The 144179-nt window shown below is 40.7% G+C and overlaps 3 protein-coding genes and 3 long non-coding RNA genes across 8 annotated transcripts in view; 3 read left to right on the forward strand and 3 right to left on the reverse strand.

The window, feature by feature from the left end:
• The first annotated feature begins 1450 nt into the window (after positions 1 to 1450).
• LOC127391583 (uncharacterized) lies at positions 1451 to 3957 on the forward strand. Its single transcript, XR_007891078.1, has 2 exons — positions 1451 to 1724; positions 2547 to 3957. It is a non-coding gene; the product is annotated as an uncharacterized LOC127391583 (long non-coding RNA).
• A 6978-nt stretch (positions 3958 to 10935) lies between these two features.
• On the forward strand, positions 10936 to 44137 carry MAPK1 (mitogen-activated protein kinase 1). The gene is made up of 9 exons (XM_051634483.1): positions 10936 to 11279; positions 26183 to 26365; positions 27307 to 27496; positions 33199 to 33315; positions 33965 to 34079; positions 34619 to 34750; positions 36805 to 36914; positions 37632 to 37759; positions 39996 to 44137. The coding sequence occupies exons 1-8, from the start codon at positions 11137 to 11139 to the stop codon at positions 37746 to 37748; spliced, it is 1107 nt and encodes a 368-aa protein (XP_051490443.1). The 5' UTR covers positions 10936 to 11136; the 3' UTR covers positions 37749 to 37759; positions 39996 to 44137.
• On the reverse strand, positions 24122 to 64292 carry LOC127391582 (uncharacterized). The gene is made up of 3 exons (XR_007891077.1): positions 64135 to 64292; positions 59139 to 59232; positions 24122 to 24231 (listed from the first exon to the last, which is right to left on the reverse strand). It is a non-coding gene; the product is annotated as an uncharacterized LOC127391582 (long non-coding RNA).
• A 257-nt stretch (positions 64293 to 64549) lies between these two features.
• On the forward strand, positions 64550 to 85148 carry YPEL1 (yippee like 1). Of its 2 annotated transcripts, none has more exons than XM_051634488.1 (5): positions 64550 to 64910; positions 68583 to 68865; positions 78989 to 79032; positions 80469 to 80577; positions 80671 to 85148. In XM_051634488.1, the coding sequence occupies exons 2-5, from the start codon at positions 68749 to 68751 to the stop codon at positions 80758 to 80760; spliced, it is 360 nt and encodes a 119-aa protein (XP_051490448.1). In that variant the 5' UTR covers positions 64550 to 64910; positions 68583 to 68748; the 3' UTR covers positions 80761 to 85148. The 2 variants fall into 2 exon arrangements, with proteins under 2 accessions (XP_051490448.1, XP_051490447.1); XM_051634487.1 differs by having other exon boundaries at positions 64550 to 64765.
• A 6969-nt stretch (positions 85149 to 92117) lies between these two features.
• LOC127391584 (uncharacterized) lies at positions 92118 to 101162 on the reverse strand. 2 transcript variants are annotated; one of them, XR_007891080.1, is made up of 3 exons: positions 101143 to 101162; positions 94774 to 94959; positions 92118 to 92504 (listed from the first exon to the last, which is right to left on the reverse strand). It is a non-coding gene; the product is annotated as an uncharacterized LOC127391584 (long non-coding RNA). The 2 variants fall into 2 exon arrangements; XR_007891079.1 differs by lacking the exon at positions 101143 to 101162 and adding an exon at positions 96231 to 97117.
• A 1456-nt stretch (positions 101163 to 102618) lies between these two features.
• PPIL2 (peptidylprolyl isomerase like 2) overlaps positions 102619 to 144179 on the reverse strand; it is a 69281-nt gene continuing 27720 nt past the window's right edge. Inside the window, exons 10-20 of the mRNA XM_051634473.1 lie at positions 143351 to 143511; positions 141714 to 141789; positions 140404 to 140510; positions 128161 to 128250; positions 127200 to 127233; positions 118806 to 118923; positions 116416 to 116472; positions 106536 to 106608; positions 106314 to 106376; positions 105697 to 105836; positions 102619 to 104002 (exon numbers count right to left, since the gene is read on the reverse strand). Coding sequence (XP_051490433.1) covers positions 103909 to 104002; positions 105697 to 105836; positions 106314 to 106376; positions 106536 to 106608; positions 116416 to 116472; positions 118806 to 118923; positions 127200 to 127233; positions 128161 to 128250; positions 140404 to 140510; positions 141714 to 141789; positions 143351 to 143511 — 1013 coding nt within the window. The 3' untranslated portion in view covers positions 102619 to 103908. The remainder of the gene's footprint in view (positions 104003 to 105696; positions 105837 to 106313; positions 106377 to 106535; positions 106609 to 116415; positions 116473 to 118805; positions 118924 to 127199; positions 127234 to 128160; positions 128251 to 140403; positions 140511 to 141713; positions 141790 to 143350; positions 143512 to 144179) is intronic.

Genomic DNA, 144179 nt, shown 5'->3' on the forward strand with positions numbered 1-144179 from the left:
CATGGAGATATTTATCTGACTGACTAGACTAGATGAAAGCATCTTCTGACACTTTTTGAAAGCATCTTAGCATTTAGTTCTGTTTAACAAATGGCTGGAAGCTTTTCTGCTCTGCTTTAGAGCTTTTAATGAAGCATTGTGATTCCCATTGTGGTCAATTGTTTGACACGTTTATTATTACTGGTACGCATAGCGTTTTTTAATGTTTGACAGCTGGAGAAAGAAGTATTTTGTGCATTCAAACTTTTAGCACAAAGCTGCTCTTTTCCATTCTGCCTTTGTCTTTTATTCTTGCCTGATGCAAATCACTGAAAGACAGAACGGAATAAATTGTGTTTGTTTACTTTTTCCTTGATGATAATAAGACACAGCCTGCCTTTTATAAAAGACAGAAATAGAGGATGTGAATGTTCCTATGTTTTTTCTAGAAAGGGTTTTGGGTTTGTTTTTTTTCCTACAGTATAAAGGCATTTATTTGTTTCTTATGTCTTGATTTATCTGATAATGTGCACTTCCTAATGTATGTGGGATAAGAATAGAACAATGAACGACAGCAATTGATTCCATTTGGAAAGCTTCTATCTTGTTATTTTTATTAATTCAACAGTATAAATTATCAGACCACATCACAAACCAAACTCAGCAAGATACTTCTGTCCTTCATAGTGGGACTGCCTCTGATCATCACTACAGCTGTACCAAAATTTCCCCTCTGTTGCAGGCTTTAGGTTTATACATACGCAGTGGTTATTTGGTCCTGGCTTCAGTACCTTGGTACAATACTGGAAAGAGGCACTGAGAGCCAGGGCTGCAGAAATAGGATTCCCATTATTTTTTGGTGAGTAATGCGCATGGCTGGTGGATTGTGCAAGACCTTTTTTTTTTTTTTTTGTAATGCTTGTCCTGGGAAAGGGGGCCTGAATTTGTCTGTCTTACTTATGCAGTGTGTTTGCAAGGAGTGGATCAGGAGTGTGTTTCTAGAGGTCAGCAGCTGCTTGTGAGATGGTAGGACAAGGTCACCACGAGCATGGAGAATTACAGCAGAAAGATTTTGGGAGGGATAAATGGCAGAAACAGGAGAGGAGGAGGATGAGCAGAAGTGGTAAGAAAGTCACTATAAAACTGCCCTGATTTTTTTTTCCCCCCTGCATTTTCCCAGAACAAGGTGTAGCAAAGCATGGCAAAGGCAAAAGAAGTGTCTGACAGCTTCTCAGCAGCGTAGCCAAACCTCCCTGTTTCACAGTTGAAACTAGACTTTGGGGAGTGATACCACATGGCAGCTGAGCCAAATCTAATGGACTGCTGGTATCAAAAAGTATCCCTCTGCTCCCAGCCCTGCTGCTTTGTTTGTACAGATCTGGTGCTTGTCAGGTTCTTTGAGCTCATGCAGCTCAATAAACTGTAAGAAAAATAATTCAGCAAAAAATACCACCAGCCCAGGAAAGGAGGAAAGTTGGACATGGTGAGAATGGACACTGGAACTGCAATGAGTGGGAGAAGTAGAGACATCAAACTGTTGCTGCAGATGTGGGGTGTGCTGGGGGATTGCTTGCTGCTATTCTGTGCTAACCTCCCACTTCACCTCCTAGGTGGTGCTTCCCTCAAAGGGCATGAGATGAACACAGCGTGATCAAGGGGCTGGCTGGAGAGGTGAAGGGAGGTGATCCACATGGCAGGGAAGGGAACGGATGGGACTGCAGGAGCCCAGGAGGTTGTTGTCATGGGTAAGAATAGCGGAAGAGGAACCAAGGAGAAAAGAGGACATGTTCATAGTGACCACAGAAGGTTGCTGCAACAAGCACCAGAAAAATGCTTGAATACAGGGCAATAGTCCCACCTTCCTTATCTGGCTCTTAAAGGGTTTGTTCTCACGTACCTGTGTAGCTGTCTCTGAGGGAGGAGTCCTGTTTATGCCCCTTTTTTAGATACACATTTCTTCAAATTGGGATCAGATAAGAGGACAGCTGCCACATTTTTATTATCTGTAACAAACAGCAGTAAAAGCTGTTCAGAGTTCATGCTGGAAATGTATCTGTATATTGGCATTTATCCAGCTGCACTTCACAAAGGTAAATGGGACACAAGTGGTATGCTGCCCCCTTTTAATCCATTTCCTATAGACCAGGGTACTTTGCCTCTCAGTGGGAAAGGCTGGCTCAGCTACTGTGCTAATAAACACTCATTTCTCACTGCAGCTTATGTGCTTCCCAGACTCATCAATCCAGGCAACTTGTAGTTGAATAACAATGAAATATCCACACACATTTCCATACCACGGTCTGGTGCACAAGGCATAGGCCTAAGTGGCTGGACATCTGCTGTCTGCTCTCCCACACTTACTGTTTGGCAGAGCATAATCACTTAATCTTAGCCTGCTGCCATTAATGGGACCTGTAAAACTGGATTCAGAGCATCATTCTACAGATTTTTTGCCATAACCTTCAAAAAGAGTGGTGTTGTCTCTTTTGCCTTTTTTTTTTTTTTTTAAAGCAGCCTTTATGGTAATATTAATAAATACTTTTCATTGCTGTTGGTCTTTCTCTCAGGATTTCAAGGCCAGGGATCCCGTTTGGCTCTGTTAACATCAGTGGGAAATGAGGCATCATATTGAAAAGTTAGTTGAGATGCAGGATGCTGATAGATCCTCGAACGAGACCCAGAGACTCACTAATGCAGGAAGATAAATGTTGTGCTTGATTACAATGGATATACTGCAGTTATAAAGGCATCTCTTATTATACTTGCATATCTGGAGCAATAACCACCATATGTCAGGTAAGACAATGATAAGGTGAGCCAGATAACCTTCACGTTGTTAAAACTTTCAAAATCCAAAAAGCTACAAATGTCTTAATTATTAATTCAGTTTAACTAGATCTAGTGCTAGTGTCTGGAGGGAACATCTTTCTGAAGTTAACTCTTTCCTCTGGTCTAGCTGAAAACAGTCTAAGTGGCAGAGTTTAACATGCTATAGCCATTAAAGAAGTAATAATGGCATACAGTTGTTACCCATCTTGAATTTCCGTGCAGGGTTACCACATGAAACTGAGTTCAGATCTTCCCATTTGTTCCAAAAAGCTTGAACAAACAGATCAGGTTTATAGTTTGCTCTGAACTTAACAAGCCTCCTCGGTGGTGAAGCTCTGTGAGACACAAGGCCCCTCATTGCATTGTTGTTGTGTATTTACCTATCAAAAGCTTGTTCCCTACAGAATTGGCAAAAACCTTGAATCTCCTTCCCGACCCCCACCTTGTGTGTCTGTCAGCTGCAGACCAAGTCCCAGCCATGACTGCAAGAACATCCTGAATCAGTCTCAATAATTTGCATTTCCTTGCCAAAGATCTTATCTTCGTGGGGTGCAAATTGCACCATCAAGGTTTCTGGTGTTGAAAAATCTGCACCCTTCTGCTCCCCAGCTCTGCAGTTTCAGGCTACATTAATTTATCCAGAAGAATTAATTGGGACAACGAAGCTGTCAAGTGAGAGAGGCCACACAGCAAGACAGCACTGCTCTGAACATCTGCACAATCTGTATCTTCGATTAGGTACCTCAGCACTTGCAGACTGTTGTTGTTAGAAGCAAATCTTACTTTTGCTATTTTCATATAAGGCCTCGTGCTGCAATTCTGCAGATGTTCGTGCTCTGTATATACCCAGAGTGTTTACTAAAATGACAAATGCTGATAGTAAAAAATACATTTGCTCCTTCAAACATCTTCATATTTACATATAAGAAAAATCATATGCCGGGGTCCAATGACCTAATGAGAGACGCAACATGGACTTGAGCAGGAGGTGGATGGAGCCCTTCAAAATCTGCCTCTCTCACACAAATAGTCCCCTGATTTATATAATGAAAAGCTTATTTTGTTTATAATGACAGATGCCACAGGGGGTTGTATATTTGGGTATTATTTTTTCTCTAGGAGTGTTTATTAATAAATGCTTGAAAGTTTTATGATGTGGTGAAAACTGTATCTCTCATGATAAACAGGAAGTGCTCAGAGGTATTGCATTGCCCCCTAATGCAACACAGATTCCAACAGCTTGGCTCTTTTTTTCAAAATGCTGTGACACCACTTCCTCCAGGAAATCTCTCTGGTCTGCACAGCTCTTATCTACTATAGATACGTAGAATTGCAAAAGAAATGTTTTGTTGTTTTTTTGGTGTTTTGTTTTATTGTTTGTTTGTTTTTGTGTTTTTTGTGGTTTGTTGTGTGTGGGTTTTTTTGGTTTTGTTTTGGGTTTTTTGTGTTGTTGTTTTTTTTTTTAATGAATGATGATTCATCAATTTTGGACTGTAGAAATGAATGTCTGTACTTTATATCGTATCTATTAAAAATATGCAGTACAGACTCTTCGGGCTCACAGGTCAGTGGGCTGAGCAACGTGTAAGGAGAGGAGGCTGGTAACTTTCTTTCCCTCCCACAGTGCAAGTGCAGCTTAGAGGGCAAAGGTGCAGATTTCCCTGCAGGTGCCTGAAGTGTCCTAGCCATAAATCTGGCGGTGCCTCCTTTGTGATTCTCTGTGTCAGCGAGGCCAGTAAAGGAGAAAAGGCAGTCCTGCTTCCAGTCAGGTCGTCTTCTCTGCCAAGACTAGCAAGAGGAAAGCTAAGTATGATAGTTCATATGTAGAACCTTATATTCAGAATGGCTATGCTATGCTATGGCCCCCAACTTGCCCATGAAGGCAGCCATGCAGTTGGCACGTGATGGTGTATCAATGATGGCTGAATTTTGAACCTTGGTGACTTTTACGTTGAAATCTCAGTTTAGGATGCACACCTGTGCCATCACAAAACCATTAGATGCATGTTTATTTGTGATGAGCATCGCCCCAGCTGACAACATCATGTGAAAGCAAATCCTGGTAAGCTCTGGCATTATTCCCCACACCGGTTCCCTGTGGAGAGGCTTGTATGTCTGCCAAGTGCACAAAGCCCCATGCAGTGGGGTCTGGGTATCACCCCTCTAACTATAACCCTTCTATTCCCATAGGTCATCACCACTACCTGTTCATCTTATATTTTACATTCTTGCCTGCCTCTATGTTATTTTATTCTTTCTTTCATCATCCTTTCTCCTCTGCCCTCACATCATCCAACCTCTTCATTAACAATTAATAATGATAGTAGTAGTAGTTGTTGTTGTTCTTTAGGTACCCAGCCCTCTGAGCTGGAAGACAGGGATGGTGAGCAGAATGAAGCCCCCATAACCCAAGGGGAATTGGTTAGTAACTTGCTACACTACTTAAACACACACAAGTCTGTGGGGCTCAATGGGATCCACCCAAGGGTACAGAGGGAGCTGGGGGAGTGCTCACCAAGCTACTTTCCATGATTTTACCAGCAGTCCTGGCTAACCAGGGAGGTCTCAGCTGACTGGAGGTTAGCAACTGTGATGCCCGTCTACAAGAAGGGCCAGAAGGAGGTCTTTTCCAACCTAAATGGTTCTATAAAATTTTAGCTAGAAGTGTTAAAGCTAGAGTTACTGCAATATCTGTACAACATAAACCCTAATAATTCTGTTTCTACATTCTGTGACTTCTGCCTCTGTTGGAGGCATCGCCTCTTCTGTCTGCAGCTGAACTGAGAACAAGTGGGGGAAACAGATTGCATATTTTAGCATTTGTAAATCATTCAACTTGTGAGGTTTTGTAATAATCTTATCTTTTTTATATTTATTGTGTTTTCCTAGCAATCAATGGTATCAGAAATACAGTGATCAAGACACTGATTTTTTACACTAGCTAAATCTTTTTGTAAAAACGTAATAGCCTTCCAGTGCATAAAGCTTTGTCACCAGAAAGCAGTGGTCATGTACTGGAACTTCAGTGGTATCCTCACTTTAACATTCTGTATAAATATTCACTATACATATGGGGATTTTTATCAGTCCTTTAAAATAACGTTTTATCTGGTGGTTCAGTTCTCTTATCATCCACAGCTTATTTACTGAAATGTAAGTCTTGGGCAAGATGAAGCAAGCTCATGAGGAGTAGCTGGTTTTCAAAAGATACAAGTTCCAGATTACTGAGGACAAGTAAAGCACACAACAATATTGAAATCAGTCAGAGTTTTATTGCAGCTGACTGAGACAGAGTGTGCTTTGAGGCTGGGAAATTTCCATTACTGAAGCACAGGACAGTGCCTGGATACTGCTGCTACTGCAGTTGCAAAATAAGAGCAACTTAATTTTACATAGACAGCAACAAAATGTCAGTATGTTAATTAAAATTGTTAGAATTATATAATAAGTTTTTAAGATTGCTGTAAATTGATCCCTTTTAAAATATTCAGAGTATAATTGCACGCTAGCTCCACAAAACTAGGAAACATAAAAACAACTTGAAATTGCAACTGTGTTTTCAAACTATATTTGTAAACAACAAATCTAACAAAAACATGGTAGATAACACAAGACATCTACAACAGTGACAGACTCTGACAGGGACAGAATGATGCCTAGTGCAAGATCAAGGTTGCTACTGACAGTGCAGTTCTGCAATTAATAATCTTTTGTGCTCTCCCTGGCATGCACAAAACAAACATAGCAATCTGTTTACTAGTTTTAACTCCATGGTGGATAAGCCACCATAAGCTTCCTGCAAAGTCAGTCAGAATGCTGCTGAATGGGGAAAAAAGGAAATACTGGGGGGAAAAAGTAAATTTGTTTTGGCATTAGTTGCTGGGCAATTTGGTTGAGAGATTGTTTTTAACTTTCCAAAAGTGTAAGATTACACAGAGATCCTCAGTTCGTTGAGGTCACTTTACACTGTCAAAGCAGTGGCCAACATTTAAATGCAAATCAGTCTCAAGGGATTTCAGCTGCATGCCCCCAGTTAAATGAAGCCCAGGTAGGTACTGACTATAAGTTGTTAGCATCTGATACTCTTTATGAATCTTAGGATAGTTCCCTGTGGATCAGAGCTCATATCTAAGCAATTTAAGTTTGTGTCACTTTCATCACCATGGTTCCTGAGTACCTTAGAAGTTAAAACATATCTTTATAAAACATCTTACTTGTCTTATTTCACTCTCTCATCACCCCCGCACAGAGGCTTGAGGTCTTCTTAGATAATGTTGGGAAAATTGGTTTGTATACTTAATGCCTGTGTTTTGTTGGGATGATGGGGACATTCAGGGTCATGCTCAGGTACTCTGAAAGCAAAAGCCATACCCCTCTGGCAGTTACCAAGAAACCTCCCCCTTCAATGTCCCTGTGCAAACCATACAATTAATACAATAATGATGATTTTGGGAGATGCAGCTTTAGTTCTAAGTTAGCACCGAAATCTGAAATCCCTCCCAGCCCCAATAAAGAGCGGCTGTAGGGCAGCTACAGTTTGTCCTGTGCCTACAACTGATAATGCTGTTTCCAGCACTCACAGGGCCTTTTCCTTTCAAGATACCTGTTTACAGAACATGAAGTTAACATAGGTATGTACAACAGTACAGAGAACTTCTAGATCCTGATTGTAGGATGAACTCATCCCTGTGACTCCCAGACTTGATATGAAGATGGAGATAGTCCAAGACATGGCATATTTAAACTGACCAATGATATGGCTTAGCTGTTTCCTAATACAGCTTTTAAATTGAAGACACTGCATTTCTGTTTGAGCTAACACTTCTGAAGTGTTCTTATTTCTTTTTGAAATAAAAGGGTTGTAATTTGTATTTTTTTCCCCTCCTCCTTTTCATTATCTGCTCTCATTTTTTAGTATCACCTCTTCTCCCTCAACATAACCCTGTATTTTGATAATGGAACAAATAATTTTCTTCAAACATGTTTTTTGTTCTTTCCAGAATTGAGGTTTGAATGTCATCTGTTTAAGGTAAAAGACCTAACATTAAGTGCAGGTAATGGCAGTGTATTTAAATAGGTCTGGTCTGCCTATCACAGGAACTTTAGTGCTTCATTGAAATACGTGCATTAGGTTCTGTCTCAGGAGAGCCTGTTGGAAAAGCATGCCATAGCCTTTTGACCACTTCTTTGGGTTTAATTGGATTAGGCATATATTTGAACACAGCACTCAAAGAAGCTGACAGTCTGTCCACAATTTCCTGGTCTGCCTGGTTGGTTTCCCTTTTGATCAGACACGTCCTGCTGAAGGTAGAAAATTATCTAGATACACGCCAGTTTTTAATTAAATTTGCTATGACAGGTTGTGTTTAAGCTAGATTCTCCATAATAATTTGTTTTGCATTTGCTGATGACAGATTTATTTATGTATTTGATCAGCACTGTAAGCATAATTCCATTTTTAGAGTTAAGAGAACCTTTTAAATAATATTTTACTTAGTTTCAGAAAATTTAAACATTTATTCATATTTACTGCTGTCTAACATTTCTGAGAAAAATAATGCTGTGTTTCTAAAGTGCAGAAAAACATCACAGAAAGGAAAGCATTGTATACAAGTGAAAATAAATACTTCAGAAGCATTATCCCACTCAAATGCATGAAAACCTAAGCTGCATAGTAGAATGTCTGTTAAATACAGAGATGAGTTTATTACATTATGTTGGTCATCTGTGACAGCTTTCACTCCATCAAAGCAGGCTGGGGCTACATCTGAAGCCCAGACCCTGCCGAGTGGGCTGTGTGGAAGCAGAGTCCTCAGGCTGCAGTTTGGCGAACCAGCTGTGCAGCTGGAACCAGAAACTCTGCTTCCCTCTTGACTTATGGTCAAACAGCAAGCCCAAATGCTTGGGGGGATGTTAGTAAGTTGTAATCAGAAGATTGTACAGCAGCTGGAAGTAGCTATGGAAAATTGCAGTTCCCTCCATGGCAAAGGAAGCTGCTTTGCAGCAAGGAGTGAAGGTGGGATGCGAGAAATGACCCTCTGGCAGTTGGGAGAAGGAAGAGTTTGTTGGCAGGGGCACCTTCAAGGCAAAGGCAGACACGAAGCAGCAGGATTGTCAGCAGAAATGGCAGTATTGTCAATAGAAAGAGAGAGCTGAGAGAGAAATGATGAAAGAAGGCAAAGTAGAACTGATGAGAACCTGGGAGCAACTAGATTGTCATGTTAACAGCTTCTGGCTGAGCACTGTTCAACAAGAATGCAAGTAAAAACTACCTACAAGAAAGAAAAAGTATAGTTAAGGGGTAACTGTATGATTCCACACTGGGGTCTTCTGGCAGACTGGAATGAGTATAAATGCCGAGACACAGGCACTAAGGTGTCTAAAGGTGTGTATTTGAATGAATTTGCAAAGGAACAGAACATGCAGCACATCTCAAGCAGCTGTTGCAGTAGTAGTTAAAGCAAGTAGCAGCAGGATTCCAGATTAGGGGTTAACACTTTTTGTCAAGATCGTTACAGAACTGCAAAAAAATTCCAGGAGTGGTGCTAAGATGCTTGTGCATAAGTTTAGCAAACTCCCAGATCCAGCAAAAGCTATTTTAGGAAAACTCAGCCTTGCAGAAAACCAGGAAAGAGAGTCACCGTTGGAAGCAGCGACTGTGGCATGATAAAAACCATCATCAACTACATTTTCACCTCACATTTAAAGCCTTGAGTTTATTTACATTCATTTGGGAAACAACTCGCAGGAAACTGTAATTCTGTATGAAAACAATATGATAACTAGAGGTTGCAAAACTACGCGCTGAAGTTAGGAAATGTCAGAAATAAACTCGCCCTTATTACAGTAATTCAGCTTTCGCCTGTAATAACCCTGCTCTGCATGACATCAGAGGGTTGTAGCGCAGCCAAGAACAGCGCACGGCCCTGCTGGGTCTCAGAGCCTCCAACACAAGAGAAGCCCTTTCTTTCTTTCTTTTTCTTTCTTTCTTTTCTTTCTTTCTTTTCTTTCTTTCTTTTCTTTCTTTCTTTTCTTTCTTTTCTTTCTTTCTTTCTTTTCTTTTTCTTTTCTTTCCTTTCTTTCTTTCTTTTCTTTCTTTCCTTTCTTTCTTTTCTTTCTTTTCTTTCTTTCTTTTCTTTCTTTCTTTTCTTTCTTTTCTTTCTTTCTTTTCTTTCTTTCTTTTCTTTCTTTCTTTTCTTTCTTTCTTTTCGTTCGTTCTTTTCTTTCTTTCTTTTCTTTCTTTCTTTTCTTTCTTTCTTTTCTTTCTTTCTTTCTTTCTTTTCTTTCTTTCCTTTCTTTCTTTCTTTCTTTCCTTTCTTTCTTTCTTTTCTTTCTTTCTTTCTTTTCTTTCTTTCTTTTCTTTCTTTCTTTTCTTTCTTTTTCTTTCTTTTCTTTCCTTTCTTTTCTTTCTTTCTTTTCTTTCTCTCTCTTTCTCTCTCTCTCTCTTTTTCTTTCTCTTTCTTTTTTTTTCTTTCTTTCTTTCTTTCTTTCTTTTTCTTTTTTCTTTCTCTTTCTTTTTCTCTCTTTTTCTTTCTCTCTCTCTCTTTTTCTCTTTCTTTTTCTTTCTCTCTCTCTTTTTCTCTTTCTTTTTCTTTCTCTCTCTCTTTTTCTTTCTGTCTTTCTGTCTTTCCTTCTCGCTGTCTGTCTCTCTCCCCGCAGCTGACTCACTGCCGGTCACCCTGCGCGGAGCTCGGCTCCCCGCACGGCGCGGCCCGGGGCGGCAGGGGCAGGGTCAGCAGCAGCGGGGCAGCAGGGGCAGCAGGGGCAGGGTCAGCAGCAGCGGGGCAGCAGGGGCAGCAGGGGCAGGGTCGGCAGCAGGGGCAGGGTCAGCAGCAGCGGGGCAGCCCCCGCCGCCCCGGGCCCTCCCGCGGGCAGGCCGGGCCGAGGCCGCCGCGGCGCGGGCTCCATTTCCTGCCTCCCGCCGTCACCTGACGCCTCTAATGGCGCCGGGCGGCCGCGCGCCCGCAGCGCCGCCACGCCCACCACGTGACCCGCGGCTGCAGTTACCGCAGTCCCCGGCCCCGCCCCCCGGCCCCGCCCCCTCCCCGCAGGCCCCGCCCCGCGCCGCTCCCTCCGCGCGAACCCCCCCCCCCCCCCCCCCCCCCCGCCCTTCCCTCGGCTCGCGGTGCTGCGCGCGCGCGGCCGTTGGTGTCTCCTCAGGCGCTGACGGGGCCTCGGAGCGGGCGGCAGCGGCGGCGCTCGGGAGGGCGGCGGAGCGGGCGACGCCTCTTGTCCTCCCTCCCGCATCCATCTCCTCGCCCCCCTCCTCCCCCGCCTCCGCCCCCCCCCCCCCCGCACGCAGTCACCGCTGTTCCCGGCACGGACAACATGGCGGCGGTGTCGGGGGCCGGGGCTGCGAGCGGCTCTGCCAGCGCTGGCGGCCCGGAGATGGTTCGGGGCCAAGTGTTCGACGTGGGGCCGCGCTACACCAACCTCTCCTACATCGGCGAGGGGGCCTACGGCATGGTGTGGTGAGTGCCGGCTGCCCAGCCCGGCTGAGGCAGCGCCCTTGCCCTGAACAACTCTCTCCTTCCCTCCCCGCCGCCCTGCCCGGCCGCAGCCTCCCCGGGGCCCGGCTCCGGGCTCCGGCCCGGCCCTGCCCCCGGGGGAGGGGAAGCCTGGGCTCAAGCATCTCTGCCTCGCTCTCCTCGGCTCTGCTTTTCCCTTCGTGTTTCCGAGGTTGTCCCTCCGGCTCACCCTTCCCCTCCCTCGCTGCCGCCTCCCCCCAAAAAAAATAATTCTCCCATCGATGGGTGCAGCTGAACGTCTCGTTTCCTTTTAATCGTGCGCTTGTTTTCTTTAACATTTCGTGTCCTACATCTAGAGTTGGTTGCTCTCTTTATTTCCTCCGTCTCTAGTGTGATTGCAGACGTTCAGAAAGGTCGTAAAGCCTTGCTGGCAGCTCGGCGTTTCGCTTTGTGCCCGTGCGAAGGCTCACCTGGCTGCTTGTCCCCGGGGTCACGGCTGAAAAGAAAAGGAAAGTGAATCTGTGCATAAGATTTGCTGCTCGTACCTGGCTTTTCTTAGGACGTGCTGGCTGTGCTGCAGAGCCTGCCAGATTAGTGTCTAAATTAACATGTATGCAGGTGAAAGTTCTCAGCTGTTCTAGCTCTTGGTTATTTTGTATCGTGAAGACTTGTACTGTGTCTCACTAAAAAGCGTTCGCGTGTGTTTCCGAGGAGAATGATCTGCAAAATACTGAAAATACAAGCTAAGAGGCTTCAGGGTCTGTGATGGGTTGTTTTAGCAGACTACATGAGGCGAGATGATGCTCTGTGATGGTGTATACCTAGTCTTTTAAATCTAGGGTTATAAATCTAGCATGCTCAGTGACCTTAGCATTTTTTATTCTGGCTTTTATTAGTATTACTTCTGAAACAATTTAAGGGATTCTGATGAAAAACTTTTTTTTAAATAGTTTTCTCAGCTTTCTGCCCACATTGCTTCTGTTTCTTCAGCATGTTTTTTTGACCAGAGGTACTAAATGAGGTTTACAGCCTATGACTCTGTGAAAGCTTCATCAGCATTAAATTCTGTCTCTGATGCTTAATCTTTTGTGCACTCTGATGCTTAATCTAAACTAGTGCACTTCTCAGCGAAGGCTCTTCACAGCTCTCATGTATGTTACAGATTTTTGTAGCTGTATGTTTTTGCACATAGTCATTGAATTGTGCTGGCCTGTTAAGATGAAGTCATCCTGTATGCCAGGGTGGAAGCTTTCATTTAGGCCTGGGAGATGAGCCTCTCTTACAAAGTTTTGAGTTGTGGCCTTCGCTTTTTTAGCTCTGGGAAGAACTTTCAAAATGGAAATCAGAAATCCTGTTTACAGTTTAAAAATATCCTTGTTATTGTTTTAGTGTTAGAAACCAGAGCAAATATCCAGTCCCAAACTTGTTAATGTAGCTTATGGTAGAAACTGTATTTTATTATGGTGTACTTTATCATCTGAGCTAGGGTAGGTAAATGAGTGTGGATAATCTCGGGACAAACTGCACTGGTTTACACTTGCAGTCTGATTTAGGAAGGTATTTGGGAATAGTACTTCCAAGCTGTATGCTATGTGTAGTCCAGTGCTCATCAACAGAGTGTTAGAAGTGTATTTAACAGACAATGTGTTAGAGCTAAAATATTGCACCACAGATCAGAGATTACAAGAAGCCTTACGATGGCAGTTGTTGCCCTTTTTTGGCATCACTATGCTAGTGAGCAGATACAGGGGAAACAGGGCCACTTTCTGCCCCTCCAAATGGTATTTTAGGTTCTATACTGGAACTTTTTCCCCTCCAAAACTACATAAGGTTATCTTTTATTTTAAAACTTATTCTAATGCATCGTGTCTGTTATGCATGATATACAAAATTGCTAACAAAAAAATCCAAATCACTAGTTCAGTTGAAATATGCACTTTGCTCCTGTGTTTTCTACTCTGAAATTCTTAATGTGAAATACTGAATTTGATAGGTTGTGCTCTTAATTATTGCTCTTCTGCCTTGGATGTGAAATGACAGGGAGCAAAGTCTCAGTTTATATTATATACTTGCTAAGGACAGTGTTGGATACACTTGTAGTTAAATGCCATAGCAACTGTAATGTATTCTAGTGCCTAACATACGAGCTACTATGACTAAATAAGATTGCTTATCAATCAGCAGAGGTATGGGTTATGCAGTTTAATGCTTCATGTTTCTGATCTTGCTTTGATAGCTAATGCAGTGAGGATCTGCAGAAGCTGCTCCCTCGGGGGGCGGGGCAGAGGGCAAGCTGTGAGTGTGCAGATGGAGAGGTTTCCCGCAACTGCAAAATCCATTTACATTTGTGCACCTTAATGAAGGAAAGCAGAGCAGGCTCTGATGGTTTTATTTTAGATGCAAAGGTAATGTGTAAGACTTGAGAGATACACAAGTGCATTGTGCCACAGGGCTTGTAATATGGAAAACAAGTGACTTAACTCTTAAAATCCTCCACTCTTCCTTTTTTTTCCTGGTTCTTATTTTTCTGGATTATTGGATTAGGGAGTTGAAAACAATAACATTCTTTTAATTATATTAATTAAAAGGGTAAATGAAGTATTCTTAGGGTAGTGCTGCTATGGTCAGTCTTCCATTTTGATTTTGCAGCAGAGAGTAATGTTTGAGAAATATTGATCGTTACATAAAATAACAGCACAGGAACCAGGGGAAAATGTTGGCTGAGGCTGTACGTGAGTGTTCTGTCATCTGGGTTTGAAAACCCTTGAAGGCATTTAACTATTTTCCCTCGTGCACTCATTTTTAACATAATCAGGTTTTGAGTAAAAATAAACTTAGCAGAGTGGTATATTTATTGCTATGTAGTGGTTGCATGTTCTCAGCTTCGTAAGCAGAAAAGGCATGTCATCAGGCAAACCCCCGTCTATGTGTTCTCCAGTTAAATGTGGCCAAAAATGTGTCCTTTGATACAGGCCTGCATCTTACTTGGAAATTTTGTTGCTGGGGGTTGAAGTGGTTAATAACTGGATATCCATGTCAGTGTCCCTTTCTAACCTGTTCTTTGTTTCCAGTATTTCTGCATGTGAAATTGGGGGATGACCACAGTGCAAACAAAGTTTTAGCCAAAATCCTCAGCACTTTCTAAGACTGCAGGACATTCATTGGGCAATTTAGTCATACAGTCAAGTGTGTTACTCTAAATTAATTTATCCAAATATATGCAAGTGTTGTGTTTTTGGGTTTGTTTTGTTATTCCTTTTCTTTTGCTTAGAAGTTGTTTTGAGAGGTTTTGGTGTGAAGTTCTATGTGACTTTCCCTTCCTTTCAGTGATATGGGATTATCAACCTCAGAGTCAGCTGGGACTGATTTCAGACTGAGTCTGAAGTTTCAAAACTACCTTTCAGACATAATAAAGTATGAAAGGTTTCTGAGATTGTCTCCTCCTTCTAAATATGTGTGTGTGGAGGATTTTTTTTTCTTCTTCTTTCTGGAAAAAACCCCAACTCAACCTGTTAAGAAGCTGTACTTTAAACACACTGAAACAGTGATAAAAATATGAGTGTGTTGAGCTTTAAATTTCCAGTGTGAATTCTCTTCATCCGGTTGGCCAGCAGTAATTTGTCAAGGTTGATCATTTGACAGTTAAAAACAAGTAATCTTTTTGGAAAGAAATGGTGAATGGCAGTGTGATAGGAATGTTCAGCTTTTGGAAGTCCTTTTTGTGATAAGGCTTATGTGAAGTATCACTGCTGCAAGTAACTGTGTGTAACTTATAAACATGAACACAGTTGGAAGAAAACAATTTTGAAGCTCAACTCTTGCATTTCTTGGCTTGAATTTGACTGTGTTGCTACAAAGACATCTTTGTGCTACTGATGTGCTGTGGAAGTGTGATATGATCGGAGATGTTAAGGTAATCGATAGATGAATGTTAAAGTAACACTGAAAGAATATTTAAACACTTGGCAGCAGTTTTTTCAAAGTTTTGCTCCTTCCTACTGTCTTAAAGAAGGCCCTACTTTTTGAGGATGGATCATTTAAAATGAAGTCTGAAAAGTATGTGCATGAAGAGGTTTGAAACAGAAAAAAGATAATCACAAATAGAATGATCTGCAAGGCATAGATATTCATATTAAAAGATGAAAACAGAAAACTTAATGGGATCTATGGCTGTGTAATATTTTCTTTTGAGACAGTCCAATGTTACATGAAAAGGCAGCATTTTCATCCCTCTGTGAGGCTCAGGTTGGTGATCTGGGGTGGACTCCATAGTTGCAAAGATCAGATACAGCCTGTAATATTTCTTTCCTTCTAACTATTGTATTGATATGGAGACAGTACCCTGTAATGATAGAGCAAGTACAGAGATTCCTGCCATGTTTATATGTGCTTTGAGGTAGCACAGGTTGGGTATGGGTATCAGTACCTGGTAATTAACATGTTTGGGTCTGTGTGATAAGGGGAACAGAGAGCTGATACAAGTTACCCAACCCTAATGGGTTAGTGCAAGGATCAGAACAGAGAATTAGGGGATGTAATTGGTGGCTGGTTACCAGCTTCTTCCCCCTGGGGAGAGGGCTGGGGTAAGCATTTCCCTTCAATCACTCAGACTTCAAGCATTTGCTTAACCTGAGGTGGAAACACGAAAAGAGCCATGAGAGCTGCTTTTCCTGGTGGTCAGTGAGCTGAGCTGCTGGCCTCAGGGACGGGACAGCAGCTACTCGCTCCCCTGCTCCTATCAGAGCTGTCTTTAAAATTTATGGAAGATGAGAGGTGTAGCAACTTTTCCTGTTTGTTGTAAGTAATGGGGTACTAGCTTAGGAGTCAGAGTGTGGCTCAGGGACACTTGCATTTTATAAATAATTACACATTTTCTTAGCATCATCCAGCCCACGGAAACAGAGGTAACTTGAGTTGGTTTTTTAAACATATTTTCTTAAGGAAATAAGGCTTATGTGTTCACAGTGTGTGAATGTTATTGCATCAGTCCATCTCCTGTATCCCTGTGTATGGCTCTTAAACCTGTTGCCTGCCTTCCATCAAATTTGACAGGTGGTAGAGTCTTTATAGATGGAAAGCTTCTGCAAGTTTCTTAAAAATAGGTATTTTTCTCAAGTGAAGAGATGCTATGTGCTACTTCACTGAGGAAGAGGTCAAGTCAGACTCCCCCAGAAAGATATGACAGATGCCCCAGTTTCACAAGTGGATTTATTGGTACTCTTGAGAGCAGAAATTTGTATTTGTAGGACACCAGGCTCTGTTAGTTCAGTGATAAACTTGTTTAGGAGTGGGAATCTCCAGCCCGTAGCAGAATGAATACTTACCAACTGAGTAGGTGTACAGCTCAAGTTGAAAACTAATACTTCGCCAACATAGTAATTTTTAAAATCCTTTTCATGTTGATGCTTTGTCATAGCTTTCAGCTGTGATCTAGAAATTAAATTAACAGATTGATTTGATATTTAATAAAAATATTTTGTTATATCTTTGCTGTGGAATATCTCACAGAATGTCAGTTGAAAGGGAATTCCTGAGGTCATGTAGTCCAACCTCCTACTCAAAGCAGGGCTGATGTCAAAATTAGATCAATTTGCTCAGCTTGTCCACTCAGTATTTCCAAAATCACCAGGGATGGAGATTCCACAACATCTCTGGGCAGCTTCTAGTGTTTAACCAATTGCCCAATGAAACTTCTGCCCTTAAAAATGAGTTTCCTTTGCTGCAACTTGCAGCTGTCACCTCTTGTCCTTTGCACCTCTTACTTCTGAGTTTGGATCCATTTTCTCTATAATCTCCCTTTATGTAATTTAGAACAGCAATTAGATGGTTTCCACCCCCACCTTTTTTCTTTTTCCCTCTCCTAGCCTATACAGACTGTTTCCTTAATTTTTTTCTTCTATGTCATGTCCTTCAGCCCTGTGTGCATCCTAATGTTTTTCTGCTGGACTTGTTCCAATACTGGGAGAAAGAAAAACTGGAGGCAGTATTCCAGATGTGGCCTTGCAACAGTAATCACTTTCCTTCACCCGCTGGCGCTTAATAATGCAGCCCAGTCTGTGGTTAGCTTCCATAGCTGATGGCAGGTGCTACTAATGGATGAAACTGGATGTTCTGATGATCTGGAAAATCCTTCTACTTGCACTTAGTGAGGTATTTTAGGAGCTTTTCAAATAATGCCTGAAGAAAATGCCCAAACCCCACAACATTTTATTAGGTTATGTCAATTGTATTTGGTTTTGATTTCCAAACTGCTCAAATGAAGCATATGGAGCCATAAATGTATTTTACTGTGTAACTTCTATTGTGTTGTAAGGTAAAATGATAGTATATGTGAAATGCAGCAAAGTGTTGCTAGTTTCAGGTGATTTATCTCTTGTCAAATCTAGATTCTGCTGATTGTTAGGTCAGTTATTAGGGAGTTGTTTGCTTGTGGATAGATCTGTTCATGGATCAGAAGGGAGATTATTTTCCTTTGCTTTATTACAACTTCTGGGCATATACAGAAGCTATTCTTAAACTCATCTCTTTGCAAGGTACCTTAAAAGCCAACACACAGCATGTTATTATCAGCTTTGTCCAGGCAGATTGGTGAGATCCAAGTAGGACTAAATGTCACGATCACAGAAAGGGTTACTTGATAAGATACTGGCAAGCCGAGCTTTCTTGTGATCCATCAGCACGCAGTCGCTTGGCTTCTGTTTTAGAGTATTCCTGTCTCCATCCTTTCCACTAGGCTGGAGCTATTGGAGGGGCAGCCTCGTGTCCCCTGCAGAAGGGACACACCCTGGCTGTCACCTCGGAGGTGACAAGGCTTCGGGTGCCTTAGTTGCTTCCATGCGGGCTGAAGGGAAGGCTGCCAGAAACGTTGCTCTGTCTCCTCAGGCCCGCTACCTTCTCAGTGGATTAAATTACAGCAACCTGAATTCTGTAAAGTGAAAAATCTCTTCTCTTGGAATTTCTTATTTTGTATTTTAAGAGAATTTTCATTAAGTACTGAAATGCTCTGTGGTGATTAGAATGCAAATGAGAGTTTTTGTTACATTGTAGAAAGTAATTCGGCTATGTTGTGGGTATGTTTTAAGTACTAGCAACTTGCAATTAGGCTTAGAGTTTATAATATGCAATTACTTCATTTTGCAGTTTTTCTTAAAATTAGCAACTCTCACTGCAGCACCTTGCTTGTTTGGAGGAAATGCAGTTTGCTCCACCAAATATTGCTGATGTGTCCTGAGTAAAACTTGAAGTCATTTGAGCCCCAAAAATCGATACTCCCAAAACTGCTTCAGTCTGGATTTTGCGTACTTTTATTGGGATTTGGATGGTGCAGAGAACCCCAAATGACATTCAGTCTGACTTTTATATTGGATTGTTTTGTAATTGTGAAATGTCTTCCTTTTAGTTACAGTAGCCAATATGCCTCAGTGCTGATACTCTGTCTAAACAAAACACAAAACTGCAAGTATATTGAGGGGCTAGGGTTTACTGTGGGTATGTCTTTTTAAAAAGATGGAAGACATGCCAAAAATGCCTTGTAAGCTGATACTGAAGGGAAGTAACTTCAGATAGTGGCAATATGCACACTCGGGCCTAGTGGTTTTGTTGTTTTATTTTGCAAGTGGAATACTGAACTAACCATGGTAGAGTGGACAGTAGCAATGAGCTTGCTTTCTCTAATGCTTTGTGATAGTATTTTGCACTGATGTTTCTACAGGTTTACAAAAACCTCTGCTTCTGAGTATGCCTGAAGAATTTTTTTCAGTGATTTATTGATTTTCTGTTAGAGTGAAATATCGCGAGCTACCTCTTCTGGAGATTTGTATTGTGTGGAATCAACTAAATAAGATAATTATTGGAAAATATAGTAAATACCTTGCGCTTGTGTTTTTTCCTTTTTCTAAAGCTGATTTTAGGAGGAATAGTTGGAATGTAAGTCAAATTAGAACCCTATTATAGAGTATACCACATTGGGTGATTTGTTAATAGTGGTACCACTTGCAGCTCTCAGGTAGTGCTCTGCCTTCTCTAGAGGAAAGGGGAAATATTTCCTATGTGCATTTGTAGTGTCTGCTTTGATGCTAGGGTGGCAGTGGTGGTTGTTTTTCCTGAAGTAACATCGGTTATTTGACTGACAGTGGTGTTGCTGTCTTGGTGGCTTTTTGTTGTCTCTTGAGAAGCCCTAAGCACAGGAGGAGGAAGTCGGCGCTCCATGTCTTGTGTAGAGGTTTAGCTTTCATGACAATCGGGCCAAGACTCTTAAGCTGTGGTTTGCATGACTGACTTGTGGTGATCTCTGTGCTGCTTCTCAAGGGGCAGCCTTTCCTTCAGCACCTCGGGTTGTATCATGCCTTCCTGTACTCTTTTCCTGGTGCTGAAAACTGTTGGAAAGCTGATATAGCTGAAACGTTACTTCATAAAAATAAGGTAAAAATTTAAGTTAGACAGTTGATGTGACTGATGTAGGACCTTGTTAGTGCTAGTGCTAAATAAGAATATGCAAGTAAACACTTCAGTGTTCCTGCTCTTTAGTCACTTTGACTTGGAGCTGCCTCAGATCTCTGAACTGTCACAAAGAAAGCCACCACTCCAACCAAAAAAGTGAGAAAGGGGCAGAGTTGTCAGGCACAAAAAGGAGAGTGAACCACAACTACTCCTTTTAATTCACTGAGCCCTTAGGTTGCCTCAGATGTTGTTGAGCTCTTACAGTTTTACCCTGATTCCCACAGGAATTGTCTTTACGTTTATACAGAGAAAAGTAAGATAGTGATATTTAATATCATCATACCTTATCAAAATCAATGGGTACTTTTGGAATGAGGGATTTATTTGCAGGTATCCAAAGGGCTTTTAAGCCTAAGAGTGAAGTTTAGCCTAACTGTTAAATTGGGCATAAATGCTATCAAAGGAAATATTGGCAGAAGAGAACCTGTAAACCTCTAAACTGGGGAGGGTAAGTGAGCAGCAGGCAAAATACTAAGATGTAAGAGTTGTCTAATTTCTGAAGACCAACTTGAACTGAAGCAGCATTGTGTAGGCATATATGATGATTTGAAGTCAGTGCTTCACAGCTAAAGGTATAGAAAGAAAAATACATATTAGAAGAGATTGAGAGAAGTGATAGTTTTTGTTGAACAACTAAAATTGATGGAAACACCAGGAAGGTAGTTGACATCCTTAGCCAAACAATACAGAACTTCGGCTGAAACAACTAGTATTTTTATAATACTGGTGTTAAGGTGTAGTTCTAGAATTGCTGCTCTTCATAGTTTTGCTTAGTAGGTGCGAACAAAACACATATCATCTGGTCTGCCACACCCGGGATTATGAATTGACTGAGCTGGCAAAAGTCATTTATTTAACAGACTCCATTTTGCATGACTAGCTATTTGTTTTCAAAATACTAGGAGTGATCTCAGGAATTAAACTATTAAGTCATTATTATGTGCCTAGTGAGTACTTTAGAATTGTAATGCTTTGGGAGGTTCCATCAGATTTAAATTTCAAATTCTGAGAAATAAAATTGTGCCTTTGTAACCTATTAGAATTATTTGAGTCGATAGATGAGAACAAATCTCAGCTTACAAAAGAGCCTTGAGAATTTATGGTGTGAAGGGCTAGAACCTGTAGTAGATCAGAAACTGCCAAGGAGTAAAATCACTTATGAGTAATTATTTCTGTCACAGGAGGAAACAGTTGGCATAATTGTGCCAGAAACCTTTAATATTAGGATTGATTTTGAATGTTATGAGAAAGATGAAAAAGTAGGTGGCAAAGGTGAAGGTTACATTTTGAAGCAGTGAGCTTCAGAGGTTAACTAAAAGCATGACAGAGTAATCTGCACAAATCTGCACCCATGACGCCACCTTTCCCCCACCCCAAAAAATTGTAGCAAATAGTCTGTTATTACTGCTGGCTATTACTACATCACAATACAGTGTTATTTTTCTTACAGTCTTAAAAACAAGTTTAAGTTGTTTGCATTGTAACTTGATAAATGTCAGCATGTTGCAGAAATGTCTGTGATCGAGTTAAATGCAGACTAAATGAAAATATTAAAAATCTTCATAGATCAGCTTGTTTGCTGGGAATTATTTTTGCCTTTCCTCTTCTGGTTGCAAGCAGAATTATTCAATATTTCAGAAAGATTCTTATCCCTGGATATGCCCTCAGAATCTTGTTTCCACAGCAACATAAAGCTACTGATAAAACATCCCTTTTTAACTTAAAATCAGTCTTTTATTCAGAGCTGTAATTAGGATGCTTACTGGTAGCATTAAGTATCTCTATGTGTATGTGTGCAAATGCTGAGAACTGTCTGTGTAACAGCCATAAGGTGAATAATCCTAGAAGTGTTGGAAGAATATTCCGTGATGGGATAAGCCTTCAGGCAGCATGGCAGAGGAGTATGCTGAAGATGGGGGTGCCGACAGAGTAGGCAGTTGTTTTTCAATGGTTATATGAAGAAACAGCCCTCTGTGGGGTGTAACTATTGCCAGAAGCTGGCTCCTTTCCTCCCAGCAGCTGCAGCGTGCTCTCACTTGTTCCAGTTCTGCTCCAAAATGAAACATGTGAAGAATAGAAATGGATGGAAGAACATGCAGCAGCCATTGTGGGTAGAAGGAGCTAAGCTTTGGCACTTGTCCCAATCTGTCTGGTGGAAAACTTTCCTTCCTTGAGAAGGAATTAATGGCAAAGGGACTCCATGTCCGAGGTTCATCTTAGCAATTCATGTGCTGTTTTCTGTAGGCTGCTCAGATACTGTGGGGCACTTTCTGGTCATTGCATTTGGAAGCAGCTCCATCCTGGACTTCATTTTATAAAGGAAGCTGTTCCTGGAGCAGTAGAAAGGATAAAACACTGGCTTTAAAAGTTGTATGGCACAGCTTCTTGGCTTTTAAATGCTCCTTTGTTTATTTTTCAGCTGTGCAAGATGTTTTACTTTGACAAAACCTGATTATGTACTTACAAGATACTTAATATTAGGAGTATTAAACTCTACTGCTAAGGCCCATATTGATATTCACGTGGTATATAAGCTATCTAAATAAAGGTGCCATTGCAGGTTGTCTCAGCATAGTAACCACAGCTTGAAATAGGAATTGTGTTGCATATCTTGGAGTTGGGCAGTTGCAAAATCTGTCCTTAAATATATCACATTACAGATAAATAGCACTTGCAGCTGAATGGTTGCGTCAACTCATGAAAGCTGCACATCATTGGGGTGGAAATAAATCCTTCCTTCTGGAGATTTAAACTGTCAGTAACTAGTTTTGTCTTAATGGGAATAATACTCAGGCTGTTAAAGGAAAAGTTCTGTGTGCAGTCATTGGTACATGTGGTTAATGACTAGAAAATTAAGGCTATAAATTAGCATTTTAAAAGTTGTTAGGATGTGGGCTGTTATTCCCACTTTACAGATTTGTGTATTTTCTGGAAAAAAGTCTAGATGATAGAAGGTTCTTGCTTTTAGAAGGAGTTTTGGTTAATTGCTTCAGTGAAAACATAAGCAGTTGTTGTGAGATTGAGTAGAAGATGAAATTCTGGACATCTAGGTTAGACTGCACACACTGCAGACTAACACTTCCAGAATTCAAATAATCTAAATTTAGGTGATGAGGGTGGTAGAGGGATGGATGTATATGTGGAGCTATTCCTTTCTGGACTGTAGGGGGAGCACAGGCGATTATTAGTTGTAAAATTAGATTTCTAATTCTAGTTAAGGCTAAGCAAGATGAATCCCGTGTTAAGTGACAAGTAAGCTGTTACTAACTGCAGTGAGTTAATGCATCAAGGGTTTGGATTTGCACTTTTTATAGTTGTTTCATTTATGACCACTGCAAGTGGGCACTGTGTGAGCAGCATATTTCTAGAGCAGTGTTCTAGAGAACAGTGGGTACATCTGGTGTTGATGGTGGCTGGATGGAGATTGTTACGGACCTGGAAAGCTTCGGAAAATGGTTCAGTCTGACCTATAAAGGACTCAATTTTGTTAGCTAACAGTGTTTTCCAAGTAGTGAAGGAGATATTGCTGTATGGTTTCATAGGCCAAATGTGTGTCTGATTATAACATAGTGCAGAAGAGATGACAGGACTCTTCAGTTCTACTGAATTTCAGTCTAATATGTAGCTTTATAGTTTTCTACTGCACATGTCAAATTGAGAAAGTACTGGTTTTTAAAGGTCAGAGTTTACTCAAAGCCATATTTGCTTTGAGGGCTGTGACTGAGAGTGTGGCATGGTGTTAACTTCATAATGCAGATTCTCTGTGTACCCATATTATGCACGGCGTTGAAAATATTATGTATAAGCAAGTGTACCTGTATGATTAGCTTCTTGCACATAGGAATTGAGTTAATCTTTCATACATTTAAGCAAGTTACAGAAAAGCTTATGTTTCAGAAGTGTGACAACAGAAATAAATCCAGTGCCCCTTTTAATGTTTCAACAAGGTAGTATTTCAGTTTTGCTCTCCTTAGCTGAGGCTTTGCAGTGGTAACAGCCAGGCATGCCCAGCTACATTAGTGTGGTGGATCTTCTGATACCAACAGAAAAATGACTGATGGCATCTTTACTGCAAATCGTCATCTTTTTTTCCCCACACGGAATCATGTGTTTTATAGTTGAACCATCTGAAAGCAAAATGACCCACCCTTTTTTAAATAACAGCATAAAGCTTTTGCTAAGGACACGATTGAAGAACTTTAAATGAAACAGCTGCCAGAGAGCAACTCTTGGTATGTTTAATTGATAGATTCAAGTTCATTGAATCTGTATGTGGAAAGATGTGTATTTTTTCATCAATAACCAACCTTTGCATGAGAAGCAATAACTTAGAGATTGATCATATATTGTAAGAGATTAGGAGCTTTTATTTAAGCAGCATCAGTTGGTAAGCATTGGCACGTTGCTTGCTCTGTGTGGCTGCTGCTGTCCAGTGCTTTGAAAGGAAGATCCTGCACTGTGGGAGAAAAAAAAAAAAAAAGCTTAAGTCAGTGCAAAGAAGGAGGTAGGAGATTTGTTTGTAACAGTAAAGTGGTCCCTAGGATTCTTTCATTTCTTTCCCAAATACAGATTGCTTATTCTTCAGAATTATTTCTGCTTTTCTGCTTGTGACTTGCCTTACTGGTGTATCATAAACACAGCAGGTGATTTAACTGATTATCTAAGAAAATTGCTGAAGACAAAGTGCTCTTGAGGGCTAAGCCAAGTTCCATTTATGGCACTTCATTATTATCTATTTTGGGACTTATGAACTGCTAATGTGTTATCTATACATATGTAATAGCAACAGCTGTAATGAATACATGCTTAGCATGTGGAATTTCAAAGCACTCTGGAGCATTTGAGTTCAGTGTTTCTGGAGGCAAATAAGTGGTGCAGTCTGTGGTTACAGGCAGGAGCTGCGGACACAGGTCGGGGATTCTGCAGAAAAATCATGCACAAAGGATGTCACTGTGTGCACGAGCTGTGTGGAGATCTTACTGGTGGCACAAATTTGGTGTCGTTTTTATTAGTGAAAGTGAGAAACACTTTTGCATACAGTGGTAACAGCACTGTTTCAATAACACCTTGTTGCACCATAAATCTGCTTAGTGATAGAAGCACCTTGACGTGGCCAGGCATTTTAATTCCTTTTAGGTCTCCTTTCCTAATTGGATTTTCATATTTCGTTTTGCTTTACCTGATCACCAGCTACTGGATATCTCAGCAGAGTAAGGCCAGTTCAGAATGTTTCAAAGAATGTTCTGGGAATCAATTGTAGAAAACTGGTGGAATGTAAAGCCTGTTGGGATGGTATGTTTATTTCTTTATATTAAATAATTGAGACTAACAAAAATGTTTACATATGTTCCTGATTGTTTTTTAATTTCTAAACAATCCAGTAGTGAACAAAATTAATTTGAAAGGGACAAGTATCATATACACACATTTGAATTAGAATTTCTTAAATCACTATATACTTTTAATACAAAGAGAAGTTGTTATAATGAGATACTTTGTCATTCATAAAAGGAAGGCCACAGAAAACAACCTAAAATGTGTAAGGTTTCGTAACATTTTTACTAAATAATAACTTGAATCCAAATTTTAGAAAAATATGTATGTTTTACTGAGATTTTTTACTAGGCTTAGGCTGTGATATTCTCCATAAATGCACAGGCATTGTGAACAGAAATGCTGCTTCATTGATATAGCTAGGAAGGCTGATCTGAGCTTCTGAAATCCTAGTACTGTGAAGGTGTTAGCCTGTGTGTGTGCTGGTCACCCTGTTAGCTCCTGCTGCTGCTTGCTTTTGCTTTTGCTTTGTGTGTAGTCTGATACATTCTTTCTCTTCTCTGCCACCTTTGGAATTGTACTTTGAAAGATGTTTTCACAAATTCTCTATCCCTTTTTTTTTTCTGTCTGTTCCTCATGGAGATGTGTACAGTGTAGCTTAATAGAGGAGTAAAAGGTTGTGGCAGTTGCAGGAGTTAGACATAGAATGTGGAATTATACTGCTTGAAGGGTGATTTCTGAAGGTTTTTCTGTGCCACAAAGTGGATGGTTCAACTGAAGATGAGCTCTTCTCTCAAACTTCTTCATTTGAGCATACAGGAAAGTCTCCAACTTGTTTGTTCTACAGTCAGATAAAGATGGTGAATACTTCTTTTTTTCTTCAGGTGCCGGAGAATCAGCAGACTCTTAAGTCAGCTGGGAAAGCTAATGACTTGTAGATACCCAGATAGGCTGGTGATAGTACACCAGTATTTTGTCTGTTCATCAAACCAAAAGATACATGTCACTGTCAGCTCTCCATTTGTTTGTATAACAAATACACTATCCCTCTTGTCAAATGAATTCACGTTCTTGCTTTCTCGATTGAATGAATTTAATATTCCTTGTAACGAATGTTATTGATTCTCTTGTAGTTCTGCCTATGACAACGTCAACAAAGTTCGAGTTGCTATAAAGAAAATCAGTCCTTTTGAGCATCAGACATATTGCCAGAGAACTCTGAGAGAGATTAAGATCCTACTGCGCTTCAGGCATGAGAATATTATTGGAATAAATGATATTATCAGAGCTCCGACTATTGAGCAAATGAAAGATGTGTATCCTTTCAAAGTTTTAAGTTACTCTGCATAGTTAGTGATGGTTGCTGCCTCCTCTGCTTTGATTAATTCTCTGTTTTAATTGTCTTCCTTACTAAATGTAATAAAAGTTGGCTTCTGTTATTGTACATTGAAAGGGAAGATCATAGTGTTTGATAGGTTTATAGACACGTAGATTTGATATGTTGGTGAATGCTGATTTCGTTTGTTCTTTTGCAGGAAAAGAAAAAACTGTTAATTTATATCTTCCTAGGCAAAGAACTCAACTTTGTAGAGGTTTAGTTTAGTCACTTAATGCTAAAATACTGTTTGCTCTCTATGGAGCTGTTGTGTTAGAGCTATCTGATAGCTTTGAGGAGAAAATGAAAGGGCTGGGCTCTGCTGTAATTGTCAACATTTTTCTTAAAGAATAGACTGGGTACATATTTGGGGAAAAAATAAAAACAAAGCAAAACACACCCTCCAGTTTTGCAGTGCTTCCTGTATATGTGAGAAGTCTCAAAACTGCACATGGACAGGTAAACACGCTTGATTAATAGATACAAATCTGGCCTTTGTATTATACTAATTGTTCTTTCCTGGGAAACTTGGCTTTGTGTAGGTATGACTTCATGTGGATATCTGACATATGAAGTAGTCCCAGCTAAAGAACCCTACCTAAAAGACAAGGCCTGGTTTAGAGTCGGCCAGCTTAATTTAGGATGATTAATTTGGGAGGACCACATCCCGGTGCCTCTTAATTCTGTAAAGGGCTGCATCATGTAGCATGATTGATTCAATTCAAAACTTGTAAAGCAAGAAGCAACTACATAGCTTAATGATTGTCATGAAACAGACAAATAAGAGAGAAAAATTGCTATACAAGTTTCACCTGGGACTGTATGTTGATATCTAACATGATAACACATCAGGTTTGCTGCCTTACATCTGATGCCTTACAGATACATTGTGCAAGACCTTATGGAGACAGATCTTTACAAGCTCTTAAAGACTCAACACCTCAGCAACGACCACATTTGTTATTTCCTTTACCAGATTCTGAGAGGGTTAAAATATATCCATTCAGCCAATGTGCTTCATCGTGACCTCAAACCTTCAAATTTGCTGCTTAACACCACTTGTGATCTCAAGGTTAGTTGAAATTTCTTAGAAATTTTACTCCCATGGTCTTCATAATATAGCCATGAATGTGGTTTTGTTACTGAGGATTAATGTGATTTTTATCCTGGAAAGATTGCCGAAACATTACTGGTTTTGATAAAATAATTATTAAGGTTTGAGTGACTAAGAACTCTCTGTTATGCTGTTTTAATGAGTGCATCACTGTTTCCATCTGGAGGCTGACTGTGAAACAGCCACTTGAAAGCTGGGTGAAAATACTGATCTGAAACAGAGTTGTGTTTACCTAGAAAGTCAACTCAACACTGTGTGTATTGCAAATCTTGGTTTCTCTGTTTAAACTGTTAATTGTTCATTGTTGGAAAAGGACTTCGTATTAGTGGGCAACTCAAATGGGCTGTGAAATTCATTGCTGCTGAACTGCACAGCAATTACTTGGAGAGGGAATGTTCCTAATTTGCATTTCCAGTGATGGGCTCTCTACTAGTTAATGCTACAGAAAGATGATCTTAGAGCTGTTATGATTCTTGGAAACTGTCAGCTCAATTCTTAGTGGCATTCAGTAAAGCAAACCAAGTGTGAAGAATCAAAACAGAAATAGACAATAAAACAGAAAACATGCCATTCATATAACTTCCTGTTGGTTTTGAATCTTTGGTTCTGTATGATCATAGTTATCACACTTCTCCCTATGATACCCATTTAAAATGAGGAAACCACGACTACAAAGTACTCTCCATATCAGGAAGACCTATTTAGCCTGGGTGTCCTCTGCTGGAAGATACTTCTTGAGGAAAAGAGAGAATACAAAGGAATTTGGTAAAATTGTTAGTGCTGTGGGGAGGGTGAGAACAGAGAGAGTTGGTGAACAGTTGTTCACTATCTTTACCTACTAAAAGAGCTGGGGAGGGGGCAGGAAATGAAAGGAGCAGGTGGCAGGTTCAGTGTGAAAGGACATGATAGTTACCTTGCAGCATTGTTAAGCTGTGGAATTTGGTACCACAAAGCCCTATAGGTATTGAAGATAATGTGACTTAAAAAAAACACCAAGCAAGTTTATAAAAGAAAAAACTACCAAATGCTTCCTGTGGTTTGGAGTCCCATAGTGGCAAATCCATGGAAGATGGGAGAGACTAGTACAGAAGCACTGAAGTATGTTCCTTTTTACACTTCATGTACTTGTTGTTGGCCACTGAGGGAGTGAGATTACAGAGCTTACATTACTTTGATCTGATGTAGTACAACTACGTTTGTTGTGTACTGTGTTGCACCTAATTACACTCTTTATAGTAGCTCCAGCTGTCTTATTAAAAAAAAAATTAAAATTACAAAATACCCTCTTCAAAATGTAAACCTCTTGCTGGCTGTACAGGTTTACCACAATTGCAAGAAAAGTCCGTGCTGTTCATATGATGGTCCATCCGGGTCCTGGCTACACGATCAGTTTGCTTTACATTCCCACTGCTACTTGTCAGCTTTTCCTAATGCCCTGTGCTGCTGGACTGGTCACCCCTGACTCTTGCTATGGGATTTCAGCAGCTGTTATTTCATCAGATCCCTTCAAGGCATTAACCCCTTCATGAAAGAAATGCAGTAAAATCTACAATGACTGTGCAATAGAAGCAGGAAAGAACACTTGGAGTGTAGTTCTGCTATCTGCAATTAAAGGCAATAAAATAATTAAAGGTAATGTTTTAACATAAGATGGTCATGAAGAAGGAAGGTAAGCCCAGTGTGTGGCAAAATCATAAAATACCACCTCAGTGAGTTCTGTTCCAATTTCTTAAGATGATTTTAAAAATGGCATGCCAAGGCAGTATGTGCTTCCTAGTACAGAATACAGTAGTATATATGACAGAGCATATAGTTTTTCATAACCTAAAGGGAACTCTGGTATTCTATTAATACCACATCTAAAGTTTAAACAACAGAATTGGAGAGAAAACTAGTACTTAACTAGGCTGTGCCTGATGAATGCTGAACTTGTACTAACTTGTTTCTTTGAGGGCCATTCTGCAAGTCTGTGTATCAGCTGTGTGTGTGTGCATGCTTACAGAGCTGGTTACTGCACACAAACTCAAAACAGCACCCTGTGAAAACAAACAATTTAAAATTACACTTTTTGAAGAAAGTTCATTCATCTTCAGTGGTAATGCTGTCATCTTCTTTCCTTAGTGGTGGTATGAGAGAGCTGTTGATCTCTTCTGGAGTTGAGAGTCCTACAGGTCATAACAAGAGCTCCTTCTTTCTTCTCCCTTAAACATGACTTCGACTTCCGGATCACAGATTCTGTTTCCAGAAAATAACTATGAGTCTCTCTTGACACAATTTGTCTGAGAGCCCAATAGCTTGTCCTAAGCAGCTGAAAGGCTTGGGGCAGAAGTGCAGAACCTAAAGCTGTTTGTTTTCTCAGACTAAAACCTTAAATACGACTTACCACATAGTGAACGAAAGTTTTTGAAAGGATATTTGACTTAACTGCTGTCTCTTGTTATGTATTTCCAGCTAAAGATTAGATTTGAGAGTCCCTGAAAACTACTACCTTGGAATCTCCCTCCGGTGAGAGTCCTGGGTAATAAAGATACTGATCTTCTCTTTTGCAGCCTGGCATGTTTCCCATGAATGAGATTAATGTATCCTGACATGCTAGAGGCTGGAATATACTATAAAATAGTATAATGTGTTTAGAAATATTTTCACGTGCCTTTGTGATTATCTGCATCCAGCAATTTGACCTCTTTTGCATTTTGGTAAATGAAAGAAGTTACATTAAAACTATGATGAGCATGTAAGTTCCCTAGCACAGTGGCATTAATATGTCAGAAAACAAGCTCCAAGTTACTTCAAACAGATTCTCTACCAGTATATATATCAGTGTCTTCAGTGCACCAGTTTACTCTAGCTGAGAAGCTGTTTTTACTTGGTTGGGATATTAACATGCTGTATAAATATTATTTTTAAGTTGTTCTTTTTTATCTATATAGTGAATACTTCCAAGTATTAAACATCCAAGAATTGTTACTTTGATAGGCTTGAAAGGAAGGTGATGAGAGAGGGTTTTTTTTGAGGAAAACTGTAAAGTATTGCTTTTTTCAGGATTTTACTGATTACTCTAGAGACTACTGTTTCACCTACTGTCTCATCATTAACATAAACTTCATGTGAGCCTCTCCTTTTCCTACTAAATGGTCATGTGTACGTGGTCCTCACAAGTCTTCCCATCTGCTTGCTAGCTTGATCCAATGTTAAGCCATCTCTGTTTAAAAACAAAACCAAAACAAACAAGCAGCATATCCGGTAGTGATTACAATTAACATTGTTTTCAAGAAGTGGAAGCTAAATATATAAATAGGGTGCTGATGTTTCATTTATTTACTTAGTAGAAAAGTTATTCCTTCTCTCTTAGTAGCATCTGTGCTATCTCTCCGAGGGATGAAGCACTGACTGACATACCTGTCTTTCATTATGCGGTTTTTTCTCCTCTGCTATGACTTAGACAAAATGCCAAGAAAATCTTGCCTGTCATTATGTTGCTCTCAGAGTTTTTCTTCTTTTGTTTTAACTCTGATTGAGAGGCCTACCACCTTCTGGTGCTTTGACGTTTACGAATTATTTTTTAAACGACATAGTGGATTTTTCTTCCCCCTGAGTGGGATGGTTGCTTTGTTAAATGTGTCCTGTTGCCGCAGGGCAAGAACTGCCTGCCCTCAGCAGGTACAGTCTCTGCTGCCTCCCTTGCACCCGGGACTTGGGACAGAACGCTGTGGCCTCCAGCTTCTCTTTCATTCCGCCCTGCTGAGGCTCCTGGTCAGCTCTGCAGCTGCTGAAAACGCTGCTAAACAGCCAAAAGCCTCTTTTGCAGCTTCAACCTTGATGCCTTTCTCGCTAATGGTGTTTCTTATTTTCTGCTGAACCTGCTTCTGCTCTAGTCAGCAAGGGCTTTTTGTCATTTTAATGCACTCTCTTTGTCATTAATGTTCCCACCTGCGTTTTTCTACTTCAGAGATTCACAGGTGCCTTTAATTCAGTTCTTCTCGCTGTAGACCGGAGAGTGTTTTTTTTTTTTTGTCTTAATAATAAGTCCTAGTGCTTCGCTTTTGTGCAATACTGCAGTTCTACACCTCTCCTTGCCTACTGTCTTATCCAGCTTTTTTTCTGAGGTTAGGAGGAAGAAGTTGCAACCATTTTTTCTGACTGCATAGTTTTCTGAAGTCCATAAATCAGCTGTCCTCTGCAGTTTCTTCACCTCTGTCTTTATGGGCACTCTGCTGATTACTTGTATTTATTCTTTTTATGTAAGCTGCTCACAAGGCAGCTGCTCTGTTTCCATAGCATGGGACGTTTTGTTTGACATGCTTAAAAGGGTTCTTTTTCGTTTTCTTTGCTAAGGATTGAGGGTTTGGGGTGGTTTTTTTTTGTTGTTGTTTTTGTTGTGTGGGGTTTTTTTTTGTTTTGTTTGTTTGTTTGTTTTAGTAAATAGCTAAAGTTGGAGGAATTGTTCCATGCAGCCTGGCTTATGATTACATCATTGCCTCTTCTGTCCCTCTGTTGAACAGTCAGCTGTTGAGCCTTGTCTTTCAGATGGAGCTTTTAGTCAGCTGAATCCCTTCTTTCTTAACTGATCTATCAGTTCATAGACTGTCTCTCCAGGAAAAGGAAGGATTGTGCATTTTTGGTAGCATTATCCATTACAGTCTTTATTGATTGCAACATATTATCAGCCTGCATTTTTAATATAATTGGTGTACACAATTAGCTATCAAAGAGTAAACTATTCTAAAGCATATGCATCAGAGGAGCCTCCTGTTTGCTACTCCTACATCTGATGCCTTGTTTTGCTGAGAATACATATTCTTTCATTCAAATAGGCTTTGTGTGGAAATTGATCATAAACTGGTATTTGGCGGTAGCAAAAGCATATGAATGTCTAATGTGTCACTCAACACTTGCCATTTGCCTTTTGGAAGGCAAGAAAGGAAATGCTGCTGTATTCTAAAACAATGTATTGACTTTTTTAGTTTTCTTGGTTTCTCTCTGGAGAGAGGATACGAAGTGGCTCTGAAAGCCATGGAGCCTCCTACCCGGAGTATAGATAGAGCTGCTCTTGCCTTTTTACTGAACTTACTAGTCTAGATCAGAGTTAATTTTTCTTTTCATGGTTAGATAAAATGCTTTTCTTGATACAGGGCTGAGAAATGTTATCTTGGTTTTTTTTAAGCTCATGCTTCCTCCAGAAGCGGACAGTCTCTCCAGTCTCCCATTGTCTCATGATTGGATAGGATGTTTCTCATGCAAAGATGCAGTTATGCTGGTAGCTTTTGTAAAAAGGGGTATTGAACTTTGCTACAAATATGTTGAGAGGTAATTTTGTTTTCTGGAAATCCAAATATCTGGTAAATTTCTAGTGCCAGGTTGGAGCAGTATATCTTGCCACCTATCTGACAGAGAAGGTGTTAAGTGAAACACAAATTGTGTACCAGAAACATTTTTTTTTCCCCAAACCACTTACTCTTCCTGGCCCTTGCATGGCCTTACTGGATACTCTTTGTACTTAATCTAAAATGTTTTTCTTCATCTTCGTGCAATAATTTGTTTCTAAAAATGTAGATTACCATCCCTGTATTTGTAGGTGTTACCTCATGTGCTGGAGTATTGGGAACTGTATGTCTAATGTCTAATATGCTTTGGTTTTTTTTAAATTTCTTTAAAACCAGATTTGTGACTTTGGACTGGCACGTGTTGCAGATCCAGATCATGATCACACAGGATTCTTGACAGAATATGTGGCCACACGTTGGTACCGGGCTCCTGAAATCATGCTGAATTCTAAGGTAAGACCCACAGTGCTCTGAACCTGCTGCTGAGGGTTGTTCCCTTGTGTGTGCCAGTTTTGCTTCCCCCCGGCCCCTTCTGCATTTCTAGGATGAGGGCACGTGTGCAGTCTTGAGGAAATGTGGTTATGGATTTGCAGTATAGTTGTTGGCTTCCAATGCATTTGTGATGCCAGGTACAGTTCTTGGATACTACAACTGAGTGAGCATGTGCATGAGTTCCCGTGTGTCTGGTTCCTTGCCAATCATGAGACTTTTTCCATGAAATGCTCTTCCACAGAGCAGGGACACGAGTACTAGCAATTTTACCACTGTCTTCACCAAGTCTTGCAAATACCTTAGTATTACCTTGACATCTTGATTTATGTTTAGAATGTATAATGAGGGTGAATCTGCTTCTGAAGGCGTGAGATCTTAGTTGTGTGCCAATCTTAATTGCATTCCCATAGTCTTAATGAAATAATACCTTCATTATTTTTTTTTAATACATGGAGTTATTCTTAAGTTCTTCTGTTGCTGTTTTAAGGTGTATCCAGTAGCTGTGTGGTGTGACTAATTTGTGTGAACTTTCACAATTCACTGAAGTAACATCTTGCTGCAATTACGCAGAAATTTCCTTGACAGAAACGTGTTTTCCCTTTACTTGCAGGGTTACACCAAGTCTATTGACATCTGGTCAGTAGGCTGTATTCTGGCAGAGATGCTCTCCAACAGACCTATCTTTCCAGGAAAACACTACCTTGACCAACTTAACCATATCCTTGGTAAGCTTTATATAAAAGCTTCCACATCCCCCTGTCTCTGCATCTTTTCTACCAGCTAAGCTGGTTTTTGTCACTCACTTCTTTCTCTTGTTGGCCAGTGTGTAACGTATGGATCTGCAAGTGTATCATCAGTTCCCTGTAGTTATTTCTGCAGTGATTTCTACAACAAATCATTGAGGATACTTTAAAATGTATTTCCTACATTAACAGAAATATTTTTTAAATTGAAAAAAATTGTTTAAAAACTCAAATATACTATTAGGTCCTTATAATTTTTTTCCATAGATAAGCCACTTAATCGGATGTTTTAAACAGATTACTGCTCACTAGAAAACTCAAATGCATTCATTTATTTACAAGAAAAAATGACTTAAACTTTTTTACTAAAGGTTTCAAAAAAGAATCAAAGATACTTTGTACTCTTAAAACATTTAGTCTGCAATCTTTCCAGCAGTTTTATTATTGAGTTTTAATAAATGTGAGAACTGGTTTTTAATGTACTTTTCACAGGATGCAGTAGTTTGTATTTATTTTTTTAGGTATACTTGGATCCCCTTCCCAAGAAGATTTGAATTGTATAATAAATTTAAAGGCCAGAAACTACTTGCTTTCCCTACCGCACAAAAACAAGGTACCATGGAACAGGCTGTTTCCGAATGCTGACCCCAAAGGTATTTTATGCTCTATTATGTTTTATCAGAAAGTAAGGGCAAGGTGGGATTTTTAAAACCACCCCAAGAATTTATCAATATTGGAAATAGAACATGCAGATCCCTTAAAACAGCAATATAAGTCTAATATAAAGTCATAAACCAGCATGAAGCCCTCATACTAGCTGATCTTTTTAAAGCAATTTGTAGTAACTTTAAGATTACATGTTGTGGTGTTTGGTCTTTAACTTACATATAAAACCTGACTCCTGTTTCTGGCTCTCAGAGCACGATGGACTCAAGCACTGGACACAGGCTCTGGGTTTGACATAGGCATGGAACCAATCTTGAAGGTCATTTGTAAAATCAGATATGAGGTAGCTGCCTGTTGCTGAACTCAGTACAGTTTGTGCAGACTGTGTGTCAGTTGGAGATGAAACAGGATAATATCAAAGCAGGGCCCTTTGGCAGTATGAAAGGTTAAAATGTAAGGGGTTAAATTCAGTTATGAGAAGTGGATCAAGGAATGTAGTAATTGTTGCCTTTCTTAACAAGGTTTGGTAAAGGGTAAATATGATTTTGCTTTGCTAGGCGGCTGTTACTTGCCTCTTAAATTCTACTTTGTACAGTTCAAGGGTGGTTGTGTTGCTGTACAGTGCTCTTTTACCTGCTCCGACACAATTCATAAGTAATGTTTTTTAAACTATGATAATTTACTCTTAGTGAATATAATCAGGTACTGAACTACAAGGTGATTTCTGCAGATGGAGCTGTGTGGAGCTGATTATCCTTATCATTGAGAGTAACAGTAGTGATCTATTCTGCTTTTATAATAGTGCTCGTCAACATGAGAATTTTTACCGTGGGCTCCTGACAGCTCAAAGGGAAGTGATGCTGACTTGCTCAGCTGCAGGGGAACGTGCTGTTTGCATGACTCCTGCAACACCGTTTCATCTGGGTTTTCAGAGCAGCTTTGACAGAGCAGTTTTTCAAAAAGCTGTCAGTCACTTCAGTGTGAAGCACTGTGCACGCCAGGCTCTGGCACGGAGCGAGCACGCGAGTTTCCTGTGCTGAGAACACGGCGTGACAATAGTTATTGTTCATTGCTGTGCAAGTTTGCAGCTTTTTTCAAGCTGCCAGTGAAGGCAGTGGTCAAGTTCTGTCTCCTCTGCAATGCTTGGTATGTGTCTCATCCTGATGCAAAGCTATGACTGCTTTGCTGCAGTGAGAAGCCTCTATTTAATTTCTGTGTCATAAAATGTGGTGAGAAGAAATTGAGTGGAATTTAGGATTCTGCTGATATCTTTGGGCTTCTTGCTACTATAATCATTCTCTTTTCTTTTCTTGGAAAAGGAAGACGTTACAGTCATGGTAGATGAAAAATTGCAGTAAATCTCACTTGTAATATTTGTCCAGAATTTAATCAGACCTCCCTCTCTGTCTTACTGGATCCTCAAGTTTTTCATGGATTCTTTGAGTTGTCTTCAACAGATTTTGCTTGAATCTCATGAATATGAATATATTTGCATCTCAGCTGGGGAGTACCTTCTGGGCTGCTAGTTATGCTAGAACAGTTCACTGTGACTGTCTAGAACTCCCAGTGACTTCTGGATGACATTTTTGTCAGTAAACAGCCTTTTTTTTTTTTTTTTCAGAATAAGAACATATTCTTGATTACTTACTCATTTCAGAAAAGCACTCTCTTGATTTGGATTTTTGCCACCAAAATTCAAAGCATCTATCTGAGTGAAGGAAAAGCCTGGTGTATTCAATTTGTGCTGTAGTTAAAACCAGATGGTACTGTTGGGTTCTACTGTTGGGTTCCACATCCACTCTGGTGCTGAAGGGCCTTTGGAAGGGTGTCCCACCCTCCCTGAGACCAGGGAATGCCGATAAGAGGGTCAAGCACAAACACTCTGCCCAAACTACAGGAAGTAAATGGCAGCTCCTGCTACTGCTGTAAATTGAAATCAGCACAAATAATAGGGGAGCATGTGTTTTCTAGGTAATATTAGTGTTTATAACAATTTTGGATTCTGTATTAAACTCCTGCTCACTTTTTTTCCCCCTCTTAGCACTTGATTTGTTGGATAAAATGTTGACCTTTAATCCTCATAAGCGGATTGAAGTGGAACAAGCTTTAGCCCATCCATATCTGGAGCAGTATTACGATCCAAGTGATGAGGTAAAGACATTGTTAAAATGTAAACTTCAATTAAATAATGCAACAGGTTATTTTCTTAATTGGTTTAAGGACAGTGTTTCTACTGCTGTAATGGAGTTGAAGAATCCAATTGCATCAGTTTACCAGCATTTTGTATTTGTGCTTCTAGTGCCACATGTTGGAGGCGCAGCACAATAAACAGATACTAAGGTGTACTCTCCTGAAAAGGGAACTTCTCAGCTGTTTTCTTTCATGACTGATACAAACTTGGTTTCTCTCCTCCTTTATAATCAGATCATGCATTTAACACTTCCAGCAAGTCAGAGCTTGGTGTAGTTTAGTATACAGTTCTGATGAGATTTCAGGTTACTTTTGGTGAAGAAGTCAGGGAGGAGGAAACAAGCTAGTTTTTCTCAAGGGACAGATACATTTATTCTGAGAAATACAGATGTTTCAGATAATTTTTCATCAGGTAGATGCTAAGTTGTGAACCTTTAATTTTAACTTGTGATTTTGATTTGAGTAGCTATTAACTGTGATTTGAATTAAAATTATGTAGACTAATACATACATAATAAGCACACAAAAGACTATTAGAATGAGATCTCGAGGACTGCACAATATTAGATTTTTTCATGAAGTGCATTTTCAGATTTTATTCTCCATACAAGGACTTACATGAAAGTCAACTGAAGAGTAATATTTTTTAAAGTAATAATGTTTCTTTATATTATTAAGCCTGTAGCTGAAGCACCCTTCAAGTTTGATATGGAGTTGGATGACTTGCCGAAGGAAAAGCTGAAAGAACTGATTTTTGAGGAAACTGCTAGATTCCAGCCAGGATATCGATCTTAAATTGTGCATAGGTAAAGTGACAGCAACATGAAAAACACTTGGGCAGGGGGAAGAGGTTTGGAACTTTGTTACCACTAGTGAATTTATCTTTGTAGTGATGCCACAAATGGCTGTGGAAGGGTACCTGTCTGCTTATTCATCTGACCTTATGGGAGAAACCTGAGTTTTGACTGCAACACTGAGGTGTCTGCAGGGAATCCAGACAATTGTCTGAGATGTTTACCTAGATTTTAGGTTGCATTTAAGGAGTAAGAATTACATTTACAAACTGCTGCTCAGAATAAAAGCTGTGGTAACACTTTGAAATGCAGATTTCATTCAAAAAACATTTTAAGGGGGCAATGTTCTTCATATATTACAGACTATTTTGCCATATGGCTTCAAATGTTTGTTTTTTTGTAAATCTTCCTTAAATGTCATGTACAGAGGAAAAATCTCTTAAGTTATTTTAAAGAGAAAAAAACATCCATGAAGATTCAGTATGATTTAACTTCAGTTTTAAGTATCCTTGAAATAGCGTGAGTAAATAAAAATAGGTATCTAAATTTTAATAAATTAGTTATAATTAATCCTCCTAATCCTGTAAAGATGTTACATTTTAATTTAACTTGATATTCACTGTCTTTGACTTTTATTTTTTTAAATCAGTGAAATTTTTGTGGTCTTCATATGACACAAGGCTTGTTAGTCTCAGTACTTTCATATAAAATTGGTCAAATGCTGACTTGAATTTTTTTTTTATACTTGTGAAACTTCTGTGATACTAATAGTTTTTATAGTATCAAAGTTTTGTGACTGGAAAAGAAAAACAAACCAAAGAGGGCCCAGCCTAGATGGCCTGTTTTATGGTCTTTAACATAGTTTCTGTCCCACTTTTGTGGCAGTTCCATCAGAAAGGTGAAGTTTTGAGCCAGTGAGCTTCTTCACTGCAAGAAATCTTGGCTCTGATTGCAGTGTGTAGAAGCTCTGTTGCTTTGCTATAAGCAGTAATTTTTCTGCACTAAAAATGACATTTCAGTTCCTGCATTTCCTACACCCCTAGTTTTTTACTTAAATTCATAGGAAAGAAAAAAAAGTGGAAGAAACTTTTGAAAAATTAAATTCTTAATTAAATAGAGTAACTTCTGTTGCTGTTGGCTTGACTATTCAAATGTATAGAAGCTCACAAATGAAGTAATTTAACTTTTTAGAAGTACTATATTTTGTTTATTTAAGCTTACTAAATAGCATTTGAGACTATTTACTAATTAAAATTAAATAAATCTGAGGTTCACACATTTAGCTCTTTCGAGTAGCTGACATTGCCAATAGTCCTGGGACATGTGACTTGTGTGGTGCTTATTTTCTGTCCATGTTTTCTAAAGCTAATGCTGTGCAGAGGCAGCAGCAGAGCATGTGCACCTTTTGGAAGAAAATTACATCCATTTTTAGGAGTTACTAACAGGCCATGGTAGGAAGGAAGGGAGAGCAAGTCAGGAGCACTGCAATAGATTGTGGTTTATGATCTCTCCTGCTTGCCTCTTTGCCCGCACCGTACCTACCTGGGCTGTAGCAGGGATTAAGGGACAAAGGGATCAGGGACAAATATTTCAGTGATTTGGTGATAATGTAAATTTTTGGTTTTCAAAAAGTGTTACCTTTAAATGCTACTGTGAAGAGTTGATTTGGCTGACATGATACTGAAATTTAAATATTGTGTTTAGCTTGATACTGATATGCCAGTAATTTGACCTATGCAGTTGTGTTTAGGATTATTAGCTATTCCCCATCACAACAGTTTAAACATAAGCAGCTGACATCCTGGTGAAGGCCAATCCCTAGAAGTTGGCTTAGAATGGACAGTAACAGTCTCTTCCTGTGCATTTCTACTCCCCTACACACCCGCCCTGTACTTTTTCAGCTAGCTTTTCTTAGGGTGTTTATTTCTTGATATTCAAAACTTCCCCCCTGCCTGTCGCTTTCAGAATTGAGAAGCAGTGTGAAAATAACAGATTATTCAGATCACCAAATAATGTACTTCATTCCTTAGTTATTACTAATCTTAATCTTTTAAAGTTTTTAGATTTTAATGTAAAATGTAATGTACTGATATTCACAGTCTCTGACTCTTTTAACATATATTGGTACTGCTGTCTCTGACTCATGGTAAACACAGTGCACATAAAGCAGAGGAATAGGAGAGTGCTTGTTTTAGAAGGTGATGTTGAAGCTTCCTTCACTGAAATGTGTCTCTGCTCTTTTTTGTAGGACAAGGACTTAAAGGACTGGGCATGCTCAAAAGTTGCTGTTCCTCTTCCCAGTTCTTTATTGTTGGTCATGTCTTGTGGCCTCTCTCAGCTTATCCACTAACTCCTTTGAGCCATTCAGGAGGGCAGTTCCTGGTAGTTTTGGCTTTTCATGCTTTCAATGAATCTTTTACGCCTGAAGAATTGTAATTGACACTCCTATGCGTAATGCCCATTGTTGCAGTACTGTACTGTCAGTGCACCTACTGCTGGCCGTATTTTAACTGCTTGCTTTCTGGTTTGAAAGATGCAGTGGTTCCTTTCACTCCTGGATCAATATCCAAGAAGAAAATTCATTAACCTGTAAGACGTTTACACCATGAACTATGTTTTTCTGACTTTACTGAAGTCGCTGGCATTTTTTTTTAGAAAAGCTACTATTCAGGGCACTTTAAGTCAGTGACATCCCAGATTTTTTTTGCACTTCCTTTTTAAATAGAAATGGTTTGCATCCAACGGAGTTTCTACCATTATGCTATGGATTACAGCACAAGTTGTGTTCATGTTAATCTTGCTTATGCACTTGCTTGGGTGTCCTGTGCTGTACATACAGGTATTCTATACAGCATAAGAGCCACATAGGAACCCAACTTAATTGAATTCAACTAAGAAACATTTTTTTTTCCATGTAATAACAAAATTTGATCCTTTTTCTCCCTGCCTTTTAAAAATGAGATCATTTAAAGTTTAACCATGTTGGAGGCATAGTACTTCCAAAGTTCATACCATGTAGTGGTGTTTATAAGACTTGTGCAAAGAGAAGGAGTGGCAGCTCGCCAGCTTGTATTTACTGACTGTGTGTTGGAAGATTAGCAAAGAACATAATGGCATGATGACCTCATGGTGAATGCTTTTCTCTGTGGAAGGCATCCATCCATATGTGGTGGCAAGCGAGAAACCAAAATATGATGTTAATAAACTCAGTCTCCATACTGCATACCAATGAAATGCTTCGAATGAGGATTAATAGTTTTTACATTTGAATCTAATCACTGACATTCAGAATTCCTGCAGAGAGGAACACTGCATCTTTAAATGAGAAAGTTTGATTTTACTTTTGCTCCTACAGCATGTCAGCATCTCAAGTTCATTTCTTGCAACCTACACTATGGTGATTTGTAATCAAGCCTCCATGAGCTCGTGACATGAAGTACTGTTCTGTTGTCAAGTACTATCAAACCTTTCTGATAATGCTGAGTTAGGACAACCAAACAAAGCTAGCACTAAATAATGTTTAAAATTGTATACCTTTTAATGATCTTTTCAAGTATTTGTTACTGAAATTGTATAACGTGGAGTTTACTAGGTGTTATGTTCCAGTGCAGTGCCTCCTTTTCTTTCCCCACTGCTCTCTGTGGTGAGAAATTTGCCTTGTTTAAAATAATTACTGTGCCCTCGCATGACTGTTAAAGCTTTCTGTGCAAAGATGATTGTCTAAGTGCCACATGCCTATGATTGAGAAAAAAAATAATCTATTGTTACCTCTGAGTTGTGTTCAACTGAAATGCTATTCAACAAATAACTTAGGAAAAATAGTTCTATTTTTAGCTTTTCATATCTCTGCTGTCTTTTTCTCATTTTATTTTGGCAGCAGTGAAGAATGGATTGTATAAAGACTGCTTGCTAATATGAACAAAATGCACTTGTAATTCCTGGAAATAAATTTAAATCTTATATCTTCACATTAACATTAAGAATTAGTTTTTGGTTTCCTCTTGGGTAATGTGTTTGAATGGAAATCAGGTTCAATTGCTACTGTAGTATATAAGGATGCTTGCTGGTTAATAACTCCAGGCTTCCTCATACCGTTTAGTCTGCTCTTCAAAGAAATCTAGAAAGCCATTAACTTAGACTTCAATAGATAAGGGTGCTTACAAGATTCCATTAAATTTTTTTAATTTTTCCTATAGTTTGAGTGTTAGTCTGCCAAAACTAATTTTTAATAAGCAAGGGTTCATCATTAAAGGGCATTTTCTATTAGGAAGTTCCTGTGGTACATGAATCTCTGTTGTGGGGAACATATTAGGAGCATTGTCAGGACACTGCACAAGTGATCATTGAATTGTGGTATGGAAGCTATGCTAAAAACATTTCTAAAGAAATATGCACTTGACTGTTGATACAAGTGTAGAAATTTCTCTTAGACATTTCTACACATCTTTACCAAAATGCTTTTCTCACTCAGTTTTGAAAAGTCAAAATAGTTCTAGAGTCTCTCCTACTTGTTCGATCACCATTACTACAGTAATCATTTTTGGCATGGTTGGAAAGATGACTGTTACTGAAATCAGTTTGTACCACCTCACTTTTAATTTATTAAGGAAGAACTTTGGCAGCTTTCTTCATCCTTCTCTTTCCCAGTTATTTTTTTTTTCTTTAGTTTTGTTTTTTTTGGGAGGTGTAGGCTTACCCTTGCAGTCTGTCTCCAAGTGAGAAGCCAAGGGTGTGCTTTACCTAACATCTGGTGCTTTCAGGCTTTCTTCCTTAGCTGTTCTTGCTGAATCCAATTGGCATCCATCAGTACCAGTGACCACATCCAGCAGTCTTGTACTGAATTCACTAAACATTGTTGGGTTGGATTTGTTGATGCGACAAATGCAGAAGCACGATTATTTTTGTCAGGTTTTGAAAGCAGTTTAAAAGAAGGTGCCTATAACAACACTGTGTTAGGTCGGTTATTTCATCATTTCACACTGATTTGTTTTTTCTTGATGTAGTTTTTATATTTTAGAGCGGAGAACAGCAACTCTTAATTGAAATAACATGCATATTTCATGGTAAAGATGTTTTGGGAATAAGGAATGTAAACACGTTCACTGTCAAAAACATTCCAACCTTACAGCTGAAGAAAAATATGCAAACATAAAATTCTCATGGATGTTGTGGCAAATAAGCATCTTACTCTGCTGTCCTGACTGTCACCAGACTCTTCCTCATCAGTATCACACGTTCTATCAAATCTGAAGTGTACAACACACTACATGGGCTGAGCGTTGTGGTGCACGAGGAGCTTTTGGGAGTAGCAGTGATGACACAACTCGGCAGTGGCCAAATGGAACCCGAGGAGCTGAGCATGGTTTTCCTTCCAGAATGAGAAAATGAAAAACCTCTTGTTGCTGCCCACTGTAATATGCTACGATATATTTATACCATGTCGAAGTTGTTTGCTGAGCAACTGTACTATAGATTTAAACTTTATTAATATATATTTGCTTATGTTAGTGTAGTTTATATAGTCCTTGGTTATTGATAAATTTATTGTGTTGTTACAGCACAGTGATATGGTATAAATATAGGTCTATACATACACACCATATACTCATTAATTTGGTCCCTTGCATAGTACTTTTATATTTGTACAGCAATGTCTTCAAGCAATCCCAGATTTTAGGGGAAATATTTTTGTAAATGCAGTGGTTTAAACAAAAAAGTCCAAACAATCCTTTTACTAAGTTTTAAATACATTTGTGGTTCAAAATGGTTTAGTTAACAATTGAAATCAAGACACTAAATTAGTGAAAAGTGCACATTAGTAAAGTGAAGCTTACAATGTTTTTTGTAGCATGTGCTGTGATCAAACTAAGTGAAATATTGGAGGAAATGTAAAAGTTGGACTACCTTTGTAAATCTAGAACAAATTTCTAACGGTTGCAGCTGGTTTACTTACTATTGTTGCCTTTTCTTGTGTTGTATCAGTGTAGAGCACTCTTAAAATACTCAAACTGCTTTGTCTTTGCTTTGTACTGTTGGTGCCTTCTTAGTCATGTACCCCACAAGTCCTGCATAGCTAATTTAGTTAATGGTAAGTTTAAAATAAAAAAAAGCAAAGGAAGATTTTATAAAAAAAAAATCATTTTCTGTATGTTCTTATTCATTGTAACAATTAAACGTTTATATTGTGACAGATTTGTGATTTGGTTAATCTGTATAGATCAATTGTAAGTAGCAAAGGTTTATATTTCGTCTTATTCTTTTGATGTTGTAAACGTATGTGATTTTCTTTTTTAAATCAGGTAACTTAATGTTCTGTTTTGTTTTTGGCATCTGAATCTTGTAAAAACAAATGCAAAGAAAATCATTAAATTGTGTCCCTGTATTACCAAATCAGCATAGTACTGTGCATATATAAAATTACTGGAATTTTCCTTTAAAATGAGCTGCTGTTTTATAAACCATGAGCACACTGCTGTGTATTACATCAGCTTGTCTTAAAAAACGACTGTCACTTGAATACTGCAGTAGTGAGTAGCCTACATTTAATCCTTGTAAAAACTCCAGTGTGCTTGTTCCACTGTTTGACTATACCAGCTTGAAATTAAATGAGGGAAGCCATCCAAAACCACAGGTGAGATTTCTTTAGAGAGAAGCAGAAATGTTTTATCTTTGGTGCAAGAAAGTGATGAAATCATCAGTGTTTTGAACTATTGAGCACAGAAAAAGGCAAATAGATTGCAGTGTATCTGATGATTCACAGGCATTTTAAACATTCTTTATATTGATACTCTTATAGCTCTCACCCTGCTCTTGTGAAGTCTTGGAAATAATTACTGGAACAATCCTTAGAAACCAAATGTTTTCATTTTACTACAGAAAGGTTCCTGTCAGGCCAAGGGTTTGAGATCTGGAGCAACAGTGCAAGTAAGCTTACATCACTGTAATGGGCTTTTAATTAATAGATATATTTTTTTAGCCTAAAATCAGACTGTGCCAAATAACTGAACTCTTAAAAGGTGTAGTTGGATAATGGCAGCCAGAAACTTCTCTAATTAATATGAGAACATAGAAAATGTGACCTGAAACTGAAGAGAGCTTAGATGTAACTGACAGGTCTGTAATAGCTCCACAAACTGGCTTGTCAAAACTCATCTCTCCATCCCTTTTTGGCTTTCACAGCAGAATATGTAATTTTTTCCCAGAATATTACAGAATTTATTTTTGCCATATGAAGGTTTATGTGCATTCTTACTTCTTCTATGACTGCAGCTGCCTCTCACTTTCTTTGTTCCCCCTAGCAGAGCGCTGCACTCGCAGCAGCGTGTGCTTCAGGGCATCACTGCACTGCAGCTTCTCAGGGGTTTTGATGAGATACTGATTGACTTAACACTCCTGTAATTGTTGTTGAAGTACAGTTAGTTTGGCATATCGTGCATATTTCCTGTATCTCACCAGAATGGGATGCTGATCCTCTATAAGCTTCAAGTATAACGGGCAATCTTAAATGGCTGGAGTCAGAGACAGAGAAGGGCACTTGTGTCTGGATGTGGGTTTGTGTGGGCTGGCCTGCTCCACTGAGAGCCCCCGCACGCCCAGCTGCCTGAGCTGGGGGAGGTGGTGCATGCTAACTCATGAAGGCTTGTGAGGAGCTTTTGAGTACAAGTGTTGTTTATTGGAAGAGATACTGGTGTAGGTTTGATGGAATCAAGCTTTGTAGAGCTCTAACCCCAGGACTTTCTCTGCAGACCAAAGATGCCAGCTTGTGTCGCACACATTTCATTTCCATTTATTCTTTCTACTAAATTGCATATACCTAGAGCACCTGACAAGCCTGAAAAATAAGAAAAACACCTGAGATGTGTGGAAGGCTTAGAAACTTCATCACATCAATACATGCCATGTCTGTTGATGGGTATCTTCTTACCGCATGGAATTCCAGCTTACTTCAGAAGAGTTCTAGAGCTTGAACAGTGGCTCTGGTGAGTGCAGAACAACATCCTTGTGCTCGTCAGTCTTAGAGGTGGCCAGTGTTCACATCCCTCATCAGAAATGTGGCCCCACTCATGCAGTGTTCATGTGAAGGCTAAACTTGGAAGTCAGATGAGAATTGTTCTGTAACCCCTCTATCTTTCCCCCTTATAAATTACTCACGCTGACTTGGACTCGCACTCGTACTTCAGGTGTTTTCCAAAACTGTTTTTTCAGTCACTTTTCTCTTTGTCTTTCTATTCAAAGTGTGTCTTAACAAGTCCTACCTGTTCCAAAAATCTTTTATGGGATTTGTGCACTTTTTGATGCTGAACAACAGACTATTGGTGCTGTGTGTTAAACTTCTGTAAATCCAGTGAAGAGGTAAGCAAGAAAGCTGGGAGCTTGCCTGACACTTTCTCTTGGAAGCACACCATGTGATCTGGTAACTGTATGTGGATTTCTGGGAAGAAAAAGATGTAAGGAACAGAAAGGAACAATGCATTTGGCTAAGATGTGGCACGGATCCCTATTCCACTGGTTTCTTTGTTGCTGTTGGGAACTTCTGCCTGAAGTCAAACAGTCCCTCATTCAAATTTTTCTCTTCATTCTAAACATTTCATTACCCTGTGAATACTGAAAGTTTCCTGCTACTTCCCTAAAATTGCCTCTCATCTTCCTCTCAACACACAGCCCATTTTCTTTAAATTCCCTTTCCATCTTAACTAACTAGTGTGACAGAGAAATGTGTGAGCCTTCTAGTTTTTCCTTTTACTTGGTACAGAGGTAGCATATGTGAAGGCTGGAAAAAGGAGTCTTAAATTATTCTATTTCTGATTTCCTTGAAAAGAGCAAGAAATACCTTGACAGCATGTTGGGTTTGCAGCATTTTCTCATTGAAAAATATGGAGTTTAAAAACACTTTCATTTATATAGTGAATCTTTTGGTGAGCTTGCATGATACTTGATTGCATTAGCTGTTGCTTGGAATACCACGTCTCCTCTGTTGCTGTTTGGACTGGGCTGACCTTTGATCTTGCTGAGTTACTTTCTTCCAGCAAGGCTTCTCTTCCTCAGGGCTTTACATTTGCCATGTTGGTATTTTTCTCCGAAGTCCTTTGTCTGCTGTGACTGATTCCATGACTTCACTTCTTTGTTCTTACTTTATCTCATATGGCTGTAGATTACCTACAGTCTCACAGCTCAACTTCTGTTTGCTTTTTTATTTTTTCCTTTGGTAAGGCTGAGCCAAGGACACAGCTGTTCCTCCCAGATCCAGGCATCTGACTCCTGGGTGGTTGGTCACAGCTCTGGCTTTGGGAAGAAACTGTGCATATCCCAGGGTTGTTGCGGTGCCCGGGATGGCACTGACTGCAGCCGTGTGCAGTGTAGAGATCTGTTAATTCCACCTGTGATTGTCATGTTGACCTTGAATACACAACCCAGAAATAACACTGGAAAATGTCTTCCATTGTTGCCCACTATGCAGGCTTCAGCACATCTAAATTTCAAAATCTAGGCTTTTCTTGAAAAAAAAAAAAAAGCTCTCCAAAGCTGCAAGGGAATGGCATGTTTTAAGATTGCTATTGATAAAAGGCTTGAGATGCAACTTTTAGGGTTGGGGTTTTTTGTTAGATCCAAGACTAAATGGCTTGTCCTGATGATGTTTTTCTGCCTTAAAATTGCAAATGCAAAAAAGCTGAATATTCAGAATTTTTGCTTGGGACTCACTGAACTGATTATATCACAAATGAGCTGAGCAATTCAGGGGAAGGTTTTTTAGTCAAGCTTTTCACCTAGTTCACCTTTTATTTCAATAGCTTGTACCTCAGAGGAAATTTTGACTAAAATACCTTTCTATATTCCTGGAAGTATTAAAGTTCACAAATACTCTAACTTGTACTTGAAACATCATAGAATGAAGAATTCTAACTTTAGACTTTTTAATGCATTCTATGTTTTTAAAAGGCTTTTTGTTAGATCTTGTACAAGTATATACTTTTGGAGGCTTTTTGAATAGGTATCCCACAGAGGTGGAGGGAACACAAAGTTTTACAGGCCAGCTGACACCCTTAAAAATACATGATAATGTAGCTACGTGTTCTAATTCTGGTTTTGTTCTCACATGCGGCATAAGCGCAGCACTGCAGACAACTGTGGGGATTAAGGAAAAAAACAACCTGTGGTAATTTCTTAAGCATTCTTTTGTAGCTAAACTTAATTTACAAACATGTTTTTGAGGGTATGTTTGGTATTTTGGGAGAACTGTATTAAGCTGTTTTCACAGCTGACTTGGTGACATTTCTCTAAGTATAATGTGCTGTTTTTCCAGCATGGCAAAGGTCTGCATAATTCATGTGTGCTCAACTTAATCACTTGTTTTCTTGTGACAATAAATGGCATTGTACCAAAAGCAATATATCCTGTGTGTAGTTAGTAGTGGAAATAATTATTACTGCGTAGCCTTTATTTTCATTGTCTTCCCAGCACTTGCCACTAGCATGGACTGTGTACATTGACAGTTACTCCAGGCTTTTAAAGATGTCTGTGGAGGGAAAAAAAATTAGTTCCTGAATAATACATTTTGTGCTTTCTGGAAACTGTTGCTGTACTTTGAAGCAGAAAAGGGTTGCATCTGATACTGCATTAAGCTTATTTTCTTCTGAGTCTTATAATCAGAACACATCTAGATCTAGAAGTGTTTTTCCAGAATTACTCCTCCACATTTTTCCTCTTTGAGAAAGGCCCAGGCTCAACACCAGCATCATTAGAGCTAAGGATTATAACAGAACGGAAGGGCTTTTTTTCTCTGCTTGAGTTTGGGATTCTGCTAAGCCATGCTCAGCCTTACTAGCTCACAGCACTGTAGAAAGACTTGTGGAATGCTGCAACTGCTTTTGCTCACCAGCTGCTTAACTGGAGACCAGATAAGACCACACAGGCAATATCCAGTGCATGGGAACTCTCTAGGCTTAACTTCTGTACCTCCAACCCCTCAGTAGCAGTTCTGTGCTACTGGCTCTGCAAGTAAACCAGCCCTGGAGAACTCTCCCTTGAAAGAGAGAAGCTATGTTTGTCTTTTCTGGGTGCTCAAAAGGGCAAGATATTAAGGCAGTTTATCTCCCAATTTGACTGCTAGTGTGTAGACGTCATCATATTAAAGTGTCACTCTACAAAAATTATAATGCTGTAGAACTAACAGGGCTGAAGAACTTGTTCTCAACATATATATTCCTCCCTGCTTCAAAGTCTGTAGAAAAATACCTACTTTAGTTACAACCGAATAGCTTTCCTGCATTATCTGTGCACTTTTTTCTCTGCTGCCTCCTACTCTTCTTAGACATTACTTATTTTACTGCTAATGGTGTTATAAAAACTGTAGTACTACAGGTGCCGTGTGGTAACTTGTAAATAAAATTACTGTAAACACATGGTCAAGTTATTTGTGGTGCTGGTCTGTAAATGTGTGACATCACCTTATCTGTAGATCTTAACTGCACTTTCCTGAAGGACCTGTACATTGCACTTAGTGATTGTAGAGCTGGTGTTTGTGCCTTTTACAAGAAACCTTCTGGTGAGTAGCCTCCACAGCAGACTTGTCCTAGTAACAAGTTCCAGGCAACTATAGCATTGACAGCAATTATTTATAGGCAGTAACTTTGCAACATAATTTGCTAGATGACAGCAAATCAACATATGTCAAACTGATTGTCAGTAGAGCAATCATGTATTTTTGTATAAATATCACCCACAATTTGTATAGGAAGTAAGGAACACAAGATTATTTACAGTTGGGAGCTGATTAGGAAGCTGTTGCTGTGGTAGCGTTTTGTCCTTGGAGCCTATCAGCTCTAGCAAAGGACTGTCTGTTTCCTATCCAATTGAGAGGGTGGTGGAAAAAAGTGGAAGAGGTCTGACCTGCGTAGAGAACACAAAGTGCTATGTTTTAGTTAAAAAAACAGATAGACTGCTCTGCTGCATTCCCTTCGTGGTTGGCATGTTGTCAAAAATGGAGGAACAAATGCTGTGTGGCTGGCTGCAGGGGTGTGCAGGCAGGGGAAAAGGTAGGCAGGCACTGCCAGGAGCTGGTGGGGATGTGTTTGTGCACAATGCTGCCTTTATCTTCTAGAAAATGGTCCCGAGGAGATCTAATTAGCAGTCAGATGTTAAGCTCTTCAAAACGATTTGCCTTCGTGTTTGTGTGTGTGTGTGTGTTGTGGAGAGCCTGTTGTTGGTTGCTGTAGCAGTAGATAACATTTAATGTTTAAGCGTTTTCATGCTTTAGTCCTATGGAATGCTTTAAGAAAATATTAAAAAGGCTGAATTTTCTGCAGTGCTGGAGAGAGGAGCAGCTTGTCATTCCCAGCTACCTAAGGCTCCAGTCAGCTGTATTGGTGTATGCAAGTGAGAACCACCTTCTACTACATACCATGGAACAGGCTCTTTTTGAAAAGCTGACCTGAGCTGGGATGGGTGGCACAGGGGGCAGAGGGACAGGGTGTTCAACATGCACAGTCTTTAATGCTGTTCCTCCTGTTGGGGTACCTCCACAGAACCATCCTTTCTTCCCTGTCCCTTTCACTTCATCCCATGGTTTTTCTTGTTGGTGCAGACTCAGTTAAGTTGCTTGTCAATGCCTTGTCTGTGACTGATCAGATCTTCCTCCCTTTTCCACTCTTTAAGTTCATTTGGAAGCAGAGTCCACTCCAACTTTAATTCTGAAATCAGTTGGAGTTCTTTTGGTTTTTTTGTTGTTGTTTGGTTTTTGTGAGAACTGTTGGTAGTTATTAGACCTGAGTTTTTTTGGCTAGGCAAATGACACTTCCTTGCGAGACAGTAATAAAACCCTGGCAAGCACCTTTGCTTTTGCTAGCTTTGTTTTGTACAATGGAGTTAACAGCGAGATAAATCAGAACAGATTTTTTTGCTTTGTGTATTATGGTGACAGCCATCAAGAGCCCCCTAATTTGGAAGAAACTATTTTTAGAAAACTGCTCAAGTTTAGCAAATATTTCATGCATTCATTTTTAAAAATAATAATCTTAGTGATCTGCAGTATGAATACAGTTATTTGAAGGGACAGGCTACAGAGGTCCAGTGGCAGTCATGCAGCACTTGCACATCTAGTTTGGAATTTTCCTGAAACTTCCCAGGAGGGGAAAAGCAAATAAGAAGAGTCGTCGCTCTTTTGAAAGTATCTGATGAGCCAAAAATGCTATGTGGTGCTGTCTAATAACATTAGCTATGTTCAGATTTTCAACAGTGCCAAATGAAAGGAGGACAAATTATTTGTTCCTTATTCATTTAAGATGCAGACAGTTGAAAGTGGCTGATTCAAAGCATGTATTTGGGACTATAACTTCCCTTTGTACTTCTGTTAAATAATTAAGAAAATTGCTTTCCATTCAAAAAAATCCTTTAAAGTTTGGGGAGAAAGAAATGACCTTTTGGTGTTGCTCATGGCTTCCAGGGACTGGATAGGATAATATTTCTTTGTCTCAGCTTTCAATTGCTCCTGTAATTCTTCACCTTATTCTTCTTTTTAAATCTCCTTCCCTGCAACTGTTACATATATCTTGGGAGCCTGATTCTTTTCAAGGTGTAACACAGGGCAACTGCCCCATGGAAACATTTATCTGGCAACAGTTCCACTTAAGATGGATGAAACTGTTGCTCAAACTAGGAGCTGTGACACAGTAGCTTGTGGCCTTTTACCGTGCTAATTGAGTTTATTAACAGCAAGCATATTAAGCTAAACAGTTCAAAGGATAAACATACGCAACACAAATACAACCATTTTCAGCATAAATTGCCATGCCCACGATAGCTACTGAACGGAATTTCTGGAAAAAAAAATAATAAATCCAGGTACTAGAAAACAAAAACGTCTCAGAAGAAAATGCTCTTGAATGAATGAAATCTGAGCGTGCAACAGAGATTAGCTGAAGGTGGTGATTATATCCCAGGCATTTTTTGTGGGCAGCAGCAATGAAGCCTGTGGCATTTCTTGTATAAACATTTCTATCTGCAAATTGCCACACACCTCCTCACACAAAGATAACAATTAATTAACCAGGAGAGTCCATTTCAACTCTTAAGGTGCTTTTTCAGGATATTCAAGTATTGCCTTTGCATTCACTTGCACTGAGAATGAATTCATGATGATATTTGTGTTAAATTATTGAAATTTACCATGTGTTTATTTTGTGTTTACTTGAGTGTATGAATCACATGAGCATCTAGTAATTTTCACTGTAAAAAGAAGTGTGACTGCATTACAGGATCCTGCCTTGCTATTGCCTGCCAACTATACTTGAATTTGGAGAAGGGAGAAACACTTTTTGCATTTCTTATGGAGTGTACCCTTCCATGCCCTGTGGAATGTCTTAAGAATAAAATAATATTCAGGTGAACTAGTAAAAATTACAAACTCTCTGTATGGCCTGTTCAGGGATAACAAGTACATCTGAATGCCCTCTGCACCTACTTAGGCAGTGAGGAGCTAGCTAGTTTCTAAAAAGCTTGAGGAAAACAGGTAATGTAAACCTAGCTTGTGCTCTCCTATAAACACAAGTCCTATATCCTGCTGGAAACTAAACCACAGGCTGTCAGCTCCAGGACTTGGGAGTCAGCAGAAGTTACAATGCTGGTGGGTGTTTTTTTCCAATGCCATGTTGCTTTTATTACACCAGCCCAAAAACTGGATTAATCCAGTGTCCTGTCTCCTTCAAGATGTAATGGGCACAGTCATAAGTGCTCTCCCTGGTATCCTCTTGCAGTGATTTTTCCATTTTCCATTTTGTTGTCTCCTGTAATAGGTTATTTTCTTCTTGTTTTAATTTTTATTTAGTAATTTCAGACTTAAAGGTTCTCCTAGTGTCAGATTAATGCCCAGCCTTAGCTGGAGAACAGGCAATCCATCATAAGAACTCTCTGTAATTCCTTGCAATTAGATGCTAGCTTTTGTCGAGTGTACAGCCAGCTAATGAAGGCAACCATAGATAAAATCAGGTTGGAAGGAACATCTGAAGGTCACCTGGTCCAACCCCTGCTGATAGGTATCAAGATGTGGTGGCCTGGACTACTGCCTGGGGCTGAAGAAGATCTGCTCAAAGAGGGAGGAGAATGTAGGCCTTTAGTTCTTACTTGCTTATGCCTTGCACTGCTTATTTTTGCAGGTCTGAAATAGTACAGTACATTAGTCCAGAGCCTTCAGCTACTGCAGAGGTGCAAACAATGAAGCCCTGCTTGCTGTACAGGCTGCCCTTCCTGGCACCACCATAGTTTGTGCTGTTCCTGCTTAAGGGCTCAGCTTTCATTCTTCTGGAGCTACTTGCCTGCATGTTTCATGCAGACACCCTATATTCTAGAAATCAAAAGCCATTCTGTGCATTATTTGCTATTACTTTTGTCCACAGGTGAAATTTTTCAGCAGCAGGGCTATGTAGTCTTTGGTAAGGAAAAAGAACAGAGATAAAATTGGCCCAAGAAAAGCTGAAATAATACTTTTTATTCAGCCTCCCACTAGAAACCTTGCCTCCACGAAAACCCATGAAAAATGTGCTTCAAAGCTCTCCTGCCTAGTCCAGTAATTACAGAACTGTTGGAATGATTGTGATCTTTAGTTGTGCCATCTGCTGGAGGAAAGTTGCCATGAATGTTATTTATATAAATAAAAGCCTCTCTGAGCAACAATAATCATTAAACATGATCATTACAGAGCAAAATTTAGAATAATAAAACCTTTCAGCGTTCTGAAAAATATTTTATAAATCCTCTAGAATGATAGCTCCAAAACCTCACCTAGCAACAGCTTAGAACAGCAGCATACCTCTGAAATTGTTGGTGAATGATTTCTGGTTTTACAAGGTAGGTTCTGGGGTTCTTTTATTTTAGGCTTTGGGGGAGGGAGGGCTGGTGGTTTGTTTGTTTGTTTGTTTTTTAAAGCAGGCTGAGCCTTACAGTGGGTGTGCAGTATGAATGGAAAAGGCACTAGAAATAAGGATTAAACAAAAATTCATTGCTTGGGGACTGATTTGATAATTCTTCCCTTTTTTCCCCAGTTTCTGGTGTAGGTCTGAGCAATTCCAACTACCCACGAATAAAGCACACCACCATGTTAGGGAATGAAGCAGAAAAGCAAGGTGAAGCTTCGGGTACTCTCTGAATATAAATATTAATGATGATTATTAATCTATTTGTGATTGTCAAACTTTGTACAATCTGTTCTTCATGTTTCTGTACCTGTCCACCCCTCTTCATACATACTGACAAAAGTATCAAAAGAACATTCAAAGGACTGAAAGAAAACAGTGTTGTCATTTGACAACATGAAAAATTAACTTTACTAAAATCTTGCTGTGTTTTAAAACCCCTTCTTATATGTGACTTATATGTGACTATATATTTCTCTCTTGTAATATTATCCAAGGAATTGCAAAGTCTTTTTTTGTAGCAGTAGTGAAATACCTTGCAGGAAGTTTCTGGATGCTAAAGCTGAGGGGATCTTGCTGGTTCCAACAGTTATTTCTGCAGGCTTTGCAATGGTTTCCATCCACTGCTTTGCACCCTGCTCAAATAGGTACTGTCTGCTCTAGAATTCTTTGAGCTGACAAAAGAGCAGATACCACTTTTCTTATTAAATGTGAGTTACGTTGACTTGTACTTGTGAGCATTGGTTTGGCCCAGTCCTGTGCCTCATTGAGCCATGCAGAGGTGGCTGTTTTGTGGAGCTAAAGGTTTGAGACACCTCAGAAATGAGGCACTGAAACGTGGATGTCTTTTAAGCTCTTGCAAAAAAAAAAAAAAGGATGGTTGAACAGGGTCTTGACAAAGGTACAGGAGAGCAAATTGCAAACCCAGGATGCAAAATGAGTTTCAAGAAAGCAAAGGGCAAGTTCACCTTTCAAAGCTATGTTGCACAGTATGCCAGCTTTGGCATAACAATTTTTTTTAAATACGCTGACCCAGAAAAAGATGCTGAAGTCTGTGTCCCACAGGCAGTGTGGATAAGTTATACCTGAGTGCCAAACTCAAAAACTTAGATGCCAAGTGAGATGGCATTGCAATTTTTGCATTTCATCCCTGTACTGCTAGTCAACCCTCAACCCTGCTGCACTGCAGATTGTGAAGCAACAGCATTACTTGTGTCTTTATTTTAAGTAATTGTTATTGCATACTGTGACATACACCTGGTTACTTTTATACTTAATGCTGGATGCTGCTGCCCTCAGCAGCTGTAAGATAATCTTTGAATAGCTTAGTCTTATCCTCATTCCAGTAATTTAAAATGTTAACCATGCTGTGGTTGAAAAGGTCTTACTCCCTTTTGCAACAGCCCAGCCATCCTGTTCCTCTTCCCTGTGCTTCCTCATTGGGGTACAAGCTACGCTGGTGGCTGTGAAAACATTTTGACAAACATCTAAGTACCAGAGCAGAACAGAGTGGGTACCCAGTAGCTGTACAGCACAGTGGGTATGTACTGTGTGCATAGTGCCTTCTGACTAGGCAACATATTTAATTGATGCAAAAAAATTTTTCTTGCTACAAAATATAGTAAGGAATTATTGATTAAAAAACTGTAGTTCAGCTATGAGCAAATTTGATTTATGAAATGCATATGATGTTCAGCAGAAAGAATGAGACTTTGATACTATTAACTCACTGTGTGTCAAATCTTGCAAAGCTGCAGTTCTTTTCAGATTGCTGAGCATGTCTGCAGGGGGTATAAAATAGAATTCTAGATATGGATGGTGCTCCAGCTTGGCACTTATAGTACAAGGTAAAGCTGCTTTGTCATTCACCTTTGGATATCATGGATGCTCTTTATGACACAGCAAGAGAGACTGTTCTTGCCAGGAATATTGTGCTGGGGCCTGTGACTCCTTGGAAACAGGGTCTTCCTTTGTTTCCATGTGATATGGATCAGGGGTAAGTCTTTCATAGTAGGACTGCCTAAATATGTATGCAGCTAGCCTCATCCTGTCACATAGCCAGTAACCAACTCTGTGCCAGTTTCTGGAAATGTAATTTGTATTCTCTTGATCTCTGCATTCTTGCACCTCTGACAATATTTTTAGAGAGATTAATGTGATTTCTAATATGACTGCTAAAAGCTCTATCAAGTAATACACAAGCTGATACATAACAGAACAGAAAATCCAGCACCCCCTGTCAGCTCACTGCCTTCCTGCTGCCAACAGGAAGGTGTCAAAAGTGAACTACTTGCTTTTTCATAGTTTTAAGAAAATAGATTGTCATGCTATACACCAAAATATGAACTGACATAACTGAGATATGAACAGGGGGCTTGGTGAGCTCTGTGGCCACTGAGTCCAGGTGTTGGTGGACTTCTGTAATTTCTGCTGTGTGTTTTGTCCTTTGCTATCCTGAGATACTGGTTTGGGTGGGCAAGCAGTTAAAGTGGGGCAGTTACTAAATACACTTTAGTTCAGGGATAGCAGGAAGAGGTTAATTGAAAGGTATCTATTTTTTTCTTCCATTCAAATGCTAGCATTTTATTTAATGACAACTGCCTGAAAAATATTTGGTTTAGAGAAGAAAAAAAAATGCTGCCAAAATAAACAACACTCAATCTGTGCTTATTTTTTTGGTAGAAATTCTGGGCCATTCTTGAAGGAAGTGGCAAGTTACTTCACTGGCCACAGCAAGTTAAGACTGAACAGCACCATTACTGCAGGGTGGAGCTCAGAAGTGCTAACAGACGCTTGTTCTCGCTGTGCCTGGCTGAGGCTTCTCTAACAGTATCGAGGAGGAGGTAACCAAATACTATGACTGACAGAGTTACTCCGGGAAACAGGCAATGAATGCTTGCTTGAGCTCATCTTGTCTTTAACCATTCTCCCTATTTCTCTATTACCAGAAACATTCGACCCATTTGTCTTAAAAGCTAAAAAGGAAGTTCATACGTTTATCAATATTTATGTAGGGATGATAAGAACAGTCAACCTGTTACCAAAAAAAAAAAAACCAGTACAATTTCAGCCACGAGATGGCGCCAGTACAGTACCAGGCACATCTTCATGGTTGAAGAAATCTTACATGCTATTTTGTCTCTAAATCCTTCAGCAGCTTTAAGCGGATTGTTCGCTTCTCACTTAGTTACTGAGATAGAATTGGAGAGAACAAAACCCAGAAATATCTAGTAGTTAGGGTACAGAATTTATATATAAATCATTCCAGCCCACAAATGAAACTCTTACAGCTAAGCTGATCAAGAAAAAAAAAAAAAGAGTGATGTTTCTTTCTTGCCTCTAAATAAAACTAGTCTTTAGACTCAGTTGCACTCTTCAAGAGCTAAGTGACTTGAGGGACAGAGAGAAAAGAAAGAGAGAAAAAGAGAGGTGGGGAAAATTAAAGAGTGGCAAATAAGTTGCTATGAGACTGCTGGATTAATAATGGATTAATGGTAACAGAAATATATTTTCTTAGCATAAGCTATATTGTCTAAAAACAGTTATAAGAGAGTGTTCATGGAGTGGCATAATATTTTTATTAGACCCATTACCATGTTCCTCTTCCCAGAAGTCCATTTTGCTTATATTCTCTTAAATATATGAAATAATAAAGATACAATATTATCTTAAAATCAGTTATTTTGAAATTTAGTTTGCATTGAAGCTATTAGAGAAACTTTACTATATGTTACAACAAAGTTCCTGGAAGTGGTGTTACAACTTAAAAATGAAACCCAGTGTCTCTGATGTATCTGAAATGCTATTTGGGATTCAGGGAAGGTAATATACTAATAAAGATTTTGTTTCCCTCTCTATAAGGCTCCTCTAGGCTTTTAACTCTGCAAATCTCCTTGCTTAGAAAGAAAGGTGGGAATTGGCAGATATTAATGTTGTTGAAGTGAGAACAGCAATTCTGAAATGCCTTTAGAGATTAATGAATTATCAATTGAACAGCTGGTAATTAACCAACAGATAAGATATGATCATCGGACTGTCTAAATAGAAAAAGAGCAGTCCTGTGCTTAGCAGGGACAAAAATCAATGCTGGAATCCACAGTTCATGAAATAATTTGTTAACTTGGAGAAGGATGTGAGAAGAGATACAGGAAAAAACTTAGAAATTGAAAAATGTGCTTTATAAAATGTTATTACTTAAAAGGATGACTTGCTCTTACATCTACAGTGAGTCTTATTGTCTCCTCAGTCTTAATGATGAAGGAAAAATAAGCTGAAAAATAAAACTAAATACATTCAAGGGAGAAATAAGGTGTATGTATTTATCAATGAGAATAAATAATGACTGGAAGAAGGAATTAACAATTTGTAGAGACAGGATGTTCTAGGATATTTTCCTAAGGGATGTTCTGGTTTAAATGACAATATCACCAGTCACATGGCTTCAATCTTGCAGTGAGTTGTACCACATGATTACTGTAATCCCCCTGCCCCTATTTATCTGTGAAATGACAGAATATGCTTGTGCTGGATGCCCTGATCCGGACATACAAAATGAAGATGGAAATATAAGTCTAGGTTTTAAGACAAGAAACAAACACAGGTCTGGGAGGAAGGAAAAAAAAAAAACAAAACAACCAAACAAACTGAAAAGAAAAAAATTGTGACACCCCCCCACACACACCTTTAGCCAACTGTTTTGCATATATAGGCAAGCATATGTAGAATGTGTTACAAAACATGTATCAACAGAAAATTAATCTCTGCTTTTCTACAGCTCACAAAGCAAAGGTTTCACTTCTCAGGTAATAGCTGGCCAACCATTAGCCAAGGAGTCTGTAGCTGCATGAAGCAGATGACAATCCTATATAAAGGTGGATTTTATAGTATGTATGTGTACACCAAAAAGCTTATGCAGTTCTTTTTATTCAACAGCCTTTTTGTTTTGCTTCAGAGAAATGTCTTCTGCTTTCTTTGCTGCTAAATACAGACAATAGATGCTAGCATCTGCTTTTGCACTTTAAAATGCTACGGTTGTTATAAAGTGCAATTAATTGTATGTGTTGTTGTGCTGGTTTGTTGTGTTGCCACTCCTGTTTGCACACTAAATTGAGAGTCAAATGTTCCACTGCACTGTGTAATTTACTTACCAGGAGTGAATAGCTGGAAAACTGATGGTGCCATTTCCAGTCTCGTGGTAAAGTGCAGTCTGATTCTTGTCTACAGTCTCAATGTACCTTGCTGGAGGCACAGCCTAGCCCTCTTTGCAGAGGTTGTAACTGATTAATTGTGCCAGATCTATACACATATGGGATAGTTACAAACTTACCTACTAGAAAAACACTGTTGTTAATTTTATAGAGAGAGATATACACATGTATTCACACACTACAATTGTCTGTACTGCTTTTGAGTCTCTTGAAAGACTTTCTGCAAATTCAACAACAGCTAGCAGGAAAAGCAGAAACAAGTTGCAGGGCTTCCCCACTTACCGAGCCAGGCAAGTAGCTGCTCGCAGTCCCTGCAGCTGCCTCCGCTTTTGAGTCAGAACTTCATGGATCTGGTGCCTTTTTCTCTCCAGATTAGCTACAAAAAGAAACAATTTTCAGGAATAAATAGGGCTGTCCCTTGTTCTTATCATCACCATTATTATTACTGTGCTTGTAACAAGATTATTCTTCTCGTCGGCCTTATATTTTTGTTTAAAGACCACAAGGTGTATATAAGAAAACCTGAAGTCTTAAAAGCTCCTTCTACTGTTATCCTGAAGTGAAAGGTCTAGATTTTCTATTGAAAGTAGATATTAAAGTATTATAAAAATAAATTCTGGGGAAAAAAAAGAAAAGTAAATAAATTTAACCTAGCTACAAAGGCATGCTGAAGCTCAAAGGGCTTGTGTGCAGGCTAATTCCCTAGTGAAATTCCCTGCTTTAGGTAAGACAGTTGTATATCTGTCAGTGTGAACATTAGAAAAGTTTAGTTAACACCTAGTATTGCTATTTCAAAAGTCACACAGGATAAAAGCGTAGCAGTTCCACAGTGATGGTGGGGATAAAAAGAGCAATTCAGATTTTGCAGATGACAAATCACCCTCAAGTGGTATATATTTCAGCCTTCTGATTAGAGAGAATATATATACCTCTGAATTAGGTATCTAGCGTTGGGTGATGCAGAATTTTGTCCACCTCACATCCACTTATATGAGCAGATATCTACATCATGTAAAAATCATGACACAAATCTATTTGATTCATAGTCCCCAAATTCCTCTGCCTATTCTCTGATTGAGGATAGCTTGAGATGTCGAAGTATTTGAGGACAGCTGATTATAACATCACTTGGTATTCCCTAATCCACTGAAGCAATAGCTTCACTGCACTTTTTCTGTGTTTGCAGGTCTTACACTGGTATATGTAGTATAATTTAATACTTACTCCTACTGGTTTGAAAAGTAATCCCAAATGAAAATGTACTAATTTATTTTTTCGCCTGAAATACCTCCCTACACACAAAGTTCCAGACAAGTAACTAAAATATGTTGTGACAAATGCCACTATAATTTATGATGTAGTAACAAGCTGTTTTGCAATTAGCATAATAGAATCAGACAATAATTAAGTTTGGAAGGGACCTTGAAGGTCATCAGGTTCCAACCTCCCTGCTACGAGCAGGGACACCTCACTCTAGCCCAGGTTGCGCAAGCCTCATCCAACCTGGCCTTAAACACCTCCAGGGACGGGGCTTCCACAACCTGGGCAACCTATTCCAGCACCTTACTGCCCTCATGGTGAAGAATTTCTTCCTGATGTCTAACCTAAATCTCCCCTCTTTCAGTTTAAAACCATTACCCCCCATCCTATCACTATCGTCTCTGGTGAAAAGCTCCTCTCCAGCTTTTCTGTAGGCCCACTTCAGGTACTGGAAGGTGTTCTAAGGTCTCCTTGGAGCCTTCTCCTCGAGGCTGAACAGCCCCAACTCCCTTAGCCTGTCAATTAATGCATAATGTTATATTTTCATGTTATGTAGTCAGAAATTTAATATTAATTTTGCAATTATTTATATATGACACTCTTTAAGGCAGCTGCCACCATACCCCAAGAAATAGACGCTTATTTCTTTTCCTTGGAGAACACTGGAGAATACAATGCTATCTATAAGTAACTGGAAAGAGCATAGCAAACTTTTTTTTTCATTACTAAGCTCACATTTATGACAAGCATATAAGCATATACTGTTTTGGTTTGTTTTGTTGTTTTTGGGTTTTTTTTAAAGATTTTTTACCCTCTTTCAGTAGCCTTCTTTCTGTTAAAACAGAACACAGATCTTGACAATTCTAAGACCAATCTATTTATAAAATTTCGTTAAAGTCTCCAAACTTTTCAGACTCAATATATTCTGAAACAAAGGCAGGAATGATCCCGATATCTTCTTCTCAGTTTAGATGCCTTTAATGGTCTTTCTTGCCCCTACATGTCATGCTTTGAGTTGGGCCTGTTTTCACAGTGGCCTTTCATGTTTTTGGATACAATTCACCTACCAGTTCTATTTCTAATGTCCTAAACCATATAGACAATGACTGCATGTCATCTATCCAATTTATGCAACCCAGTGAATTCAAAAACTGCAGATGATAAACCTCAATTAGAATCCTAATAAGAAACAGCAATGCCTCCCACCCCTATTAGAGAATTATATTTTAAAAGAAATTTAATGATGCAGAGCTTACAACAAAAACGTAGGCAAGAGCTGTCAGTGCCAAAATCAGTCCCATTAAAATGGTGTGCGTTATATGATTGATGATAATATGATTCTGATACAATTAAGGCACTACACAGGACCTAGTAGCAGTAGTAGTATGACATTTCCTTTGCTAATCAAGATCAGAGCCCCACTCTGAAGGGCTGACTTTGCCCTAAGAGTTTACAATCTAAACAGTACAGAAATTAAGATGCAAGCATATAATTTCTTCCATGCTTTTTGCTTCAAGCTATTTCACTGTGTCAGTGGACTACAGGCAGTACTTTCAAGTACATCGTGGTGTATAGGAGGTTCATTTGTACACACAACCCTAACCTGCTACTGAAAGCACTGAATACATCCTTGACATGTCTTTATCTTAAAAAAAAAGAAAAAAGAAAAAAGAAAAAAAAAGAAAAAGGAATAAGGATGGTATTCTAACAATACAGCTTGTGTATTTGTTACTAGGGAAACAAACAGCAAAGAGAAAGAAACCCTCAGTGTCCTTGTCATTTGGATCTTTCAGTGGAGAAGCGGAGCTTGTGCTAAAACAATGGAAACATTGTTCTGCTTTCGGGATCCTTTGCTGTCCTTGCTGAATGACAGACACTTCTTTCTCCCCCTTGTCCATCCTGTCATCTCTGAAAAGGAGAGTCACTTCTATATTCAGGAGTGGACTGCCGGGGTTTTTTGATTTCTCATGTAATGTTTAATGATTGTTTCTGTGTCACCTGGTCAGTTCCTAACACCTAAACCAAGATCAGAGCATGTCTCTCAAGGTAAACAAAAGACAGAAACCCAATGTTGCATTCATATCTGTAGAAAAGCATGTGCAGCAGCACTAGTCATTCCAAGTTTGCACTTCCTCAAGTCAGTACTGAACCAGAGTATCAACAAGACTTTACAGAGTGTGAGAGGCAATGCAGCACTTGCCACATTTCATCAGGACCCTGTGTGGCTACAATCCCTGAAGAGGACTGTGCATGTGCCATATCATTGCCTTTGAGGTCCAGGGATTGTGTGCTGTGATGGCAGCTTTGCCACCAGTGGGCTGGGAGGACTAACCTACAGACATCAGGTTGTTTTTATCATTACTTTCTCCTCATTGCTTAATATTCCTCGTTCCTAATCCTCAAAAAGAGGATGAAATCTGGAGCTATGGGAAACATGCTGCGGTATAGTACTTAGAACTTGTAAAATACAATATAAGTATTAACTGTTATTAAAAGGCCAAAGCAATTACTTCTAAACTAGACATATGGAGTATTTTTTAGGCATGGCAGTTAGCTATGTGAATACGATCCGCCACACCGGATGAATACAGCCAACTAGATAACTAGATAAAGAATGGACTAAGAAATCTATCTTGTTAAGGGAGTGTAGTAACAAGCCCCTCAAAATGAAGTAAAAGAAGCAGCTTGTTAAAAATGTTTAAAAGCCCTCTTTGGGATATTTTTAACAGGCTGAAGCTGTTTTTCAAGAAGCATCTCAAGATTTATGTACTCTCTGCACTGTACCAGACTTAACGTAATTTCTCTGCTAAATTATGCTATGTCCCTGCCTCTTTTTCTGTTCCAATTATTATATTCTTGTATGTCTTTATCACATGCCTCATCTAACTCTTCTGTGGCAACTAGATTAGGAAGCTTGATTTGGTGCACTCTGAAGTGAGGCTAAGGAAGTCAAAAGGATTACCACCTTTCTCCTTTTTTTTACCAGACTATAGCTGTCAGGACCAGAGCTAGAGATGAAAAGTCCAACAAAAGCCCTATTAGAAATACTCTCACAGATGTTTGTTTCATGCTGTTTTGCCAAAACATATTTCTTCTTTATTGTGCAAGTGTGACTGTTTTGTACTATTCTTCAAGAATAGCCATTAATTTGCCATTAAGAAGCATATGACAAAAACACATATAAAGATATGGATAATATTAAAAAAACTGATAGGCAGAATAAAATCAACTAGCACACGATTTACTGGTTATAGCCACTGGCTGAATTGTAATGGATTCTATTGCTCTACTATTCTGCAAAGTGCTAAGGCCTCTTAGATGAAAAAAACACTTGATAAAGATTTGGGAAAAGGAAAAAAAAAATAATTCAGTACGGACCAGAAGAAAAGGAGGCAAAAATGTTAGTGATGTGTCGTTTATGTAGCATGACAAGAGAGCCCTGCCTGGGGTGCAACGCATAAATGACAGCTTCGTCACAGGCTTTGTCAGTTGTATCTCCACACTCTGCCCATGGAAATGGAAGAGGGCAGCCAAAATAAACGAGGGGCTAGCTTTTATTGACTTTTTTTTTTTTTTAAGGAAAACAAGATCATTGCTAACACAGCTTGGATGCTTTGGAAACTACTTGTAGGTGAGTTGTATTTTGGTTTACTTAGGCTTCAAAATTTTGTCTTTTATACATTAAAACCTGTGTTTTTCATAAAAAGCAAGCCAAGAGCTCTTCCCAGAATTCCCTCTCCAGAAACAAGTGCTCTGACACATTCTACTTATTTTCCACTCTCCAGCAGGGCATTTTCTCTTCATGTTTTTCCCACAGCATTGAACTTGTCACAGGCCTGTGTCACCTTCCAGGGTTTTACCTTCTTTCGGCGGAAACGTGGAAGACGAAAACGCTCTGGTGACAAATCACCCGGGCAATCTTACACCGCCCAGTACAGTGCCTGCGCACGGCAACCCCTCTGAGAACGCGCGGTAATGAAGCCATAAACGCCCCGGCTGCTTCGGCGAGAGAATTTACCTGGTGCGGGTTCGGTCCCCGCCCCCCGGGGCAGCGTTTCTCCGTCCCTCCTCAGCTCCCGCCCGGCCGCCCCAGCCAGGCCCCGCCGCGCCTCAGCGCCCCGCGCGACAGCCCCGCGCGCCGCCCCCGCTTCCCGCCTCGCACCGCCGCGCGCACCCCCCGCGGGGGGGGGGGGGAGCAGGAGCCGAGGGGGGCGCTCGCGGCACGCGCCCCGGCCCACGCGCCCGCCGGCCCCGCGGGGCCACAGGGGGTGGAGCCCGCCCGGCCCGCGCGCGCGCCCGCCTCGCCCCCCCCTCCCTCCCTCCCGCCGCGGTTCTTTCCCCCGCCCCCAGGGGGCGGGGCGGGCGCCGGGCCGGGCGCGCGCGCGCGCGAGGCGATTGGCTGTGGGCGGCGGGGGGAGCGTTTAACGGGCGCTGCGCCCCCGGGCCCGGCCGGAGCACAACAAAGGCGGCGGCAGCGGCAGCGCAGGCGGCAGGGCAGGCGGCAGGATGCCTCGGCCGCCCCGCGGGCCCCAGGGCGGGAGACGCGCGCCCGGCCCCCGCCTATGACCCCCTGGCCGCCGCCGGGAAGGTACTTTGGAGGCGAGAGAAGCCGCCCCCAGCGCAGACACCCCCCTGCTCTTTGTTTTTCGGTAAGGGCCGGGCGCTGAGCCATCCCGGCCGGCGTGCGGGCACCGGGGTTCCCGTCTCCCCTCCTGCCCGCTGCCTGCTAAGGGAAGGGGTCTGGGGGTGCGCTGCTGCTCGGAGCCCGGGCTGGGGAGCGGAGCCGGCGCGGCGGTAAGTACGGGAGCGTGCGGCACCCGCGCTCCGCGGTGCTTGGTTTTATTTTGTTTAACCGAGGAACGGCTGCGAGAGGAGCCCCGCGCGGCTGCCCGGGCCGGGGGGAGCCGCGTTTCCGGTGCGCGCCGGGCGGGGGCCGGCAAAGCAACTTTGCTGGCGGCAGGAGGGCTCGGGCGCTATTTATAGCGCCTGGAAATGACGGCAGCGCTGCCCGTAGCCTCCTCGTTACGGGGCGGGTGGTGATGGTTTACATAATTGTGGGGGGTGGGAGGCAGGGCTCGGCGAGCAGGGGTCTGCTGGGCTCCCCCTGCCCGAGGGACGGGGCGGCGGGAGGAGCGGGGCCGTGTCCGGGGGCTCCGCGCGGCTGTCCCGGCCGCTGGGGGAGACGCGCCGGTGTTGCCGGGCTGGCTGTGAGAGGGCGAGGAAAGGCAGCGGCGTCACCCGCCGCGGCTTTGTGCGGGGAAGGCTGAAACCTGCGGGAGCAGCTGCGCCCTCCCGGGAGCTCCGTCCCTGCCGCCAACTTTGTCCTCGCATCTGTTGTTTCCCTTTTCCCCCTGCTACTTCTCGGTATCTGACCCCAAAAGGAAGCTCCTGTGTCTTAAGTCTTTTAACTTTGTCAGGTTTTCCCTGCTGGGGTAATCAGATCGCAGCGGGTTTGTCGAGCTAGCGCGACTCCCGCGCTCCTTCTGTGTCGCTGCTTTATTGTTTTTCGTTCCTTGAGCCCAGAAGCGGTGACGGCGGGGCCGGTTCCTGACCCCTTTTGTTTGCGCGCCCGCGCGCGGCGCAGGCAGCGCTCGGGCAGCCCCCGGCAGCGGCTCGTGCTGCCGGTGCCCGTTGGGCCGCGGGTTGGGCGGAGCGGAGCCCCCGGCCCGCACCCCCGCGGCGGGGCCGCCCCCCCGGGCTGCTCGGGGTGTTTGTTTACACATCCGGGTACCGCGGGGGGCGGGGCCGCCCCATTGGCCTCCCCGGGGCCCGCCCTGGTGACGTCACGGGGCGGGGCCAGGTGCGGGCGGCGGGACGGGGCGGTGCATGGTTCGTTCACACTCACACATATAGATACACGCATATAGACACATATAGATACACACCCCCAAACCCCCCCTCGCTCTCGGGGTGTCCCCCGGCGGCCGTGCGGGGCCGGCAGGTGCGAGCGCAGGTCACCCGAGCGGCACCTGCGCGGCCGTTGAGAAACGGGAATCAACGGGTTTCGTTTGCTCTCTGTGCTGGGTTCTGCAGTTCGTCTCCAGTCGCTCTTCGTGAAACCCAACCGTCACGTGCGTGGCCGAAGCGCGGCCTGTGCTGTTGTCCGAGGGGAAAAAAAAAATGGTTGCCTCAGGTTTTTGCACTGTTTTCTGCAGAATGGTGAACAGCAGCCATGAAACCTGCTTGTAACTGGAGCGGGACTGTTTATTCAGCATTGCTAGAGTGAACTAAGAAGTGGTTCATGCTTTGAACCTTGCCTGTAACATCACAAAGCAGTGAGTTCTGTGGTTCTTGCAGTGTCTCAAACACTTCGGATTGCCTTCTTTTTGAAGAGAGCAATGTGAAACACAAGTCTTGTCAAATGAGCTTTGGAACTCTTAAATTTCTGTAGCTGAAGGACTCGATATGAAAGAGCCTGGATTGCCTTTAGAAATGGGAATTAAAAGAGCTTCTAGGAATGCCTTGAAGAAAAGAATTTTCCTTGTAGGTTTAACCAGCTGAACTTCTGCAAGCATTGAACTCATGTTTCATTTATTGATCTAAAGGATCTAATCCAAGTCAAAACATCGTTGCTTGTGGTGTCTTTCATTCTGAAACACTGCTTTGTGGGTTTTTTTTTTCCCCAAGTCTAAGAACATAAACAGGATCTGTATCTTTCTAACATTTAAGAGTTCAAGCAGAGTATTTAAAGGGGAGCTTAAGTTTCACTTCCAGGATTGTATTTCTTCTTTTTTCTATAAATCTGTTACCTCTAATAAATGTGGCTTAATATCTAGCTCTTCTACAGAAGTAAGCTCTCTTCTCCAGACTGTAATAATTCTTTGCAGTTATAATGAAATTATATCAGGAAAATAGATATATAAAGGGTGTTTAAATGACTGTATTAATACTTAAGTTCTGCTCTTTAAGCTTACTGGGTTAATATTTAAGACATATTATTGTATCCCTTATCAAATCTGTTTTCCTTTTTGGTGACTGTCCAGTCATTCTGATATGTAGGTATGTGCTTTGGATGGCAACTTGTTCCTGTTGCTGCTTTATTTTTTGGATTTAGTTTGTTCTGCCACATGTCCTGTTTGGGCTTTGCAATTCTTTGTGTAAGAAATTTAATTGTAGCTTCTTAAGTCTTTTCTCCTGCGGCTGCCATAAGCTTGAGGTTTAAAAAAGCCCAAATCCCAACCAAACAAAAAAACAACCCAAGCCAAAACACTTTCAATCTTGCTGTGGCTGCCTCTTGTGCTAGGCCTGCTGTACAGATTACTTTCTCAAGACTTCTTTTGAAGCACAGTGACTGCTTCCTATAAACAGTCTTTAATTTATGGGGCTTTCATTTACTGCTCTATTTGTGTTACTAGTATCCTACTGCTAGAAGAGTGGTTAACTGCTGCCCTGTGCACAGTTTACAACTGTGATAAGTGTTTTGCATGCTTGTTTTAGTAGCTGGATCAAGATTCTGTAAATTCTTTATATTGGCTCTTGTTTCTGTGTTTGTGCTATTGACCTACTCTGTCAGTCACCTGATAGCTGATGACATAAGTGACTGTGCAGTGTTCATGTCTGGGTTGCTCATTAGCTTGATGCATGTGCTGTGGTAACTAATGGCCTCTGACAGATCAGTAGATGTTGCTGTGAATATTTAGAATATGTAATTTTCAGGCAAACTCTACAAAAGTCTTGTTTTCCAGCATAGCAGGAAGGTCTGGCCCTCTGTTTATGCATATAATGTCTCTCAAAGGCACCCTGAGGATTTAGAATACAATTGGATATTTCTGTGTAGACTTTAGCTTTTATTGTCTGACTCTGATTTTGGTAGCATCCATTAAGATTATTCTGGTAGAGCAAGGAGGTATCTTAATTAGCTTTGATCAGGACACTAGTCAAAAAGGTCTTTGCCTAAAGGCATAATTCTGCTGAGCTTGAAAGAGGAGGAGACACAGATCCCTGAACAGGGTGTGAGTATCTTACTTGGTATTTGATTCAAAGCCAGATGCAGTACAGCAAGATTTTTGCTGAAAGCTGAAGTGCAAGTATCTATTGTATGTTCATTGTTGGGCACAGCAAGTGTTTTCCAAGATTCCTTGTCACTTGCTATATTGGAACTTACCACTGGAATTTCAAAGACAATGAACTTGGATCTAATCCCCTCTCTTTTTGCTGTAATTTTCTGTGTGGATGTCTTACAGTGTATACCTGGTATATTGTAGAGTGCTTGTGTTCTGTGGAGAGCTGTTTGAATTTCCTATTTCATTAGAGATGTAATGGAGTGGATGCCTCTAGCAGAACAGAACTGCTTATTGCTCTGTTGAATGGAACTTGAACTGAGCAGCTTCATAGGAAAAAAGGGGCCTGTGATGTAGTCAGGCATTTGCTCTAAATAATTTTGCTTTGTCTCTAGAATTGTTGAATAACAAGCTTATTCTGGCCTTGTTGTAAGCTGCTAATTGTTCTGCTCTCTTTCACCTGCAGGTTGTGACTGTTTCTCTTCTGTCATTTGTGTGGAAAGTGCCACACACACTCCAGAACAACAACGGCTTTTGCTTGCATATTCCAGTGTTTCTTCTGTCAGCGAGTTCAGCAAAGTTGTAATTCTTCAAGTGCCAGCCCTGAGCTGAGTGAGGAGCCACCAGCAGAGATGGTAAAAATGACAAAATCAAAAACGTTCCAGGCTTACCTGCCAAACTGTCATCGCACCTACAGCTGCATCCACTGCAGGGCCCATCTAGCCAACCACGATGAATTGATCTCCAAGGCAAGTGGTTTGTTTAGAGACCTCATGAATTATTTCTTAACCAAAACGGTTATCACTATATCACTGCTCCCAGTAGATAAGGGATGCAAATTGATGAATACCTCAAAGTATCTTCCCTGGGTTCACTCTTGGGTCATACACGTTGTGTACTGAGGACTGGATATATTCTGGAAACTTTTGAATGTGACATAAAGGCTGACCTAATACATTCTCCATATTAACAGCTTCTGTCTGCTGTCAGGTAGGTACCTTGTGAGCTGCTGTATCTGAGAAGTCTGCTAAGGAAAACTGGCAGAAGAAAACATGGATCTCTGGGTAGGGAAAGGATTCTGGCATGGTTATTCCAGATAAAGATTAGTTTTTACTCTTACTTGATTGAAAGTCACAGAACTGGCAGTTTCCAGAATGTTCTACTGCTCTTATGGAATCTGTAAACACATTTACTTCTGCTGTATACCAGTTCCCAAGGAATATGATTAGCCAGAGATGTTCGAAGTAGGTGGACTGTCTTAAGCTTAGAGGATGTGTGGATCCTTGAAACAGGGTAGGCCTGTCTTTCTTGCCTGTTGCTGGAAGAAACCAGGATTCTTATGTATGAAGGATGTAGGAAAACTTGAAGTTTGGGATAAATACTTGACAGACTGGTTAATTATTTGCTTCAAATAAGCTCCTGGTGGATTTGCTCTTAATGCTTTCCTGGAAAAAAACACTTCAGTTGCTTTTCAAAACCTTTAGTACCAATTGTTTTCTATATAACTATTTCATCAAATAAAATTTGTAGTGGTAAACCCTTTGTAACTAACCTCATCTATTGTTCCTGCCCGTTTGTGTGTTCAACAGCACTAAGGTGATGCTGCTCTTGAGTGATGAAGAGATGAGAATGCTGTTACTTCTGAGTTGAGGTTTTCTTGGGGTGAGGAGAAAGAACCTCCTTGCTTATCCCTTAGAAGACTGTCAGCAAATAATGGGTTTTCTCCATCATGTTTTTCTTGTGTTAACTTATCTTTTTGATCTTTGTTTAGATCTCAACGCAACTTTTTGTTTCAAATAGTGATATTGGTGACCGTTCTTGGCAGTGTTACTGCTTCCTTACTTCTGCTCTGCCTTTAGTCTCTTCCCCTAAACAATTATTTCCTTCAACTTGGTACATGTGATGTGACACATGAAATGTGAAACAGTGAGCAAGCTGCATGTATAACATGATGGAAAGAAATTAAGAGGGAGGACTCACTTGTGTTAACTTGAAAAAACTTCATCACTTCATACTGAGTGATCTTACTTCATTTTAAGGTCAGCAAAAACAAGATAAATATTCCAATAGTAATGCAAATGCATTTGAATTTAATTTTTCCCTGTTAATTTCAGAATTTGAGTATTGGGTTTTGGCAACACTGGATTCTAAATGACAAGCAATAATGGCTTCATTATTCATTACATGTTCTTGGCCAAGAACTAGTGGGAGGGATTAATATCTTCTAAACTTCAAGTTACAGATGTCTACATGAAGACTGAAACTTGGCTGGCTGTGTATCTTGATGTATAAATTCATGGAGAAAGTGCAGTCCAAGCACAGATACTTCCTAGGAAGCTCTTATTTCAGTGAACTTAAAATTTTTGCATGTCAGCTAAGTTGCCACAGTTACCACAGAGCCAGTTGTTCTCCAAAGTCTTGGGACTTCTGGTCAGCAGAATATTTTGAGTATGTTCTTAAGTAAATCACTTGCTTACGTGACACCTTCATAAATAATTTTAAATATTTAAGAGAAAATTCAGATAATATGGGGAACTCTTTTTAAATATATCTAGTAAATACAAATACTTTGAAGTTGCTTCTTGTAGTGTTGGGAAGGGTGTTAGATGTGGATTCTGCATTATTTCTAGCTTCCATAATTTTCAGTGAGAACATTTCCCAACCGTTTCTGTACTTGCAGGTTGACAATATGCATATTTGACAGCTGATCCATATTCTGTCAATTTAAGACTTTTTGACTATATTTCATTGTTTAAATGTCTGTGATAATGATAAATATATTTAAATGGGAGGTGTATCTTCTTTGTATGCTTGTAAAATAAAAAAGACTTTCTCATCTATTGTACGTTTATTTGGAACATAGCTTTGGAAAAAAAAGTCTCCTTCAAGCTTAACTTGTATATATTCTAACACTGGAGAAGTTCTTCTGATGGAAACAACTGCAAAGCAATAGTTAGGTACACTTGGATCATTAAAAATAAGTAGTGCTGTCCTGAGGGAGTGGTGAAAGGAAATAAAGTTTGATTTATTTCAAATGAAAATGCAAGTTCACCTGGAAAATAAAGACTGAAGAAATATCCTAAACAACATGTGTAGGCATAATTTACACTAATCTGTTAGTCCTTTTACAGTTCTATGTCAGAGCAGGTATTTTATATTCATTTTTTTTCTGAAGTTCTCTTAAAGTGCCTTCATTGATGCACACAATATTTGCAATGAAGTTAGATTAATGAGAGAGATGTTTTATTTATACTAACAATGTCTAGAATCCTAGTTACTACTCAGCTGCAGCAAAAATACTTAAAATAATAACAGTACAGTTCCTGTACTGTCTTCGATTGATTGATGGAGCAGAGTTCAACTTGGTGTTTCTCTTCTCTTCCTGTCTTACTTTGAGGGTCTAGTTAAAAGCAAAGCTCTGGGTAACACTCACTAAATACACTTTTTTCCAAGTGCTTACTGCACAACATCAGTCCTGAACCCTGGTGCTACAAATACTCTTCAGCAGATAAAGGCAAACAGTACTTGGTACTGTGCTGTAACTGCCTCACGTTTCCTGGGTGTGAGGTGATCGTTGCTTTCTTCTTCTGTGTGGTCAGGGGAAAAAGCCAAAATAAACGGTGCACTCTTAACTAAAAGCAGCAACAAGTAGTTTTCTAACGTGCTTTGAGGCATAACCATTTGTTATGCCTGATGCTATAACATCTCCAAGATGAAATGATAAGCTATGCTGTGAAATGAGTTGTGTTTGTCTTAAATGTTGGTCTGTTGTGGCAAAGCAAAGAGCACTGGATATTTCTGTCAATCATGCCTTTGATTCTGGTCCTCAGAATACCAGACTTCAATACAGATTGGCAGTTCTGCTTCTGAGAACTGTTGATGCCAGTTGTCTTACAAGGGTGGCAGCATACACGAGTCATCTTTTCATTTTATTTCTGTTCTGTTTGAGCAGCAGGATCTTTTTTGTGCCTTAGAATGAATCATCAAGCTTTTTTTTTTTTTTCTTGTGCCCTTGCTGGTGATAAAATGGCAACCAGAAGTCATGGTTTAGAAATAAGACTAAAGACTAAAAAGGCAGTATAAAAATGTGCTGCCTGCACAAGTGAATTCATAGTAACCTGTAGTTTTAGTTTTCCCTGCAACTAAGGAAGGACTCATTGTGTTGCCTGGTGGTGAAATTAACTTGAATGTTAGTGATTAGAGATATATTTCTAGATATTTTCACTCTATAACCTTGTGTTTTCTGGGTTTAGGGAGAAACTTGGGGAAAGGTGGAGTAGGAAGAATGCTGTTTGAGAACAGGAGTCCCAAACTGGGAGGTCATCAGTAGTAGAGATGTTGACAAACCTTTGTCTGTACAGGTGGACACATGTATGAACAGCTGCCATAATAATTTATAACCCCAGTCATCTTGGGGGTAAGCACTACAATTTGAAAGATATATAATGACTTTTAATTGAAATAAGTGTAATTTTGAAGCGGTGTAGGTACTTCTTAGACACTCCTGATTTGCATTCTTAACACGTCTGCAGGTGCTGGATTTTCTGTTCCTTTGGCGAAGGCTTCAAAGTGAACGTTAAACATTTTTATACAAATAATATTAGAAGGAGCAAACCAGTCTTCACTACATTGAGGGGTATTCAGAGGACAGGTGAAGAACCTGTAGCTTTTTTATTTCTTTAAAGAATCAAATGGTTATTTTTAATCATATCCTACTATGGCTACAGGCACGGAAGAGAAGTAACCTTTATCAGCAAGTGACCACAGGCCCTCATGAAGAGCAAGGCAAAAAAATGTATGCCATAGGAGGCAGTTGTTGTTGGATTAAAAATGTTCTAAATGAATGCACATAAAAAGCAACTAAACAGTGTACGTTAATAATTTTTAAAATCGCAACAGATTAAAAATTGACATAATAAAGTTTTGAGGGAACAGTTGTGCAAGACTCTTTCAAGTCCAGGGGAGGTTGCCACCTCTGTGGCCTGTACAAAATGTTACATGAGTGTGATTCTAAAACAAGTTTTGTGAAAGGCTTCACTGAAAGAACTTGGTTGTAAAAGGTAGAGAATACATAATGATTATTAGCATTAGTTAATTTTATAGGAGGCAAATGTTGCTTGAAGTGTGTAAGTTCCAAAGCACTTGAGAATGGCTTGCACCCTCTAAGTTCCAGTAATTGTTTAAAAATTCAGCCAGTGTCCAACAAATTACAAAGAAATACAAATGCCTAATAGAAATCTTGAAAGCTAGTGGATATATTGCAAAGGATAATGCTTTGTTACTCCACGTTGACCTGCTTGAAAGACTGCTGAATTGTCTTACAATGTACCTTAATGCTGGGGATGGAAGAAAATGTGGATTACTTTGTATAGATGCGTGTATAAATCCTCTCACTTTCTTCTTCATCATTCATTGCAAAGCTTATCTGACCAGAGGGGGGAAAGAGTCACATGAAGTCACAGACAAGACTAGATGTGTCAGATTTTCAAGAGGAAGTTCCTTGTGAAGGTATATATGTATGTAACTGTCATTGACTTCCCTGGGAAATCCTTGCACCTTGTGGTTACAAGAACAATCTTGGATAAATTTAGCTCTTCAAGGCATTCAGTATGTCTGCTGTTATATTATTGATGAGAAGGAAAGGTACCAAAGGTACCAAAACATTTTTAGCCTTGCTTAGCAATCAGTCTTTATGTCTTGCTCTCTTTAACTGAGGAGTTTGGGAGGAATATTTTTAAGGGTTTATTGTCTTTAAATAAACTTGCTCTTCTTAGCTTAACTCAATTTGGTGATACTGATGATGTAGTGGGCACTTGAAAAGATAGTTGGGCCTGTTGTGTGCTTGAAGGCCATTTTTGTTCCCTACTGAAAAAACTTGAGAATAGGCCTAATTTCATAAATATTCTCTTGATGTTTTTTTTTTTCTCTGAGAGGCTTGTTTCTCTGGATGTAGCCACAAGAAAGATGGTGGTTTCTCTGGATGTTTTCTGTGGAGCATGATGTCTAGCCATACAATCTAATCCTATCTGTGGGGAATAATTAATTACATACACTTTTTAGTAGCTTCCCTTCCCCCACCCATGTCCTTAGATATGCCTAGGGCAGCAAGTATGTTTCTGCCTAACTGGTACTTCCTTTTCTCCTCTGTAAAACAGCTAATCCTGGAGTTAGAGGTAATGACAGGCTTAATTTTAGAAGCATAGATCATATCTAATTCTGCAGTTATGCACTACTGTATAATTGAAACGTTTATAAAATTTTTTTACTACAAAATGTGTTGATGACAGAGATCTGTCAGATAACTTGAAAAGATCATAATGCCAAACTCTGGTTGCAGGAGACCTTATTGTAGTTTCCAAGCACAGTTAAAAGAGTTCTGCTTACACTGTCATACCTTCTAGGTATTTTCAACTGTGCTAAACCAAGAAAAAGTTAGGGATCTTCTAGATCTTCCTGTAGGAAGGGACAATTAGTCGAAGATGCAGATTTTCTGGGGACAAGGTTAACTCCTAAATCAATGCAGTATTATTGAGGATCATGGAAAAGCAGACTTCAGGTTTGTTTAACTGGAGATACTAGTTGAACTGATAAATTGCCCAGCTTCTAAGTAAAAAATCTGGTTGATGTGAGTCATTATTGATGACAGTTGGTCACACTTGCCACAATTTTCTAATTCCTCTCTACTGGGTAAGATGTTTCAGACTTGGAATTCTGCCAGTTTTAATAGAATGTTTTGTTTTGGTTACGTGTTAGCAATCTTGGAAGTGCTGAACAAATGCTGTAGAAAAAAAAAATTGCCTTTGCATAGATGATGTTTATTCTGTAGAAGAGCAGTTTGTCTGGAGACTGGTTTGAACAGTTATGCCTGTTAGTCCTTGGCACTGCCATTTAAAATATTCTCTTCATTTCCTTTGAGGAGTTGACACACAAGGTGTTTAACCTGTTGGTCTCTTGAAATTCATATCAGTATCACTGATTCATACACTGTAGTGTGAGAAACTTAGTGCTGATGAAAACAAATGTTTGTTCAGTATTAATTTTTTTTTTCCTGGCTATGCAAAATACTGTTTATAGCCAAGTTACAAGCTTAGCAAGCAGCTCAAGAGCCAAAATGAGTTGTCCTCTTTTCACTTCTAGTAACAGGATGCATCAGGAGGTACAGCTCTGATAATAAATCTTATACCTAATCAATATGCTGTGGTCAAGAGAATGCATATGTGACAGATGGATACCTTTCTGTGTTGTTTGAATACAGGTTTTTTTGGGAAAAAAATTCCTCAATTATTCATGTGAATAAGAAGCTATGACTGCCAAGTTCTGACAAGTTAAGAAATTACTAAAAATTAAAAGGTATGGGAATTAAAAATTAATATCTTGACAGTGCTTTTACTTCAATCAATGTGTAAGAGTTTCACATGGATGCATTGCAGACCATGAAATGCTCAGTGATACTTGGGACGCTGTGATTTTAGAGGAAAGTCTAAGCTGGCTAGACCCAAGTTCTCTGTTCCAGAACACAAGTTGCCACAGGTCAAGTTATCTGTGAGTGATGTAAACATGGAAGAACTTGCTTTTCCCAGCTGGGTAAAGAAATAATTGTTCTATGGCATGTAAATATATTATTTAGCCTCTAAACATGTGTGTAGATAAGAAAGATGGTATCAAATGAATCAGCCAAACTCTGCTAGAGAAGGTGGGAATGGAGGAGCTTTTCACAGTGAAATGTTTCTGAACAGTTTCTTTCTAAAACCACCATCCCAGGAAAAGGTTCTGTTTTGTGTTGCTTCTCCCTCCACTGTACCCTGATAATCCTGAAAATTGGAATGTAATGAAGATGGCCATTTCTGAGAGTAAAAACACCTAGGAGAATAGTGTGTTTAGGGCAACGAAGGAAAGGGTGCAGGAAAAGAAAAGTCATCTTTAAAAATACATCAGGAGAAAAGAACAACTGAAGCAGTACTTTCCAACCTGCGGTTTGTATTTCATTTGGCTAGAGGTTTTTTGCAGCTTATGAAACAAGAGAGGAGAAGAGCTTCTTTTTCTGCTATTCCTGGCATCCTATTACTGCCCTCTGCTTAATTTTAAGAAATGCAGGGTCAAAGGAGACCTTTTATTAGGTGATATTAAGTCAAGACATAAACATAAACTTGGCAGAAATAATTCCATAACGTAGTTCAAAAAGTCTCCTGACTTTGTTTGCTCTGGAGTCTTTTTCTTTCTCAGCTAGCTGGAGAACTTCAAGCATGGCATGTAAGTAGTTTAAAAAGTGATATGATAGGACCAGACAAAAAAAGAAGTCAGTTTGTATGTGATTAGTATGTGTAATTACATGTAAAATAGAGAAACTAGCACATGATTAATAGGAGAGTATTTCTTGGTGCAGTTTGAAAAAGGATTTGTGAATTCTAATTCACAACATAAAGTTTTTAAAGCAAGGAGAAATGGCTACAACTTTTTTAATGCAAGAATTTTTACAGTAGCTTAACTAAAAATAATTGTCATAATTGCTTTGAAAGTTCTTTTTCTGAATTTTGGGTACATGGAACAAGGAAGTTCAAGTTTAAGTTTACTTCTTTGTGAAAAAGAGGACCTTTCAAGTGTTTTCTTTTGATTATAAAATTTGGGGGTTGCACTACTGCAGTTGCCTAAACTCATGGGTAGTTGGCTTGGGCTAGTTACTCATTTGTTAATGGGCACTTTTTGAGAGTATATACATGAATAGGTTTTTTTTCACCTGCAGTAAATACTCTGCTTTGTAATTTATTGCCAGATGCTAGCTCTACTTAGAGACCACTGCTTTTTCTGTAGAAACTGCAGACTGGAGGTTCTGTACCATTCTGTCAGTTTTGTGGTGCGTGTTTAAGCATCTCAGGAGAATTGAACTAGTGGTGGAGGTCTTTTTATTTGCTTGTCTTAAAGGAAGGTGTCAGGATTACTTTCTGGCAGAGCTTTCATTGTCTGTACTCACCTGAGTCTCTCCTTTCAGGATTAGCCCTACCTGAAGTTTTAGCTTTCACTGTACTGCATGGCCTATCTTTTTTTCCCTTGCCTTGTGTAAAATAAGACTTGCAGGTCTGGCTAATGGAGAGAGCACCTTTTCGTTTGTCTTTGCTATAGGTAAAGAACTGTCAATAAAAATCTCCATTTAATTATCCTTTAAAATGGTTCCTGAAATAATACTAAAATTTTAACACTATAAATTGTTAGGTAGAACTTCTGATCTTAAGGTGAAGTTTTACAAGTAGCTAAGAGCTGTGTGTAAGTACATTGTCACTATTGATACTTAGAGTAGCCCAGAGTTATAGATTTCTTTTAATATTCTTTGTTGTGGTATATAATCTCATTAATGTTGATAAAAAAGTGTTCATTTATATGTTTCCCTTTTACATCTTTTTTTTGCAAAATGTTTTGAGTAAGTGAAGATACAACTGTTATTTGTGTTATGGTGCTAATAGCTACACTAGCAAAATATCTCTTGGTGTCAAGTGACTTTTAATTAAGTAAGTAAATACATGTCAGAAGAATCTATTGCAGAAAGGTCCTTCTGCCTAGTGTTACTAAAACTGTTCAAAAATATTCAAGGTGAGATTTTCCTTCCCAGCATCTTCCATGATGACCTAATGTAGGTTTCAAAAAAGCTGATTTATGATCTTCAATACTAGAACTGCAAGGATTTGTAAAAACAATTGTACTTTCTCTTCAGCATGGATAAGGTTGTTAATTTTCTTTCAAAGTAGGTTAGGGAAAGGAAATTCTGGGGAAAAAAAAAAGAAAAAAATTAAGATAGGGATTTTTTTAAATGGAATTCAGTATGGAAGAGAGAAAAAAGAAAAATTCCGTTTGAGTGTGATCCTGTTAGAATGGGAAATAATGGCAGTGTTTATTAAGTAGTTCAAAACAGAAGGAACAAATCAACAGATGAAAGCAGTGATGTGTCTTACATACATTTTGAATGTTTTACCTATGGCTGGATCTAGTTTGCTCACAAGGTTTGCCAGGATGTTTGTAGCTGAAGGCTGTCTGACCCTAGGTTCAGGCCTTATGTCTTCACTAGTGTTTGTAGAGGGCTCAGTAGAATAGCTTCTGGTTTAGGTCAGTACAGGAGGAACAAAGATGTAGTGCACAGGCACTGAAACTGCTCTGCAAGCCAAACCAACCCCCAGTAAGTGTGGTTGATTAGGGGTTTTACTTGCAAACTGTGCTACTGCTCTGGACTAAACCACTAATTTAGATCCGGCCAAGAAAGTGTTTAACAGTCTTTTGTCCATAATCTGTGAGGCATGTGAGAGATTTGAAAGCATATGGCTATGCTTGGGCATTTGAGGACAACAGTTGTTTTACTAAAATAAAGTCTGAGCTTCTAAACTGATCAGATGCATTTCCTGAATACAGTATGCTGGTTTTATGCTTGGTCCAGAATTTTGCTGGTGAGACATTAAATGATGTAATGGAATTGAAATAAATCATCTTTTCGATGTAGTGGGAGAGGTTAGAGATGGAAATAATTCCCTTTGAGTTAAAAGCAGACCATTTTAATTAGCATGAAGGATGTCTAGGAAAATAAGAATTGGTGTCTTGCAGAGGAGTAGGAAAAAAGTACATTTTGTTTGCATTACAGACCTCCTATTTTGAGCAGTAAGACTTAACTTTAAATCATTGCTAAAAATCTACTGTGACTGACAACTTTGACCAGGCTTTCCTATAAAGAATTGGTATAAAGTAAATCAGCTGAAATAGTTTTAATCTGTATTGTGCTTATATGCTTACTAACATACCCTTCTGGAACTATTTTTTTGTTTGGTGAGAGTTTCTGTGGATTTTAACAAGTGTATTTTCTTTTTTTTTGTTTTTTTTTTTTTTCTTTTAATGCAGTCCTTCCAGGGAAGCCAGGGACGAGCCTACCTCTTTAATTCTGTGTAAGTATGTTGTTAAGCTTATGCACACTGCCTACAATGTGTCATTTTATTTGTATGCTTCCTAAGTGGAAGAAGGTTGGAATTAATGTAGCTGCACTTTGCCCTGTTAACACTGGCTTTACTCACCAGCAATAGTTATTAAAGAGCTACTGAGCTGATTTGTAAGGATCCCTTTGCACACAGTAGTTTTTCTTGTATTTTAAATAATTCTGCCAATAGCTGAAAGTTTAGGGGAGGGTGTTAATGTGAAATTACTTTTGTGTATGTACTGGTAACTTTCTTGAGTAAGAGTTGCCATTCTGAGATTTTCCAGAAGTCAGAATATATTGTGTGACTGTAAATTTTCTTTAGACAGCTCTGCTGTAAAGAATTTTCCAGTGTGATAGTTAGATACATTTACAGGTTAATGTTTCAGTAAACTTGGTACATCTTAAATGACCTTGAATGCTGCAAATGTGCTAGAGGCAAAAGGTCTCTGTGATCTTATCAGGCCTAATATTTGCAGTTTTAGGCATGTCCTACCCATAATATAAGACTCTTTGGATTTGCTAGTGGATGTATTTTAAGTTTCTGATATGCAGGATTGCATTTTTGTCTTTATTTTCAGCAATTTATTGTGTTGCAGCATTTTACAAAAATAAATGCAGTTAAGTGTCTTAGTCTATTTTAGACCAGGAGAATGGAACTGTAACTGCAAAGCATTTGATTGTAGATCCTTGAAGTTCTTTTTAGCTGTAGTTATTCAGTCGTGACTTGGGACTTCTAGTATAATTATAGTAGTAAGAGTCTACAAATACAACAGCAAAAATAGCAAATTCTTGCCTTTGTTTAATGCTGTCTAAAAACTTGGTTTAGTCTTGTCTCATGTTTTCTGCATAGACTCTTATTAATGAAAAATTAGCTTGATGCAGTATTTGATAGGGTGTTTTGTTTTGATATTGCAGTTAGTTCATCATGGCTTAGTCTGCTGATCTTTAGCAAAGAAATATTTATGAGGCTTTTTCCTTGCCGCTATTTTGGAGCTGGTTCTAAATTAAGCTGTTGGTGCTGATTTACTGGTACAGATTTCCATTATAGAAGTCTCAAATTGTTTTTGAAGAAAATCCCTAAACTCCAGAGGTGTCCAACTACTGCTTAGTATTCTGTTCTCTGAAAGTTTAACTATTTAGGGTGTCTTTGTTGATGTGAGTAAGTGGGCATCACCAGCAGTTTGCAGTTTAGACTAGCAACCTGAAAACCAGAAAACAAACCCCTTATTTCTTCCTCTCCTTCAGCCCAGTGTAACAGAGGAAGTTACTTTTACAATATTGAATAAGTAAGGCCATTTTTTGTTTTTTATAATTACTTTTTGTTATCTGGAGAAAAGTAGGTAACAGGTAAGAAAAGAAACATTCATGCAGTTAATATAATTTCTCCTTTTTTTTTTTTTTTCCCAGGGTAAATGTGGGCTGTGGTCCAGCAGAGGAGAGAGTTCTTCTGACAGGTTTACATGCTGTAGCAGATATCTATTGTGAAAACTGTAAAACCACTCTTGGATGGAAATACGTAAGCAATATACTTCAGTCTTTCATAAGTTTGACACTTAAAATACTTAATTGCCCCAGTTTAATTCTGTGTCTTGACTTTTCTTCTTTGCAGGAACATGCTTTTGAGAGCAGTCAGAAATACAAAGAAGGAAAATTTATCATTGAACTTGCCCACATGATAAAAGACAATGGCTGGGAGTGAATCATAATCTTTTTCCTTCTGTTTGGACAATATTCTGTGGAACATGCTTTACAAAGACTAACACAAAGTACAGGAAGAGCTTGGCTAGAGTGGCCCTGAGAGTATCACTGAACTCTGAAACCTCACAAATGGGTAGTGTAGTGTAAGTGGCTATTTCAGGCCATGTTTGCCTTTTCTCCTTGTGTAAGTTCCCTCTTTTTGTACGTGTATTACTGTGTGAACAGTTGTTTTGGAACATTTTGGATGACCTTTTTCTAAACTCTCTCAAACTAGAGAAACAGTTCATTAATTGAAAACGGATTTTACTGGTTAGCATCTATCTCTGACCTATGCCTTTAATGCTACCTTCTGCTGTGCATGCTTCTTGCCTAAACACCTACACTCCAGTCCTGTAGAAGTTCTGTATCTGAGCAGTCTGAAAGAATGTATGGGATGGGGTGCTTTTTTATATGTAGCAATTTCTGATGTGTTTGGCAGTGAAGAGGATGCAGTATTGTAGTTATTAATTTCTCTTTTAAATTTGAGTGTACCACAACCTATGTACATCTTGTAGGTGAATTGGTTAAAGGTACAGTGCTCACTTAAAAACAAATATTTGAATTGCACTGACTGAAGTTAGCAGGTCTCAAGTTGTTAGAAAAGGTTATGCTAGAGATTTGGTATCTTAATGAAATACCTTAGAAGAATTTTAAATTGATGATTCTATAGATTATGTTCATTTAAGACCAACATATTCCCTAAGGAGTTTGCTGTATAAGAAATTTATAAAACTATATCTTGCAAGATTAAAAAAGAAAAATATATGCATCATCTTTTTTTGGAGAAAAAACTTAGTCAGTGTGTTAAAAAAAATGGTTTGGTACTGTACCTTTGCCAGTAACAGGGACTTGTGCATCAGTGAAGTTTTATGGCTGGTTCCATGTAACTGTATAGTCCTAATGCACTGGACGAAGAGGTTGATATCAAGGAAACTTGTTGAAGTATTCTGCTTCTGCTACATTTGAACACAAATATTTATTTTTGTGAGAAATGGCCAGAGCCTATGACATGACAATTACTATTGCACCTGTAGCAAATGGAAGGGTAACAAGAGGGAAGGGAAATTTGACTCAGTTTTTCATAAAATAAAATAACAAGATAGTTTTTAAAACTTGGGGGTGGGGAAAGGGTTTCTTGGTTTGCTGGCTAAATCATCCCCAAGTACCTTTTTATAAAAAAAATGTATATGGAACTCACCTTCTCTTTTGTTGTCACACTGTTTCTTAAATGGAATGAGTTAATGAGAGAAACTTCTGGAAAATGTGTGCACTATGTTAGCTGTTGGTATCGGTGCATTCAGATTCTGAGCAACTATGAAAGAAATGATCTACATGAATTTGCTAACTTCATTTTCAAACTGAACAGTCTCTTAAGACTTTGTATTTTTAATCCTCTTAATGCTTCAGGACAAAATGTTTGGAAAAAAAAAAAACCTTTAACACTACATAAGTACTATAACTGAACCATATGGAAGCCTTGCAATACAAAATTGTTTTCTCTCAATAACAATTCTAATATGGCACCTGCAAAATTAAGTTGTAGGTGCTGTTGCTGCTGTTACATTTTTGGGAATCCCTGATAGGCTTTCTGAACTCTGCTGCACTTTAGAAATTTTGTCATACGTGAAAAATTATGCCAATGGGTAGGGGCAATAGAAATCTTTAAAACCAGCTTTCCAGTGTCTTTGTGGAGAGGAAGAGAGAGGAAAGAGTTTGCCCACATGTACAGATTATCTGTGATGCAGGCTGGCTTAAACTGCATTCAAGATGTTGTAATGATCTCTAACTATGATTTAAAAATGTAAGAATTAGAGAAGTAGTTAAAGCCGTTGGGTTCCAGTCCAGAGACCCGAGGTAGTACAGTTGTGTTCAGTCTGGATTTTGCGGCTTACACGTTACTACTTCATGTGCTCAAAGTCTCCTTTCTAACAATGTCACTGATGCAAGAATGGGCTTTGGTGTTGCCTGTCTCTTGATTTTTTTTTTACCTGGAATTCTTGAGGGGTTTGTTTTCCTCTGTTGTAATGTATGTTGCCAACAAAGAAGGCACTAAAACTTCTATCAGCAAAAAGCTTGTGTTGGCTTCAAAGTCCAGTTGCAATGTTGATACTTGTGAACATGCTTATGTGAGGTCTGTGTATCTTTGGGCTTTTCTTGTTTCCTGGCTACAGACTTGCTGAAGCAGTACACCAGACTGAGGACAAAAGCAATGGCTGCTTTTCAGGAGAGAGTTGAAATTACAGAAAATATGTAAAGTATTTAATTTTTTTTCTCTCTAAAATTAGGGGTTTAGCTATCTCCTGTTAGTAAGTTAATGCTGTCTGCAACACAGTCTGATTCTTAGAAATTCAACCTCTTTCTTCAGTGCATTATCTCTATTTCAAACTGGACATTTTCACCAAAACCTTAATTAACATTGATGCCAAAGGTTGGGACTTCATCAAGTGCTTAGCACATAGAGCTTCAGACTACTGGCATAAAGAGTTAATGATCTATATGTGATGTTTATGGCTTTTAAAAGAACCAAACAAAGCAATATTCTTTTTGGTCTTTTAAGAGTGAACACATAGAAGAAGTAAAGAGTAGAATTAGTACAGAATTGCTATCTCGTGCTGCCATGTAACAATTCTTGGGGCTCATTTATTGAGGGAATATGTGAATTTTCTTCCTGTGTTGCTTGGCAGCATCAATGATTATTTTCTCCCCTTGTAAAGATGTAGAGAGTTCTTGTTATTGGTTTTGGTGCAAGTAGAATCCAGATAGCAATGGCTGCTGGCTTATGTGAAGAGGTCAGTCTGGTCACTGAACCCTCCAGCAGTCATTTGAAAGAAAAGTAAACTTACTTGAAAAAAAATTTTACTAAAGCATTTTCCCTCTAACCAATTTTTGTAATATATTAAAGATTATATTTAAAGTTTGTATGTGTTTGCTCTGGGCAAGTTTACTTCCCCTCCAACTTGAGCACTTTGGTTACTTGTACTGGTTATTTTTATTGTTGGTCTTAACATTTATTTTGTATTTTGTTTTTTATAAACTGTAACAAAAAGCTTTTGTGAACCTTTGTTTCTTGCTGGCTCTTTCTTGGACCAAATGAACTGACTATGAGCTGGCTTAGAAGAAATGTTCATTGGGATGCATAGGAATTTGCTAGCAAAAATGTACATGTATTGAAAGATTTCTTTCCTCTGAACCTCTAAAGCCACACCTGTCCTAAAGTAATTAATGATAATTTGATGTAACTTTAGTAATCTGACCACACATTCTTTGTCTAGGTCCAAAATATCAGCTGGTACTAGTGGCTGTAGCAGTGTCCTGACTGAATCTGCCTCCAAACACTAAACTTGTCCTTTAGCTGGTCACTCCAAAGTACCTTTTTGATAAATAAAAGGCAATGCTGCCATCTATAAAAAAAATCAGTTAAGTTGCAAACTTGCTGTGAAATAAGCTGCAGAATTTAGTGAGGGATTGTTGGCACAACAGCCTCACCACTCTTGCTGTATTTTTACTAGACTTTTACCAGTCTAGTAATCTCATCTGCCAGTAAAAAGGGCCAGAATATGAATGTCTCTCATTCATTGTAAGCTATACAATGTCAAACTGTGTTAATGAGGTTTGTTGTAATTCCATCTTAATTTCCCGCTAGCAAGGCCTAATGTCATGGCCAGCTGGGGTGGTATGCCTTGTATGCTTGCAGTCTTTCAGAGTCCATGGGAGAGGAGGGGAATTCATTTTTGTAACTTTCTTTGGATTAAAATCTGGCCTCAGAGGTTCTGACAAAGTCACCACTGCCACCATATCCACATGGTCATTTGTGTTTCTTACTGGTGTATCAAGTTAGTGCAGGGGTTCATGAGTGCTGGGTACCATTTTTGGTGGACTTACACTTCCCTTAGTAATGCTTGTGGAGCTTCTGCATGCTCATCTCCGCAGTCAGATTGCAACAGTCGTGACCTACAGTCTCACAGACCAAATTTTGAACATCTCCACTCTTTGATAATAATGGTGATGGGTGGAAGAAGCTGTTGAATTCTTGATAGCCTTTTTGGACACTTTATCGTACTTCATTGAGACTCATGTTAAGCCAACCAGCAGTATAAACATTTACTGCAAAAGGAACAGACACTTCAGAGGTTTCTTTTAAAAGGACTGTTACAAATGGTTTGAGGCCTAAAGCATGAGTCGTAAATGGCAGTTTGAGTTGTGCCTCATTGTTTCTTAAACTCTTTATGATGCTTTCTTTTACAGGTGACATGGCTGTGTTGCTGTTTTGTCCTAGCAATACTGTACATCATTTGTTGTTTCACTATATTGTATCTACTTGAGGTATCACAATAAAAGCTTTCAATTGTTTTGGTGAGTTACTTTTTGGTTTTGTGCAATCTTTTCTTGTTAAGTAAATTGTTATGCTTTATTCTCTGATAAGGCCAGAGAGAAATGGCAGTGCTTTTAGTTGCTCTTAAAAACTTACAAATGTGAGTTGAATCTGGTTTTTATGTGGTTTTAAGGCTGCCACTAAACATGTGTGTTTTTCCTTGATCTAATCTTTAAAAATTATAGAAGATTATCCTAGTTTTAGAGCTTTTGTCCATTTTGAGCTAACTGTAGAACCTCTGCAAAGTGCTTTTAAAGAGTCAGTCTGTGCACACCACTAAACTTTCAGAGTAATTGTAGGAAGTGTGGGTGTGCTTTCTGTTGTGTTATCTTGGTCATCTGTGGAGCAGAGGACCACCCTGAGCACAGGCACTCTCAGTCTGCTACTTCTGTTTTGGTTGGGAGAAACTTTTGTAGTTCTTCTGCTCAGATTAATGGTTTTCTCACATGTTAATAGAGTTAAAGTCCACATTGTGAATCAGTAACAAGGATATGATAAAGATTGGTCTTCTCCATCCAGGAGCCTGGGTTTTAGTGGACTTGATATTGACAATGTGCTGGAGACACAGTGTGTTGCCTGTACAACTGAAGGGCTCCCACCAACAGTCCAGTAGGAACTTTTCCTAAAGTTTATGTCAGTACATCACTGCCTGGCCCTAACAGTGGCTCTTGGATTCTTCAGTGGAAAATCTCTGCAAAACAGCAAGTTTGGGTAAGAATGGATGATTAAGTAGGAGGGAGATTATTTCTGTGATAAAATGGCTACTTTTCTACCTACCCCAGTATATGGTTTGCTCCTTACAGTGGGGGGACACTTGGCTCATGTTGAACCTGGCAACTGCTGTAACCCCCAGATCCTTTTCAGTTTAAAAATCCAGTCTGTGGCACTCACTGAAGATTTAGTAAATTGTTGGGCCAAGCAAGGCAATGTTTTCTCCTGCACATTGATCTGAAGGTGGTCATACTTAACTTTAATGGTTGTGATTAGAAGAGCAAACTGGGACTTCATTATGAATTATTAATGTTATTAATTGAAAAGACTTCAATACCTGTGTTTAAACAAATCTCAAAAAAAAGCTTTGGTTACTGATAGTAAAAATATCCTTTGAAATTGTAGAGAGGTACTATTACAGTGATTTAGTTTTCTATATAAACAGGTGTAGGATTATCCTTAATCATATTAAACCATGTGAAATAAATAATTTTCAAGGAAGTGCTTCACATCACACTTGCTTGCTAGTACAAGATATAGGTGTGTACTAGGTAATATTAAAGTGTTAATGAAATGTTTCTAGAAATCCTCCTAACTCCAAGGGAGACTAAATTGTGACAATTCAATTATTTTTAGCATCATAAACCAATAGGGTACATAGAATTCAGACAGAAATCATCAGTCACTTGCATTTGAACATTTAGAGTGAAGAAGGAAACTGGTAGCAAGGACTCATACAGGATTATAGGGAGAGTCTGGGTTTTATTTGGTTTAACTGAATATTCAATTACTGAGTGCCTGAGGCTGAGGATGAAGTCATTTGGTGCAGTCTTACCCAGTGTTTCTTCAATAATCCATCATTTCATCTCACAAAAGCATGGGGATGCTCTACATATGAGATCAAACATAGTATTTCCATCTTGAGAAAAATGGAAGACAGCCTGCTGGCGTTCTGTTCATGCACTTATAAGCTGTCATCTCAGATAGACTCTTTTTTTTTTTTTTTTCTTCTTCTTTTTAACCTTTTATTGGCTTTATTGTCTTAGAGAATGAAATGCAGGACCTTTCCAGATCTGGGAAAAAAAAAAAAAAAAAGGATAAAACCAGCATTTTATGAGACATATGGTATTCATTGAATAAAATCCTAATTTTTGACATGGATATAATCAAAGTTATAAAGAATCAAATAATGCAGAAGGATCTTTCATATTCAAGAAGTTCTTAGTAACATCCCATTGAATTTTGGTGTAGCAAACTGACTGTAAAGACACCAACTGTCAGTGACTGGCTTACCAGAATAATTTTGAAAATGTGAACTTCAGTGTTGTGTTCTTACCAGCTAGAAAAGATGTGGAGGATCTCTGACTCCTAGATACAGATGCCTTATCTAAAAGTTGGGAACCTTCCATTAGATGTCTTTTTGCCCCTGTTAATTTTCAGGAACTGGACAGTGGTCCCCACTGAGGGTTCTCCCCCCAGCAACGAGATGCTGTAGCTGTAAGGTGAAGCTGTAGGGACAGCAGTTGGTCTCTACAACATCCAGTAAGCCTAAACAGGAACACAGTCACAGCTAAAGCTCAGTTTAACATGTAAAAAAGGGCTCCAGTTGGAGTTACTCTGCCCACATGAGGTTTTCTTTCCTTTTCTGTCTCTTGCCCTGCACCCTCTGCTTGGCTCTTCCCCAGCTGGGTCCAGCTGACAGAGCAGAGTGCAGCACCTGCGCTGCCACTGGCATGCACGGATTAACTGGGGCTGGACAAAGTAATTCCTTGGCTGTGAAGCAGCTCTGCTGAGCCATGTCATTGCTGAGCATTAACTGTTTCTCCTCTGCCAGAAGAGGCTGAGCTAATTTGAGGGTTTGGCCCATTCATTTCTATAGTATTGCTGAATAAGGTTTGTGCTGAGCTCAAGAACTGCAGAGCTGAGGATCTGAGCTGCTCCATGACCACAGCAGCAGTTCATTCCATGCTTCTGTTATGTACAAACCCGACTGCCTGAATATTTCACTTAGTAAAGACAACTCTAGAAAGCAGACAAAACAGGCATTTCCATATTTAATGAAGTAATGGACAGTTTTTGCATGGTCTGATTTCTATATTTTAGTAGTAAATAGGGTAGCTTAACTTCCCTTCTCCCAAACAGACACCAGAGGTTTCTAGCTCAAGCAAAGGCAATGGCAGGATCAAATCAACCCTTTATTCAAAATGGACTTTGCATCCTGACTTTAAAATAGATACATGTATGCAAAGTCCATCACAGCATGGACCATCATGGTTCACCCTTTACCTGCAAGAAGGTTCCTTAATCTTATTTAATCTTCAGAACATCTTTTTGACATTATTCGCAATTAGCAATTATCAGCTGCTTTATTTTACATCAAATTAAAGTTGTTAGTTTTACAAAATCATTTGTGAGCAAAAGCCTCCACTTTGGGACATAGAGCTGATGACAGTGCAGCAATAATGTATGGGCATCTGAAAAAATTGTCTTGCTCTTATGTTTCAAGTGTTGTACAATTGAAACTTCAGTGAATTAAGCAGTAGCCTGATTGCTAACCTTTCTAGTCTGTGTGTCTGTACAATATATATGTCAAATCTGGTAGCCTTGTACCTTATTGCATGACAGACTATTAAGGTCATCTAAGATTACAACCACTAACATTTCTGAGCACAGACTGGATTGTTTCAAGTTTCTTTGTCCCTAAAAGCAGGAGTTCACCTGCACAGGCACCTTCAGTCCCTGTATTTTCAGACTGAAAGCTCATCGTGTTGGTATGAACACAGGGAAGGTGTGTTACTGAATGTGGTAAAAGGTTTAATTTCTTGGAGCTTTGGGTTGAGTGGGATTAATAGTCAGCTGTGTCTGAATTCTGATTCAAGTTATTTGTCCATTTTAAAGTCAAAGCAAATAAGCTTTATTCTGCAGGAGAAGTTATTTAAAATATTTTATAATCATATAAAACTACTCTCACTGAGGTGCAACACTAAAAGTGAAAAAAATGCAAAACGCAGCTGCAGGAGCTCTGTGTTTGTCTTTGCAAACAAACTTTTTTCTAAAACTTTCTTTAAAAACCCACTAGAATTCAGGGATCTTGTGATGGGGAGCAGGGCTGCCAAGGGTGAGAGGAGCTTGTTTTGCAATTGGGCCCAGGGGGGGTGTCAGGGAGAGACTGCTACATCTGGGAGATGGGTTGCAGATGTAAAACACATGCTTCTGAGGACTGGGGGGGGGCCTTCCTAAACAAATATATTTCCTAAACAGATATAAATAGATTCCCTGCGATGCACAGGGGAAACTTGCTGGTATTATCACAGTGAACCTTTAAGCTGTTGATCTGGAGCTGCTGTACACTGTGAAACAATTTTAAGAGGCAAGTGCAAAGTCTCATAAAGGCAGTGTTTGCAAGGTATGTAGGGCACTAGGGCAGGAGGGGTGGGTACAATTCCAGCAGCTCTGGGAAGGTGGGGCTCTGCCAGGAAAATGCTGAAGCTGTAAAAGACAAGACTTAGCTGCCTGCTCTGCAGAAAGGCTGCAAGTGCAGATAAATAGAAAAAGATGACATTTTGTGACCATTCAGATTCCCCCCCAAAACTAACCATCTCTGTGACTTCTGTTAAATGGCAAATGAAACTGCTTTTTTGTGTGCCCTGCAGAGAAGGCTGTGCCCAGCACCCAGCTCACAGGAGGCAATGCTCCAGCAACTCACCATGGAGGCAAGGCAGCTGCTCTCTGGGGCAAGAGGATGTTTCGGGCCATAATCGCCTTACAGCCTTGAATTAATCATCTGTTTCCCACTGATGGTCAAATAAGCACTACTGCACTGGATGGCACGCTCCACTTACTTACCTAGTATAACTGGTAAGACTGTAAATCTGCTTCTGCTTGTCTACTTAAATTTTATCTTCCCTCCCTTTCTTCCGCTTTTATTTTCTTCCTTCCTCAATTCCCTACCTTTTTTTTTTTTTATGGTACTCATAACAGTCCAAAGTCTGCAACATTTTGCTTTTTGTTCTTCTTCCTTCTTTCTCCTGCCTAGGGGCAACATTAACAATTCATGGCCTTACACCAATACCTTGTGGTGTTTGATTCACTGATGTCCAGTGGGTGGAGGGAGCCACGGTGCTTTCCCCTGCCCTGCTGGACCCTACCCCTGTGCCAGGAGCTGGCAGAGCCAGTCCTCAGGCCTCAAGGGCAGAGGACAACATGCTGCTTCACTACTAACCTATCCCAGCTTTACAGATTAAACTCCTGCAGCAAATTTGAGGCCTAAATACTGTTTCTCAGTCATGATAATCGACAGAGAAAGAGCATGTGAGAATTGCAGCCCCATGGCCCTCCAGCAAGGCCAAGCCTTATCACCTCTGCTCCTCCTGCTCCATGGCTTTTGCTTAGCAGCAGCTTTCACAAACCCCTCACTCCACTCCCTGCCCCCCCAGCCTCTTTCCTCTCTCCTCTATAATGAAAATTTCTCACAGCACAGAGGCTGCAAACACAAATTAATGCCCTTCAATTACCTACCCATAATACAAAACCAAAAGGTTTCTCATCATTCTTTCAATGTTTACTAAAATAGAGCCTTTGCTCTGGCAGACTTCTCCTTCACCAGCCAAAACTCCCGCTGAAGGTTAACAGCTCCCAAAGTTAATTATTATCTTTCTCTGTTTGCGCAGTGTTTCAGAGTTAAAACATGTAAATACAACTCCCCCGTGTAATTGCTGTGGTCAGCCAGCAACCAGCAGAAAACACAAACACGTCTGTTAGCAGGGAGAGCTGTGAGAGCCCTGCCTGCCCTCCTTGGATCACAGTGTCTGCTTGCCCGGAAAAAAGCCAGGGCAGGATTAAACCATCCTGCTGGGGCTGGCGATTACCCACTGTGAAAACCCCCTCTCAAAATAGCAATTTCTAATCTCTTCTGAGGTCGTTAATCAGGTTCCTAATCCAGCAAAGCTGTCCATACTGTAACATGCTGTGATTCCTGGGCCTTTATTAGAAAGCCCTCTCCATTACAGCATTTACTGGGTCAGGGAACTGATGGCAATGTTTGCCTGGGCAGAAAGAGCTGCAAAATAAATATTCTGTGAGGCAGATCTGAGACAGTGGTTGATGCCATGACCTGTCTGCACCTTACCTGTGAGAGCTGAGCATTACTGGAGGCTCCTCTGCGCAGATATACAATGCACTGCTGTCTCCTAGCTGGAGGTTTTCCTAGGGCTCTGGGTGTGGATGTCTCACTTGGACATTGTGGATACTTCTTGCCTTGGCAGCAGTAGCATCACCTGGTCACAGGCTTTTGCTCCCTGCTCAGCACAGCATGGGGTGGCCAGCACTTGTGGTCCTTGTCCCCTGCACAGTGTCAGATCACATCAGGCCACAAAATTGCAGCAAAACTACCTGCCCCATTCTTTGGCTTCCTAGAAATCCAGCTGCCAGCTTGGCAAGCAGACACCCAGTCCAGAGGGCTTGTTAAATCACCACAGCAGGGACCATGACACAGAGGTTTGCATGACGAAGTGGTTGCAGCTGTGCCAGAGGGTGTGTGGGGGTGGTTCCTAATCTTTGTTTTTTCCATTTGAGCTGTAGAGGCAAAGCAGCCCTTGGAAACAGCACCGAGGGCTGCAGCCTGTGGGCACAAGCAGCAAATGGGGTGTTCGAGCTATGTTGCAGCTCTGGTGCCTTGGAGGGATCCTGGCTGGTTCAAGGTGCAACATCTGAGCTCTCTGACTGTACGAGCTGTTGTTCTGGTGCCTGTTAGTGAGCATTAACACGCTGCTGTTTGGCCACTCAAAAAATCCCAAGACTTGTAACAAGAGATGGGGTTTACCCAGTGCTGTTGGTGTAACAGGCTTCATGGAAACTTCTCTGGTTTCTGTGGATGTCAGCTCTGAAAATCAAGCTTATCTTCTCTGAGCCATGCAGTAGGTCCCTAATTTGAATTACATATAAGAGGTGAGGGCAGCAGACAGGCTGTGGGAACACCTCCAGCTTTCACAACAAGAGTCAGTGAAATCTGCCCCTGGGTTGAGCCAGCTGAGCGTCCCAAGTACCAGCAGCAATATCAGTAGAGTTGGTGGTTACCCCTCTTCCTCGTTTTTTTCCATTTTCCCCCTTTTTCCACTTTCACTTGAGACTGAGCTCCACAAATGTTTGATTCTCTGGCGCTGGACCGAGCAGCAGCAATTGGCTCTGTCCTCCCAGGGAAATCTCCTGCAGTTGGCACTGCCTGGCTCCAACACTGCCTCAAACCCGGCTGAAAATGCCTGTGCCAGGACTGCCTGCAGTCCTGCCAGGACACAGGACACTGGGCAGGGACTCGTCTGTGTGTGGGTAGCTCATGGGACAGATCCTGAAGCCACTTGACAGGCAGGGACATGGACCTGAAGACTGTCCCCTCTGCTCCCCATTGCTCAGCACCCTGCTACAGCTCTGAATGACATCTCCTTGGTACAGGCTCTGAGTGGCATCTGGTTTGGCTTCGCTGTGGCTCCCTGTGGCCTCTTTTGATTTTAATGGCAGATGAAAGGGTGGCAGGGGAGGGGAGGCTGAACGAAGCTCAGGCTGGTGCCGGGTCCTGGACAAAGTGAGCAGCCCTGCTGCTGCAAGTGGGCGCTTGCGAGTCCTCGCCCCTGGAAAAAAATTAGGCATGCTTGAATAAAGTAATAAATTAAAAAAAAAAAAAAAAAAAAAAATCAGGCCAAGCTTTCGCAACATGTAACTTGTTTTGTTATAGATTAACTGCTGCAGTACACCCCAGGCACTTTGCTGAACTGGCCGTTAAGCCTATTCTCCCCATGCTTTGTTTTTAGGCACACTACAAAATGCCATCCGTGCTTTATGAGGAGGTCACGGACTGCAAAGATGTTTGTCTTGTCTCTGTACATCTCCAGGCAGAAGGAAGTGGGGGTGTGCACATCTAGGCACCCCAGCACTGGGGCTGGGGGATGTGGCCATGGCCAGGACCCTTCATTTCAGTGCTGAGCAGAAATGTCACGTATCGATTGATTATTCTCCCCTGAGCATCTGCCACCTCCCCACTGGGGCTGCCAGGGCCCCCTGTGCCCCCCAGGTTGGCCCTTTGCCAGGCACAGCCACTTCCACCCAGAGCACCAGAATGTTTTGCTGACCCCACAGCCTGTAATCTTACTTCTGGACTTGAGACACCTCCCAGAGCTGCCCTTGGCCCCGTTCCCTGCTCCCTCTGTCCCCAGGACAGGCTGTGACCATCCCTTGGCAGGACAGCCCTGACCCAAGCACTCTGGCTCCCAGCAGATTTCCCCAGCCCTGCCGAGTGTTTGCAGAAAACCCAGTGATTTATTATTGACAGGTCAGCTGGGTGGAGAAAAAAACATGTTGCTCTTTACATCTATTCTTTTTTTTTTTTTTTTTTCCCTTATAACAGAGGTTGCCAATAATAACATAGCAGGAACAGCTCCTGGCCCCTTAACTTTTTCCCTACCCTTTTCTCTAGCAAGTGCCAGCCTGGTTTCTTGCCAGTCCAATGTCTGCTGACAAAGTGTCCAGCAGGAATGCAGCAGGGAATAGTGGTGGTGTGAGTGAGCTGTGCTCCTTTGGCCCCAGATGGTGATGGGGACAGTGGGTGACACCTGGTCCCTTGCTGCCATTTGCAGTCACTGGGTGTTGACAGCCAACCCTGCCCAAATAGCTGGTTATGGAAATACAGCTGGATGAAAAACAAAATCAACACAGATAGACTAGTGCTCCAGGATGGGAATTTTCTGGGAATATATTCATCCTGGAAATGAGAAGAGAGTTCCCAGGCTTTTTAGTCCTGCAGGACTAAGGGTTGTTGGGGGGTGGCACTTGCTACAACCCTGCATGACCACAGTGGACAAAGAAGCTGAGAAACTCTGACTACCCCTGGTGAGGTGGGGGTTGGTTGTGTTAACAAGTCTATTGTCTGCACTGGGTGTGGGGCTGGTGAGAGAGCCCAGCACCCTCAGAGTGTGGGTAAGGACATTGTTTGCCTTATGGGCCGGTGGGAAATACATCAGTGTCTTAAAATGTGACCCTGCAGGTAATTCACTATGTAAACATATGCTCTTAAATAATCAAAGCTGTAAAAGTCAGTTAACATCTTCCTTGTGTCTCTGCCTGTCACTCTACAGATCTCTGCAAGGTTTGTGGTCATAAAGCCCAGCCAAAAATGAACTAATGCAGCTGAGGACCCAGGAATGATGGAGACCAAAAGACAGCCCAGGATGGGTGGAGATTGAGCAGGATGGAGAAAGCAGGATTATTGCCTGGGGTGAGGCTGGTGTTGCCCAAACTGGGACAGGGAAGGGCCAGCACCTGGCCATGCTCCCACTAGCTGGGATGACTGCAGGACCTGGACATGCTGTCTCTGGGCAAAGCAAAGCTGCATCCCTTTGACCACTGAAGCTCGGGAGTCCCATTTGCCTCCAATCTCTTTCTAGCAACCCCAGCTCCTCCTGCCCTCCCATTTTCCCTGCTGCCTGGGGTGCCCAGTGGTGGGAGCAGCCACTGGAGAGACAAGCAGGCTGGTCCCAGCATTCCAGCTGGGACGGCAGAGCCTTTCTCCCCCTGCAAGCCCTGGGCTCCCCCTTCCTGTCCCCACCATGGCACTGGCCCACAAACCCAGCTGCAAACCCAGGCTGAGCAACAGCTCAGCTCTGGGAAACTGGGCAGGAGCCAAGGACTTTGATCCCCAGCCATAAAAACCTCCTCCACAAGCTGACTTCTCTTGCGAAATCACCTCCTGGGGGGGCTGAGCTGACGCATGCTGTCCCCACAGCCTTTGTGGCCCCAGAAAAGGGTGTTTGGCTGCTAAGCCACGGGCTCACCAGCAGCCTCGTGCCACAGAGGTGCAGTGCCGGTGCCGGGCAGACACGTGTTGCACCAAATTGATGCATTTACCTTGGACTGGTCCCAAACGCTGCAGAGCTCCTCCCTGGTACATCTGCAAGACCAGCTGAAACCTTCCCAGCTGGGACATGCCAAGCAGAGGGCATGTGCCCAGCATAGCACCAAGCTCTTCTTCTGGAGATGCTCAGTGGGACAGGGCAGGTTGTGGACACAGCACCTTGGGGAGTGTGGCTGGACCTGCAGCAGAGTTAGGAGAAGTAGATATTAGTGTCTGCCTTACAAACCTTAAAAAAGAGGAGGTTTAAATTTTCTCTTATTATTATTATTTTTATTTTTTTTCTATCCAGGGGGTGCTCAGCAGCCACAGCCCACCATGGCTTGGTGTGGTGATGCTGAGCTGTTGGCTCTGAGCCTTGTGCTGTGCTGGGCATGCAGCTTCAGCCTGGCCAGTAATCAGAGGGCCACAGGTGCCCTCTGCTAATGGGCTCAATGAACCACTGATTAACAATTTCTTTTTGCTTATCTTTATTTCAACTCCAGCACCATCCAGCATGCTGGTGGAGCAGGGCTTTTTATGTAATTTAGAGGCAAACGTGGGCAACAGAGGGATATTTTTTTTGTGAAAGCCAGATTGCAGCTTGATCAGGTCAAGGCAAAATGGGGTCTGCACAAATATGAATGTGTAAAAAGACGTCAGAAGAGCATCTGAGGCTTCTCATACCAAGAAGTGCCCCAATGAGGTAAAAACAAACTCTATCCCACTGTCAAAACACCACCAGATCCTCAGAGAAGGCGATCGTCCCCTGTAAGCTGCTGCAAATATCACAGGTTTCCAGGTGGACACAGAAAGTGCAGGACCAAGGTTCCTGTGGTTACAGCCAGCCCCACCATGAGCTACTTTTATTTCACTATTCTGTGGTTAAACTCTTATTAGCATTTTTGCTCCTTTATTTATAACTGCAGCTTTGTCTCTCACACCCACGGGCACATGTGTCAGCGAGATGCCTCTGCCTGATCATCCTGGGAATGTGTCTCAATCTGCCACCACATCCCCCCCACTCATCCCCCTGGGCTGAGAAGTTTAGGACATTGGAGCCATGAAGTCTTCAGCATCACCCAGCCGTGGCTCCCCAAGTATGGCCAAAACTTGGAGTGGTTTTCCATTCTGCCAAGTCATTGGAGTTATTTCCAGTGCTCTCCTCCCTGCCTCAGAATCACAGAATCACTTAGGTTGGAAAAGACCTCTAAGATCATCGAGTCCAACCATTAACCCTACTCTACCAAGTCCAGCACTAAGCCATATCCCCAAGCGCCACATCTAGATGACTTTTAAACACATCCAGGGATGGTGACTCAGCCACCTCCCTGGGCAGCACATTTCAATGTCTGACAACCCTTTCCATGAAAAAGTTCTTCCTAATGTCTAGTCTAAACCTCCCCTGGAGCAGCTTGAGGCCATTTCCTCTTGTTCTATCAGCGGTTACTTGTGAGAAGAGACCAGCACCTACCTCTTTACAAGGTCCTTCCAGGTAGTTGCAGAGGGTGATGAGGTCTCCCCACAGCCTCCTTTTCTTCAGACTGAACAGCCCCAGTTCCCTCAGCTGCTCCTCATAAGACTTGTTCTTGAGGCCCTTCGCCAGCTTGGTCGCCCTTCTCTGGACACGCTCCAGCACCTCAATGTCTCCCCACCGCTGGGCTCCAGCATGTACAGGCTCTCACCTGTGCCTGGATTTTATGATTTTGCAGCCTGGAGCTGCTCCCCTCCAGGGTGAGTGATTTTCCTGCAGGACCCACTTGGGTCCCCTGGGTTTTGGGAGTGTCCTGGTGCTGGCTGGGATCCAGCAAAGCTCAGTGCACTGGTGCTGAGCACTGGAGCTTGCTGCAGGGCTGGGGCTGCCGGCCCCCATGGTGCAGCACGGGCTCGGTAGCGTGGGAGAGTTTCCTTTTGTCATTAGCAAGCACACTGAACTTTCCTGTACCCCCCATGAGGTTCCCACGGATTGGAATTAAATCAGGGTTTGGCTCACATTGGCCTCTGTGCAGCGCCTGGGAGTGAGATGTACCGAACTCTGCTCCCAGTGGAGAAGGCAACATCCTCCATGTGCCTTCACCCTCCCACTGTGCCGACCAGGGTCCTGGCACCCACTAGTTCTGCAGAGCTGGGCTCAGACAAGGCACCCATCCCTTTCTCCAGGGAAGGGATCTTTTTTAACAACAACAACAATAATAATAAAAAAATAAAATTCCCAACTCCAAACATGGTTTTTAAGGAAAAACAAATATTAGAAATACTGTCAGTGGCAGACACAAAACACCAAAAATAGCATCTGAAGTTCCCCCGTGCACTCTCCCTGCAGGCAGCCTGCACTATATTTGTCTTCACTTGCCATTTCTGCTGCAATCAATTTGCAATTGCTGCTGGCAAGGAACCCATCTATTAAAAGCTCAACTGAGATCTGTGGTGAAGATGTCGGTAATAAAAAAAATCTGGCCATTCATTAAAAAATAAAATAAAATAAAAAAATAGTGTTCTTCTCCACAGATCCTCCTGGCCCCAATGAACTCCAGTAAAATCATCACCAGCCGTGTTGTCCAGGCTTGGGAGCAGCCCAGCCCACGTGGGGAGGGATTTGCTCTGCAGCTGCTCAGAGGCTTGGAAGCACTTGGCGTTTGCTGCGTGTCGGTGCCTTATCTCCAGGATTTGCTTCAGGCCACCCTGGGGAGGCAGATTCCTCCCGGGTCAATTGCTTTTATCATAAAAACAAATGTTTTCTATCATCCCTTTCATCCCAGGATGAAAGTGCAGATAGAAATCACACGACTCCCCACGCTGCCTTGGTGGGCCACCCTGGTGGGTGCTCACTTCCCCCTCACCCCCCTAAGAAATAGAGTAGGAGGGACAGGGAGGGCAAATGGGAGCCTGAAGGGATCCCTGCCTTTTCCTAAAAAATCATTACAGCGTCACAGAACAGTTTGGGCTGGAAGGGACCTTAAAAATCACCTAGTTCCAACACCCACTGCCATGGATGGCACAGCTCCCACTAGTCCAGTTGCTTGAAGCCCCATCCAACCTGGCCTTGAACACTTCCAGGGCAGGCCCATCCTGTGGGCCCCTCTGGAGGCAGGGAGCTCTGCCCTTGCCTTTCTGCCCTAAAGCACCATGGCTGGGGCTGCTGCCTGTCTGGCTTCTGCCAGACCCAGGCACCGGGGGGGGGTGCGTGTCTGAACCCCCTCAGCTCAGGGAAAGGATGCTGGGGGAGGAAGGAGGGAGACAGGTCATTTTGAAGAGGCTGAAGGCACACAGCCTGTCTAGCCAAGCAAAACAGTGGGGTGACACAATTGCTGCCTATAAATAGAGCCGGGAAGCAAGCATTAGGGAGGGAAAAATAGCTATTCATGCTAAAGGACAATGTTGGCACAAAAGCAAATAGATATAATTAGCTATTAATAAATGGAGGCAAAAGATTAGAGAAAGTATCTCATATCAGAAAAATGAGAGCGTAGAAGGCTTTCCAGGGGGAAGGGTAGGGGACAACTTGACCAGCGTTTAAAACAGACTGTGCCTATTTTTTAAAAACCATTACATTATGAGCTGTCAAATGCAGTCTCTGTGATTGCAGATAGGCCTTTTTTTATGTAGAAGGAAAGATTTGGCCTCCCTGTGACATGAGGAACAAGAGAAAGGCCTGGGAAGCTGCCCCATGCACAGCCCCTTGGGTACAACCCCAACAGCCAAAGCTTCCTGCTCCTTTGGGCAGACAGATTGATCCCAGCCCTTCCAGAAGCCCTCTGCCCACTCTGCCCTTCACAACCCAACAGGGACCAAACCTGCATGGAGGGATGCTCCAAGCTCCAAAGTTTCCCAGCAATGCTGGCCTGCTCCAGGGCTGGGGAGGTTTTTCTCACCACAGTTAAAGCACTGTGCAGGCAGTGGCAGCTCCTGCCAGCCCATCCCACAGAGGCCAGTGAAGGGCTGCTGCAGTGAGTCACATCCTGCAGAGCTGACCCATGATGTCCCTGAACCTTCCTCATCTCCAGAAAATACCAAAGCAACCAGTCTGGAACCATGCATAGAAGAAAAGCCAGCAAGAGATACAACCTGCTGGAAAGAGCTCAGGAAGAGCCCCAGTGGGGGGAGCAGAAGGGTTCAGGAGAGGCAGAAGCAGACCTGGACAAACAAGTATCTGAGGGACAAGTGACAATGAGCACTGAGTTCACTTGCCTCATCCCTGCTGACCTTTAAACAGCAAGGGGTGCAAAGTTGGCACTGGCATTGCAGCAGCCTTGAGACTCTGCAAAACTCTTTGCAGCCCTGTCCTGGACGCAGGGACTGGCACCTGTAGGACACCTGCTTTGTGCCCTGGCTCCATGTGCACCATCTGCTTGGGAAAGACCAGGGTGGAGACCCACAAACTGCCTGGACTCAACCACCCCGACCTTCGTGGCAGAACTGTAGTTGAGCTGTTTGGGGATTGCTGTGAGCAGCTTGGGCAGTGCTTTGCCTGGACAATCCTCAGGACAGCTCTGTTCACCCGTGATAAGAGCAAGAGCCCTGCACAGGCAGGAGGAGAGGCCCCTTATCTGCTACAGTCACCGCAGGCTGCTGCCATGGCTTTGCCTTCCTGCTGGGGAAACTGCAGGATTAATTTTCCCTTGAAGCTTTCACAGAGAGCCTGGTGCCTTTCTGAAAGACACTTTTCAGCCAGTAAGACATTTTTTGCTTGAGTGCAGTATCTGAAGTTATACTGTCTATGCCGTACAAGCAGGTGGGGTAGATAAAGCCGCAGTCCCTCTGCCCTTGAAATTCTTTCATACACTTCTCTGACCCCTGCAGCACCAGCTGTCAAGTGCCTTTGGCCCTGTGCAGCCATGGGGCCCCATCCTGTCCCATCCTGCACAGAGCAGCTTCAGCCTGTGCCTGGGCTAGGGATGAGACCCAAGGGCTGCTCCTTTGGAGCTCAACCAGCTTCCAATAGGGCTGGGGTGCAGGCAGCAGTGCGTGCCTGTGTGTCTAGGTATGAGGGTGACAGAGATGGTTCCTCCTCAGTTGCTATTTCCAGTGGATGAAGTCACCAGGCTGCAGTGCCTGAGCTCAGCCAGGGGTGAGTCAGTGCCAGCCCAGCCACAGCACTGAGTGCAGCCCCAGGCTGACAGGGCGGCGCTGTGATGGCCACGGCCTCAGCACCCTGCAGTGCAGAGGGCTGAGTTCAACAGATTTGGGCTGGGCAGCAGAGTAGTGTCAGGGGCTCCCAGCCCCACCACGGCACCCTGGGCTCAGCTCTTCCTCTTCAGTCCCACCACCAGCTCCAGGGAGCACCAAGGAGATGCTTTTCAGAGCCACCTCAGCATTTGTCCTAAAAGCCATTTCCCTTCAGCAGAAACATCCCTTCCAGGACCATGGGGTGCCCTGATCACAACACACTTTTTGTTTAAAAATCCTTACACACACTCTTGGTTGCAGTCATGGCACAATGCGGTTAAATCCTTTGCCATGGCCGTGATAACAAATGTGCCTTCTGAAGAAAGAGAGGAAGCAAGAAATCCCCAGCCACGCCACGTGGTGTAACCTGTTGCCGGTCGGGGCAGGCAGCTGCCCGCCTCCTTCCTGTGCAGTCTGATTTTGTTTGACTTCTCCAAAGCAAACAGTGTTGAAACCTGGGGGGGTGTTTGGCAAATCTCCTCCCTTGCTTATAAAAGCTGCTTCCTGGCACGAGGCTTCCAACATCCTGTTCCTTCCAAACACTGCTGGCAAAGGGTGGCAGGGGGATCCCAGAAATTCATTATACTTATAAGCCAGCACCTGAGCACTGGGCTTAACCACCAGCTGCAGAGTCCAAGGCTCTGCCACCAGCTAAAGGAACGAACGCAGCCCATGATGGGGTCACCTGTGCCTGGTGGGGGCTGCAAGAGCCCTGTGCACCCACCGATGCTGTACGTGTCTGGTTGCGTGTGGAACCAGTGGCATTGACCCTCTGGCACCCATTGCCTCCCTCTGCCTTCCAAAGGCTCAGCTGCATTTAGCACTTGAGCCCTTCACTGCTTTTGCTTAACCTCCAGCTGTGGCTTGGACATCTGCCACCAATACCAGCCCTTGACATGCCAGCATAGGCAGCATCAAATCAACATGGTGCTTTTGAACCAAAACCCTGTTACCTCTCTGCAAGCCCATCCACATGCAACCATAAAACATGCAGCTGCACTATTTCTGTATCTCTAAAGATAGACTTTACCTTGCTGCCCTTAAAGCCTCAATGCCAGCAGCACAAACTGCACCACCTCAGAGCAGATCTCCCAGGCAGCCACACCGGACACAGCAGCCAGACAAAAGCTACTTCAGCCACCAGTTAAAATTCTACTTTTTCTCTCCAAGAACACTTATTGGAAAAGTGTCAAAGACAAAGAATGTAAAAACGTGCTTACAATAGCAGAGCAGTTCCCAGGAGTAATTTTCTGTAGTAAGGCTGCACAATTCCTGCCTATCCCTCTGGCCACGGCAAGAGCTGCTTTGGGTATTCCTTTAACACACCGTCCTTGCTGGAGAACTAAGAGATTAAAGGGAAAGAAAAGGTTTCAGCAAAACCAGCAAAGAGCCTTCTAAAAACAAGGGTGACACCACACTGCCCTGCTCGCTGAGCACCCACCTAGTGCACCCATCAGTACAGCTCACTCATCTTTTAGAGACCAGCTTGTGTCCCACTGTCCCTGAGGTTTTGTTGATCACAAATAAAGCTGAAGTTTGACAAAAGCTGACCACATATGCAAAAATATAGGTGTGGGAGGGAGAAGAGAGATGGGAATTGAGAATAAAAATCTGCTGCAGGGTCAGGCTGCTTGAGCACTGGTATTATCAGCTGTCCCACAGAGGCCCTGTACAAACCCCAGCCTGGCCACTGACTCAGCACATGGCCTCGGCCAAGTGGCTCCACTTCCACACCCCACAGCAGCACCCTGGGGACAGGCCTGAGCCAGCATCTCCCAGCCTGGGAGGTACTGACAACACCAGGGAGCACCAGCAGCCCAGCCTGGGAACTGGATTTGGGTCAAGTGGTGAACAGAGGCTGAAGAGCTTCACCCTGGCATAGAGCAAAGCTAAAAAGGTTATGCTTGGCCCTTCCTAGAAGCCAGGAAATGGCTTTTTCATGTCCAATGTTATGGCGGGAAATTGCAATGAAACAGGCAATGTTTGGAAGGTCAGCAGTCCTGCCTGCACTTTACATGGCAATGGTCCTTCTCGGACTGCAGTGAGCACTGCCAAAAAGCTGGAGTAGAAAGGGAAAGTGGGTAGTTATCTCTGCAGCCTGCTGCTGCAAAAGGAAACTGTCCCTTATATCAATCTGTAACAAGGACTCTTTCTGAAATAGAAGTCTTTGCCACACCTCTGTTGCATTCCTTGTAATCAAAAGCTCCTTTCTTTCATAATAATATCAATTTTAATTTTGTACAAAACCCCCATTTTCCTCTTTAATTAAACTGCCTATTCCAGGTCCAGCAACACGATGAACCTGACAACTCAAAAATGTGCTGAAGCACTAGTTAGATAGAAGGGATCAATAACAATTTATCTGGAAAAGGCCAGTCCAGGAGAAGCAAGAGGTTTCAGTAAGACACAAGAAACACAGCTTGAGGAAAGAACCATCACATCCCCTGTTCCAGGAATCAAACGTGTTATTTCGAACTTATATGCTGCAAAATGTTGCAAAACAAAAACTCCCTATTATTCTTTCAGACTAGTTTGAACTTCCTATAATTTAAGGAAGACGTAAACATATCCGCAAAGATCCCAGAGTTCCACATGAGCACCTTGAAAAGTAGGAATGAATCATTTCCTCATACAACAATCAACTTTGCAATGCCATGATCTTAGAAGTGACAGTTAAAAAGTCAAAGGACCCAAAAGAAAATAAAAGCATTTAATGTAAAACATTTTACCAAACATTTTTACAGTAATTTCATATAAATGAAGCCTTCTCTTAAAACAAAACCACCAATATAAAGGTATTGCTACAAAGCTGATTACAAAACTATCTCCTGAGCCACACAGAGAGGGAGGGTACTTCTGTCATCTTAAAATGTGAAAGATCAACTGAAAAGTAATGTTCAGAATTGAGACTGCTACATCTAAGTGATGGTAAGACATGTATGGTTTTGGATTAAAATTTCACAGGCTGATATAAATTTATCCCGTAAGACCTTTATTAAGCTTCCTAGTAATTTGTGGGTATGTGGAAATATCTGAGAGGCCTGTCAGCTACATTATATGGTTTTCCCCAATGATGGGAAGACTATGGTGTGTGTTCCCCTGCAAGGAGCAGGCTTTAGGGACGTGTTAAAAATAAAAGTTCTTTCTATACCTGCTCAGTTGCTCCAGGCTGTAGTTCCTGGGACCCAAGGACAGGTTTGAACTGACTGATGCATCCTGGTCCTTCTGGCTGCCAGTGGCTCAGGGACTGCCAGTGACTGGGAGGAACAAGTGATGCAGCTACCCCAGACTCCCCATCTGGATTTGCTGCTTCCCAGGCTGTCAGAGATGCAAGTAGGTACACAGAGAGCTCATGTGGGACTGAATGAGGCCCTATGGAGACTGGCAGCAGTCAGTCCAGCCAGGAGGCAGGCCCACAAACAGCAACAGACAGAGTTGGTGAATTGGTCCTTGATGAGAACTAGCAAAAGGCAGCTGGAAGGGAAGGGCAGGACAGGCTGGAGCCCTCTCCTCCCCTCTGCAAAGCGCTACAGCAGCACAGGCGCTTCCTCACCACGTCAATTCATCCCTTCATTCAGCAGACTTGGCTGGTCTGGAAATGATTACCTGTAAAAGGAGCTCTTTCACCAACGCAGCTGTTCACTGAAGCAGTGTCCTGCAAGGCTGGGCTCTGCCTGGTCTGCTGCCAGCCAGGGAGAGAAAGGCTCCAGCTAATCCCCCGTGGAGCTGGGCTGCCTGCTCCCCACTTAGCAAAACAACAACAAAAAGGCCTTCGAGGAAGACGCAGTGGGGGGAATGCAGCTCTCTAGAAAACAAAGCCACATTAACCAGCCGTAACAAAGCAGCAGTCTTCTTCCCCAGTGGAAGGGCAGGCTGGTGCCTTCCCTCCCCAGGACAGGCTGCCCTTGGGCTCTTGGAGGACACGTGGGAGGCTGCCTTGTGTTTCTTTTTTGCTGTGCTGCTCCAGTGCTAGGCTCCCCATGCTGCTACCAGGAGCTGAAGTCCCCGAAGCCTGTGCTCTTTTTCTCTTTCTTTGCAGCTGTGCTGGTCGAGGGCCCATCATCTTCCACGCTGCGCTTCCTGGAGCCAAAGGGAAAACAACTCTCAGGGGCTATTTACTGTTTGGTGGAACCAGGGCAACTGGATGCCCTTTCTCTCCCAGCAAGACCTATACCAAAGCCAGCCCATTCCTTATCAATTAGAGAGGGGTAGAGCTTTATGCCAGCATGGGGACTGCAGGGGTGTGGGGATGGGGGCCTTTGGCATAACCAAAAAGAGGGAGAGTGTGTCAGTCTGTGGGGATGGCTCTGAACACTTCCAGGAACATGTTCAAAACCCAACAAGCTCTCTAGGGTAGAGCTGAAGATTTAACAACTGTACTTTCTTAGCACAGTCAGGATAAAAATGTGAGCCACAGTTCCCTCTCTTGCCTTCTCACCTACATTTGTGGTAGCAAAAGGTTTTGTGGGGAATTAGATGTAAAGCAGCTGGGCAAGTTTTTAAGATCTTTTCCTGTTTCTTGAGCATGGCTTGTTGCAGCCCTGCTGCTACTCTCAGCCCCTCTGGAGCAGATTTTGCAATCCCATGGGAGCACCATGCAGCCAGCTCACGTACTGTGGTTTTATTGTCAGGTATCAGTAGCTGATGGGGAGAACTGAGAACCCTGAACCTGCTAAAGGGCTGCTATGGACCAAACTCTCAGTTTTAAGACAGGCTGTAAGGAGTGAAGGACTAGGAAAGGGAAGTCCTTTCTATACTACTCAGCCATTTCCACAGAGCTGCAAACTCTGCCAGGGTTTCCTCTGCAAATACAGTGCAGAATGTCAGCAATTTTAAGCTGAACATGGTATTTTAAGGGACAAGCAATGTTTTGTAACTGAAACATCAAACTGACCTACATGGGCTAACATACTTTTGTTCTCTGTTATGCAAATGTCTGTAAGTCATGCAGGGACATACAAGCTGATTAAATAGCTGTCCAGATCTGTGTATGCATAAATACACACCTTTATGCAGCAGACAACAGCGTTTTTGCAAATGCTTTTAGAGGAGCCTGCGAAAAATCAAGTGGAAGGCATTTATTTTAATTTATCCAAAAGTCATGCAAAGCTGCCACTTGGGTGGGATTCTGTGCTGTCCTTAGAAAAGCAAGTGACGCTGCCAATCCCAATGAGTGTACAAAGGGTGTCTGGGAGAGGATGCTTAAGGACAAGCCTGTACAACCAGCCGGGCACCCTGGAGCTACTTGCCAGACACCTTGTGCTCCCATGGCAAGCCTGGGAACCTGCTCCACTTTCTGGCCATTTCAGTTGTGCTGGTAGAACTGTTTTTGTGGCTGAACAGGGAACCAGATCAGCAGACTGATTTAGGCTTAGGGCAACCACTTTGTGCAGGGGAGAAGCTTGTGAAAAATAAACATCTGTGGGACTGTGGCCTTCAGAAATAGCTGCAGAAGAGGAAGAGAATAAAAGATTGTGTAGGAAGTGACACAGTACAGTTCCTCAAGGACCTCTGAGTTGTGGAAATGTATTTACAGTTCTGAAGTCAGCACATGCTGTTAAAGACCAACTTGGTCACGTTCAAGTGCTAAAAGAAAAGCTCAATTAACTTGTAATCTTGCAAACCAACAGAAGTAGAGGGAACTCTTGACTGTTAAGTGTCTTTGCAAAGCCTGCTGGCACAAATCAAACACCTGAGCAATGACACTGAACAGGGTCAGCATTCTAAAAGGCAGCTAAAACTCTCAACAAAGATCAGATGGGCAGGGAACTCACGCTGCAGCCATGTTAATGTATTTTCCAATCCCCTGCCGATAAGTTTTAGGAGCCTGGACCTCTTTCTTTGGTGGGGCCACCTCAGCTTTTGTTTTGGCTGCATCTTCTTCTAGCTGGGCCTTTTCTCTTTCTGCAGCAACCTGTGGGAAACAAAGAAAGTAATCTGTTGCAAGAGCTAGTCCAGAGTAAGGAGAAAATGTCTACACTTATTTGAAGCTTCAAAGCCCTCTAAAACAGCAACCAGCACTGCTATGATTACAGGGCAGGCTTTGGCAGACAGACTTCCAGGGCCACTACAAACAGGCTGTCTGTAGCCATTAACACGCCTCTCTTCTCACCTGCAGCTACCCATAGCCACTGTGGGCATTTGGAAAGGAAATCACTGGAATTGTCATGGACTGGGAGCTGTGCCAGACTCAGTTGCAAGATCTTTGTGTTGAAAAAGCAGCGATGACCCTGGCACACAAGGCAACACTGAATGGCAGCTGTTTCATCTTAGTTTGCAACCTAGACAGGCCAAGGGGCTGCCCAAGTTCCAATAAAAGGCATTAAGCTACAAAGTTCTCCAAAGAAGAGCTTTGGCCTTTCAAGAAAACCAACCAATCAATTATCCTCACCTGGGCATCTGCCTCTTCATATGGATCAACAAAAACGGTTGTTGTCTGAATTCGTATTTCCTCCTGGGAACAGAAGAGGAGCAAATCAATCTGCTGATTAAGTTGTGCCATCTTGCACAAGTTCAGCTTGGGCAGAGAAGCAACAGAAGGGTGAACTGCACTACCACACGAGGCCACACGCCTTCACTCCCTCTTGCACAGCCCCTGGTGCTTCACACATACCTTGGGACGGTCTGTTTTTGGGTCACTTTCCACATTCTCCATAGCAGTCAGAGTCTCAAAGCCACCAACGACCCTAAAAGAGAAAGAACATGATTTCCAGCTGACACAACACATTCAAAATATTCCTGCACTCTTACATCTAATATATCTAACTTGTGCCCATTACTCTAGCAGATTTTCCCATTGTGTGGAAGAAGAGGAATAAGCAACTGTATTTGGAAGGTCTAAGATAACATAATTCAGTGCAGAAGGTAAATTTTTTTTTCTCAAATCTAGGATTTGAATTTAAAATTAAACAGACCATGGAAAAGTCAAAGCCTCCGAGGCAAAGTAAACCATTTGTCCAAAAACCTGGTAGCCACACAAAACAGAAGATGGAGAGCAGGTAGCTGTGGACAGTTCTCTGCAAAGAAGACAAACCCATTTCAAAATGGGTTAACTTGCTAATGCTACATCCATAAATTTGCAGCTCATCTGTTACTCCCATGAGCTTTGAAAAACAAACCAACAGACTTGGTCAAGAAAGCCCATTTTCATTAACTTCTTTTTTTTTTTAATTGTATATCAGACAAAAGAGTGTTATTAGGAGGAAAAGGAATTGTAACTATGGCACTACAGTGACAGAGCTGTCCATAATAACAGAAAGTGCAGGACAAAGCACATCATGATCATGACCTTGTGAGGGTTCTGGGAAAGCAGCAGAGCATTGAGTCACAGCTACAAGATAATGCCAGGACACTGTTCACCACAGTTTCTATGCAGGAGGATGATAAATCCCTGGCCTCTCATTTTTCAATTCAACATAACCAAATACCTGCTTAAAAATGCTTAAGAAAGGCTGAAGACTTTCTAGACTGTTGCATGTTCATTTTCAAAAAAATTGTGGAACAATGGGAAAGTTCCAGAAAAGGATATTAAGAAAGGATAAATGGGGTGGCCCAGATAATTATAAGCCTGTCATCCTGGCATCTATCCCAGCAAAATAATGGAATAGCAGAGACAGGACATGAATAAGAAAGAAAGGAAGTAAGTAACAGCAATCAACAAGGTTTTGTGGAAAACAGAGTCTGTCAAACAACCTTCTGTCTTTGAGACAACAGATGTGGTTAGCAGGGGTAACAGTGTCCATGGAACAGAATTCTGGAAGGCAGCTGATATTTTGATTGAGAAACCAGAACGATATGAAGTGAACACAGCACACATTAAATAAAAAATTGGCTGACAGGTGTCAAAATCTAATTTTAAATAGGAACCGCTGAGTCAGTATGTTTCCAGAAGGATCCTGCTGGGATCAGATCTTGGTTCCAGAGTGTTTAACACTTTTATCCACATCATCATCCCCAATTAAATTTGAAAACAGCTATACTTAGAAGAGCAGTAAATAAAGACAAAGACAGGCTGTTGATGCCAAGTGATCCAGATCTCTTAAAAAGCTGTAGCTGGACAACATCTGTTTTAATAGAGCCAAGCCACATGGCTTGGAACCAAAAATACAGCCCTTATTAATGGCTGTGGAACAATGAGAAGTAGCCATAATTCTAAAAAACATTGCTCCTGAAGCCAGAGGAGTTTGGGGCTGGGAGCAGGGCAAAGAGGGCAGGAGCTGGCCATTGAGGAGCCCAGGGCTGCAAACCCAAGAGCCATCAATCCTCCTGCATTTGTGAGGTGGCAACTGTTTCAAAGCCTAATGCCGGGGTAACTGGAACTCCAGCACCAGCACATATGTAGAGTGTTTTATCACCTAACTCTGCTTCTGTATCAGAGGAATGAGGAATGCCGCAATCAAAAGACATCATATTCACAGATATTTGACACACTTACATCCACTATGATATCTCACTCTTGCAGGTGTTTCACAGCCAGGCAGCCCCTTCCAGGCCCAGCACAACAGTCTGTCCAGCCAGGACTGGGGAGAGACCCCTGGCTACCACTTGCCATAGTCTGATCCAATGGAGAAACACACCGTTTCTACCACTTCACCCCGATCTATTTACACACCTGACACTCTTCTCCCAAGAGTCATGTTAACCAAATGAAACGGTGACCTCTGCGGTCTGAGAGCCAAGTGGGTCTTTCTCATCCAACACCAAACTCGGGTGTACTGCACAGCCTCACTGCCCCTCGCTGCCTTCCCATGGGCTGGGACAGGCACTAAACGTGCCCCAAAAGACAGACACCATCACAGGAAATAAAATTATGCAAGTCAGAGAGGGTGCTGCTCAGCACCTGCCTTGAGCAGAGCTGTCCTTGCTGACACTTTGTTGCTGCTGTGCTGCTCCAAACTTTTCCCCAATGGACTGTCGATATTCTCTAATCAGGTTGTGACTTTAAAGTGCAATTAAAAAACATGTAGGCAGGCTAGAACAGCCTCATTCATTTGCAAACTGGGGGTAGCACACTGGGGGAAGCAGCACAGGGCTTGAAGACCCTGCATGAACTCTGGAATGTTCATGAGAAAAACGCAATTTAAAAATCCTCCTCCAGGCTGATATCAGATTCACTTGTAATACTGATGATTAACATACAGCCTAAGATACAGTCACTGTATTTTAACTGCCCCTAAAGGAAACTTCTGATCTAGTATTGGGGGGATTTTCTAGCCAACAGCTCCATTCGTTATCTGCTCATATGTTTGCATTTAATTAGGTTCTGATAACTTGAAATAGACAGATCAGCTATGCACTGGCAATCTCAAATAAATAACCTCTTAGCCCACAGCTGGACCTCCCACAATATCAGCCCTAATGCATTTTGGGGATGCTCACAACTGTTTGCTTGCTATGCTAATTAAATGTTATTGGGAATGCTTAATCACTTGTACATTTTAAAAGGCTGTGACAGAGATGGCATTCACAGGTCATCAGTAAATGATAAATAGTGTATTAGGACACGATTATAAAGAGCTAAGTGGGGAAAAGACGAAGTTGTTATGCCTGCAGAGTATGTCACTCTCTTCTTAGCTTCTTGTCCCTAAAATGAAAAATTGCTTTCTTTTACACTCCTGCACTCTCTAACATTTTGCACAGAGAGTATCTCCATATATATTACAGTGAGCTCTCAATATACGTTTATGTCTTCAGACAGTGCCATATCATAAAAATAAATAAATAATTTGAACACAAACTACCAGCTCAGAGAGGAGAACTCTAACCAGAGGAACTGGAAATAATTTACGGGTCTCTTTTGTTTAGGGAGCACTTGGAAGCCTTGCCAAGGATCAGGCCCAGCTGAGTAAAAAAAATCATCAGTAAAATTAAAATTAAAATCCAAAAAGGACAAGATCCGATTGCAAACATCACCTGTTCAGTAAAAAAACTGAACTATGTATTCATCAGGGCTCTCATGACTGGATGCAAAAAACAATGGAATATTTGAACTTAAACTGTAAAGGATTTTACAAGCTATCCTCTGATTTGTCTAAGTAGAGAGATGACGTACATGCAGGACTTTGAAACATTACATGTTGTTATTGTCAAATCTCATGATGTTACAGCGCAGCACTAAAATCAGTCTGACAAGATACTATGTTTCTAAGTCCATGCCCTGGTATCTGTCACAGCAATTGCTCCTCACAGAATGAGGAAATCAACACTACAGAGTAATTTTGGGGATTCTTTGCCTGTCCCACAACACAAGTTCTGGGTGTAATAAGAAAAGCTCATAGAAATCTTGGGGGGGGTGCCGGGGGGAAGCGCATTAAAAAACCAATCCACTCACTCTAAACAAAAAGCGCTAAAACTTGTTCTGTGAACAAATCTGAGTCTCAGCATAAGGAACCTGGTACACAATTTTCATTAAACCAAAATGCAGGCTCCAGAAGTTCAGACTAATATCCCTTAGTGCCCTTTCATGTGGTAAGTGTGTTACACACACAGTGACTGGTCACAACGTGTTGTCTTCCTCACTCAGCATGACTTGTGCCAAGCTGGGAGCACAGCAGACAAGGGAGAAGGGAGAAATTAGTTTAACCTTTTCCACTGTTTCTGGCTCTGTTCCTCTTATAAGGTATCACACATGCTTTGCCCTAAATTGACTAAGTGAGGTTTAAACAGATGGTCAGGTAACAGCCTACAGTGAAAAGAATGAGACCTTCAAGACACCACTTACTTTAGAACAACCAGTGAAACAGAGGGTTTGTACATCCAGTAGATTTTGAACAGAGCAAAGATGATCTCAACTATATATTTAGCTCAGCATCCTTGAGACAGCTTGTTGTATTTTTAGAGGAGCTTGATAAATGTTGCATTACATATAAGCATGGACGACAAGGTAGGTACATTTAGGTTTTTTCTGTTAGCATAGTAATGAAAACAAAAATGTGACCTTACTCATGCAATTCTGTTTTCTTGAAAAATGATCTAAATTAGCACTGAAAATCTTTGCATTTCAAATTTAGAGATGTTATTTAAAATATTACTTCCTGTTAAGGCTTCTTTATGCAAACTAGTAACCTTGCTTTGTAACCATTGCCAATGGCTTTGCATGAAAGTGTAAGTGAAATATCTGGAGCAAGATCTATCCATTTGCAATAGGCCGATGAAAGTCTCACTGCTACATTAGTTAGTGCTGCTCCCAAAGAAAACTGCAACTCCCTAACAGCCTCAGACATTCACACATGGACTTCCTATTTCTCATGTTTTTGTTTAGGAGAATTATAGGAATTAAGCCTTATGCAATGCTGGGAATGGCAGCAGTCCAAGACGATAGAATTTCCTGGTCAGAAGATGATACAAGAACAATGTCTGGACTTTCTAAAAAAAATGCTTCAAATGAGCAACAGAAACCAGAAAAGAATATATTTTGTAAACATATTCTGCCCTCAAGGTTATTTTTATAAAAAAGACTACATATATTTATATACACATAGAGAGAACACAATATATACATGCACAAACAAGTACACTCAGGACAAAATGTTCTCTCTGCATACAGCCAATCTGAAATGGAGCGAGCAGCTCCAACTTGCAACACGGATGTAGTTGAAACATCTCAGTTTGTCGTAAGGGCTTAATCTAGCAGTTGAGACATGGTAACGAAGGGTGCTGAAAAAATAAAACAACTTGGAAAAAGCATTTTGAAGCTAGACTCAACAGAAGAACCTGGCACTTAAGGACTTCTTTGGCATAGGTTCCTCTTCAGAGATCATACAACTGCTTTGGAAAGGACAGCAGCCCTCACGCAGCTCTGACAGCCCAGCCCTCCTGTGCTACATTAAATCATGGCCATGGTGTCCACCTGGAGGCCTCGTTTATTTTCCTGCCTTGCTCTTCACTCCTATCCTGGTGCCTGGAGAGCAGACTCTGCAATGCAGAATTAGGTCAGGCTCCCTACACAGGTTCAACAGCAGAATCAGCCCTTCTGCTGTCACACAGCTTCCCTGTTCTTCAGATGGATTAAAGCAGAAGAGCAAAGTAGTTTCCCAGCTTAGAGGCCATTTGGGTTCACTGGTTCAAATAATACAGGGAATGTTACAAGTGGAAACAGATACTGTGTTATTTAACCCTACCTGGGTTAAATAGTGCCTGGTTGTTGTTTTGTGTAGCTAATTACTTTTGAGGACAAGAGTTACTTTCATTGTCCCATTCTACAGAATTGCAGAAGAAGGCATTAAACAGGTTAAGGAATACTTATTACAGAATGATATTTATCCAAGGAAAGAAAACTTCTGCAAAAACATCCGGAAAGGGAAGGAGGGAAGAAAAGAGAAGACTAAGTTGAGAGCATGTCAGGTACTGAGCAATGCCTCCAATTTGACCAAGTCTGAGGTTCCCCAAACCACCTTCTTCATTATTTCCAGGAAGAAGAGAATTGAAGAACGAATGGCAGAAACCTCGAGACAGTTAAGTTACCTGCAGTCATGTACAGAAGGGAAAACCATCCTCCATATACACATCTCCTCTCTCAGTTGTCCCATCCTTTTCTGAGTTCTTGACAAACACAAGTGATGCTCAAACACACCAAAATGCACAGATGATTTCCAGCTTTCCCACACAGACGAGAACACTTTTCTCTCCACTCTCTCTATTGCCTTTCTTTTTATCACAACACATACCTGTGACCTGCCCTCACTATCAAGCCCATCATGCTCTGCTTGTCCTAAATCTCACTCAAAATTCCAAGAGAACATTCCTCTCCTCATCCTGATCAGCATGGCTCTATCACCTTTCATTATTATTTTACACATGCACTTTTTCATATGTCCCATTAGCTTTGAAGCAGGCTCCCCCAAAACATCCACAAAGCCACTTTAGTTTTTCCTGGGGTTTTCTTTTTCCTTGGTTCTGAACAAAGTCCAAACTGTTGGTGGAAGGTAGGCTGAAAGGGGTCACTCCTATGACTTCCCTGTTATATGCAGCCCTGCTTCTACTTACACAGCTCTCTGGGACAGAGATTATGTTTCTGTTTCTACTTATAAAGGGCAAAGGTACCAGGTCTCTGAACCACAGGAGCTGAGAGCCACTGTAGTAATAGAGAATATAAGAACAATACAGATGGGCTGTGCTTGCACCTTGACTGCATAAAGCATTCCAGACAGCAGCCAGTGTCTGTACTGTGTTCTAGGTCCAACATCCCCGTAGCTGATGTAGCTCAGGCAACAGTTTAGCTCCCAGTTGTGGCATGGATAAGAGGAAACTCCCCATCCATAGCCCACAACAGCACCAAACAGCACCTTCCCCATGCAGCAGACACCTACAAATGCTTCTCATCTACTCTGTGCAGACCAAATGAACATCAGTTGGCTTACATTATTTGAGTTTCCATATTAAACCTCTTACCAGCTAGCTAGAAGCCAACAAAAGCCACCAGTTAGTTTTCACATTAATTACAGCATACTTTGAGTCAGAAGAAATGGTAATTAGTAATTACCATTTCTACTAATCTAGGCAGCTCTGCTGAAGCAGGAGGAAATCCCTGCAGCCTGCAACACACCTCCAAAGGAAGGCATTCTTCTCTCACTCTCCACCTTTGTTTTTGATTCCTGACCATGCCAAATTACCTCCTTTATTTTCAGTAACACCTGTCTTCATTATTGCCCTGGTGGGCAGCACAATCATGACAAGGTACCTCCCTGTCCCCCAGCCACAGCCTTATCCTCAGGCTTGAAAATTCCAGTGCATTAAGCCAGACATGTGCCACCTCTCCACACTCCCACTGCCTGCAGCTGGTGTGTCTTCCAGACATACTTAACAGCCAAACATCCAACACTGCAAAAATCGTGTTTCAAAGCAGTTGACATGACAGGGACATGAATAAATTGCAGCTCTCCAGAGAAGGAACTTGTCAATGTTGCATCACACAGGACCCAAATAACCACAAAAGGGGAACAGTTTCTCTTTTGCTGTTTTCCTGTTGTTCTGAAAAGTATGGAAAGCTGCAAAAAAGTTCTATACAAGTTACAAACAGGTAAAATTCTCTTCTCAAAGATGCATATGTGACACTCACTAACATGAACCAGAGGTGAACAGAAAAAGCTGGGGGCACAGTTGATGTAAGAGTATTTAGGTTTTTATATTAACTGAAATAAGCAATCCTCAAATCTATATAAAAGTCACAAAAGGCCAGTAAGCATCCAATTAAGACAAACAAATTCAACATTCATGTTGAATGAACAAAGAATTCTGATTACATGGGTTCAATATATTCTTAAATCTAGATATTATTCCTAGATATGCTTCCCAGATATTATTGTACTATACAGTAAGATCAGATACAGTCACCAAATCCTAGAAACACCCAGGATCAAAAATAGCAAATTAAATCTGGAGTTACACTAGAGGTACAATCTCTGGAATCTCTTGGTTTTAATGGCTTTTAAAAACAAATGCAGGTAAAAACAGCTGAAGGATTTTGGTGACAGAATACAGATTTTAAGAGCCACATACATCAGCTTTTTAAGTTAATTTGCAGGTAAATTCAATTACTCAAGTACTCCATTTGTAGATTAATACAGTGAGTAGAATGCATCTATTTCAGCTTCTTTGTTTTTGACATTCTTTGAATTCATCTTCATTTACATGCAAGAATCCAGAGTAAAATTCATCTGCTCTGTGTTCTGATGAAGATGTCATTCAGTTTTTGTGCAGGGAGTCAAACATGATTCTAAAGCAATGTTTTTAATCAAGTTACTTCTTTGTATTTCAGCTAAGAATACTTGCAATGCTCAGAAAGTAGCACTACTTCTTTAATCTGGCAACCAATTAAAAAAAAATTTGAAAATAAAGACAGTCTTTGCCAAAACTGCATAAATCTCTGCTATGTACACTTAACCAGATATACTTGGAACTGATGTCATTCTGCTCTAAAGGGCAATGTACAGTGTGAAACATCACTTGAGCTGCTTTACTCATAAGGTACTTGAGATGTTATGCATGGTATGAAGGCTTCTTGGAGCATGCTCCCTGCACAGCACTGGGCTCAGCAACTCTCCAAACTCCCTCCTGGTGAATTATAGCTAAACTGGAGCATACTGGACAAACACAGCAAAGACACTGGAGGACCACATAGGATGCTCACTGAAGCCAGCTTGCACTCAGGACCAAAGAACCATCACATTTTCAGCTGAGTTTTCCCAACTCAAACACTATTTGATGAGGTGGTTAAGCTCAGGTTAACAGCATTTCCATATGGCATTTAATTGAGATTGTAGTTCAAGTTAAATAGTCTTAAGATACAGGTAATGTAACTCCACCAAGAACATTCTCACTCTCAACTTTCAGTATTAGAATTTGCTTTATCTGTTTGCTTTCATCAAATGACAAGGGAACCTTAAATTTTTCTAGGACAGACCTGATAAAGTAAGAACAAATGTATTTCAAAGGGTGCAAATACTGCAGAGTCAGTATCAGAACTAACAGCACCAAAATAATTGTTTAAAATTAAGCCAGCTTCTGTCTCAAGAACTCACAGGCAAAGAACATGGATTAAATATATCCCTTTCATTGTCCAGCACTCTTGTATGACATCTAATCAAAGTAAACAGCACACACATTTATTTTCAATTGCTGCCTTTCAAATGGATAAAACTATGAAAAGAATAAAAACCAAATCTTAATTTAAAAAATATTATAAAATCCTCAGGAAGTACCATTGAAGCAGGCCAGTAAAATTCCCCTTCCTGCTATCTGCACCAAGGGATTTGTTACAATAGCTATGACTGACTTGGTAAATAACATCTATCTGCACCAGAGGAAGGAAACAACAAACCATAATATAAAGATTTTTGTAATATCTTCTGTAATTAATACTTTTATGTTTATTGTGTGAGGGCTTGATGGGAAAAGACTTCTTTTTATAATGAATGAAGTTCCCTTGCTGTCTTGCATTAGTAATATCTTTGCACGTAAACACATGTGCACACAAACATACAGACTTTATAACAGTTATAATGGTCAGGAATAAAAGAAAAGAAGATAGAATAATAAAAGGAATAAAAGGTGCCGAAAGACCTAATCTCTGCAGAAGCTCTGTGTTCTGTGCCATGATGAAAAGCAGTCTTGTCATGACTAATTTCCTGGTTGACAGCTTGTAAGAGGATGAAAGCAGTGTTGAAAAAGTCATCATTTGTGTCCCAGCAATTAGCATGCACAAATATTACCATGGCTGGTTACAGGATGATGATTACTTTGCTCATGAACCTGTGAAGTGCCAGGCACAGAAGGGAAGTAAAGCAATTTTACAGTGATGGAATGAGAAAAAAGGCAGAGTCTGATGACCGGCACTGACGCTATGTTGGCCACCTACTCCTGATCAGGAGAACTGGTCTGTGAGCTAGGATTTTACTCTACTTCAATTGCAGGAGACAATAGACTCTTCTCTCTAAGCTTCAGAGACACAGGAGAGCACATCTGCTATACTATTGCTCACAACATCCTTCACTTACCTTCCAAAAACTGTGTGCTTCTTGTCCAGATACGCACATGAGCGGAATGTGATGAAGCTGAAAGGAGTGAAGACGTAACGTTAGTATTATCATCTCATTGCCACAGCAGCCAGCAGTGCTTAAAAACAGCCTGCTGGGAGAAGTCAAGCCCCTCTCCCTCTCCTGCTGGCCAGATATCCTTAACTCCCCTGTTTTGTGGGTTTCATCTTCAATTTCTGGAGCTTTGACTTCTTGTTTTTATACCTTACTAACATCGCTAAACATTATTCCAAGTATGGTGACTTGCACAAAGTCCAAAATTAATCTGAGCTTCTCCTGCCAGGAGAAGGCCCTGGAAAGCTCATGCAGGACAGGGAGATGTAGATCCTGCTTGAGAAGTACGTTTCTTGTGCATGACTGGGACCTTTTATTCTGAAAATACAGTTCATATAACACAAAAGCCCTCTGCCAGTGTAAACTTGTGTCTTTTTGGATATTTACTTTTTGCATTTCTTTTCCATTAAATTGGCCTGTCAGTGATTCATTTCTCCTCTGGACAGAGCAAATTCGTGCTTTGAATATAAGCATGGCAGAAGAATACTTCAAAGTGTCAAATGTAATGAAAACCTGTGAAACATGGATTTTTCATTTCTAATTAATTGGACTTTACATTTTGGGAGTTGTATTTTTAAACTTAAATGTTAAGAACCAAAATACCAAATCCAAAGCAATCACTGCTACTAGATCTTTTCTCCAAAGCTTAATGCTGCTGTGGAAGACAGACTAGAACCCAAGAGACAGAGGTTTCTGCACTGTGGATTCTGCACAATGGCCCATCTTGGCTGGATATGCCGTGCTGGCTCTCTTCCCTGTCTCCATCTGTTACACTACACTAGAGACAGCTAAAAATATATATGCATTCCAAAAGGACTTTTCCATATAAGCAACTGACTCAGAAGTTATATGATTGCAAATAGAAGAGGCTACAATCTGCCAGGCCATCTATTAAGACATGGCTTGCCCTAAGAAAGCTCTGAGATGCTGTGCAGAATGCAAACCCCTACACAGGGCAAACACTTCAACTTAGCCTTGTACATGGGGCCTTTGCACCACTTTATTCCCAGTTATCCAACACTTAAGATTATCAAGTGGTCAGTTATGTAGCATTATAATAATTTAAAAATCTGAGCTGTAGCAAATATACAGAGAGAGCTTCTCACCCATCATGACAGCCAAAATAAAATTAAGGACAATGGAATAAACATAGCTTAGGATGATCCTGAAGAAGTCCTGAGAATCATTTGAGCATCACTCACAGGGGGGAACCCAGCTCTCCCTGCACTGCAGTGTCTATTGCCTGAGGGGTGAGCTATTCACCCAGTTCCCAAGGTCACCACAGTTGCCAGAAGTGTCTGAACACTGCCTGGGAAGCCTTATAAATACGGGCAGCTGGAGTCTCTCAAGGACTTCACTTATAAATGAACTTCATCTTTCATTTTCAAATTTTGGGACACATATGATCACATTTACAGCAGCAGATGATGCGACTCAACTGCTTCTAACTTCTGTTTCTAGAATACCTTTCTTTTTTTTAAAAAAAGAAAAAAGCCTCAACTCTACCCTAATTCAGCACCTGATTGCCAGCAGTAATATTCAAATTCAAACTAAGCTTAGCCTGAAGTATGTAAGCCTATTGAAGGCCCTGAGACAAGCACTTGTGTTTAATTAAAGCTAGCCACTAGTGCATAGTTTACAAGCTATAATAATACTTAGCATCATGAAGACCAAAACCAGGAGCCCCTTCCCTTTCCAGTCCCAACACACAGCACAGTACATACACAGACACTCTCACTCTCTTGCCTGAGGCTCCCAATAAAAGTACAACTTTTTTCTATTGCAGTACTTAGAGAGGAACCAATAAATAGTTGGCTCAAAGTGACACACAGTATGTTCAGAAGGCTGCAGGCAAACACCTCTACTAATGTTAAACACAAAGAAGGTTATTACAACTTCCATGCCTTTAAATTTAATTTGTTCCATAAAGAATATGTTTCCCTTTATTAAGCCCTTTCAAAAAGTTCAATATAGGACTAAATTTAAACAGAGTGGAAAGGGATAACATGGTAGGGACACTGACAAAAATTAACAAAATCTTCAAATCTTAAAAACAGAAGAGACAAATGAATGAGAATATATTAAACCCACAGGTTTTCTTGCTGTGTTTCATTTTGTTCTGTGGTTGGGCAACAGCAGCTGTAGCCACCCTGATTTCAATATGCAGCACTCCACAAAATACTTCACTTGACTGAACTTTAAAGAGTAGCTTGTAAAATGTCATTTGTTTTCTTAACAGACCGAGACACAATGTCTAGAGGGAAACGATAAAACACAAAAAGCAAGTGACTACTTACAATTGTGATTTGTTTGTGTTGGGTCCTGAATTGGCCATACTAAGAACACCACGTCCTGTGTGGGACAAATTGGGCTTAAATTCATCCTTGAAAGGTTTTCCCCAGTAAGACTCTCCTCCTTAAAAGAGAAAAGATTATAGAAGTTTGCTTTCATTAGCTTCCCACAACATTTTATAACATGAACTGACATGAAATTCAAGGTTTCTGGCACTTCTGATCACTACATGTATAATATATTCTTACCTCATCCCTATCACTAGGCTAGTATTTGAGCACGCCCTTGAAATCAGATGTTTGTAACTGGCAACAAAATTCTGTGCCCCCATACTATCAACCGCAACAGACCAGATTGTTTATCAACAGTATTATACATTGCATGCTGAAGAACTGTCAAAGATTTTATTTTTTACTGCTAGTCCACCATAATTTTTCTTTTTCGAGACATTAAATCTTTAAAAGTGGCTTCCTCATAAAACACAGAGCAAACAATTACTAGGTTAATTGCACTCTGGATATAGCATTGCTTCTGTAAATAAAATATCAGAGAGATTAAATACATTCATAGGATCAACTAAGAGTAGAAGCTATAAACTCAAATGCTTAATTCCTGGCTGATCAATGAAGAACGACAATATATATTTATCCAAAATAACAGCCAAAAATTACATATTTCTACTAGACATGTGGATGATGTAAACCCTTAAAAGCAATGAAGTCAAAAGGATGATAAAACTTTGCAGAAGCTGCAGACCCAGCCCTCCAAAACTGATTTCTTTTCTGTGTCTATGGACAGAAAGCAGGTCTGGGAGACCTCTCCTCCTGGCTGTCACTTTTACATTATTTATAACAGATCTGACATTTTCATTTACACTTTCTTCCACGATCATTCTCAGTAAGAAAAACCAAGGCTGAGATGAGTCACAGTTCTACAGTCAAATCCATAATATTGTTTGACAAACCATGAAAAAATATTTCACCTTAGGATAGAATTAAAAAAACCAAAACAAAAAAACTATCCAAACCGACAGCAGGACTGGTCCATCTACAGAACTGGCTCAAGAATCCCCTAGAGTAACTGTATCACTGGAGAAGGAGCAGGCCAGTAAAGGATCTGTAGCTCCACAGCTACTTGCACAGGTATTACAGAAAAGCAATTTGATGATATGGCTGCACAGGCAAGCAGCAAGTAAAACTGAGGAATGAAACAGGCTGCTACTGAAAACCTTGCACAACAAATCACAAGAGGGCATCAAATGAGAGAAGAATTCCAGATGATACCACAAAAACAAAGCATCACAGGTGGACAGTTGCAAGTGAAACTTAGTAAGCAAGAAATTTTGGAAGAAACTGACCTACTTAAATCCCCAATTAATCATGTACAAAAAACCTATTAATAGTTAACTGCTGCCTGCTCTGCAACTTGACAAGAGGGAGCAAAAAAGAGACAAACCCTGTAGGGATTTTCTGTAATCAGGAGTAGAGAAGGAATGATTGCTTTAGCAATCTTTGGCTATTGAATACTTTAAGATCAGCTAAATTACATCAGCTTGATCCCCTATTTCAATCAGCAGTGGGTGAAAGAGATTGGTACAACTGCAGTCAGCTTTACTGTCTTGAAGATGGATCCCAAACCCAGATATTCTAGCCAAACCCAATGTGTTCAACCTGTTAGAAAATACCTTTCCAGAAGCCAGTATGTTTGCTAATGAATCTCCCCACTATTTGCTAATAGAGGTTCCTTGAGCATTGTTTTAGTTACCTGCCTTGTTCATACAAACAAAGTTCTTGTAGGTTAGTAAATACACAAGTTATGCTCAGAACATAGCAAAACTGCATGGAACAGGTGCTTCCCAAAACCAGAAACACACTTGCAAAGCCTGCAGACCCACCATCAACAACATTCTGCTCTGCACACTATTTCTCTCTCCCTCTTTCCCTTTCACCTTTCCACTTTGATCTGGCCTGATGGGGCAGCTTTGAGGACAGCCCCTCTGCCCACACCACCACCCTGCTGCAGTGCCATCACTTCTGGCCCCGTTCTTGGCCAAGGCCAGAGTAATGAACTTCACTTGGACTTCCTTTAGAGAAATATATAATTTTCCTTCAAAGGACCTCTTGAAGGAACTCCTAATTATATATGAAGCAGATGCACTTAATGAGTCCTAACCTAAATAAGTGTTTGTCACCTAGAAATTTTCTGATAATATGCAAATATGAACATGTCCCACTGAGATGGTATGTAGCAGCAAGTGGCCAAACTTTGAGTCTGTTACACCCTTCACATGCTTTCAGCTGATGCTGGAATCACAGTGTTGTCAAGCTGCTGAAAGAGGGAGAAATCAACCCTGAAGCCTTCCCTGGTCAGAAAAATAATTCAAAAGGAAAGAGAAACTCTGTGACTGACAGAGAGACTCTCTCTCTCTGGCACAACAAGCAACCAGACCAAGAGCTTGCAGACAGGAGCAATGAGCCATGATCTTTAGGTTTTGGAGTACTTATTTTTGTATGATTTTACTGCAGATGATACACTGTAGGTCAGAATTAATCTCATATGTATGAAGGCTAACTTTGAATCATTCTAGTTCTCTGGAAATAAAGGCTAATATTTTAGTAGATAGTTACAGCATGAGATCCAGTCCCTGCCTCCCTCTCCGTCTGCCCTACAGCTGTTTCCAAGGCTAATTCTGTCTGCCTGGGAGCTACAGGCATGAACAGAGAATGCCCTGTGCAGCATTTGCCCAAAAGGCCAGACATCCTATAAAGGACATAGCTGAAGTGTCTGAGGAGGCCTGGCAGCCCGGGCTGGCAAGGGGTGGTGGAGACGCTGCAACAGCAGTGAGACAGTAGCACAGGAGTGGTTTGGGGCTTGCCGTTTTATTAAAGAAAAAAATAAATTACATTTAAGAATATATTTTAAAATAAAATAGCAAACCCAAGTGTATTCTCCTTAAATTAAACATAGCCTCAGTTTGTCAAAATCCCGCTAACCACTGAAACTGTTCCAGGCTTCAAGTATCTGCTGCATGAAGCAGGACCAGACAGAGCAAGCCAGAAGATGGAGAGTTAAATGTATATATATTTTTTTTTTTTAATTATTGAAACCCAGAATACTTTCTCTCTAAAGATTCAGTACAGATTTCATTGTTAGTCTACTGCCATAGCAGGACTGTGTCTAATGCTCAGTCAGGGGGGTCTGGAACAGGAATTTTTGATCCTTACATTTTACTTTCTGTGGTAGAGATCAATGTAAATTAATGGACTCCAAACCAACCACTAATAATTACGAGGCATTCAGAAGTATCTAGCAGATTTTACTGTGTTCATTCCTCATACAGCTGGGAGGTGTGGCTGTGCCATCTTCCTCATTTTCTGAAAGCAGAATGGATGTAGAGGTTGTGGGACTGTCGCACTGTCTCTACCCCTCATGTTACACTCCCAGTACATGCCACAAAGAAAGGAGGCTCCTCCTTAAATACCCCAGATATTCCTCTGAGCACACACAAATCACTCCTGACTATATATGGAGTCACAATGATGCAAAAATCTCACCCCAAAGCTGACATACCAGCCTACAAGCAAAGCCCATGGAAAACAAGACGATTCTGGGCATTAAGAGTCACAGTGGGCAGCTCTGCCTGTCACTTCACCTTCCTCTCAGCTTACTCCCTGATACGATTATCTATCCCAATGGAGCTGTGTGCCTACTGGACTTGCAAATGTTCCTGAGATCCTATTACAAAAAGTGCTGGAAAAAAATTTGGGGGGTTTCTGTGCTAAAAATCAGAGGCGTTCACATGGCTGCAGTCATGGTTGCTGGGAGTGCAAAAGGTGCAGCACTTCTAACCCTGCTCATGTGGGTCTCCCTGTATGCACAAAGCTGGAAAAGTCACTGGGATCAGCCACAGAAATACACTGGCCACCTTCTAACAGCAGCATCTATCCTGTGCAACATCAGAGGCTCCAGGAGCTGGAAGGAGGTTGTGTGCAATTCTGTAAAATAAAAATCAGATGCCTACCCAGATGCTCAAGATTCAAAGCTGAAGGCAGCTGGGAGCCACTTCCCCACATTTTTAATAAAAGAGAAAAATTCTCTCAAATTAAAGAGGTGTTTACCTAATCTCACACAGAGACAAAGCCAAACAGACCACACAGCTCACAGAAAAAATTAGCCTGTATTCATCACTGCCATGGCTATCCAGAGTGGCAAGATATATTTAGCTTATAACTGAAGCATGGTTAGTTATTCAGTCTCATATCTGCATCTTGTGCTGATAGTGAAAAGGCAAATAGATCTACAATGACATCTGAAGCAATCACACATGACCAACTCTACAGAAAAGAGCTACATTTTGAGATTGTCTTTTGAGCTAAAACAGCTTACTCTTTGGTAGTCTTTGTTCCTTATATTTTTTTCAGAAAGTAATTTTTTTGATAAAATTGCAGAAGTTGTACAACTTTCTTGCAAGGAGCTGAGAGATGCACCTAAAGCTTCAGAAATGTAGCATTCCTAAAGCCAGGTGTGGGCTGGGAATCATCATTCATGACAGTTGTGATTTTAAATAAATCCTTCCTTTTTCTGGCATAAAAATTGCTAAGCAGTGGTAAGGGAGTGGGAGGGCTCTGATTCACAAAAATGATGCCTTACTTTCTGTAATTTTCTTCTTGTCATTTGGAAAAATGAGGTACATAATAACATCTGACAATTCTACAGAGCTTTCCAAGTGAGATTCTTGAATCATTTTACAAATATGAAAGTCTTAGCTCAGCCAGTAAGTGCTTCTCCCTTTTCAGATAAGAGGACGTGGTATTTTTAACCCCACATACCAGAGGCTGGATTTTCAGAGGGGCTGCACTGTAAAAGGAATATATTGCTAGTGAAAAAGCCTCGCTCTTGTCCTTTCCTAAGCTTCAATCATGCAAGAAAAGGGGCTCTAAAACTGGTTACATTTTAGGAACTTGCCTTGTTAGGAAATAGCACTGCAGAACTGACCAAGTCTGTCCACAATCTTTTGCTGCTGACAGTTCATAGGAGCTCTGCTTGTTGCAAACCAAAACGCAATTTCCATCTACCAGTGGTATTTTATCTTGGACTTTTACAGCTGTGCCTCCTTTGTGCCCTCCTGGACTCATAAACAGAGAGAGGCACATACAAGTCAATTCATGAGACCTTTCAACAGAATTGCAAGCAGGAGAAGACGAAAAATGCCTCTGCCACTTGGAAAATGTAATGCTTTGCATTTAGTTTTACCTTTTTTATAAAAAGGGGTTTGGATATCAAACCTGTTTTTCCTACATGCAAATTTTCTTCTATTATTTGGAACACTGAAAATACAGAGCAGGTGCTCCACTTGCACTAGCGTGAGTTAGAATTACTCACAATGCTCAACCACTTAGTTGTTATGAACAGCAGGAAAAGAGATACCTCACAAATCTAAAATTAATTTTCAAATAATTAATCATTACAAAGAATGACCATGACTCAGCTTATTGCTCTGAATGCTGCCTCTATGGGTGGTTATTTTGTTACAAAATAAATAAGCTGCTGCAGCACAATAATATTTCTCCCTGTAGTCTTACGAAACATTAAGTTGAAGGCTGTAGAAAATTAATCTGGTCCTCTAAATCACTGTCAGCCTTACAGAACTTTATCTACCAGCTAAGGTAGGTCAGCCAGCTAAGCTAAGATAAAGCTCTATTGCCCACTCTTCCCAGTGTGGTATCTCAACTTCTAGATGCCATAATGCTAATTTCCACTCTCCTCCACCTCAAGGTTAGCTGCTCAGTACCAGCAATCAGTTGTCCCTCACACGTTTGCTGGCTCACAGTTACTTTTATGACAACCTAATGAGACTGAAAAAGGACACACTGGGGTACTGCACAACAAAAAATAAATTTGGATCAGCACTGCTTATAGATAGGATTGTTCAGCTGGAGTAGCCATGAAAGTGGGCAGTGAGTGACAACCAGCTCAGCTTTTTACAGCTGTGAAATGTTTCCAAAACACAAGCAATTAGCTAGGTGAGCTGAGAGCACACACAGCTGCAGCTGATGTACGTATGACATGTAACCTTATGTCATCTTGCACTGAAAGTGATCAAATCCACCCAGAAGCCAAACAGTCCTGGGCTTAGCTAGCAATGGAATGGGTGACCATTGAAGCGTTTGGGTGTTGCAACCATAAACCTGACACCTGTTGCTGAACATGGGATGAATGTCAGATGGCAGAAACAAAATGGTGGGAAGATATTTGAACAAGTCTGTTCTAGTTCCTGAGCTGATGAACAGGAATAATTAAAATAAATATAACAAAACAAAAAAATATATAGGCTTAATGCACCTTTCATATATGAGTTTGGAGAAGCTGCTTGTTGTTGTCGGGTTTTGGTTTGGGTGTTTGTTTTTTGTTTTTTTGTTTTTTTTTTTATATACAACAAACAAACAAACCTCCCAAATCTCTTAGCCAGAAAATTTCAGTTAAAGCAGAAGGTTCTACATGGAAGAGGAAACAAATAATGTTCTTTTCTTCTGAAGTCTTCCTACAAGAGGCTCCAACTGAAACTGGAGAATTACTACTTGCAATCCATGAACTGTTTAAGTGGCTTCATTTCAGTATTAAACTCACAGGACAGGTATGACAGTTCAAGACAAATCTAGTAGCCCACCAGGCTGTCCATTTAAAACATTTTCTTGTGAAATTATCATATGTGGTAAGTGATGAAATAAGGATATCTAAAATCCAGCCATCTTAAAAAAAAACCCGAAAAAACATTCAGTTGCAAAGAAGATAGTTTCATTGTTTGGACCCTATATTAACTGCAAACAGTCTCTAAAAAACTGCAACAATTCCTATCTATTTGAGTGTGCACTGTCAATTTCATTAGAACTTTAATAGTCCTGACAGGTGTTCGCAAGATACCTTGCCTGAAATACATTCCTATTTAATTAAGAATGACAAGGAGGAAAACAAGATGGAAAAGACTAGAGGTCATTAGACACCTTTTTTTAAAATAATGTACATAGGAGCTTTTTCCTCCTATGGCCTTACTTGCTTGTACTTGCTTTGGCAGCAGAGCTGAGTCTTGACCTCCAATTGCAGCTGCATTGCCAGCCCTCTGCCAACTGCTAACTCTGCTGTCTTAAGATACTTCTGCCATTTGCACAAACAGAGACAAGAATGGCACCACCAAGTTAATTTTCATTCCACAGCAGTATCTGAACTCCACCCTACAAGGGTGAAAGGTGTCTGGGTCAACCCATTAAACCTCCCCCATCTCCTGACACCTCTTTAATTTCTCATTTTAAAAGATGTTCCTAATTACATCTTTTGGGATTTGAAGCAAAACCTTCTTTATAACAAAATTCACATTTCTTTTGGCAGTCCAAACATATATGGTACCAAATCTTGTTAATGGGCTTCTGCCATCAAAAAGCAGAACCTTTAACTTGTCTCAAATCTTAAGAGTATGCAACTGTCAATTATCTCATGCAGTAGAAGAAAAGCTGTTGGCCAACTCACACTAGCATTATTTACAAAGTAAATAGAGCTGAAGTATTTAACAACTACAAAGACATCTGTTTTGGATAACCTGGGAGCACACACAGAATAATATAATGCTTGCATATGTAAGTGTCACATGTATGAACCAGAATAGAAATGCACACAACCCCACAGGACCAGGCAAGGAGCTGAGGAGGCTGATGACACCTACAAGTGGGTAGATAAAAAGTGCCAGTGGAAAATGAGCAAATTTACAGCAACAACTAGAGATATTACACAACTTATCTACTATGATGGGCAATGCTCTGAGGACCCTTCAGCTGCTATGTCTCCTGACCCTTTCTGATACAAATGTCATGCAGATTTCCCACCAAGGAAAAAACAACAAGCAGAAAAATTCAGTAACAGTTATCCCGAAATGACAGGAAAAAGAGCAGCTTGGGCTTTACAAAGCAACTAGCTGGGAGAAGGAGATGGTATCTGGTCATTCACCAATCCTAAAACAGGTCTCAAATATTTCATTAACATTGAATCTGAAAGATGTGTTGCATGAATGTGTTTCTTCCTTTGTTCTTTGCTCATGAAGGCCAGCTGTAAAATCATTAACAGATTTAATTTCTTCATTTGAAGAAAAAAGAAGCAAAGACCCATCAAGAAATCTACATGGAAGAGTGCCCAAGTTTTAGACTGAGAATATATTTGATGAAATCCTGAGCATAGTTCAAATGGTCACAAAAATAAAGCAATAAAACCTCTGCTTTAAAGTAGAAATACTTACAGTGTACCACATATCATAGAGTCTATAGAGAATTTTAATCTACAAGGTGTCTGCAAATAAAGCTAGAAACACAGCACATGAAGTGAAAACAGTTTAATTAATTCAAACTCAACCTTACCTGTTCCTGTTCCAGTAGGATCACCTCCTTGGATCTGCAGAATTAAAATTAAATCAATACGTTACAAATATATCTGTATGAAAGGCATAAAATACAAGCCATAAAAGCCAATTCTGCTCAATTTCCTTCCTTTTATGTTGTGTCATGTTGACAAGTTAGCAACAAGGAAACCATTACTACTTATTTGAAGCTTCTTTTATCAGCTGGCTGTCATCTCCTACATTACTTATCTGAGAGCAGAATGACACTTTCGTAAAAATAACAGGTCTTTTGTGAGTAAACAGGGAAAGTAAACAGCCTCAAAGGGGTTAACCAGATCATCTTTTCTGTTATGTGCTGAGTCATAACTTGCTTTTTAACTGATGATGCATTGCTTTTGGAATTGGAAGTCTTTACATTTTGCTACTAATTCTCTACATGATGAGAAAGCAAGAAACAAGGGAATATGGCAGATTTTCTGTATCTGAATTTGTATTTACAGTATCCAAATCTGTATTTCCAGTATCTCTCCCACTATCTGCAGTAGGGACAGTATCCAAGTACCACAGCCTGAAACAAATTCATTTGCTTTCTGAAGTTTCATCTGAATGGGATTTCAACAGGCCACACTATTACTTATCCATATATGCCCCCCCTTCTGCTCATTAACCACCCACCCACAGCCTGGAGAAAATAAAAAGAGCCTTGCTAAGGCAGTGACTCTCAAAGGCTTTGTCTGTAACACCAGCAAAAGCACTACTAAATGCAGTGATGCTCCAAGTGACAATACTAGTCAGAGACAGTTGTTAAGACTAGTAACTACAAGTTTAACAAGTTAGGACAATCATAGTCCTGATGGGATATTTAATAGACATCTTTTGCAAGTTTTCAAGCATGGAAGAAACTAACACTGAAGTAAGCTAAATAAATATTTTGATGACATCACATATTGTGGGTTACACAGGATTTGTTCAATACTCACCACAAAATTACGGATTGATCTGTGAAAAATTGTTCCATCATAATAGTTCTTCTTGCACAATTTGATAAAGTTTTCACATGTTCGGGGTGTCTGAAAGAAAAACAAAAGTTTTAATTAAGCAGTACCTTTGGGTAATCAAATTGGTCCCTGCACTGTTTACAAGAATCACTTTTCATTTGTGCCTTGCAAAGAAACAGTCATGTAGGACTCCTGAAGAGAAATGAGTATCTGTCTACAGAAAAAACAGATATAATATATGGTCTTTTAAAGAATACAGGAGATACACCCAATGTGTTAAATAAACTAAACCCAGACCTTCCAATTAGCACAAAGCGTTGAACACTAGGTCAAAAAATGTAAGCTCCCAGCAGACAACGATGGTGAAAGCAGATAAACTCAGAGACTTAGTTCCAGCAGTGTATCACAATCCTGCTCCAAAGGGGGACTTCTAGCACTGAAAAAAGTTAAATTTCCCAGGGTAAGAAAGAACTTGACTTCTCTGCTCCACTATATTCACCACTTAGACGTAAAAAATGGGACTGACCCCACAAGTCACTGGATCATAGGAAAAATAAAAACAACAACTTGTTTTCAAAAATCTAAAATATAAAAAGATACTAAATATATTGCCAACTTCTTATTTCATTTACCATGCAAAATAAAGCTCTTTATTTGAATTTATGAGCTATGGCACTCAAACAATACCTTCTGAAAAACTTTACTGTATACATAATTATCCTTCTGAAAAGCTTTACTTCACACATAATTATCCTTCCACTGTAAGTGCACGGATTCTTTTCTCTTCACACGTACAAATACAAGCTCAGCAACAGTCTGCTTTCAATACCTGGGTATCTTTTACAGCCCCACTGTGGATTATGTGCATAGATATATTTCAGTTTCACAAAAGAATACATCTAACTAATCTGAATTGTTATGGGCCTTGAAAATACCCTTATTGTTTTATGTGCTTGCAAGTAAAGCCCCAGCATGAGTCGCAATGTCTGTAAATGAACACACACAAGACTTGAAGGCTGTTTGTGAAAGACCTTGGTTCACTTTGCATTGGTATGACATCATTCTTGGTCTGAGAGCTGCAGAGAGACAGAGTGAGAATGAGACATGCAACCTGAAGTGACTTGAAAGAAAAAAAATAAGGCAAGCCCAATTACAATCATTTAGGGATTAAATAATTTTCTTTTCAAAGCTGATTCATCCAAAACTTCAATTTTCTATGTTTTCTCATCTGAAACACAATCATTCTTACTACTCTTTATTGACACTGAAATGTCTCTTAATTATCCAAACAAACTCTATCTGCCATTATGAATTCTATATAATGATTTCTTCTTAATTACACAGATACACATAACAGTTGTCAGCTGGGCCATAACTGGAAAATTCTAATGCCACCTTACACCAGCTGTTATCTCAGATTTCCTGTGGAATTCATTACTGGGTTAAAATGGTAATGGTACCATAACAGGTTTATGCAGAAAGCCACTAGAACACATATTTTGGCAGCATCCTGAGGGCAACTCCTAAGAAAATATATTCCACAAAAATTGTTGGAAGCAATAGGAGGTTCTCTCTCAGCCTCAATGTTTATAGCAAATTTGAAAATTTTTCTTTGAATTGGACATACATGCTTGAAAATAATCTTAGTACATAATCTTTCCAAGTAAAATTCAATCCCTGAAGGATGATTTGTGCAGTATGCTTCCTTTATAAGACTGTATCAAAACAGCCCTGATCCTAACATAGTGCTATTAGTTATCGCTCATGAAAAATGTCAGTAAGGATAAAAACAAGATTAAAAAATTCCTTTATGAATCAGAAATGGAATCAGTAGCTTTCAGCCTAAGGCACTTTATCTCATGAGAACCAAGCACTCTTTGGAGAGCAAGACATAGTATGTTCTCTGGGGGGAATACAGCAACCTGTAATTAATTTTTAAAGAAAAATGAAATCAGGCAAAAGACTGAGTCCCCTAGGAATATATACTAAACCATTTAAAATCTGCACAACGTTGATAACCCAAATACAGATTTCCTATTTATTTTCAAAACATGATTTGTAAAATATACATCAAAAACCCTGGCTCTAGTAATTTATTTTTTATGTAGGATCTATGCTGACCCTTCTCTCTACATGGACTTCTAGTTATTATACCTTTTCCCAGAAACAAGCTTTTCAAATGCAACTGCAGAAATACTATACATGCAATAATCATTTCACTGCAAGATTAGCTTTAAATAATTGCCACCAAATTGGTTCCCATGGTCACCTCATGCATCATACAGATACATTTGACAGGTAAACAGCTCCTTAGCAACATTACCATTACCTTTTATGGTGCTTTTTAGTAGACACAAATAAAAAGGTTTGCATTCAATCAGGAATATACCCCAGGTTCAGTCATGCAGTTGATCTAGAGTATCTGGCTCAGATTATCTGATTTATTCAAAGCAGTTAATGTTCTTGCCACATCTCACGCTACCAAGCACATTTAAAGGGCTTTGAAAAGCAGCATCATGTCCAAAGCAGGAAAACAAGCTTCAGGTTTATGGGAAAGGTGTAGATCCTCAGTAACAGTGTTACAGTCTGCACTGACCACACAAACAAGGCCCAGTCTTTGAAGTCGTTGTTCCAACTACAAAGACTGATGAGAAATCTATATAAACAAACCTGACTTTGTTATTTGAGTGTAAGATATTGGGAAGATGTCAGACTTGTAGTCTTGGAATGCAAAACTGTCTACTTCTTCAGAAACTTCCTCCACACCTCTTGCCTCAACGCCACTTCTAAAGGAGAAGGGCATGGCTAAGGCATCTGGAAATGCACAAGTCCAGGAGGCAATGGTGGTTTCTTGTTGCCTCATTACTGACAAGGGGCTCCAGGCTCTCTTTTTACTTCTGGCTGTTCTTGTCTCAAATTGATCTCAACAGCAGCGGCTAACTTTGTCCTCTTTTATTCCTTTTCCTTTAAGCAAGAAATTATTTAAATTATTTTAATCTGCTGACTCTCACTTGGATATACATATCTCAGAATCACAGAATCCTTAGTTAGAAAAGACCTCTAAGATAATCCAAGTCCAACTGTTCACCCAGGAGAAAAAAAAAGCCAAACCACCAAACAAACAACACAACACCACCCACCCACCACGCCCACTAGAGCATGTCATGAAGTGCCACGTCTACAGGTTTTACCTCCAGGGATGGTGACTCCACCATCTCCTTGGGCAGCCTCTTACAGACAGAAAGAAGGTTATGTTTTAGCTCTACAGAAATATCTTCTCAGAAGGATACAGTGATAGTCTTAAATAAACAAATTTAAAAACTGTGAGAGGCTTTTCTCTCTGAAGAGTGTGGTAGGACAGCCCTGAGATATCCTCCTTTCCTTCAGTCAAGTTGGGATCATGTAATTGAATGCAGTGTCTCTGTATGATGTCAACTTAAAGACACCTGTCTCTCCAAATGACAATCAGCAAGAAAAAAAGTCTTATTTATAACGAAAAATGAGTCTCCTGCTCCAGCTATGCTCCCTGACAATTTCGTAGATGCCAGATAGCTGTCTTTTAACTGTGGAAAATTCACACCCAAGACAAGTGGTAAAATGTTAATAAACCATTTGAGACAGGAATCCAGAAGAATTCTTATCCCAGAAGATGACACAAATGCTTTGCTTGGTTCACAATGTATGTTTAATAGGGCAACAGCTTCATGGTTTTCTAATTATGATTAAGTCTCCATGTAGCTTACATACTTAGTAGGTAACTCTATATGGAAACAACAGCCATCTACCAGTTACTAGACCCAGACAAGAAAATTGCTACTAAAAATGACCATGCAAACACAATAGTGCCAAGAGACTGATTGTGAAATCACAGATACTGGGAAAACACTGAAGAAAGGAATATACCATTTAGAAAAACAAAGGAAAACAGAAAAAAAAAGCAACCAACCACAAACCAAACCAAAACCCTGTAAAGTTCTAGGAGAAATGCAGATTTTATCTTGTTTCACTTCTAAGTATTAACTGAGCCAATTTTAATTGTCTTTTTGCCAGCAAGGATGGGTCCAAACCAAGCAAAATTAATCTCTCTTGCTAAATCCCAAGACCTGAGGGGTAAGACTAACCAAGCCAGGTCACGATTTGATTTCTCAGTTTGCAGCTCTCCTTTTTCACCAGCTAAAATGGGTCATCACCTTTGTAAAAGCTACCTTAACTCAGAATTTGTATTGGGCAGCTGAAGAGCAAAACAGAAGTTGATTAAAAACCTGTGGCACTCCTGTTGCCAAGGTACAAGAGATGGGAAAAGAGAAGAGCTTCTGAGTCGTTGCCATGACTGCAAGGAGGAAGGCTTTACAGTGTGAAGAGCTAATAATTTCAAAATGCTCCATCCCTTGAGGATCTGCATGAACCTTGAAATTTCACATTAAGCATTCAGAAGCTGTCATTCGCACATCTGTATAATTTCCTTGTGCTAATTCCACTTCCCTTTTATTTTCTTTTTGTCTCTCTAAATTGGATGAACTGTAGTAGTTGCACTAAACTACAGAGCCTTGATATATGCTGATTAACCCTATGTTTCAAAGCAGAAATAATCTGAAATAATGAAAAGCTCGTTCCTCACGAATTAAAATGGTATTCTACAGCCTTCATCTTATCACACAAATGCCAGAATCCTGCTACTAAGAGGCATGAACTAGCGAATGGAAATTTCTAAAGCTTCAAACGAAGCCTGCCATTTTTTAAACATAGCTCTCCTTTAAAATGCAAGGTTGATTTTGTTTTGCTTTAGCCCACAAAGCCCGCTGCAAAAGCATGGGGAGAATTTCACTGCAGGAAGCCCAAGACATTTCCTGCTGGAAAAAAAAAAATTTCTAGGCCCAGACATCACTCCCTGCCAGCTCCACTTGCCTGCTAACAGTTCCCCTGTGTGTCAGAGGGGCTGAGCTGGTGACAGGTTGTGGTGGCAAACAACAGCTGCCTGGGGTGGTTCAGTTCAAAAAAGACAGTTCATGTAAGGGACACCCTCCTCAACCTGGTCATACAGTGAGCAAACACGTTTGGATCTATTTGTGTTCTGTGATCAGAAGAGCACAGTTCCAGTCAGAGCATGCTGGGAAAGATGAAGCCACCAGGGTTAAAAAGCATTGCGGGGTAAAACACTTGGCCAAACTCTTACCGATATTAAAAAAGCATCAGAATCACCAAACTATGCCTCAGGCAATAGATTGCTGACTTGATAGCAAACATTTGCCTATTTTGCTACCTCAAAGCCTCAAAGTTTGCTTAGAACAAGGAGCAGAATTATTTAATTCTCATTACAAAGAAACTCACTATAATTTAATTAGCTATTTAGCAAAGATTCCAGCAGATAGCTAAATTTCACTTTTCAAAGGCATTTCTTCAACAATACTGACATTAATGATGCTACCAAAAACTTTTTCAAAGTCTAAGCAAGATGCTCAGTTTAGACAAGATGTCAACACAAAAAATTACATACTCCAGTTCTACTTTTCACTTTTTTGCAAATACAGGGACAATCAATCAGTTTAGCTGAGCACAACTCAAGTTAAACAAGGCATCTTATTCACTCAGCTAATTTGTCAATGTTAACTACTAGCTCTCCAGAGGCAAACTCATCACCTTTAGCCACAGTCATTACTTTTCCTCTTTTCTTTATTGCAGCGGTACAAAAGAAAACAATCCTCTCATATTTGTCAGTGACACAAGGGTTGAAGAGCTTGTCAGACAGTGAGGTGCAGGGCTGGGTGCTGATGAGGATGGGGCTGACCAGCATGACATAGCACCACCAGTCTAAGTGAGAGCACAGCTTTAACTGCTTGAGTAACCTCCAGGAGCTGTAAAACGTAGAGTATCACAGGTCCCAGAGCGGCTCCTTGGCATTTTGTCAGTCTGCAACTGGCACATAAATTCCACCTTTTCAGAAGATGCAACCTGTACACACTAGACAGTGAAGCTCTGGTAGCTGTCAGCCTCCCAAGGTCACCCTGCTCTCATCAGAGGAGCCAAGGTACAAACAAGAAATGTGTCAGAGGAAGATGAAGAGCAGCAGCTGTGTAACTCCAAACCACCCACCCCATCCTTGGGTTTGGGATCACTAAGTGGCAGATGCAGTTGGTGTGGGATGCCTGCACCGCCAAATGTCACAAAACAAGCAACACAACCCAATAACAATTAATTCTATTCCCAAATCCAGCTTTTCAGGAGGGCTGGGGAGGTAGGTAGAAAGGTCCTAATGTGTGAAGTGCCTTCTCACCAATTACTCAAAGGCAAAGGCTGCCAGAAAGCTGCAGAGACAGCCAAGGGCAGCAAGTCCTGCAGGGCAGGGAGAGCTTCACAGGAAGGTGGCTAAGCACCTTCCTGAACCGCACACTGAATGTCCCATTCAAGTCTGGGCAGCAGGGGACACTGGGGGCTGCCACTGCCCCTTCACTGCTGCAAGACAGCAATGAAGACAAGCACACAACAGCATCCACACAAAGCATCTCCCACTAACACCTCACATGAAAATGCTTTTGCTTGCTCAAGCATGGGTGTCACACCACCAAAGTTAAAAACATTTTAAATATTAGCTTCTAGTCACTTAAGACCAACCATCTGTTAATCAATGTGGCTGCACAGAGCCATTACACTCCCAGACACAAAGAAGACCAATAGATCTGTCTCTTAATGTAGTGCCTTGAGATAAAAATACACCAGGAAAAATAAACATTTTTATCCACCTGTTCTCCTACTGGAAAAGGACAGTGGTGTTTGTTTTTAGGTTCTGTTGACAATAACTTTCAACGTTGAAGGCTGCAGCTCTTCCTACAGAGACCCATTTTGATGAAAAAAATACAAAGTAAGCCATTTAAAAACCATGCCAAGGTCACTGTACTTCATCTCTACAACCATATTACTGAGTGAACAAGATACTGGTAAAACATCAGCCAGTCATTTGCCAGATAGTGCCAACGGAACTGACAGAAAGTTGAGCAGAATGGATGTTTAAATCAGAAACAAAAAGAGAGATGGGAGAACCTTGTCATGCCAGGAGGTCAAAGGATTTTTTTAGCAACTCTTTCCTACTGGAAATGGATAAGAAGTTTACAGGCTTCTGATCTTCAGAACAGTCCTCACACAAAGGCAGAGATGATTTCAAAGACCAGGGGCTGGATTACACATTTATAGATCACAGGCATATTTAACAGGTCAGAGGCCTCAGAAGATTAAAACATCAGTGTTTGTAGAATAATGGCTTCTTCAGATAGTTATGCCAAGACATCATCATTACGCAGAGCTTGTCATTTCGTAAAACCTCAAAAGGCATTTGTGGAGTGCTGGATGGAGCTTTGAAATCCATCTCACATTTTTCTTTGTCATATCAACTTGCCCTTAAACCTTAGACTATTAAACCTGAGAGAGACAGGAGAATTTACAAAACCAGCCATGTCAGGGATCAGTATTCCTTTACTGCTCTTGGTATGTGTTTAACCACCAGGTTATTACCCCACAGTGACCACTTGTTTGAGGAGAATTCACAACGGAGAGAAGGGAGATAGTGCACCAAACCTCCTGCTCATAATTTTGGTAAGGTCTTCTGGAGTGTTAAATTTATATGTATATATATACACATATATTCCATAGCACAATGACAATAAAAAGTACAAGCAAGCCTCAAAGCAACCTAGAAGCAAAAGCAGGAATTTTTATTCCTTTTCACACATGCAGAGATTAGGAGTTTGTCACTCTGTCTAGTCTTATGCAGGGCTGCTAATTGCAACAGGCACTCTAGGTTATTTGTGTAGCTGCACTCCAGCAATCAGGCATCTATGACACATGTTCTTGCCTGGGAATTCAAAATTATATCCATATTTATTGCTCACTGTGGAGTAAAAAATAGGATGCCACTGATTAAAAAAAAAATCACTAACCATATGACATAGCCACATCATGCAGCAACTCCATGGCAAAGGCACCAAATGCAGGGTTTACCAGCTGATGGTTCTCTGCTCTGTCCATTATACTACACTGCTTTTTTATTTCCAAACCCAAGTCAATCTGACTTTTTTTCACAGGCTAAAGCCTTCACTCTGTCTTAAGAGGCTACTCCACCACTTCTGAAGTACAACTTCTATCACTGTAGTTGCTAATACAGCAGAATACACACAGATGATATAGACAGTTGTTCCCAGCAGCATCCTCATTAAAGTACCTTCAAGAACTCGAGGAAATTGGAAAAAATCACAGTAAAGAAAGTACAAAAAATCCAGTGCCATTCCTTGCCTTTCATCAGTTATTTTTCCATAATTTATTTGTCTGGCAATGCATTAAGAGTAGAGCTGTAAGAATAACACTTGTTGGATGCTGTTAAATCTTCTGTACTTGCCAGAACTACTTTTGGCAAGTAGAATTTTTGTAAAGTTGTTTCCAATTAGTGTATACAACAAATGTTGATTATGATCAGCTCAACTCAACTTCCTGGAAAATGTCCCTAACAAATGGCCATCTGATTAGTCCCCATCAGGAGGAACATACTGTATTTGAATAAGGAGACTGGAAGAAAAACAAATGGCAACAGAAAGCACTCTGCTACAATGTGGAGAGAGAAAAGTAGTGCACTTTTGCTCATGTGAGGCACAAATTCAAAAGGTAGGAAAAAAATCCAGCTTATCTTCCAAACTCCTTATTGCCTCTTCTCAGGTCAATGACTTACACCACACATCATCTTTCCGGAACCTAAGCAAAGTTTTCTGGTGCTCTGAACAAGTGATTTCAAACACAGAAAATACCTGGATTCTAACCCTATTTCATGCTTTCTTTCTGAATCCTGTCACAAAGTAACTGATTACTTCAATCACACTGCAGCACTGAGTTCCTCTGCTGGATCAATACAAAACATTTCTTGATTAGGTTTTTGGTGCTAGGAAGAATTTTGTCACTATCAATCTTACTGATTGGCACCTTCAAGTGTATGAAGATCCCTACATTTATTTTTAAACCAAAGTTTCCATGCATACTTATAGACTGAACTCCAAACAATCCATATTGCCAGATAACTCACAAAAAACAAGGGAAAGAAAGGAGACAGAAGAGCTGTGAAGAGAGAGGGAGTAAGAACCCAAGGTGGGTACCAAAGACAAAGAGGATATTGGGTAGACTTCAGAAGCAGTGAGAACACAACTGCAAGAATATTTTGCTTAAATGGCCTGTAGGCATGAAAATACAATTAAAGACTCAGTAGACATACACTCTTCCCTATTTCAGCAAGAAGACTTTACCTCAAAGTGTATACTGAAATCTAACCCGTAAGACTATTTTAAAATGTAATTTGAATGTTGCAAGTCCTACCTCCGGACACAGGTATTCATTTGTCATATTTATATAGCACCTTCATCCTCAAGCTTCCTAAAGCATTTCACAATCCTAAATTTGCAGTACTGTGCAAATACAACCACTGCTAGGGTGACTTCTATAATAACAAGAGTACAGGATATCACTCAGTGAGTAAAAAAAGGAGCCTGTGGTCAAGTCAAGACAACAACCAGTCAGGTAACCTTCAGTCTTTAAAAAGAGAAGCCAAGCACCACTGTAAAATGGCTAATAAATCATATCTTTGCTCCTGCAGTTGCACTGCTTAAGAGGATAAAATTAAATGAATTAATAATATGAATTCCCCAAATCATACATTCTGGTTGAATTTAAACAGCAATGACAACCTAATACTGTCTGTCTCATTCACCTCAACAGCACGTATCTGTGTGTTGAATTCGGGGGTCCCAAATCTGCTAATGATCATAGTGTGTATCAATCCAGTGCTTTGGGCTGAAATCTATTTCTCCATTTTCTGAAAAGCCACAGTACTCTCCATGCCAATTACACACACCAAAAAAATATATAAAAAAAAAAATCACAAAGGCTGAAAAGTCAGGCACCAAAACACCCAGGCAGTGTGGGTGGGGATTATGATACAGTCCAGTTCCCCCTGACCACACCGAAGGACCCTACCAACATTCTATACTTCTGCAGGAAAACCAAATCCTGCATATAAACTGTTTCACTACATGGTTTCAAAAAGCTCCCAGAACTGGTTGAGCTTGTGTACTGAACAGGAGAGTAGAGCTGATAAAAAACTCAGGATATGATTAATTAAAACTATTACCATGCATATTCACAAGAAGAGTGAACTGGATGTGTTCAGTAAGGCTTGATTTTGGCATTTTTCCATTTTCTGTCTCTCTCTGCAATCTCAATAGATCAATTGTAGCTGATCTGTGTATGTGTTTGTGACCTATATATGTGCTGTATGTTTGTAAGATGTTTGCTCTTTCTACACTGAGCTACCTTATGTGCCTACCCTCACTGTGATTCAGGAAAACCAAAGTTAGAAGCACAATCTCCTTATATAGTAAAGGGAGAAAAACAAGCACCTCCCAGAAGAACTGATTTAATAGACCTAGGATGACGGCCTAAAGTGGATGTTGTGAAAACCTCCTTAAATCAGCAAGTTTTTCCTACTTATTCTAAATATGTATCTTTTTCCCCTCTGCAGTGCCAAAGGTCTGCTTAAATCACACAGATTCAATTGACACAAAAACCCCAAAAGTAAGAGATGGCTGGAGGACAGTATTCAACCAGGTCTGGTCGTGTAGAACAGCGCACTTTCAACATGTACGTGAGGAAGCAGTGTGTGAGAACGAGAGGTGAACAGGAATTCATCTGGAAAAAAGGAAATGCAATGGCTATCATACAGGAAGTCTATAATGGGCAATTGAACCCGGGTCCTCAGCACTGAGTGACACTGGTCACACATGTGGCCAAAAAACCCATGCTGTTAAGAATAGCTGCAGTCAGTCTGTAATAGCCAGGAGCCAATTTGAGAACATATGGCAAAACAAATGAATCAATGCAATCTGCTCATTCTGCTGTTCCCCCAAATATTGCTGTACTAACATCCTCTGCTTTTTGCCTTATTACACACTGTTACCATTTAAGAGCATGGAAAATACCTGTAGGGATGACAGAGACCTACAGAATTATATCATGTTATGCTGCTGTGAAGATTCTCATACTGCTTTCACAGATCAGCTTGAGACAGTTACACATGTCATGCTCCTTACTTGTAGGAGACAAAGAAAGAAAAGGGAAAGCTAGTAAGCTTGTCCTGTTTGCTTCTTTTTCTTTCTCCCAGGCAAAAAAGGATACGTTCTCCAAGTTCATCTCAATTAGACACAGGGCACCCCAGCTCCTAGCCAGCACCACTGCCTTTGAATTCTGTGAGGGTCACAACAAGCAGAAGTTTTGTCATCTAAACCCCTGCTCACATCCTTCAACTTCTTAAAACATTTACCTTCAGGCCTATTATCTCTTGAGCTAAAAATCTCAGTAAACAATAGAAGGTTTGGGCTTTTTACATGGAAAACTTTCTTTCCTTTTATAGATGTGGTTGAACACATAAATAAGGCAGCACACTAGCAAGCTGTGACATCTGAGACATCAGTGTTGCCGTAACTCATCCATCTATCCCAAGTCTTGCCATGTTTATTATTTTAAGATTTCCCCCAGAATCAGACTGTACTGACAATAAAAAACTCTAGCCCCTTGGTTTTTAAAATCAATGTCCACCTCTTAATGGCAAACGGAAGATGTTTGTAAACTTGAACCTTAAAAACTGAGACAGCAGGAAGTAAAAAACATATTCTAAGGCTTTCATTTATGTTTGTTCTGCAAAGCTCAGGATTTAGAAGCAAATCCAACAGCTTCTTGGGATCTAAGCTACACGTACTCAGGCTGACAAGCTTGTGCCCAGATTCACTGAGGTTCTTTCCTGGTTCTGCCAATAACACGCTGTGTAACCCTGGGTTACTATCTCTTCTCTGTGCTCTTCCTTCTTTTTTCTTTCTATCTTCCATGTCATTATTTGGGTCACTATAATCCTGACCCTTTGAAGGTCTAAACATATACCTTGACGTGTAGTAAATAGTTGACTAAAATGTATGGGATTACTCACAGAGAACATTTATACAACTATTAGTATAATATGCAAAGTAAAATACATACATTTTACAATGGAGTTTTGTGTACGTATGAAAACACACCAAAACAACAGAAAGGTAGTTATTTATCTATAACTCTCACAGCTACATGCTATTTCTTTCTTTGGACGTTTCCATTGCCATTTCCTATTCTGCTTCTTGTCTAGAGAGATCCATCTTACGGGGCACACAGTACCATATCACAGTGCAGCTCCAAGTTTAGGTCTCCTTTATTAGTGTGAAGTCGCACGTAGCCCTTCTTCTTCACGTATTTGTATCTCACAACATCTTCCTCAATTGCAGCTGTATCAAAGCAAAAGACAATAATTAGCTCTCTGGAAGCTCACTGATCTTTAGAAATCATCAGTAAACAAAAAAGCCAGATCCTACTCTCGGACCTCTTCCCCTGGGGTATTGGGTCTTCAGGGATTGTACTCTGCAATTCATCTATGCTAACCCCACATTAATCTCTGTGCAAACCACTTTCCATTATAGGAAACCACCAACTCCTCAAGAGCCAACAATATCATCTGTATTTTTAAGTCAAAGAAGCATTCAATATTACAAACTATAATCTTCAAGTAATGTCTACCAATCACAAACGTTATTTTGAAACCAAATTGTTTCTTGTCAAACTTGGAAGCCAAGTAGGTAGTCATCAGTCAACCACTAATTGCTGACATATGAGGACCTACCCAGTTCTGAAAACAAATGAAGACGTTACTGGAGACATTAATGGAAAGTCAAACCAAAGGATGAATCCTGGATGTTTCCCCTTCCATTTTGTCAAAATGTACAGCTAGACAGGTATTTTCAATGCTCAAAGATTCAGCTGCACATCACTGTAATCCACCAAGTAAATGAACTGAACTTGGTAAAAACAGCTTTAGCAATGTATTCAATCTCAGCCTAAGTGTGTGACACACGTCTAAATTTTAGCGCCAAAAGCCAGACCTTTGTCTTCAACAGGGAATGCTAATCACTCAGCTATTAAATCAATATTCAAATTAAATAAATTCTGTACCTTTCTGTTTAGGTTGGAGAATGAAAGAAAAACTTTATGGTACTAAAATGCATTTTTGTGTAACCTTGAAGAGCAGTAAATAAAAATTTGCCTTCTCAAAATTTTCTGTCATTCCAGCCAATGCCAGGCACGGCCAAAACAGTGGTAAAGATTTTGCATGGTGCTTGAGGAGAGATTATACTTCATTCCTAACTTACATAACTGGATATTCCATTTTGTGGTCCCTGAGCATAGAAAATACCTCATCCATTTCAGTTCAACCTAAGAACTGCCATTCAAAGCTGGAGCTAATTCATAATTGCTCCATCATTTTCAGAATGAGCTCACTGGAAAGTAAGAATATTTCTGCTCAGGGAATACATTTCCACTGCATCAGTACTGAACAATTATCTGTGCATTCCTTTGGTCCTCATAAATGCATGGGGAGCACACTTCAAAACAGGAAAGTAAATAAACAGCTTGTAGCTAGATACTTCTGGTACCTGCTTCGTGGATGGTTTCAGGCACCATTGCAGTGGAGGTAAAGGAAGCACTTACTGCTCCAGTGGAATAGTGAGCCTGTTTGCAGAGAAAAAAAAAGACATTAGATCTCAGAATTTATCTACAAAAGATCCTATATAAACACTAGAAACATGCAAGTGCCATTCTTCTGAAGGCAGACTTCCTGTTTTGGCTCCTATAGAAAAAACAAATACACAATGCAGTGATAATTCTCTGTTACCCATAACATTTGCTCTGATGAAACTCTAGTTGAGGCTGCCCATACCCTGTGCTGAAGAGGCTTATTGCTTCCACTACACAGTTTAAAACATCATTATGCAAATATTTATTATCAGGATTTATTTGTATGTCCACAGGTGCAGATATGAAATGAGTACTGCTGGCAAGACATCTGTAAAATTCCCCTATGTTGCTGAGTAAGTGGAAGGAAAATCCAGTGAACCACAAAGATACTGAGGAGGAAAGCAAACCACGCCCTGCCCACACACGGCCCTTCTGTGTGCAGAGACTCTGTCCCATGGCTCTCAGTGTCTATTTTCAGCTTTGCAATTCTCCTGCAGATAGGAAATGTCAACGTCACACATGGATTTTTGTAGTAAATTACAAAGATCTGATAAACCCCAAGGCATATTTAGCAGCTCTGAGGCAATCCCTGTAAAGAATACAGGTCAGGTCAATGCTCTGTCCACAAGGTTACACTGCATCCCGTGCAAGTTTAGAGTTATGCACACCCATCCACGCTAGCTCACAATCTGACCCTCCAACATGTGCAGAGCTCATCGTTGTCTCTCACCTCTTTCTTTTTTTGTCCCTCCATCTTTTGTTTTCTTAGAACACTATGATGCCCTAAAAAAAGGAGCAAACATGATCCTACTCCTTGGTCACATACCCTCCCTAATCTGTCACTAAGCCTCCTCATTAAAAGCCATATGCTTCTTGGCTATTCATTTTTGTGTAAGTGTAATCAAAGCATGAAGAGACATAGATGCCAGAATCACAAAAGGAAAGAATACTTTGTCTTGACCATTTCAAACAATCTTTGAGGGGAAATCTAGATGTAGATTGCTTCTCTTGACAGCCATGAACACACAGTAACGTGCACCTGGAAGAACATCCTCTAAAATACTTCACTAAAAATCCTGCATTCGAGTGGAAAAAAAATAAAATGGAGAAGCAGCTGCGGATGATTAATATATTTGCCCACACCAGGAGTGATTCACTTGCACTGCCCAGAAGGTGTGTTCTCTCTGCCAATAACTGTAGGAAGCAACAATAAACAAATTCAAAGTGAGAGAATACAACCTGGGAAAAAAGTTTCTGCCAACGTATACATCATAACCACATCATAAAGATTCCTCCTTCTTGCCGTGCTCCATTTCTAAAACGTTTAGGTTAATTTACAATGATGTAATAAAAAGAAACTCACTGACACATACAATGTTTTTCCAAGGCATCCCAATATGATTCTCATATTCTCATATGTGACAAACTCCCATGTAATAGAAAATATAAGGAGGAGTGTCTGTTTATACTGCAATATGGCCTCTAAACTGAAAAACATCTATTACCATTCTCAAAGAAGTCAATCAGTGCCAAACTACAAATTAAGTCAACTTACTGCATTCAGCTTATCCACTTTCTTCTTTTCAGGAGCCTTCATAGTAGCCGCTAGAATATCATCACCTTTGAATTCCTTATAAAGCTCCAGTAAAGTCTCTCGTGTCTCTGTGTTTGTATTTTTCAAGTAGTAAGATGGATCTAATTTTGCTTTTTCTTCATCTAGATAAGACAAAGTGAAAACATTCACAGTTAAAAGAAAAACTCTTATTTTTGTTCTCCTTCATTTTATTACATATCTAGTCACACAAAAATCTTCCAGATATTATTTCTACTTTTTTTTTTTTAATAAGAAGGCCTAATAACTGTTTTTATTCCTGCAAAACAGTAAAAAATATAAATGTATAACACTAACAACAGTATAACTTGAAATGTAGCACAGTAAATCACAATTTGATAAAGCGTAACAAAAGTAAAAAACAACTTCAAACCAACTGCCGCAAAAATTTGCTTGAAACCACTAGAAATTATCTAAGTTCATGGAAGTCCTGTAGAATTTTGATAGAAGTATAAAGACATGATACAGTTGGGTACAATATAGACTTCTGTCCTTTGTCTCCTCGTTGAACAGCCAGGCCTAAGACGCAGAAATCCCAAAATCAGCTCTTTAATGTGATACTAGGGGCAGGAGGCTCCAGACAGTATAATTTGATATTTATTTTCTTTAATTTTTTTATTTTTACAGATGTCACTTGTTCTCTGTCTTGGTATACCTACTATTGGCTGGATATTACATGTTCTGTCTCTGAGATAATACCCACTGGTTTTCAGCAGGTAAATAGAGAGAGGTTCACTTGCAGAACTACTACTTAAAGAAAAAATAAAAGGCA

The sequence above is a fragment of the Apus apus genome, chromosome 16, assembly GCF_020740795.1.
Source record: "Apus apus isolate bApuApu2 chromosome 16, bApuApu2.pri.cur, whole genome shotgun sequence".
Taxonomy (NCBI): Eukaryota; Metazoa; Chordata; class Aves; order Apodiformes; family Apodidae; genus Apus; species Apus apus.

What these genes read in the sequence shown, in the direction of transcription:
- MAPK1 (XM_051634483.1), top strand. Translation starts at nt 11,137, where the DNA reads ATGGCGGCGGTGTCGGGGGCCGGGGCTGCGAGCGGCTCTGCCAGCGCT. An exon ending in CCAACTTAACCATATCCTTG is followed by an intron (nt 34,080 to 34,618) that starts GTAAGCTTTATA and finishes TTATTTTTTTAG; the next exon opens with GTATACTTGGATCCCCTTCC. An exon ending in ATTACGATCCAAGTGATGAG is followed by an intron (nt 36,915 to 37,631) that starts GTAAAGACATTG and finishes TATATTATTAAG; the next exon opens with CCTGTAGCTGAAGCACCCTT.
- YPEL1 (XM_051634488.1), top strand. Translation starts at nt 68,749, where the DNA reads ATGGTAAAAATGACAAAATCAAAAACGTTCCAGGCTTACCTGCCAAAC. An exon ending in GCCTACCTCTTTAATTCTGT is followed by an intron (nt 79,033 to 80,468) that starts GTAAGTATGTTG and finishes TTTTTTTCCCAG; the next exon opens with GGTAAATGTGGGCTGTGGTC. An exon ending in CCACTCTTGGATGGAAATAC is followed by an intron (nt 80,578 to 80,670) that starts GTAAGCAATATA and finishes TCTTCTTTGCAG; the next exon opens with GAACATGCTTTTGAGAGCAG.